The sequence below is a fragment of a genome, unplaced genomic scaffold, assembly GCF_019419815.1.
Source record: "Pyrus x bretschneideri cultivar Hongxiangsu unplaced genomic scaffold, Pyrus_bretschneideri_v1 Contig2, whole genome shotgun sequence".
NCBI classification, from domain to species: domain Eukaryota; kingdom Viridiplantae; phylum Streptophyta; class Magnoliopsida; order Rosales; family Rosaceae; genus Pyrus; species Pyrus x bretschneideri.
In genome coordinates, this window is record NW_025999501.1 from 10,006,443 (window position 1) to 10,140,585 (window position 134,143).

Below are 134,143 nucleotides of genomic sequence, written 5' to 3' on the forward strand. Positions count from 1 at the left end.
TTTCACGATGAAGTCAAGACTACAAACATTTATAAAAGTAAAATCTAGGCCGACATGCTAAGCTACATGACTTGAAATATAATTAACTAGAAAGGTAAAGAAAAGTATTAAAAGTCTAGCCAAATTCAGGCCATGGACGCCGATATATACTAAAGGAGTCACCGATATCACTCGTATAGGATTGGACTTAGTACAAACCAGATGCCTTTTATAGGAAATCAGAGTGGTTGGAATTGCACGTCAACTGAATCATACCACGGGGTGGCAGAATGGTAAAAGATTTAGATCTCAGGATCATAGGTAGTATTTGCTTTGAATGATGACTTTGAGCTTGTAGCTAAAGAGTTAAGGGGTTTTACTGAAGAGCAAATGGGTTTGTGATGAAAATCAGTTGGTTTGATTGAAGAGTTACTTTAGGTTTTGTTTAATTGTAGAAAATGAATTTGACGAAGGTTCTAAACTTGAAGTCTTCTGGCTCTATTTCTAGGTAGTGGAGAAAGAGCAACCTCAATCAGATCTTATCTAGTGTTGTCAGTGACTGTAATTTCTGCTAGGTGACCTTCAAATGTATCTTAACGCTGTTCGTACGATCTAGAGGTGGCGTGGGCATGTAGGATAATGCGCACATCTACATTAAAGGAGAGGAGTACTTGTAGCGACTTAAGAGGCCCTATTTTTATTTAATTTTGTCCTAAACAAATATGTATGCAATAGTACTTCTCGCAGAAATCTCTTTTGGTATTAGAATTGGGAATTGTTATTAGCACTTCAAAAATCTCATTTGGCACTTCAAACTTTCTATAATTAGAAAAAAAAATACACTTATAAAGAGTGTAGAATGAAATTTTTAAAGTGCTAATAACAGTTCACTTAGAATTTAGACATAAATATGAAAAGATTGTCTGTGTAAGGGGACATGGGACACTAGGCAGATAGTAGCTGGGACTGCACATGAGCAATTTGAAATTTCATATCGTTGCGCGATCCAAAAAGACAGGTACGAAGTGCTTGGGAAGGAAAGATTGTGGTTAAAAATAAAAGATTTAACTAATTTCTAAAATCAAATCTAATGGTTAAAACATGTATCATTGAAATTAAACCCAGGTTTGTTTATAAGAATGGTTTATCCTTGGAATCAAATCCTTAAACAAATAATTCTTAGAAATTCTAGTCTCAGGGAAATAAAATTGCTTTCACATTGATAATGTGTCCATTAGACATTAGGACTCGAGTCTCAAGAAGGCTTTGTTAACAGTATGAATCACACATCAAGGAGTGAAGGAATCCTATTCTTTTTTATTCGCTTAGTTCAAATCTATTTTTATCTGCTTTGTTTGCTTAGCTATTGTCTTGTGGCTCATGTTGAAGAAATTTTTCAGTGTACCAGAAACACAAAACAGTACACCAAGTGTCATAATATAATTTATTAGATTTTTTTTTTAATTTGCAACCATGTATAAGAGGAAAGAGAAGAAATCGGAAACGACCGTGTTTCTGATCCATTGAATTGCGCAATAGTAGCTAGGAAGAGACTTAAATACCCTTGTGAGTCTTCTCGATTTAGAAAAGGTAGACTATCAAGCCACCAACTTGTCCCATTTTCAAAAAGGGAAAAAAAAAAAGGAGAAGAAAAAGGAAAGAGAAGCCCACCAATCTTCAGCAATCATATTGTAAGAATGTGCTTGGAAGTTCCATGTGAATGTATGAATAGAACACTGACAGGGACTAGATGATCAATTAATCAAGATGGGAAGTTTAGGTGGACTCCTTTATTTATCATGCTACAGACAAAATGATGGGAGATATAGTCCAAAGTTCATTTTCTACTTAATTACAAAGGTCATGTATTTTCCAAATTTTGGGATTAGAAAATTTGATTAATTAAGCTTCTGTGAAACTGATGGGAATTGGTTTTATTCATTGATTTGCTCCTGCCGGATGAGTCAAGCTTGCCGAACAAGTTTGTTCAACTTTTAGGTCACCAACTAACAAGATACAAATAACTTTATGCAAAGGGTTTAGTGAGAGATCTTGTTTAGCCAGTTGATTAGAATAATATTCATGTCAATAAATATTATTTTTCCAAGAAAAAGAGAAAGGATTATAATGTTTGAGAAGTTTTATCCTAACCCTAATGTTTTCTGATTTCTTCATTCCAAATTCACTTCTATCAAAAATAAGAAAAATGAAAAACTGTAACGGCTTATCATATTTTTAAAAGTGTGAACCAGTAATTGTTCTAACCATTAGTAGTTTTGCAATAATTTTGACGATTAATCATGTTGGATTTTTCCAGAAAGATAAAAGAGGGCTAAAAGCCCGGTAAAGAGCTGTCTTAGTAAAAATTGGAAAGAGTTTTGCACTCTCTCATTCCCCAAAATTAGCAAGAACAGATTATACTAATTAATTACCCCATATGACCCATAGAAAATACTTTTAAGAGTTTAGCCACCTCATTGTGCACAACGAATGTTAGTGATTATTGTCAACTTTTCTTGTAATGCAAAATGCAGCAATGACCAAACTTGATACCTGCTGCAGAAGATTACACCGTCAAATTGCAACTTATTCTAATCAATATCTAATCTAATTCTGGATGTGATTGAGCAAAGGAAATTACACCACCAAACTGCAACTTATTCACTGCCTTTCTTCTTCAAGTTCATTGGTGGTATGACGTCTTAGGGTTCATGATCAAATTGTCTGGCTCTCTTAGCTAATTATTAGGGTTCAACATGATCAACCCTATAATTATCTAAGAAATCAGCAACCTGATTGCCCTCTCGATAAGTAAGTTAGGCTACTTTCATAATGCCAATTAGTTTTATAGTAAAACCTCAATTTTCTTCAGCAACATATATATTTAAAATAAAAGAATTAAAATGAGGAAGTGAGAAGTGGTTGAGAAGGACGGAGGCAGGAAGATTTGGAGCAATTTGTAACAACATATATATAAATTGTTGACAATAGAGAACTTGTTGACGGGCACGGAAGCAGGAATTGTTGACAAACGGAGCATGTTATTCAAGCTTTTTTTTTCCTTTTTGATAATTCAAGCTACTTCTAATTTAGGGTTTTTGAATCTTTTACTTCTATATTGCTTCATATATGTTAATCATGCTTGATGTATTGCAGCAGAGAAGAGAAATAGACGATGAAGGAAAGGGAGGTGCCCCTCTCGCAATTTGAGCTTTATATGAATGAATTTCCATGAAACTAGCAGGAAATTTTGTTTAAAAAGAAATTTGTAGAGGGTCGATGATGATTGACGACACATGAGAAAAAACTATGAGAATCTGAAAGTAAAAGATTCCTACGTTAGTGAAAGAAGAAACTTTTAAGGTTTATAAGAGATTCGGCTACTCCCCATATGGCCAATTAGTTTTATGATGGAACTCCAACTTTCTTTGTAGTATCAGAACAGGTTGGCCTACGTATGAAGCCCAATAGCCACACGTGCTTACATCACCCAATTCGTGATGTCCACATGTTTAATTTGAAAATTTACCGCACGTAAGAGGACGTGCACATTACAACTAGGTTCAATTTTTGTAAATCATTTAAATTTTTCTTTGATCTAAATCAAAACAAATTGGTCACTACGATTTTGTATCGGTCAGTTTGGCCAGATTGGTGAGCACCCTGGAACCCAGTGTCCCACTCGTCGACAGCTAGCAGTGGTACTCTCTCACACACCCCTTTCTCTCAAGCCTTCTAATGGGGTTGAGAGGAAATAAGTAATTAGGAAAAACAAGTTATCAAGGTGGCGTAAACTAAACTATTCTGGACGCAGTTGCACCTAACCTAACCTACATCTGTATAGAATTGTTGTTCAAATGTTAACAACTCCAAGTCCAAAAACAGGGAAGAGGATCCTCTCCGGATTCACTTTGTGGGGATCTTAGGAATCTCCACATCCTAGTCATTCATCGTACATCGTAAGGTCATTTTTCGTCAAGTACTATTTGTGTTTAATTTTAAATAAAAAATAATTAAATAATTTTTACCACTCGATGCACGATGAATGGCTAAAATGTGAGGATCCCTAGGATCCCCACAATTTGGATCCGGATGGGATTCAAGTCCCAAAAACAGCACATCTAAGGGGCGTTTGTTTGCAATCATTAAAGTTCATTGGAATGGACAAAATTAAGGGTTAGTCCAGTCTCATGTTTGTTCCCAGCAAGGATTAGCTTTAGTGAGACTAGCTCTTACTTGCCTTGACTAAAGGCAGGAATATCCGGTCTTAGCTAGTACCCCCGAGAACCATGGGACTAACTAAGACCATCATCTCTCTCATCCTTGTCTTGCTCGACCACTACTCACGACCACTCCTTGTGACCTCCAACCACACACTGTCGTTAACTTTTTGATTCGACTATCTCTTTCAAATACGTTTCACAACCAATTTTCACATTAAAAATATACTAAATTGAAGCTGGGAGTGAGGTGATTCTGTTTCTACCTAAATCAAGGCCAAAAGGTGGTCAGAGGTGGCCTGAAATTGGCCCGGAAGTCTTGGCATGTTTGGGTTTCTTCGAATCCATGATAGATTCAAGCATGCAAAGCTTTGATCTGTGTCCAGGGATGGAGAGCAGTTTGTTGGTGGTGCTAACCTCATCCAATTCGACAAGGTTTGGCCGAAAAACATGTTGGAAAACCTGCAACTCGTCGGAAAAAATGGAAATGTGAGGTTTCGTCGAATAACACAGAGCTAGAGCGAGGGACAGAGGAGAAAGAGACTGAAATCAAGAGGGAGTTGGATAGAAAAAAGAGAGAGATAGAGACTGGAATTGAGATGTCTAATCTAGAAGAAGGAAGGCTGGGGCGGAGAAGGGAGAAAAAGAGGGAGAGAGTGACGGTGAAGGAAGGAAAAAAGGGAGGAAAATATAGGATAATAATAAAATATTTATATTTATTAATTAAATAATATAACATTATTTATCCTGCTTTTTAGTCTGACAATGCACCAAACGCTGCAATAAGCTAGTCTAATTTAGTCTATTATAATCCAGTCCAGCTGAATCCCTCAAGTTAGTACAGTCCAAGATAATCCGGTACAACAAACGCTCCCCTAAGTCATTATTTGTCTCTTTTTTTTTTTTTTTTTTTGTGCAATATTCTAATTAAATCAAAACTATTTGTATAGCCCAAATTACTGAGTCATTTGAGATGTAATATGTGCACATTCGTGATAAAAGGACAATGAGAAACTGGAGGCAATTTTATGATTAGTCTACATTAAGCACAACATATATAATTGAGACAATGAGACATTGGGAGCAATTTTATGATTAGTTGAAAATTATTCTTATGTGAAGGCATATTTTCTTAAGATCGGATAAAGAATTTTATTACAATGTGAAGTTTATTTCTATATATAACTAATCTCAAGTTGCGACTATAATTTACGACTTTAAAGAGGTTATTCTTTTATAGAGTATTACTTTAAATAGTTTTTACAGTAGAAATAATATTCTTTGATCAAATAGGAAAAATTAAAGTTATTCATATTCTCATTCTTCACAATTTGGTCAATCCTTTGGTTGATTCTTACTTAAATATCTCATCATGTGTGATTCCTAAATGCATTGATGCTTTTATTGGGAGACTTGACTGATAACTAATAAAGGCCACCTCTCCCCTTTGTACCTCCTACTTTTTGGGCTTCAATAATTTGACAACAAAAGCCCATTATTTTAAAAGTTGACAATGTCGTAGGAAGCCCAAATATAGAACCCATCAAGGGAAAAATGAGGTCCAAGACGCCTTTGGACAGCGAAAAGACAGGGGCGGCGTCGTTTTCGTTTGGTTTGTCTTGTTTCTTCCCCACTTCACCATCTCAACCCGCGCTGAGATTCTCGAGGGGGAAGAAGGTGAGAGAAAAATGGAACAGAGAAGGTTCTGGTGTGAAAAGGGCTCGCTCGTAGTGTTAATTTTGGGGGTTTTTCTCACATGCAACGAGTGCATCATAAGGTCTGATGCTTCAATCCACGAGTACAGAAATGAAGCTTTCAATCCTCAGTCAAACGCCTTCTTCTTCCATGGCGGCAGTGAAGGCCTCTACGCTTCCAAGGTCCACGATTCTACCGATAGTTCTTCAGCAGACAATCGCCACCTCAAGGGCAAGTCCTTCATCAAGTCAGTGAAAAATCTGTCCTTTATCTTCTATGCATAGCAAATTTTGTTACTTTACTAATTTAGTTTACCTGGTAAATTTTAAATTACTGATACCAATTGATTTAAGATAGCGGGTTATGGCTAATTAGTTTGTTAATGTGAATATTAATTGGTAAGTTGAGATCTTGAGATTGTTTCTCAACTGGGTTATGATCATGGTTTCGAAATCGGTTCAAAATTTGTGATTTTATAAGTTCATGATTTGGATTTGAGTCGGTTGGTAGTGGCGGACTTACTGATGGAATTTCAGATTTGAGAGTGTCTCTTTTGTGAGGACGAAAGAGTCTGCGAATACGATGAGTGAAATGCAGCAGGACACTGGATTGGTGGAAGCTATCATTCTTGAAGTGAAGGACAGGGCAAGGATTGGAGCTTCTTTCGCCCAATCGGATCTAATATGCTGCACCAGGAATCTTTCGAATTCTGGTTACTGCACGGTGGGAGAGGTTGTTATCCACAAAAATCTGGACAACCCGGAGTGGCCTGTGCGCATCAAAACATTCTTTAATGGAAAGGATGAAGAGGCGAAGATGGAAATTAAAACGGTTGATATCAACAGTTCCGGAATGTACTACCTTTATTTCATGTACTGTGATCCGCAACTCAAGGGTACGCTGATTAAAGGAACGACCATCTGGAGAAACCCAGATGGTTATTTGCCTGGGAAGATGACTCCTTTGATGACATTCTATGGCTTTATGTCTTTAGCTTACCTTGTGCTTGGACTTGCCTGGTTTCTGAGGTTTGTTCAGTTTTGGAAGGATATTATACAATTGCACTACCATATCACAGCGGTGATTGCTCTTGGAATGTGCGAAATGGCTGTGTGGTACTTTGAGTATGCCAATTTTAATTCAACTGGGATCAGACCTATGGGCATTACATTGTGGGCTGTAACTTTTAGTGCTGTCAAGAAGACTCTTTCCCGCCTTCTTCTTTTGGTCGTTTCCATGGGTTTTGGTGTAGTGAAGCCTACACTTGGTGGTATAACTCCGAAAGTATTTCTTCTTGGTCTGGTATATTTCGTGGCATCAGAAGCACTTGAGCTTGTTGAACATTTGGGGAACATCAATGATTTTTCAGGAAAAACAAAGTTATTTTTGGTTCTACCTGTTGCCTTCTTAGATTCGTGGTTTATTCTATGGATTTTCTCATCGTTATCAAAAACTTTAGAGAAACTTCAGGTAATCTTTCTGTTTTGAATTTCTATCTGCAGCTTCAGCATTTGCATGCTTAAATTTAGTATCTTCTTTATTCACGCAACAAGCATGCGGCATTGGATGTGGCTTCCACCTAAATATGCACGAATACCATGCTATTTGAAGCTTTTCTTGTGCTGAGTGACAATGTAATCTGTGATTTTGCTGGAAGAATGCTTAATGATGTTATTGTATATGTACAGCTTAGGATAATGTTACGCCCTTGAACGGTGGAATATGATGATGGTATACTAATGACCAATTTTTCACCATCTTCCTTTGTTTCTTTTGGATGCAGATCAGGAGAAACTTGGCTAAATTGGAGCTATACCGAAAATTTACCAACTCACTTGCAATATTTGTGCTTCTTTCGGTTGCTTGGATTGGGTTTGAGGTATTATTCATTGTAAAGTTGTATTTTGCAAATTAACAGTTCCTATGGGGTGCAGTGGAGTGTCTTTATTCATATTGTTTTCTCCAGTAGGAACTAATAATTGAACTCCTTTGCGTATTGTTGACTCAGCTATACTTCAATGCAACGGATCCCCTGAGTGAGTTTTGGCAAATTGCTTGGATTATTCCAGCATTCTGGAGTATTCTTGCCTATGCTCTCTTGGCAATAATATGCATCCTTTGGGCCCCTTCACGTAACCCAACTAGGTATTTTGTTTTTGACATTGCATCTATAAAGTTTCCTGGTGTCTTATATCATTTTTGCGTACTTATTATAAAAATCTATACATTTTGTTCTTAAAGCATGTTTTGTTTGTTAGACTTGAATGCCATAAGATTTATTATAAATGATATGCTTGCTATTGTTGTCGAAATTTTGTGGAAATTGTGTGTCGGATGTGCTATAGAAACAAGGAAACTGGGACTTTCTTTTTTGGGGGTTTGTTTCCCCTTTTTATTGTCCTTTTTGGTTGGTTGAATACAAAATGCAAATGGTAAAGGCAATTATGGAGTTGTGTTATCTTATGTTTGCAAAGAACAATCACATTGGTGCTGTACATGTAGATATGCATACATGGAGGAAGCAGGAGATGATTTTGATGAGGAGGGCATCTCGTTAACCAGTGGAGCGTTGAAGGTCAGTGGAGATGTGGCAATCAAGCGAGAATACGAGAATGCGCATGCAGATGATATGGAGGAGGATAAGCGAGAGTAGATGCTTCCCTTCCCTGTATGAAAGTGATTTCCACGACGAAGCTTCATTTTCTTGATCTTACAATTCCGGAGTTATGTGAATCGTTGATACAGAATCCCTGTATTATGTATTATGCAGAGAGAATAGGTGCAAAAGTAACTGGTAGAAAATATGTGAAGAAAGAAATACAAGTAAACTCTGGTGCTGTACCATATTTTTCTGACCGCTTTTGAGCTCCGGCAGCGGAACGAGGATAATCTAATTCTTGACGAGCTATTTCCGTTCTCTGAATCTCTGCTTTCGATATGGTTCTCATTTTCTAGCAAATTTTTATGATGTGTAAAATTCTTATATAGACCCATTGTAGAGGGGTAGACAATCATTTCATTAGTAGTTGGTGACAATTTTTCCATCAAACTCATGCGTAAGAAGTAAATGAAGAAAGCAAATGAAATTTAAATGACTCTTCGCCGGCGTTAGAGAGGGTCCCTTTGGATAAAATGATTCGGAAGATTTAAAAATGAGTTTTTTGGTTAAAGACGATTCTTTCTGACAATCGTAATTTTTTTGGTATAGTTGCGAGTTTTACAGTGCTCGTTGACTTAGAATAAGTTTAGCAAACAATCCAAATTTAACAAACTCAACTATATCCCCCTCCAGTTTTTCGAAACATTCAATCCAATGTATCCTGTTTTTATGACAAATTTAACCTTGGGTTAGTGAAATTCGAAATTAAAAAAGATATGACTTTTGTGGCTGCTGGGATTCGAGCCCAGGTCTCCACGGCCACAACGTGGAATTCTTACCACTAAACTACAGCCACAAGATGTTGTTAGCTGGTCACTGAATCAAATTATAGTATGTGAGTTTCTAGGGCTTCCCTTATAGACCTAGAAAGAAACAACCGATTTGATAGTGTTCGAGGTATTGCCGAGCCAGTTGATAGATCATAGAATGGTCCTGGTTTCCATCAACGCTCATAGTTCTTTTTCATCGTGCAGACAGAGAGAGTGATCGACTAAAACCCTAATTAGGACTCCTCCACTTAATCTGGTCTTTTATGCTTGCACGGTCGCACCAAAACATACTGAGTTGAACCAAACATATTGAGGTGTACTAACATTTTGTTGACGAGTGTGTCCAATGGGGTACTTATTGTGTTCGCTATTTGCCATCAATTGATCAACTAGTCGGCATTGTGGGTTGTCCCAACCTGTCTTTCCGGTGTCTCCAAGTTTGAAGGGGTATGGTGGACTAAAACCCTAATTAGGATTCCTTGTTGTCAACCATATTGTATATATATTTATTTGTATATCAGATTTCCTACTTAGGAATCCTATTCCTTGTAGCCCAATACTTGTAGGAATCCTATTCCTTATAGCCCAAGAATTGTGATGCATATGTAAAGGGATTTACTCTATGAATGAAATTAATCATCCCATTCTACAACAACAAAGTTATCTTTCATTCAGGTAATATTTCAGTGAAAGCTGCTTCCACTGGTTTTTTATTGTTGGGTTCTTTCTGATATTGTCTAACAGTTGGGGGAAGACGAAGAACATTGGTCAACATCATCACCATCATGGGTGGCCGCGGCGGAGACAGCCCTTATTATGATCTCTTGTTGTGGGGTTGTTGGTGTCCTTGTTATTTAGTCTCTTCGTTTTTCGGAAGAATCGGGAGGTGCACGGCTAGTTTCCCTGTTCTGCAGCGTTTTGGATTGGATAACTGCAGACGCCACCACCATCACCAAAAACACATTCTCACTAACCTTCTAAAACTTGTATCCCCTTCTGAATAGCTTTTGATATATTCAGCCAATTATTCTATGTAACAGAACATGTTCAACGAATTTGTGTCTGCGAGTGCAAATGGAGAGGCTTTCTCTTGAAACAATGCATAGTCCTAGTGACATCATCAGTCCATTACATGTTTAAAATTACTTTAAACTATTCAATAAATGTTTGTCATGTAACATCACTGATTATATAAGAGTAACTCTCACACAAACAGTATAGCCCACCCGATCGACAAAGCTCATGCGCCCACACGAAAAACACTACCTCCTAGCTAGAATAGGTTATCGTTGGGCCTTATCGTGGTTGCACCAATTTGTGAGATCTTAAGAACTTCGTTATGTTATGCTCCTTCATGCAACTTTATTCTTCTCAACAATAGTGAAGGTTGTGAAGGATTAGACGAGCAAAAATACACATCAAGATCTGTAGTCAGAAAACTACAATTGCATGCCCTCCTTTTTCACGTAAAGCACAAAACAAGAGACCTAACCCCCAATAGAATGCCTTATAAGAACTTTAAAACCACAAACAAATCAACTAAAATCCCTACTGTCCCATGTAACACTTCTTGCATTCCCAGTATTGTGTATGTTTTTTTCACTCTCTACATCGATTATTTGGTTATTCACCTAATCACAATTAGAATGTTATAATTATTATTAAAATATACACAATCAATGAGCAAATGATCAATGTGTTTTTCTTATCAAAACAACACTTTTGCATATTAAATATCCATCCTTCCATTCTTGCTGAATAAAAATACATATTTATGGCTCGTTTAGAAGCGTTTTTAAAATTACTAAAAGTTTTTTTTTGTGAAATTGATTTTGAGTTCTAAAAACACTTTAAATAGTTTTTGGAAGAAACACCACACATCTACTTCTTGCAAGAAGCACTTAAAACGTTGTTTGGTTTCAAAATCCTTTAAATTTTTACTAAAAATTAGTTTTAAAAATGTTTTCATTTATTTTAAAAAACACTTTTAAATGTCCTTAATCATTTATAATTTATGTTTTGTTTGGCCAAATAAAGTAAAAATTTATGTTGCTATGTTGGCAACCATATCATTACTTTCTTTGTCTGAAGCCCATGAATACTTCAAATTTGGGCACGGGACCGCCGCCATTGAAAGTCTCCAGGTGTGATCTTGTATAGGGATAGCGACAGATCGAGTATCCCACCACGTGTTTCCAACACCATGCAAATTTGCAAAAGTAGCAGCACTAACATTATGTTTGGATGAGGAAAATAAACTTGAAATTTAGATAAAAATCAGAATTTATAAATTGATATGCATCAATTCTCTTATTTGGATTTATAAACATAGAAGTTTAGAATTTCTGCATGGAAAAAGAACTTGGAATTTAAGACCTCCAATTCCCAAGTTTAAATTCTATGTAAATAGGTGTCATTTCTCAATTTCTATGATTGAGAACTTAAAAATAACAAATTCTGTATTCAATTTCATTGTTCTTTTAAGTTAACCAAACAAGAAAATTCACAAATTATAGAAAATAAAATCCTATCATTTCGATTTCTGTCATTTAAAATTTTTTAGTAATCTTAAATCTCTTCATCCAAACATAATGTAAGAGAATTTCCAACAATTTCTCTAAACATGACTTCTAAACACAAATCACATGACGATTTAGACCATCTTCAGCGGACTCTCAATTGCAAGAGCAATTGGATTCAATTGTCTTTGGACCCAACAATGATGCTCCACCGATGGAAAAACCAAGAGGCGGTTGGGCAAAAGGCAGTAGTTCTTGCAACAACGGCAAGGACTTGCGACTGCTCGAAGCCTAGCAGACAGGGGGCGCCACACGTGAAGGTCAATCTTTAAAGGAAAACTAATAAAAAGAGCTTGAAAACTTTGAGTTTTAAGAATAAAAATAAAATAAATAGTAAAATGAATAGTACCAGAATTAACTTTTTAGTGTAAAAATGTGGTTTTTTAAAAGTGAACAGTACCATAAGCTTTTCATTAAAGTTCACTTAATTTAACTCTTAAAAATCTTTAAAATTACCAACAAAAATATTTAATAATTTCAAAAAATTTACAAAATTCACACTTAAAAAATCTTACAAAGTTCAATGCATTTGCAAATTATATATTTAGAATTAAACCAAAATCTACATCGATAATATCATGTAAATGTGACAAAGACACATTAATATTTAACGTGACCACTTGTAATATACTAAGAGTATCTTTTATTATTTTTCCTCATGCGACCTCTTTTAGTATTTCTATTTTCTTTCTTTTTTGGTGACAAAGGTGACAAAGACACATTATTATAATAAAGAAAAAAAAATGATAATGCGACTTTTTAAAATAAAACTTTCCACAAACTCTTTAACATCTCATGCTTTTATCATATTATTTTATAATATTGGCAAGAAAATTAACGCTAAACTATGAAATAACAAAGAGTCTATGGAAGGTCCCACTTTTGAGAGTTCTAAGAGGGGATAGAGTTTTAATTGAAAAATACTAAGAAGACTCTCCCAAAAGTGGGACTCTTCATCGATCATCTGTCACCTCATGATTTTGTCACTGTATTTTATAATGTTAGCACGAGAATTACCGTAAAACTGTGAGCTAAAAGATAGTTCATGAAGAGTCTCACTTTGAAAGAGAGTCTTCAACATTTCTCATCTCTAAATTTATGAAAGCAAGAAAAAATTCTATGTGCACCTTAAATTTAATTTTGTAGACTCTTGAAAATGCTCTAAAACAAAAAAGTTACAACCAAATTAATGTTCTCTAGGTTTATACTTTCTCCCTAGAAGACCATATTCTTTTCATCATATTAGCTAGTTACGTAACATGTTTGATCAATTATTTATTATTCTTATAAATTATTAATTAATAGATCAAGTTTTACATTTATGTTATGCCAAAGTGCTTAAAACATAAAATTCATCTTTTTCAACATCCTCGTAGAGAAGAATATTTTCTGCATTGTACACCAAATAAATGTTAAGGATATTTCCTAAAAAAATGGTACTCTATGAATTTTCTGTCATCTCATATTTTTTGTATAATATTTTATAACGTTGACACATAAATTGACATTAAAATGCAAGATGAGTCAGGTGACAAAAAATCCATAAGGACTCTCATTTTTTAGAGAGCTCCCTTAACATTTCTCTTGTACACAGTTGGGTAGGAGATTTAGTGTAAAGCCCAAAATAAGAAATTTTTTATCTTATGATGCATTTAATGATGTGTCTATCTCTGTTAACATTAACACATGCTTAGTAACATACTAACATAAAAAGACACATAATTAATATAGAAAAAAACTTATGTAGAAACACCTTAAATTCCGTTAAATGTATGACAACTCTCGTAAAAACGTAAAATTTTCTTTATTTTGTTCACATGCGACTTCACGATAATTTCTAACTGTATAAAAACTGCCGTAACGAGACAACGTTACGTAAACTTTCCTCGATAATAACTAGGAACTTCTCCCAAAAATTACGACAAAAGCTTTGTACAAAGAGACACGTGAATTGCATGTAAAACATAATTGAACATAGTTATCTGCGCCAATGTGGGTCCAGCTCTTTTATCCGATAGTTTAAAGCCAAAAGTGTGATCACAAATATACAGTTTAAAAGCAATTGGAAAAAGAAAACGAAAGGAACGCAAAATCGAACTGTGGTGATTTGAGTTTATTTGACCGAGAGAAATTGTTGCAGTGCACAAGAACTAGTTCCTCTTCTTAATCATCAGATTCTGCGATCTGGGTTTGGAGAAAAAAACCATATTTTCTCAGGAAAATCCGTAAAAGTTTTCCTTTTTTTCTTTGTACATTTGTAAAATCGGGTTCGAAAAAGTTTCGTTATCTGAGTTTTATATTGTTGGGTTGTGAATCTTTTGATCCGGGTCCCTCTGCTTCGGCTTCATAAATTGGAGACTGAGTGTTTCAGTGTGTAAAAAAATGAAGGAAAAGCTTGGATTTTTAGTTTGTGTGTGGTTTCTGCTATGTGGGGTTTGTGTGGCGAGGTTCGTGGTGGAGAAGAGCAGTTTGAAAGTGACTTCTCCGAGCTCGATGAAGGGTGAGTACGAATGTGCGATTGGGAACTTTGGGGTTCCTCAATACGGAGGAACTTTGGTGGGAACTGTGTACTATCCGAAGACCAATCAGATGGCATGCAAAGGGTTTGAAGATACCGACGAATCCTTCAAACCGAAGCCCGGTGGTCTGCCGACGTTTGTTCTTGTCGATCGAGGAGGTTAGAATCTTCGATTTTTGATATTTTTCACTAAATTTATGAACTTTTATGGTAATAGTTTGGTATCAGTGTGCAAATTTGTGTAGAAATAATTATGGGGTGTTATGGAATTTGCGGTTGATGTAAATGGCAATTAATTTGGTGTGTTTTTGTATTATATACTTGTGGTTTGCATCTAGTCCCGTTGGCGAAACTCGAAAGTATATTTGAAAAGTTTAGCAGATGTTTATTAACTGATAAAAAGTTGGGTTGTGTTGGCTGGTTATGGTTAGGTTCTTGTGTATTCATAATTCAAGCCCTTACCCTCCTTGACAGTTATGTTAATCATTTATCCAATGTACATGGAAGTTTTTTTATGACTCATTTCTGTGAGTACACAAGCGGATGGTTTTGATCGGGACATTTCTAAGAACGTGCATGTAAGGCTTCTGTGTCCCTTCACTGGTGTGTTTTCTTTATATGACTAATTGACTGTGATGTCCTGGCAGATTGTTACTTCACATTGAAGGCATGGAATGCACAGAAAGGGGGAGCGGCCGCCATTCTTGTTGTAGATAACAAGAATGAGCAGTTGATTACCATGGACACTCCTGAACAAGAAGATGCGGATGCTGATTATCTGCAGAATATCACAATTCCTTCGGCTCTCATTAGCAAAGAGTTGGGAGATAGTATAAAAAAATCTCTATCGGGCGATGAGATGGTCAACATAAATCTAGACTGGACAGAGGCTCTTCCACATCCTGATGAACGTGTTGAGTATGAGTTTTGGACGAATAGCAATGATGAGTGTGGGCCAAAGTGCGACAGCCAGATTGAGTTTGTGAAGAACTTTAAGGGAGCAGCTCAGGTACTTGAGCGGAAGGGGTACACCCAGTTTACTCCACACTATATAACATGGTACTGTCCAGAAGCTTTTGTTTCGAGCAAACAGTGCGAGTCTCAGTGTATCAATCATGGGAGGTACTGTGCTCCTGATCCAGAGCAAGATTTCAGTAAAGGTTATGATGGGAAAGATGTTGTGGTCCAAAATCTCCGTCAAGCTTGCTTCTATAAAGTGGCCAATGAAAGTGGAAAGCCATGGCTTTGGTGGGACTATGTCACGGACTTTGCAATACGTTGCCCAATGAAAGAGAATAAGTACAACCAAGAATGTGCAAATCAAGTTATTGAATCCCTTGGTATGGTAGCAACTTCTCATATGTAGAAGGTTAAAATTTGATTAACCAATGCACTATTGTTAGCTGCATTGTAGATGTGTTGTTTAGCTTAAGTACAATTTAATATTTTTGCTGATTTGTGTTTTAAGTTTGTTGCTAGTTGTTTCTGCTTGCTTTTCGAGTATAAATTCTATAGTATTTTGGGAACTTTATCAATTTGCTAGTTTGAGCTACCTTGTCGGTTTGAACTGCCATCTCTTTGATGACTTATTTATTTGCAATTCTATGATTTGCCTGTCTATGTTTTGCAATAATTGAAGTTTCTTGGTTGGTGTTAATTCGTATTCTTCAATATTTAACAAGAGTATGTGAGTATTGTTCATATGATCAATTTTTGTTTTTTATCCTGCTATAATTTGCCCGAAAGTTTTAAGCTTGGTTGGTGTATAGAAATTCATGAAATATCAGAAACTCTGATGTGAGTTGTCTAAATATCTTTATCTCTCCTTGGCTGGTTTTTGTGGATTGTTATTTACTCTGCTAAAATCTGGGCACCATAAAGTAACTATTTCCACGTATTTTCTGTAACATTAAAGGTGCTGATCTGAAGAAGATACAGAAATGTATTGGCGACCCTGAAGCAGATGAGGAGAATGCAGTTCTGAAGGCCGAACAGGATGCCCAGGTTGGGGCCATGGGAACTGTTTGACATGTTTTAGCTTTATCTCCTCATCTTTTCATGTTTTGCATGTAGTGTGCAGTGTGCTACTTTGTTCTTATGTTTCACTTCTCAAATGTTTTGCAGATTGGCAAGGGCTACCGTGGAGATGTTACAATATTGCCAACTCTTGTAATAAACCGCAGACAGTACAGAGGTATGATACAAATCTTTTCTATATCCCGTTAGGCATTTATTCACATCACTTTTCTTGTCTCACGTTTGTTTCTTTTGTTTTTTTAAGGGAAACTGGACAAGGGAGCTGTTCTCAAAGCCATCTGTTCTGGTTTCCAAGAGACCACTGAGCCCGCTGTTTGTTTAAGTGAAGGTCCTCATTTAGCCTTATTTTTCTATGTTCTTCATTGATATAGTTATGTAGATTGATTCTTGTTATTCCACATGTGAGTTTGTATGATGGTACATGTGAATGTTTTGAAGCTACCGCTTACCTGTCTTTACTGTACTTGCCATTATTATAAAGAGGGTGATTTCCACCAACCAAAACAACAATACTTTTGTTCGCAATAAAAAATGACTGTAATATAGTTCGTATGGTAAAATGATGATACCCCTTCCGGTAAAAACCTTCCTACTTGAATGTGTGCGTGTGAGTAGGGCCTGCAATAAGTTTTGGAAATGGTAGTAGTTTTAGTTTCCAGCCATATCTGGATAGCATATTTTTACCAAGATTATCCAATGGAAACATCATTTCACTATTTGGCTCACACTCTATTATCTCTGAGATGGTGTCAATTGCCTGTTTATTTTCAGATGTACAAACAAATCAGTGTTTGGAAAACCATGGAGGTTGCTGGCATGACAAAGTTGCTAACCTTACCGCTTGCAGGGTATCTATTGTCGTAAACTTTTGTCGTTGTATTCTTTTATGGGGGTTTCTCAGGGTTATTGATATTTAGTTTGTTTGGGATTTCAGTTTTTCTTGTGTACACTGATTGTTCTTTTGTTTTAGGATACGTTCCGTGGACGAGTGTGTGAATGCCCTATTGTGCAAGGCGTAAAGTTTGTTGGCGATGGGTATACTCACTGTGAAGGTACATTATTTGATTGTCATTTATGGTTAATTGTGGCATGCATTCCAAATTTTCACATTTACTGCCGGTGGAGATTATGTGGTCTTAGTCTAGGTTGTAGTCTCTAACTTACCTGACATTACTTCGTTTGTATTTCCTTGTTCCCTCCTTGGTTTTTTTCTTTTGTTTTAAGAAAAGTTGCCATCATTATGCTAGGAAATTTTAGAACGGGGTGCTTGAATATGTTGTTTTACTCTAGTCATTATGTTGCTTGCTTTGATCGAACAGCTACAGGAGCATTACGTTGTGGAATTAACAATGGAGGTTGTTGGAAGGAAACCCAACTCGGCAGGACTTACTCTGCTTGTCGTGTAAGTTTGGATTTGAATCTTCTTAAAGAGTCTATCTCCACCCTAAAGTAAAAAAATGATCATGCTTTCTGATTAATGGATGTTCAGGATGACCATACAAACGGTTGCAGTTGTCCACCAGGATTCAAGGGTGATGGAGAGAAAACATGTGAAGGTACCCACCATGTCCAGATGTCTCTAATTAATGATTTATACTGCAATTCTCATTTATAAATCAGTTGATGACTTGGATGGCTCGTTGAGCATATTTAGCTTAAGCTCCCGAGTCCATTTCCAAGGGATTTCTACCGCAAACTGTTCTATGCCACATTTATACACACCGTTTTACCATCGAGAGAACATTACCTACTTCCTGCGCTTATAAATATGTAAGGCTACCAGATGAGCACATAATCAAGGGTCCTGAGTTTGAAGGCCACCACTGGTATTATATTTAAATACTTGTGATTTTGATAATTCTTCTTGATTACCAGCCTTCATTGCAGAGGTGAATGGTTTGGTTTCCTCGAAAACTTATATGCGCTTTATTTCATATTGTAACAACTAGATGACATTTATGATCCCTATTCTCTTGTATTGGTGCCAAGTCACCCCAGCCGGTTTTCTGTTGTTGCTCATGTTCCAGATGTGGATGAGTGCAAGGAGAAAACAGTTTGCCAATGTGCACACTGCAAATGCAAGAATACTTGGGGCAGTTACGACTGCAGTTGCGGTGGTAGTTTACTGTACATGCAAGCATATGATGCATGCATAAGTGAGTATTCTCGATTCTTTTTTGTTTTTTTGTCATTTGAATGACATGCTGGTATGGTTTTCTTTGCTAAACTAGTCGTCCATTCACCTTCACAATGCGATAGATTGTGAGTCGTGAGTCGTGACATTGGAACTTCCCTTTCAGACAGAGACTAATACAGATGATGGAATTCCTGCTGTTTGTTTCCCACCATTAATTTTGACGCATGATTACTACCTTCTGTGCTTTTGCATCATGTTTATATGGTTTTCTACGTTAATTATTCTGTCGCTCTTTTTTTAAGCAGGTAAAAACGCCAGTGGTTCTGGGTCTAGCTGGGGATTAATTTGGATTATCATTCTCTGCTTGGGTGCTGTCGGAGTTGGGGGATATGCAGTTTACAAGTATCGAATCCGGGTATGTTTTCTTACCCTGAAATTCTTGTTCAAAAACTAATGTATTACTTACGAGTCCGCTTTCTACAATGTGCCAGCCCTTAAAGCTAAACGCGGTTTGTTGAATTACTCCTGTGCAGAGATACATGGATTCAGAGATCCGGGCAATCATGGCGCAGTACATGCCGTTGGGTAATGAAGGAGAAGTTCCCGGCCATGTCTCCCGCGGGGAGATCTGAAACTGGCGGAGACATATTCATAAGATGTAAGATGCTGACCGAGAGAAAAGGGAAGACAAACGACGTCCTGAAATCCTATGTCCTCCTCTAACCTCTAGGCGCGGCATTAACAATCGGTTCACTCGCGAGAGTGTAACGTTTTAAATGTGTCTAGCATCAGCGTTGCTCCGCATGTTTCGCATTATATTTTCTAGTAGGAAACAATTGTCCGTCGATGTTCTCATCAATGTAAAACATACCACAGAAAACTAGATACAAGTACTAATCCGGCTTCGAGGCAAGCCGGGCTTTACTCGTTCATAATCTTACACCAATCTTCCAATGCCAAGCTTTCTTTTCTTCGAAATCTTACCCAAATTTCCAACGGCGCCCCTCTATTTGGGTGGTGGCGTCGATGGTGGCGGAATGAAGGGTGGATCTAGTAAAACAGAGGGAAGGGGAAGTTTTAAGCACCAGATGTCCAGATGGGAAGGATGACGAGGAGCAAGGCTTGGCAAAAGTCTCCGGAAATCAGGGACAGGTTTTGGGATGGGAGGGCTTGAAATCAGAGAGTGAAATGTGAGCCTTCACTCTTTAAGCTCCCCCACTGGCACTGGGTTCATTAAGTGGTTTTATAAAAGAACATTTCTTGGCTACTTAAAAATGAGTAGAAATTCCTACTCAAAACTCTTAGTATTTGAATCACAGAGTTTTGCGCTTATGATCAAAATCATTAATATTATCAATCACACTATAAAGATCATCTTTGCAAAAAATGAATTAAAACGAAGTCGTTTAGTCATATATTCTAGCAAATACATAGACGGTTCGTAATACTTTTACCAATTCCGTTTATTTGCTTTTATAATGACTAAATAACCTTATTTTTAATTGATTTTTTTCATAGAGGATTTTTATAGGGTGATTTATAATATAAACGGCTTTGATTATAAACACGAAGTTCTATAAATTGACAACGAACAATTTTAAATAGGAATTCCTACTCTTCATTTGAATGGCCAAGTATTGTTCATCATAAAATAAGAGATCCAAAACACAAATTCACGATGTATCATAAAAATAAAAAAAATAAATTAAAATAAATAATAATAATAAATTCAAAACGCAAGCTCACCGTACCACATTTCATAAAATGACTAATAAGTGAAGATAAGGTCATCTCCAACCGAAATAGCTAAACATAGTCCAGTGAATTACATCCTTGTAAAAAATTATTTTAAAATGAACAGTATCAGGCCATGCTCACATACCATCTCCAACCGAAGGAGCTAAACATAGTCCCACAATAATTTATTAGTTTTAAGTTTATACATTAAATTCATTGGTTAATTTAATTAAATTATGGTTGAATGTTTTCAAATATAGCCGTTGAATTTGTATCGATTATTGGAATTGAAGAACTAAGCCCAAATAAAAGGCTAAGAGGAGGGCTACATTTGGCAAGCCTGATGCCCCTTTGCCCAAATAATGGTCCAATGAGCTTCATACACCATATAATTATATCACAGTAATCGATTGGAGATGAGTTTCTGAACAAATTAAGTTATATTTTTGCTTTTGAACCTTTGGCCCTCCCCACTACAGATGGCCTAAGATATAGATATTTCAATGTCCCTTCACTTGTATTGCGACATATGATGTAATAAATTGAATTCCGGATACACAGAAAAAATGAACTCTTCAGTCCATGAACTTACTCTCAGGTTGAATGTACTACTTGGAGAGACCGACTCAATTACAAAACAAGTACAATTTGGTTCAAGCGCAAGCATTATCGAATAATAGTGCGGAATCAAGAGTACATTGTACGGACGGCTACAGCCATTACGTTAAGCATTACCGAATTTGCTTATCGAAAAGTATGAATGCCGAAAAGAGGGGCAAGAACACCATATATTATTACACAGTAAAAATCTATTTGATTGCCCACTAGATGATGAAAATATAGAGTAAAAAAAGAAACACATAAGTTCTGTTGCCTCATTCCCAACGGCATCAAACGCACAAATGTTCTCTCATCGCGACTGCTTTCCCACAAACACCACTAGCCTGGCACGCGTGGAGACGCTTACTTGGCTCTGCTGAAACATGAAACCAAATTATACATATCAGTTTCAATCAGATGTTCAATCAGACAAAAGGATTGGATTCCGCCATTTAGTGATATTGCAATTCATCACCGTCTTGGTATGTTTAGCGTACCTCATGCAAGAAACAATCTGGAAACTCACCTTGCACTCTTTAACTCTACGTCTCCTTCTCAAAGTTGGAACCCCTTTGATGTTTGCGATTCTGTACAATCCTATAGAAGTAGAAAGCTACAACAGCGCCGCTGCACAGTAAAAAAAAAGCAAACTATAAGATGATAAACTCTTTGAGATCTGAATTATAAATATTACAAAACTCATATTATCATGAACAAGCAAACTATACGGTTTTGGATTAGCTACTAAAAAAGATGGTTTTATCTTCACTTCAAATAAACAAAGTATACTTGTACATTTTTATGCTGGAAAATGTGCATTGTTGCTCAGGTATGTGTATTCAAAGATGTTTGGAGGTAGTCAGCAATCTAGACCATCTAGACAAAAACAACGAAAGAACCATGCAAGGTCCAAAGATTGCAAAATACCACATCAAAATCCACTCAGATCAGCCATACAAGTCTCTTCCACTATTTTCCCTCTCTCAGATTGTTATTTATAACTAGATGCCATCATTTCCTTCCCAAAACTACAGGTTATTTTTTACCTTCCCAAAACAAGGATTTTGAGAGCAAAATAAACTCTTTTAACGATTATATCATTGTCTCCATATCCATCAAAGACTAAATATAATTTTCTCTGATTAAAGAAACGCAAGAAAGCAAACAGCATCATAAAAATGAGAAGAAACATGAATCATAATAACCTGACAAGGGTTGTTAAGATATTCGGAAACGATGATCTCTGCAAATAGGAGAAACAAAAACAGAAACAAGAAATATTAGAAATTTGGAAGACATGTCAATTAGAATAGTAAAGAAACTTAATTGTACTATAAGAAAAGAATGAATTTCCAACCTGAGCCAGAAAGCGTAGCTCCCTCAGAAAAATTACACTGGATACGGCTGCAGGTCCGACAGTACATTAAAAATCATTGAAATTATATAAAAGATCAACTAAATCATGTAATTAAAACTAGATTGGATAAGCTCCAATACGTATAATTATAGAAATAAACCATTCTTTACCTGTCTGCCCTTTCAAGACCAAAGGAGATGATTCTCCTCCTGATCTTAAACTTGAAATGCTTAGAAACAAAAGAGTGCCACCAAGTATAACCCCAAACCTAATAGCAGAAGTGCTTCCCGTTACCATGAAGGACAGGAATCCACCAACAGAAAGCAAAAGACCTACAAGGCATAGGCATATGCAATTAGGCATATAAGTTTACTAAAAGCTTTAGAAAGAAAAGTACAAACAATAGGATTTTTTCCATAACACATACCATAAGGTATCCCAACATGAAAGTCGCGGACTTGTGAAACATCACGGAGATCATCAGCTGATGAATTATATGTTTCAACAATTTCCTTCACTGGCTCAGGGGAATTCTTTGCAGCTTTGGAGATATATTCTTTACCTTCTTCACTGATTTCTTTTGCTATCTCACTCAAGTCATCCCTTGCCTTATCAGCCTGTATTTTTAACAGCTCCGAAGTTTCTTTCATAATAACCAATGCTTTCTTTGAGTATTGCTCATATGCTTCCTGCGAGATGCTTTGCATCTTCAAGGCTTGTTCTTTGAAAGAAGCCAGAGTGTGTTTCCAAGCTTCTTCTGATTCTTCAGATTCCGATTTAGCATTGTTCTTTTCATTCTCCACCTCAATGTCTGAATGTTGCTATGAACAAAAATTCAATTTAATGTCATGACATGTGAACAAGTTGCGTCCCCAATGAACGATTAATCAAACCCGGCTCATCCATATATCTATCTTCCCATAATATCTAAGTGGGTATTAAGGGGCACACTTCAAATAAACCCGAAACCAACATTTTAAAACGCTTTGTCTCAAATTTCTTAATATCACGTAAATAACCATGATGTCGGGATAGCATAACCAAACATCCAGTCAAAAGAACTGGACGAATGTAAACTAAAATCGCAAAACCCGAATTTCAGAAAATATTCATCCTAATCATACTTTTTTCCCAATTCCCAAATGCCAAAAATCAAAACTTGATATAGTTCCACACAAGCATCCGCATTCTTCAATCAAACACTACATTAACCTGAAATAAACCTGAAAACCAACATTTTGTAACGCTTAGTCTCAAATTTCTTAGTATTGCGTAAATGATCATGATGTCGGAATAGCATAATCAAACATCCAGTCAAAAGAACTAGACAATGTAAACAAAAATCGCAAAACCCGAATTTCTGAAAACATTAATCATAACCATACTTTTTTCCCAATTCCCAAATGCCAAAAATGAATACTTGATATAACCCCACACAAGCCTCCGCATTCTTCAATCAAACACTAGTAATACATGAACCTCAAAATCCTATTTCTCATAAAAAAAAAAACAAATCAAAACACCGTTACCACTAACCAAACACTCTTAATTCTATCATCAACATAAAGAAAAATCAAAATTTCCGCTTACAGATTCCTCCTGAGAAGCAGCGGCGGCGACAATCGGCCGAGTCCACAAGCTCCGCCGGTGCAGGGAGAGAGAAGCGCCGGAAAGCCCTTTCGGGAGGGCAATAGGCGAGGCTCCATGACCGCGAGCTGCAATCAATTGTCCGAACCGCAGAGAAGAAGACGAAGAAGGTGACTTCTTCAATCCACAGCTGCTAGGGTTAGGGTTTAAGAGCGAGAAGGACTGCAATGTCACACTCATTGTGATTGAATCGAGAGAGAGAGAGAGAGAGAGAGAGAGAGTTTGAAACTGAGGCGAAGCTGACGAGGAAAGATAGGTAAAATGCGCCGAGGGGTGCAATTTTTGTACTCCAAGCTGGAAATTTTGGTGAAATTCGAAGAATCGTTGCGAATTAGGAGAGTTTACGGGCTTTACGGGGGTCCTACGCTAAAATGCGCCGCGGGTGAGGTATGCGCCAGTTACTGCGTGTTTGGTTGCCAGGAAAATAGGGAGAAATGAATCTGGTTAATGCCTTGGTGACACGTAATCAGCGGTTGGTTAGTTGTATCGCACGCCCACTCAATCTTGAGAAATTTTTAATTGTGACGGAAACGTGTTTTTATGTGAGTTGTGGGAAATTTTATTTTTTAAGTTATTAACTTTTTAATACAAATATCTTATCATTTATATAACGATATGTGGCATATCATCTCGTGTGACGGTCACATTGAAAAATCTCTCATAGGTGGCAGTGCTCATGATTTGGTAGACGACACTAATATAGGTGTCGTACAAACCCAGCATAATGATTTGCCCCCTATGTGAATTACTTGCTTTAATAAGTTTCCATCATTTTTACTGTAATACCGAAGAATTTATGCAGTGATATTATAATTCAGTCACTCATTATCATGTGTTTAACTTTTTCACGTGTCAATGCGTGATTGATTTGAGATACTGTTATTGTGATATCATTTTTACATGCAACTAGTTCTACTCGAAGAAAAGTTCAATTTTCTTAATCACTTGAACTACGAACCTGAATCGATGAAAATGTTGGACCATGATACAGAGGTGTAGCGAGTGTATGCTTGAATTCTTGGGAAATTCTTTAATTTCTTGCATAACATGAACAAAACATTGGGAAAGACATACGAGCAAAGAAAGGAATATATGCAAGCTAGAGGACAACCATACTTGCAATACTTGGAATCAAAAGGCAAGCAAGGCACCTCCAGCCAGCAGGCTTTCTCTCTTACAACTAACCAAAAGCAGAAAGCTTAAACCATATGGGAAACCACATGCATTTATTAGTGCATAAATCATGTTGCTAGTTGCTTGTCAGTCTCTTCTTTAAGACCATGGTATTGAAGATTTTCGCTTGAAGGCTTGCCAAGCAGCTGATAAGAGCAACTCCACCTCTAAAAAATGAGTTGGTTCAAAGTCAATTTAATCCACCCAAATGAATAGCGATTGACTGTAATGAATAGTAATTGGCCAAAGTGCATCTCCACCCTAAAACTAAATAGCCTAATCCATTTTATTAAAATATTATTTTTATTGTAAAATAATAAAATAATAATTATTTTATTTTTAATTTCTAACATTTTCTTTATATATAAAAAAATATTATTAATTTCTAACATTTTATTTATTTATTTATTTTTAAGTTTTTTCGCCCAAAAAATATGGACCGTTAATCTGAAAATCGAACAGTGCAGATTGTGCCACGTCACTAGCCGTTGGGTTTGAATTTCAAATTTTTTTTACCGTTGGAAATCCAATGGCCAAGGCTTAGCCATGTGGCCCATGTCCGACGCCATTTAGTGCGCCTGCAGCATGGGCCCGCGGCCTGTCACCTTGTTAGGGATGCGCGCCCACATGCCTGACGCAAAAAAAATTTGTGTTGTCTGTTGGCGTCAGCATGACGCCAAATAGCCCGGTTCCTACCTCAGCCCATTTTGGACCGGCCTACAAACTGCTTGGACTTTGGGTTGTCCTATTTTTAGGGATGGAGGGTTTTTTTGGGTGCCAGCCTATATTTTTAGGCTTTGGGCCAGCCTAAAAAATAGGGCTGGAGTTGCTTTAAGAGTAGTTCCTACCGTGGGAAAGGCCCCCCCCCCGGCAATACACTATGCTATCCACCTAGTAAATAGTAACTGCCATTAATGAACAGTAATTGCCTTTTGCATCTACACCGTTGCACTTCAATAACCCTCGCAATAGGTAATAAAATATTATTATTTTATTTATTTATAAAATAATACAAAATATTTTACTTTTTTCATTTTCCTAGAAAATATTTTACTTTCTTTCAATCCTTGCATCCCCACAAAAATCCCACTTCTGGGTTTTCTTTACCATTCACTTAATTCCCCCGAGCTCTCAAAGCTCTCATTCCTCTTTTTCCCGTAAAAAAAACCCATATCTTTTAACCCAACTTTCTCTCAGAGCTCTCTCTCTCTCTCTCTGTAATCCCCTCCCCTATTTGCAGAAAAAGCACATTCTTCATCGATCGTCCTCAAAACTCTGACCCAACGACGTAGCCTCTCTTTAAATTCCAACGCAGACCTAACTCCCCCACCTCCCTCATTCTCGCCGTCAAGATCCCTCTCCAAGCTCTATTCCCGCACCTCTTCGCCCTCCGAGCCCCTCTCCTCCCCTCCTTCTCCCCAACTGCCGCCACCGCTGCAACTCGTTGGGTCAAATCAGTCTTTGACTCGACCGACCCAGTCCAAAACCCTTTACGAGATGATGTCCGATGACCAGAACCAAGACTCCAGGCTCCTCCCGGACTGGAAAATCCATGCATCTTCACCTTGACATCAACATGCATCACCTCCACCTTGGCCTCTCGGGTTGGCAACTCCTGCGGGGCCTCTCCCTCGGGGCCGCTTGGGCTCCATCGCCAACACACGCTGGACCTCCCCACTCAGACTCTCTGACCTTGTTCCGTAGGCTGTCCCTCGAGCACAAGCTCCCGCTAGAGTTGCTCTAAAGGAGTCAAGGCATTACACGATGGACTTGCCAATTAGTAACATCGTAACAAGGGTTTCCCAATAAAGGGAACAATGTAACGCAACGGCGAAGCCACCTTTAGGCTAGGGTGGGCTCCAACCCAATTAAAAATCTAGGTAAACCGAAATTTTACATCGAATTCTTTTGAAGTTCAACGTTTAGTAAAAATTAGCACACCTCACTTTCGTTCAACTAAAAATTGGTCAACCCAGCCTTAACAACTCTTAAGACCAAATCAGTCACTCCCTTAACTAACGGCCTTGACAAAATTAAAGAAAATAACTTATAACGTACTCTTGAGAAAATTTCAAGTTTTGATCTTAGCGTGACAAATCGAACTTGTCAATCAAGTACACTGTGAGTCTTGCTAAAGCCCAACTTTAACTAACGGCCTAATTAGTTTTAGGCCTCAAATTTTATGACACGACTTGGAGATAGCACAATAGAAGAGCCCACTTAGGCCTCAATCTCCCAACTTATTCTTTATGCTTTCTAGATCCTCAATGGCTGCCATTTTTTAAAGCAAAGAAGTTTGACAAAGCTATTTGATTAATTATTATAGAATTGGACCATCTCTGACACTTCCTAATCCTCCCAAGAAGTACATTTAAGACGGGTTTTATTTTAATCACACAAAACATCGGTTGTAGACAGAGGAACACAAGATACAAAATATATAGGTATATAGGTGTGAAAACTTGAAACTAGTTTGTCAGGATTTTGAACAAAGATGGCTTGTTAAGTCCAAGAGGATCCTCTTTGGATTCTTTTGGTGAGGATTGTGGAAATCGTGAATCGTGTCCGTTCTTCGTATATTCTGAGATCAGTTTTTGTCAAGTACTACTGTTTGTGTTTAATTTTAAATAAAAATATTTAAAATAATTTATGACCGCACAATATACAATGAACGGACATGATTCACGGATCTCAGAGATCCTCACAAAGAGGATCCGGCGAGAATCCAGATTCTGTTAAGTCTGTCAGTTGATGCAAGTGAGTGACAAGTGGAGGGACAAAGCCAAAGCTTGGTGATTAAGAAAATGGATCTTCTCCGGATCCCTCCACCAAATCCATTCAATCACTTAATCTGGACCCTTAGAATTTGATCCAACTGCTAAAAACGGGGACCCCTTTAAAAGTTATAATAACTTTATCTGTTGGATCAAATTCCAAATGCCCAAATTAAATAATTAGGTAGATTTGATGGAAGAATTCCGGCGATGATCCCTTTCCACAGTAATTGGTCGACTAAACGTATGATTAGGACTTATATCCGCACGGAATTTTGACTATACTTTATGGTGTAGGACAAAAGGAAAAAAGGGCAGAATGTAAGGATGGAAAAACATGGGCTTGAGTGACATATTACTGCAAGAAAAGACATCAAGCTAGTTAAGGGTAAGTGTACTTCAAGCAAAAATTATTTAGGCTCAATACAAGTTTTGAATTTTGTTTTTTTCGAATTTGGAGTAAGAAGATTTTAGGATATTATTTTCTTTGTACGATGAATTTCTTGTCTTTTACGTTTGATGAATACTTAGAATATAGGGAGTGTCTTAGGTCGATTAGGTTTTAGTTTTCTACTTAAGAGACCCTCATAAATTACTTTAGCGTAATACCAACACAATTTGAAAATCTTCTCTTATCGAGAATTTCATAAGCAATATTGAGAGAGATTCAAAATTCTCACTATTTCTTAGATTAAGGGACTAATATACGCTTGTGTATGTCCTATAGATCTAAATGTTGTTGATTGAAAATTAGAAACGCTATTTGTTAATATAATGTGAAACACTATGGCATCGCATTAGGCATCTCTCACAAAAACATATGACCTCGTATATTTGATTTTATATAATCTTACGTGGTCTAACCTAATACAAGAGTTGTTCTAGTTAAAGATAAAAACTTGTGTAGGATCCAAAAAAATATGACCATTTCTATATGTATTTTTCGTACACACGACATTATCTACCCTAAGAAGGTGGGAAAGTGGGTTAAGCCTCACAATGAGCTAGTAATAACGTGGTTCAAATTCGTCTTTGGCGAGAATTGAACTTAAAACCTCTTATTAAACCATAGTACTAAGTGGTGACCGTTTCTATATGTTTGGGAGTTATATTTGCGTAGAGTCTTGTAATCAAATATAGTAGAACTTGGAAAATATCTGAACACCCAGGTTAGGAAAATGCTAGGGAGATAAACTTTTTTTGGAGATCATTTTGTGTAAACTAAATGACGTGACGGTTGATGGCTGAACTTTTTCTTTAATAATTTAAAGAGTGAGTCCAATCATCAACCGCCAAATTATTTAGAAAGTGTAGTCAATTTGGATTTCAAAGGATTTCAATATATTTTTTTAAGTGACAGATTTCAAAGGATTTTAATGTACTTACAATTCTATATGGATTTTGACAGATTTATATGGATTTATATTATAAATTTTTTGTGGATTTGTATGGATTTTATTTGTAGATTTTGATGAATTTGCATACTCTTTACTTTTCATTTATCTTTATTAGATTGTTTTTTTTTTTTTCAAATAACAAAAGAAAAACCATCTTCTCCCTCCGTGCCCTAAAACATGATTGTGCGGCTGCTTCCTTTTCAAGTCGGCCTGTCAACCCAATTCACACTTTTTAATTGTCTAATCCATTTTCTGTCTACTTGAAGGATGACTGTTTTTTATTCAAATTCAATTCGGAGCATGTACGAGTGATTCAATTGGATTTTCAGGTGCAAATCAAATTCTTCTTCTTTGGTTTGATTTTTTTACCAGTGGGTCGATATGTTCTTACATTATAGATGGTGGGTTTTGAATTTTGATCTTACTTTGCAGATTGGATTGGTAATCAAACTTCTGGGTTTGATTTGAAATGGTATATTTCCGTAACTCAAGTCAATCTGCAACTTTGTTGACAAACTTACCACTTCCATGGCAAATTCAATGAGTTTAGGCATAAAAATATAAAGAACAATTGTGGAAAGGGTCAAGGGAGTGCGAGTGAGTATTGATTCACCAGTGAAGTAGTTCTCCTGCTGCTTATGGCTGAGAAGTGAGGGCCGAAGAGAGAGAATGGAACATAAGCTTGAAAGAAATCCTAGGGGTCGAGGTGGGATTGTATTTGGTGTTGGGTATACATACTTCAAGCTCTCAAATCCAATGAAAACCACTTCTTCATGAAATACTACCAAATCTTTATTTTTTGAATACCCATACATTTAGAATGATTCTAAAAATGTCTTTTAAAATCTCACTTGATTACTTCTGGATTTGAATGTATTTTTAAAATCCTCTTAAATCCTAATTTGACTACACCATGATTTTAAAATCTTAATTGACTACCCTCTGATTTTAAAGCTCATTAAAATTATGTTAAATCCTAATTTGGCTACCCCTTTAGTTCACAAACAATGTTTTAATAAGATGATCTCGGGAGAATTACCCCAACTCATTAGAATGCTGTACTCAAATTTCTCAATTAATTAAGCAAAACTACCAAATGTCTTCTTGCAGTCGCTACGCTGGTTTAAAAAACAGAGTCAAAAGCCAAGTGGATCACACCTCGGATTCTAGTTTGACCAAATGCTCAACTTCAATATGAAGAGAGATTTTTCAGTGTCACCTGCACACGAAATGATACACATCACGTGTCATTATACAAGAGAAATATGTGTGTTAAAAAATTAATAATTTAAAAATAAAATCTCGTATCATTTACATAAAAACACATAATGTACCATCGAGTTTCCGCACAAGCCTTAAATGCCATCGCCGGTACAAGCATTAAATGCCATCGCCGGTACAAGCTTTAAATGATTGCCTTTTACTCTCTCGCCAGAACCAGCAGAGCCAGCCACTCTACTACCCCCACCACCATTATTTTCCCTCCACTCTTCTTCTTCTTCTTCCTCCACACCAACCCCCACACTCCCTGACAAGTGACACCCTTTCTTTAATCCCCTCATTCCCTCTCCCTCTCTAGGTTTCGAACTTCGGATTCAACTCCTCTCCCGCCCCGTACCCTGCCACCCTCCGCCTCCACCTACCTCCTCCCCAAAACCCATATCCCCTCCCTTCTCTCACCTCAAAGCCTCCACCTTTAACCACTTTTCTGCTTCTTTTTGTCCACTGGTTTTCTCAAAAAAACCCAACAAAAGAAAGAGGAAAAAAGCAAGAGAAAAAGTGGAGGAGTGTTGTGATTGATGTTGGTGGGTTGATCACTTTACCTTTTGCCCTATTTCTTTGCCCATTATTACACATGGCTTAGTTGCATTTCTCTGTTCAATTCAAACACTTCCACCAAAAGTCCTCCTCCTCCTCTGTTTTTCTTCACACCTTTGAAGCTCTCAGACTTCTGAAATTTTCATGGGATTTTATCAGACTTGAAAAAAATGGCGTTCGAGCTCTGTTTTCTCCTTCTTCTTGCTCCTCTTCTGGTACTCGCCCTAGACCCCGCTTTTAATGACGACGTTTTGGGGCTGATCGTCTTCAAGGCCGGGCTTTCTGACCCGGAAGCGAAGCTTGCTTCGTGGAGCGAGGACGACGGCAGTCCCTGCAACTGGGCCGGCGTCAAATGTGACCCGACAACCGGCAGAGTCGCCGAGGTTGTTCTTGATGGCTTTTCGCTGTCCGGGCACATCGGCCGCGGCCTTCTGCGGCTGCAGAACCTTCAAAAACTCTCGCTGTCCTGACAACAACTTCACTGGGTTCATAAACCCTGATCTCCCACACCTCGGCAGCTTGCGGGTTATCGATTTGAGCCGGAACAGCCTATCTGGGTCGATCCCGGAGGAGTTCTTCAAGCAATGTGGATCCCTCAGGGTGGTTTCTTTCGCCGGAAACAACCTCACGGGGCGGATTCCAGAGTCCCTGAGCTTGTGCCAGACCTTGGTGGAGGTGAACTTTTCATCGAATTGGCTGTCTGGGAAATTGCCTCCTGGGATTTGGTACTTGAGAATGCTTCAATCAATCGACTTGTCGGATAACTTGCTGGAGGGACAAGTTCCTGAAGGTATGGAGAATTTGTATGATTTGAGAGTGATCAACTTGGGGGAAAACCGGTTTTCAGGACAGCTTCCAAGGAACATTGGAAGCTGTTTGCAGTTGAAGTTGCTTGATTTTAGTGATAATTTGTTTTCTGGGAGAATCCCGGATTCAATTCAGAGTCTCAATTCATGTACATCTCTGAGTTTACAGGGGAATTTTCTTGCGGGGCAAGTTCCAAATTGGCTTGGTGATTTGAAAAACCTTGTGATGTTAGATGTGTCTGGAAATAATTTATCTGGTGAAATTCCAAGTTCGTTAGGAAATCTAGAGGTGCTCGAAAAGTTGAATTTGTCTAGGAATGGATTTACTGGAAGCTTGCCTGATGCATTGGCAAACTGCATCAATCTGTTAGCTATAGATGTTAGCCATAATCTGTTGGCAGGTAAGCTTCCTTCGTGGATTTTTAAGCTTGGTCTGCGCAGTGTTTTGCTTTCTGGCAACCGATTAGGTGGAAGTGAGGAGTACAGTTCATTGGCGTCAATGGCAGCATCGAATGGAGGCCTGCAGGTCTTGGATTTGTCTTCGAACGCATTTTCTGATGTGCTTCCATCCGACATTGGTGTTCTTAGTAACTTGCAGTTCTTGAATATGTCTGGGAACCATCTGTTGGGTTGGATTCCAGCAAGTATAGGTAAATTAAAGGCGGCTTATGTTCTCGACTTGAGTGACAATTGGCTAAGTGGAAGCATTCCTGATGAAATCGGAGGGGCAATCTCACTCAAGGAACTAAGGCTGCAGAAGAACTTTCTAACCGGGAAGGTTCCAGCCGAAATTGTGAAGTGCTCATCTCTGACAAATCTGTAAGCTCTCTTGTTCTGCTTATCTCTGCTTCTTTAGTTATGTTTCTTCACACATGATTTATAACAAACGGAAAGCAATACCTACTTAATTACATCAGAAAGTGCTTAACCTGAAGCTGTTTTCCGAATGCTGCTTAATTACATCAAAAAGTGCTTAACCTGAAGCTGTTTTCAGAATGCTTTTCGTTTAGCGTAAAATGCATTTCGTTTTTCCAATGTTTATATATATATATATATATAGTAGCATTGCTGTTTTATCTTACTCTACTTACGAGTACAGATGGAGCTTAAATTGGTCTGAATTTTTTTTCTTTTGCGTCTTCGAATTATACAGGATTTTATCTCGGAACAATCTGACTGGCCCTATTCCTACTGCCATTGCTAACCTTACCAATCTTCAATATGTCGACTTGTCTTTGAACAAATTCTCAGGAGGCATACCGAAAGAGCTGACAAATCTTTCCCATCTCCTCTACTTCAATGTCTCCCACAACCACCTAGAGGGTGAACTACCACTAGGGGGATTCTTCAACACTATCCCACCTTCATCTGTCTTGGGCAATCCATCTCTTTGTGGATCTGCTGTTAACCGTGCCTGCCCTTCCGTCCACCCCAAACCCATTGTCCTTAACCCTAATTCTTCCAATCCCGTCGGTGGTTCTTCTGCTCCAACTCATGGTCACAAGATCATATTCAGCATATCAGCCCTCATTGCTATAGGCGCAGCTGTATTTATTGCCATTGGTGTCATAGCTGTAACCATCCTCAACATGCATGCGCGGTCTTCATCATCACTGTCTACTGCTCCTCTTGAGTTATCAGGCGGGGAAGAATATAGTTGTTCCCCGACTAATGATCCAAACTACGGCAAGCTTGTCATGTTTTCTGGTGATGCTGACTTTGCTGCTGGGACACAAGCCTTGCTCAACAAGGACTGCGAACTTGGTCGTGGTGGGTTTGGAGTAGTTTACAAAACAGCCCTTCGTGATGGGCGTTCTGTTGCGATAAAAAAGCTATCAGTCTCAAGTTTGATCAAGTCCCAAGAAGTTTTCGAGAGGGAAGTTAAGGGACTGGGAAAGATCAGGCACCGTAATCTTGTGGCACTTGAAGGGTATTACTGGACTCCGTCCTTGCAGCTCATCATTTATGAGTACATACCATGCGGAAGTCTATTTAAGAATCTGCATGACGGACCTGGCAAAACCTGTCTCACTTGGCGGCAGAGGTTCCACATAATTCTCGGGATGGCAAAGGGTTTGGCTCATCTGCACCAAATGAACATAATCCACTACAATTTGAAATCAACTAATGTTTTGATAGACAACAATGGTGAGCCTAAGGTGGGAGACATTGGCCTGGCAAGGCTGTTGCCAACACTAGACCGGTGTATCTTAAGCAGCAAAATCCAAAGCGCACTTGGATACATGGCACCCGAGTTTGCATGTCAAACGGTTAAGATTACTGAGAAATGTGATGTCTACGGATTCGGGATCTTGGTTTTGGAGGTGGTGACTGGAAAGAGGCCTGTCGAATATATGGAGGATGATGTGATAGTACTCTGTGATATGGTGAGGGGAGCGCTGGAGGAAGGCCGGGTGGAGGAATGTCTGGACAAAAACCTCCTTGGCAACTTTCCAGCAGAGGAGGCAATTCCGGTGATCAAGCTGGGTTTGATATGCGCGTCTCAAGTGCCATCAAATCGCCCGGACATGAATGAAGTGATCAACATTTTAGAACTCATCCAATGCCCTTCAGAAGGCCAGGAGGAATTAGAATAATTTTAGTTTACAGATTGAGAAGGTGAACAGATAATCGCCGTGTTCCGGTGAAGATCAATCCAGTTTTGTTTCAAGCAAAGGCAAAAAGAATATAGTGTTGGAGTTCCATCTCCATGTCTTCCATTTGTGTCTGTAATTTTATTCCCTATTTAATTGTATAGCACTTATATGGTGCCAGATTGCTTCTCACCGGTTTGAAATGGAACAACTTGATTAGGGTTTGGGTTAAAGATCTCTCAGTATAAACAACAATTAACTGTATCTGTCTCTAGACTTGCATACATTTCTAATACGCCACAAATAGCGTGTTACATACACTTTTTATACGCCACAAATAGCGTATTACATACACTTTTTTATACGCCACAAATAACGTGTTACATGCAAATAGCACGATGCCATGTAGGTAACCAGAAGACAAAGTAGAATAATGCTTAAAAATTTCCCAATAAAACACTACTTATGGGCATAAGGATTAAGATTAAAAGCAGCATCATCATGTGCAACTTAAGGGGAAACATGGCCAGATTGCTTTATTTCTACTCTTTTTTTTTTGTTTGGCCATGTTGCTTTGTTTGTACTAAAACTAAGCTTTAATTACAGTATCTTTTTGCTCAAGTAAAAGGATTTGTTGCATCTTTAGGTGAAGGCGAAACTGGTAAAAAAAAAAAATTAAATAAAAATAAATAAAAAAAACTTCATCATTCAAAATCGATATGTTTTTTAGCTAAAATAGTCCTTGAGATTGGCGTAACTCATCCCTTTGGTCTTTGAGATTTAAAATCTATTGAAGTAGTCTCTGAGTTTGCCTACCGTCAATCATTTTAGTTATTTTGTAAAAATCTTCATTAAATGAATTCCAAACTAACAAAAATACCCTTTTGTTAAATTATTTTGGCCCATTGTTTATTAAATTGAGATTTTTGTCATTTTAGTCCTTATTAACAAAGATTTTCACGAAATAACTAAAATGATTGACGGTATAAAAATTCAGGGTCGATTTCTATCGATTTTAAATTGCAGAGACCAAAGTGAGGAGTTATGCTGATCTCATAAACTATTTTAGCTAAAATGCCAAATTAATTTCATCATGTGCATATTTATGCGTACTCCACTGACCCTAATCAAGATTAGTGTGTTCTTTAATCTTTCTCATACTTTGAAAAGCTTTGTGTCTTCCTGCAAATTTGATGAATAATAATTAGAGTAACACTTAGATGTGAAGCTTTTGTTTAATCAAATGGTGTTGGACCCGAGAGGGGAACCTAACGGCCTTTGGACATCATCAAAGCAACCTCACATGGGTCTCTCTCTCTCTCTCATCCTCAAACCCACTTAGAAGCGCTTTTCCAAAAGTGATTATTTGTTTTTTGTAGCGCATGGCAAATTGGCAATCATGCCATGCCCTCTAAATTACAATAAGAGCTTTTTGATGTGTAGTCACGCAACCACCAAAACTAAAAGACCACCTTTGTAGTAGGAGAGAAATTTAAGTGCAATTGGTTGTATATTTTTTTCGTTTTTTTTTGTTTTTATCGGTTACAACCGATTATATATCTTTCTTTTTTTCTCTTTCAACATGCGAGAGAAGAAACATACCATGATCACATGGCACAACGGGTAGCCTCCTCGGATGCCACGTGTCTGAAAGACCCATGATGTCAGTCAATTTGCTGACTCTAGCTTATAAACACTAGAGTTTTTCGTCATTAAATTCTTGATTGAGGATCTAATGACTAAAATTTAATGACAAAAATTCGTATAAAATACACAAACATAACAGAATATTCGTAAATTGATTAAGGCCAAGACTAAGAAAACGAAAACCCCACCTTGGAAATGGATGCATTTTTGGAGGAGAAAGTTGTCGCATTTGCCTCTTTACTTTTGTCTGGTGTTTTAATAAACGAGAAACCAAACGACATGAGTGATAGATCCCACCACGCTTCCACTAACAACCTAAATGCGTGAGTGAATTACGAGCTGGTGGTACAGTGGTAAATGATGGATTATAAGATTTCCTTAAAGCTAAAAACTGGAGGTTTCGGGTTTGAAATTCGCTGCTAGTGTGGAAACCAGACTAGTGGCTAGGAGAATGTTGAAATGCCTCTGTGAGTCTTCCTGACCTCCGAAAAAGGTGAATAACCGTAGCTTGCCATTAATTATCTCCCTTTTAAAGAAAAAAAAAATACGTGAGTGAGAGTGTGAGACTATGTTCCAAGTTCGACACGCCTGTCGGGGCAAACAGGGCACAATACTAAGCCACTATGCAAAATCATCATACCAAAAGGTAGTGTGTTTTGTTCATGTCCCAATTCCAAGTAGTTTAATCCCTGTTAGGTTTTGTTAGGGAAATTTTGAAAAATCAACACTTTAAGACTCATGATCTTCTTTTTTAAAGATATAGAAATATAGTCACTCGATGCCATTACCAACAGCTCTCGAGCCATCTCGAGACCCCTTGAGCACTACTCAATCTCAAATCCTCCTCAAGTATCAAGCGCTTGAGTGACTTAAGTATAATTGTTTTATTTTCAAACTTTTCCGTTCAAATAGCGAGTGCTTTCTAAATATCACTTTTCACTTTATGCACACCTTCTTTTATACATATGAGGTTAATGATAATGTGTAAAAATCACTTTTATTTCTGAGAGAAACTTACCTACATTCGAAAATGCATTGTGGCAGTGCACTTGTGCATGGATGACAAGCTGTAGTGAAAGGAAAGTATGTAACCTACAAGTAGAAAAATAAAAAATTCTTAGGTGTTCCGGAGGGACAAGGATTGTCTGCCCTCCCACTTCCGGTGCCCTCCAGTGCCCTCCTGTTTGTGTGGTCATGGTTAAATCACGTCAACATTTTATATTACTATTCATTTTTATCTTATTATCTCTATAAAAAAACAATATAAAATTTTGACGTGGCTTAACCGTGACCACACAAAATAGGAGAGCATAAGAGGGCACTGGAAGTGAGAGGGCAGATAATCCTTGTCCGTTCCGGAGTATCGGATACTCCGGGCACTGGTAAGTTTAGAGATCAGATAGGGACGTGAGTGAAGTGATATCAACTTCATGGGGACCTGCTAACTATAAAGGGAAAGTACATGGTACCATATCTAAAATCTGTATTCTCTTCTTTGGTATATTTTCAATTATGGCGATTGAGTGACCGCCGCAAAACCAATATGCCTTTTGTTTCTCCAGTTGGGTCCCAGCTATCAACTTGGACATGGAAACCAAATGCAAAGACAAAGGTTTCACTTTTTAGTCGTTTATGCGGCTATAATTCTCCATATCCACTTGAGAAATGGTGACTTCTCGATCGAAAACTATTTTTTCGGCCTCTTTTGTTTATTTCAGCGGATGATCTGAATTTGCTACTTCGCGTAGCTCTGGAGAGCGTGGAGTTCGACCACAAAGCGCTTTCCATACAACTTGCTTTTACTTCTCTGTTACTGTTTATATTTTTGCTTCTAGCAATAGGTTCCTGGAGCTTTGTAGGTTTAGTGGCTTAGCTTGCAAGAAATTGCCCGAGCTGTAGTTGGGGAAACCCGGGAAAAATATCGGCAGTTGGGGAAACCCGGGAAAAATATCGGCCACGTTTAGTGTCTAAATTAGATAACTCGCTATATTAAAAGTATGAAGAAATCCAACTACTAGATTATGTCGACGCAAAAGAAATTATCCAAACAATCAACCTCTGCATGTTTTTCTACCCAAACTTATTTCTTGAACTGGTATAGTTGTATTTGCTTATAGAACGAGTCACGTAAACATTTCAAGGTTGCAGTTACAGTAAAAATGAATCATTTATACAGACCTAATTTCTGGGAATTCACTATTACACGAAAACCGCTTGTTTCAACGACGCAGTTTGTCAATAAAGGTTTTACATTCTGTATCTCGATCCTATTTTGTTCTGTGATCATCGGTCTTACCTTCTTTTGGGCAAACTCTACTCTGGACACCCTTTTGGCTGTTCTAAACTAACTAATCATTCCACCCATCTTTGTTTGCAGCCCTCGATGTGAGGCCATTCACAGAGATGCTTCCCAGATGCGCCCCAGGTGTTTTCACCGCATTTTCTCCGTCCCAGTCATCATCCCAACCTTCATCCCAACCTTCAGCCGTTTCCACGGCAGATGCTGGAACAGATTCCGGCAATCCCATTTCAAGTTCCTGATATGGAACTCCATCTCCAGTACGCTCTTTCCTCTTCCTGATCAAGCAGCAAGCCCACATTCCTCCAAAAGTTAGCACTGCAACAATCAAGATGTAGGCACCATTGATTGGGGTCGCTATGGTCTTGAGAGAAGGAAACGCCCGAGGGGGAGGATCTATGTGAAGCTTACATTCTCCGGTTCCAGCATTTAATGTTATATTGGTGCCTTTACCCGGATCAATTGATATATTGACCTGCAAAAACAAATTAACAAACGGCACAACTTTGTTTTCAGAAAAAAAAAAAAAATGCGAATGTAAGCTCCCAACGTAACAGTGACAGAAAAACACAAGTATAATTTCCATGGTTCATGCATGACACCAGATCATGAACCCGTCAAAAGCAGGTAAGACATTGTAGTAAGGTCATGCATCCAGGAAAGTCTTTTGCATGGTATTATCAATTCAGCTGGTCATCTAAACACAAACAGGGTTCTTTCAACATTAAGTTTCTAAGAAGAACACTGATAGTGCAGAATGTATGTCCATCTCCCAAACTTTTCCACCTCACTTCGACATACAGCCATAATTTATACTGTATTCCCAACTTTCCATCTAAAACAAATTTTTATTTTTCAATTATCAGCCTATGTTTTTGTTTTCGTCTCTCCGGTCCACGCTCCTTTCCTCTTTAAATTTCTTTTGTCGATAAGAAAAACACATTACCAAATGGGCTGTCATTGATCATATTTCTTTCCCCTTTTTACACATTCAGGCCAATCCAAAATTATATGCTGATCCCACAGAATTACAAAAAGATTGCCATTCTTGTGTTCGGAAACCCCACACAAAGAAGAAAAGGTGCAAGACTGGTAATTTCAGATTTTTACTTTTTTTTTTAAGAAAAGAGAAAGAAAAGCTATATAATCACCACAGAAAACACTCAACCAGGCAAAACAATAACAAAGTAGCAGAATTAATACGAGGAATTCTCTTATGTGCATTGACCTTTCACTGTTGGATACAACAGCATTTGTCATCCAATGTTGAAGCTTTGATGATTATCCTAAGAACACTGTGGCAGAATCCAACGATCTTTACCTTTCCGTTTTGGTGTTTGTGAATCTCTAGGTGCTTGCTGATACCATTGGCAGAAAGGGTTGCCTTCAAAGTGCTGTTTCCTACGTTTTGAACCAGAATGGCCACTTCTTTGGACCCTGCAACATGGGAAGATAAAATAAATTTATTGTTTTTCATCTCACTAATAATTATGAGTTCAGATGGTATTGATTGATCTCCACCACTCTGATCCACAGCTTTAATGAATAACATACAAAATGGAGTGATGAAGAGTAGATGCAATTTCACATGGCATAAATGAAATTTAACATCTCACTTTATCATGAAGACTTCAAAGAATACCTCTCCATCAGAGAATAGCTTTGTAAGATGCACATAGCTTATGATACATCTTAGACACTGAAATCGGGTCTAATTCTGCTCTTTATATTCATCAAACTCCGTTAGCCATAATTTTTTCCTTTAAAGTCCAAAAGATTTCAATAAACTGCCCAAATCATGGCCGACCAAGCAAAAACCAAAGAGAAGCAACAATGTAAGCCAGAAATTTGGAAAAAGCATTAAATATTTAGAAATGTCACAGAAACAGTCTGCAAGATTGTGGTAGATGTGACTACTACATCAAACCAAGTCTGATATGCAACTGACACAGGGGGGCGCCTTTAAGCTTTTTAATATCCAACAGAATCCCCAGATAATTTCAAACTAATCTTACAGACATAGTGACCTAGAGCCCAGCGGCATTGATCGATAAATCAAAACTGAAATGTGTTAACAATTTACAGATTGATGGTTCAGATATCATGTTTATAAACTTCTTAATTAAGAAGAGCCTTACTACCAAGCCTATTGTCATAGAGCAAGCCAAGTTTCTATATAATTGTGATATAGAACATGTACTGAATGGCAATGCCTTTCCACACAAAAAAATGTGTTACATATAGTGCTCACGAGAAATGACTTTCGACCATTTGCAGCTGCATAATTAAGAAGCATTGATTTTGACTCAGTAGACACTACAAACCAACCAATAACTAGTTCTAAGTTCTAACAACAGAACAAATGTACTCGAGAAGTATTCCAATGTAGTATACTCAAGCAAGCAAAACAATGTCACCAAAATGTTTTCATCTTTGAATTCCATCTCAACATCCTAATTTGTAAAACCATTATAGATATCCCTTAAACTATATTGCACATTTTCTTGTAAATCAAATAGTGTAGAATGTCAGTGAAATAGTATCAACAGTTATGTGCATTACCACTACTGAAGCTCTTAATGCAAGCAACCGCCACATCCTTGACCGCACATGTTTTGATTTTGGTTACCCCAGCGCAGCTCTCCTGCTTCTCCTTCTCCTTCTCCTTTGGATTATCCTTCTCCTTCTCCTTCTCCTTCGCATTATCCTTCTCCTTCTCCTTTGGATTATCCTTCTCCTTCTCCTTCTCCTTCTCCTTCTCTCCTTCGGATTATCCTTCTCCTTCTCCTTTGGATTATCCTTCTCCTTCTCCTTCGGATTATCCTTCTCCTTCTCCTCCTTCGGATTATCCTTCTCCTTCTCCTTCGATTATCCTTCTCCTTCCCCTTCTCCTTAGGATTATCTTTCAACACCTTGTCAGTGTCCTCCTTTGAATTATCTTTCACCTTGTCGGTATCCGGCTTCGGATCATCATTCGATGTCTTGGCAGGCTCTGGATCCTTCATTTCTGTTTCCACATCCTTCCCTTCACCCCTTTTAGTATCATTATTCAAACCCACCTTGGGGCCCTCATCCACTTTCGGTTTCGGAGTCTTCGCGGGTTGCGAAGACTCCACTTCCTCCTTACTCGGGTCATCAACCGGCTTAGTATCCGACCCATTTTCACCAGAACTTGACACCGTAGGAGGCAGCAGCGGACTAGGCACCGGAGAACCCTCCTTGCCCTTGCCCTAAAGTTTTCGAAAACAAGTAAATTTTCGAAGTTTGAACTAAAAAACATGAAATTCAGAATCTGGAGAGGGAAAGAGAGTTACTGGTACTGTCGTATTGTCGTTTTGAGGCTCACCAATCAAAATTCTGTGCTTGGAGAGCGAAGAAGAAGCATCGGCGACGACAAAGACGATGAATAACACCGCCAGAAAACCGATTCTATACATTGAATTCGGAATTCGGAGCTCGTTTTCTGATCGGATTCACGTCCTCCACGCCAAAACCGTAGAAATTAATCCGAACCCCGATCCGGACAATCGCATTTTGGGGATAAAGTTGCAGGATTTATGAATTTGTGTTAGGATTTCAATTTGGGGTATAGAGATTTGGATTGAAATTTAGGGTTTTAGATTGGGGAAACTGTGATTTGCAGAGACTTGACGCTAGGGTTGACCGAGAAGTCAGCTTCTTCGCAGACGTAGAGAGAGCTCGAATTGGACACTTTCTGACACGTGGCAAACTGCCAAGTGTGCCACCTGTGATACGATGTGGATGTGGTAACATATAATTCTTTGCAGACAGTCATGAGAGCTTTGGGATTCCTGCAAATTGGACATTTTCTGACACGTGGCAAACTGCCAGGAATGCGTTACTAGCATACAACGTTGTAATAAACGGAGAACCATGTGGTTGTAGGGAGTTTTTTTGTTCATCACTATTTAGTGTGATGTATGTTCATTGTTCACCATCTTGTTTATCACCGTTATGTGAGTTTGAATTTCGAGATTCGTGTAGTGGATAAGCACAAATCTCAAAATTCAAACTCATTTAACAGTGATAAATAGGATGGTGAGCATACGCCACACTAAATGATGTTGAGCAAAAATGCACTCTGCGGTTGCATCAAAAGTTCCAGAGAGGGTTGAGCCATGGAGAACCACTTTTGCCCTTTTTGTTTGTCTTAGGCCAAGACCTAAATGTAATTATGTTCAGAATTATAGTCTCGAGTGTCATGTATACTCAAATACCATCTCCAATCAAAGAGGCTAAATATAGTCATCTCAATAATTTATTAATTTTAAGTTTATACTTTAAATTTATTGGTTAATTTAGTTATATTAATGTTGGATATTTTCAAATCTAGCAGTTGAATTTGAATCAATTATTGCAACTGCGGAGCAAGGTCTCAAAAAATGGGGCAGGAGGGGTACCATATCTAGCCTAGCGTGATGTCCTTTTGGCCAAATAGTGGTATTGTGGGCTTCATAAAATATTTCGGCGAGAATGTACATCACAATCTTCTTCACTAAATTCATGGATGGGAAGAACAATTTTTATTGGATAGGGGCAAAGAAGTATTACTAAAAGTCATGGCAATGGCTCTTCCAAACTATGTCATGTCTTGCTTTAAATTACCTATCAATATAAGGAAAACTAATGAAAAATGTTTGAAAATTTTGAGTTTGAACGATAAGAACAAAATAAAGGGTAAGGTGACCAGGATTGACTTTTTAATGTAAAAATATAATTTTTCGTTAAAATGAACAGTACTGCAGGTTTTTTTTTAGAACTCCTATCGCAATGAATTGGAGAGCTTCAAGGCTAAATTTTGGTGGGAAATGAAGGGAGGGAGGTGGCAGTTTGTGTTGGGTCACGTGGAAAAAATGAAAAAAAAAAAGAAAAAGAAAAAGAAGAGGAGTGGGGGTCTAGGTTTTCGGGAATTAAAGTGCTTCAATCTTGCTAGCGGAAGTGCGGCGACGATGATAGGAGGTGTGGGGTGACGATGATAGGAGGAACGGGGTGGGCAGCGAGGAACAGTGCTGGATGGTTTCAAATGGCAGGAGGACGTGCGGATTGATGGAAGCCGAGCCTCGGCATGGAAGTTGAAGCTGTACGAGATGCTTTATGTGCTCTAATATCCATGCTCAAAGTTTAAATAAACCTTTATATTTGAGAGTTAACTTACTCCGAATAGTTTCCATTGAGTTTGCCTTTGCGCCCCGAGCTTGTAACAGGGCAGCTCGCTCGGTGGCTTCTGTTAACCGCACGTGTGATGTCATAGATGAGGATTACTGTTTTCTAAACTTCTATTTAATATTCGTGGCAAGGATGTAAACATTGTTATTCGAATTGATTAATAAAATCTATCGTTTAGAAAAGAAAAGAGAAGCTGTAACATTTAAAAAAAAAAAACCCAAAACTATGATATGAATGATTATGGGGCCTTTTGTATGGAATCGTACGGGCCTAGGGCTTAGGGCATTGGTTGGACTGTGGAAAAACTTGGCATCCCAAAGGAGGTCCATGCTAAATTTGCAAAATTGTTTGAAAAACTTGGGCATAGGTTTTGGATTTAACAGATATAAATAATGAGTTTGATACTAAATTATAACTTACCTGTTATAAATACATTGTTGGTTATAACTAAGGGATGTTTGCTCCATAATTGAATTATTGAAATACATAATTTTTCATGTAGGATGTTTGTTTTTTTAACAAAGAAAGAACGCATAGCAATATTTTTGAAATGCAAGAATAGCATGTTTGTACATTTTGTTGGTGATCATAAGCACATTACCGAAAACTATAGACATTTGCTCTTTATTAAAGTACGAACATCTGCTTCATCGTTGGACCATATTGAAATAAGAAGTGATTGTTGCACAGTAATTTTCTATGCATCCTTGTTTATTTTACCCTTCGAACTAAATAAATAAATCGACATTTGCTCTTTATTAAAGTACGAACATCTGCTTCATCGTCGGACCATATTGAAATAAGAAGTGATTGTTGCACACAAATTTTATATGCATTCTTGTTTATTTTACCCTTCAAATTAAATAAATAAATAAATAAAATATTAAAAGACATAAATAAGTACGAGTGTTCAAAGAAGAAAAGTGTGTATATGTATCTATATTGACTAGAAAGACCAATAAAAAAACAGAAAAGACACAAAGAAAAAACCATAAACCAGAAAAAGCAATTGCAAATGAATCTTGATTACTTTTGTGCTGCATAAGCCTTCGACAGTGAAAAGAGTTTTGCTTTGATATGTATGGAATAAAAACACAACATCTTAAATTGTAATTGTTCATGGTACATGATTTTTCTGCAATAGACAAGTGTATAGGACGAATTAGTGTTTGAACGGCTAGATTATGATTATCGGGGTTAAGATTTTCTCTCTTCCTCTTTTATATCTTTTCATCCTCTCATCTCTATGACTATCGGGGTTAAGATTTTCTCTCTTCCTCTTTTATATCTTTTCATCCTCTCATCTCACACTCTTTATTTTGTTTTCCTCTTTTTATAAAAAATTCAGCAGTTTAATGCACTGGTGCACTGTAGAACTTTTGTCTAGTGCAATACTTACCGTACAAGTTCCCTAGATTAATGTGGTACGTATTAATGGAAGGGGATTCTTTCCAGATCTCTTTCCATCAAATCCACCTAATTTAGGATCTGAAGCATTAGATTTTGATCCAACGGTTACAGTTATTATAACTTTTAAAGAGGTTCTCTATTCGTAACCGTTAAATCAAATTTCAACAATTCAAACCCCAAACTAGCTAAATTTGATGGAAAGGGATCGAGAGAGGATGGCTTTCCCATATTAATGTTCTCTACATTTACCTCTCTTTTGTTTGAAGCAATTATATTTGGACAACTGCAACCAACTGCATAAAATCTGAGCCTTTTCAGATTCCATGTTGGTGATATTCCTTGCTTCCTTGCAGACTTCAAATGAATCCGAGTCCTTATTTTTTGGCTTTTTATTTAAAATATCAATGATAGTATTACAATTTCTAACTTTCGTATTTGAGCTTTAAATTTGATAGAAGTGGCCCATGAGATTGTCCACAGTCAATAATTTTGATCATTTTGTGAAAAATTTCTGTTAAACTGAAAAAACCACTAGTTCAAGTGGAAGGGCTGATTTGACAAAAATACTCTTAATTTAACAGAGATTTTTCATATAATGACCAGAATGATTGACGGTGGATAATAACAAAGACAACTTATATTGATTTTAAATCTCAAATATCAAAATGATGAATTATGACAATCTTAGAGACCATTTTAGTTAAAAAGCTTTAATTTTTTACGCATCAAAAAGAAAGTAAACCATATTATTTAGTACTCTGTCACTGCCATTGCCCCTATCAATGTGCAAAAATGGTGGAGGCAAAGAAGGCAATAAAAGAAGTAGTTGAAGCAAAAAATCAAGTGCAAATGTGGAAGTTTGGGGACGACAAGAGCTCTCTGCTCGACCAATTCGAGAGGCTCTCCGTAGACTTGCAACTCAACCAGGCAATGCTGCGTCGGAGTCTCTCCGAGCCGATGTATATTCGGTCTGAGTTTCCTCTTTTACTCACTCAGGGTCCACCAGAACCGTCACGACCACCACCACCACCACCACCACCACCATCACCGCCACATTTGGTTACGAAGAAGAGACGTGGCTCAGGGTTTAACAAGGTTCTGAAGAAGATGATCAAACCCATTCTGAGAAGAATGAGTGGCAAAAAGAAGGACTTCCCAATCCCAGAGGCCAAAGACCCCAGGTTTTGGAAGACATTTAGTAGATCTGTACGCCTTTGAAAGTTGCAACATTTGAGAATTAGTAACTCTATGTATTGTCTGAACTTCCAACATTTGTATAACTTTTGGGGTTTCATTCCATGTTTTTAATTCCTCTTGTAAGTGCCTGTTCTATGCACATTTTTACATGCTACTCATACATGAAATGTTGCAAACTTCTAGTGATTGGTGGGGATTCAAACGCTAATCACAATGGAATGTGACTATAGCAATATCTCGATTCTCAAGTTATTCACGAACTCTAGAAGAAAACCAAAACACATGACAATTCATAAGTAATTTGAATACTAATGAAAGATGGTAAGTTTCTCGATATAAGTAAGTTTCCTTCATACCATGCTTCGCATTAATAAACGTTAAAATTCTTGTGTCCGCCTAGAGAATCACGTCATTCGTACATCCACTTATACAACTACACTGTTTGAAGAAATTATCACGAAAGACCCACTTTCATCAACTCCGTACGAATGACATGGTAATCCAAATGGGGACAATTTTCTCCAAAAACGACATGGTATTTGATATCGTTTTTTCCCAATTCTAATCAAAATTAGCAATTTTCACCCAAATTAGATATTTTTTACGTTGTTCCAACGTTAGCTCAGACAGAACTCCAGAGAATTATCCATGGACCTCTCTATGATGCCTTCTTCATACCCAACCCCTGCACAGTTTTCCACTCTCCCTCTCCACCTCCACCTCCATCTCCATCTCCATTCTCCAGAACCCAATACAGCGGTAAGCTGCTTTTCCTCGCAGCACTTTCATCCTCAGCTACAAATCCCACTACAACCCACCGAAAACCCTCAAAAGATTACATCTTGCAGTCCGAATTCGAAAACCCAAATCTGGGTTTTGACGACACAGCCAGCAGATTGCAGGTGCAGAATTTCATTGACGGAATCAAAGCTCTGCCCTTCAAAAAAAAAAGAGGAGTGAAATTCTTGGTGTTTTAGAAAAAGACGGTTGTTTTCAAACCGTATCTGAATTCAACTCTCTGCTGATGGCTTTAGTCATAGCAGAAGAGCCTGATATTGCATTGAGCTTGTTTGATGAAATTTTACCAGCTCATTGGTTGGTGCCAGATTCTGTGACGTTTTCCTTCCTGATAATTTGTTGCTGCGGTAAAAACGATCTGGATGGGGCTAGAGGGGGTTTAATCCACATGGTGGAAAATGGTTATACGGTACCCAGATCCTGCAACTTTTACTGTCCTGGTGAATTCGTTGTACAAGAGGGGTAAATTGCGAGGGCTATGGAGGTTTTGGAGGTGATGGGTAGGGTTGGATTGAAGCCAACGGTTCAGATTTACAATTGCTTGCTGAAGGGGTTATGCTATGTGGGGAGAGTTGAGGATGCATATGATATGCTGACGAGAATAAAAAAGATGAAGTAAAACCTAATATTTACACTCAGTGCTGTTGTCGATGGATTTTGCAAAGTGGGTCAATCGGACGAGGCGATGGAATTGCTCGACGAGGCGATGGAGATCGGATTGATTCGGGATGTGGTGAGCTTCAATGCTCTGTTTCATGGGTACTGCAAGGAAGGGAGGTCAATGGAGGGGCCCAATGTGTTGAAGAAGATGAAGGAGATGAACTGCATTCCAGATTGTATCACTTACGGCAGTTTGCTGCATAGATTGTTGAAATGGCGGAAAATTCGGAATGCGATTAGGGTTATGAGGTGATGGTGGAAAATGGTTTTGAAGTGGAGGAGAGATTGATGAACAATCTCGTTAGAGGGTTGTGTAGGAGATCATGGGAGGAAAAAGACCTCTTGGAAGATGCACACCAAGTGTTTGAGAGAATGCGGAGCAGGCATTCGGGTATCGATGCTAGCACCTATGGCTTCATGATCCAGAGTACTTGTATGGGAAAGAAGATGGATGAAGCTCTGGTCAGCTTGCAGGGGATGGTTCGAACAGGGTTTTCACCGTGGATCGTCACCTTTAACAATGTGATTCAAGGCCTGTGTGTTGAGGGAAAGGTATTCGACGCATTGTTAGTTTTGAGCATCATGGATGAAGGTGGTAGAGCAACCAGTAGAGTATCGCACAACCCTGTAATTCATGAGTTGAATCGACGAGGGACTTTCCTCGGCGCTTGTAGCGTTTATGGCTCGGCATTGAAGAGATGTGTAATTCCTAATAAAATACCTCAACAATGAGAAAACTTTGCTCATGCTCATTTCTTTCTTCAAATAAGCCAATCAATGACAGCAGGAGTTTGAAGGGTTAACAAAACATGCCACTAACTTGATGTACAGATATAACATTTCTAGGCTCTATCATCAAATGCAGTGAAGCCTCTGCATGGTAAACAAAAATACAATACAAAAAATTTCCGGCCAACGCTATGAAATCTCTGAGGCATAAATTTACTAATTTTTCTCAGCTCGGGTCATGTATTGCCCAGTTCTGGTATCCACCAGTATTTCATCACCTACATTTACAAACAGCGGGACAAAGACAACAGCACCGGTCTCAAGAGTTGCAGGCTTTGTTCCACCTCCTGCGCAAAGTTAAGGTAGAAGGTATGTGAATTTATGAAGCAGAAAACGGAAATGGACCTTCAAAAACGTAAATGAGTGGCCCCTTCTTTGATCGCTGGTAATGAAAAACGCAAACACAATATGGATATTCCACAAAGAGGAGATATTCCTCTCTCCAAACTTTTCGTCTGAGACAAGGTGCAATAGCGAGTTCTAAGTATTTCTAAAACCCGAGAAATCAATTAGGCAAATAATCTACTCAGCCTAACCCTGTAATGGCATTTTTGTCTGGTGGCATTTTACCAGCCTTCATGTCCCTAAACAAGACATGGACTGATGGATATTTACACCAGTCGCATACTAAATTTGGTCCTTTGGAATGTGCAAGAGGACATAAATTGCATTACCTTGAGCTGTGTCACCTTTCAGTCCGGGATCAACATCAACCACCTTCAGCTGCACTGTGATGGGGATATCAACATCGATAAGCTGCGAGCACACAAAAAAAGTGCAGACTGCTTTTCAAAGACCACAATTATGATACCAATAATCACGATTCGTCTCAGCATGAATCTAAGTTGTATAATCACAATACGTCAATGACTTTAAATACACTGCTTGAGACTGCTCTAAGTTCATTAGGTAGTGCCCAAGAGCTGCATCTCGGAAAAAAATAACCGTCTTGGCACAATCTATCTAGTGCATAATGAACTTCGCAGAAAAAACTGGAAATTTAATAGCTTGAAAGGCAATGGATAGCTAAAAGAGAATAAGGAAAGTACTTTATCATTCCAAAGAAGCAAATTGCAGTCCATGCCCTCTTTCAGCCACTTTGTTTTGTCCCCAATACTCGATTCATTTACACGAGTTTCTTCATAGGTAGTCTGAGACAAGTGAACGAAAAAAAATGTTTACGATAGAAAAATAAAGATATTTATGAATATCTTGTAAAGATAATAGAATCAGCTAGCTCCCTTGATAACAGGAATAGATGCTATGCGTCTTAAACACTGAAGTGAGGAGCATTGTTTTGTCCCGAATACTCAATTTGTAAGTACTCCACAATAGTCATCATGCACTCTTCCTTCCCTTTTTCTATCATTTGGTTAGAGTGCATGACGACTGTTTTGGAGTGCCAATAACAGCTCTTTAATTTTGTAAATTAGAAACTCTGACGAAGAATACCAGGTCCATGAAGACAAACTGGGGGCCATCTTTGTATACGAATTGCTTTGTTTCCTTGTATATATTTGCCTCATTAATCTGCAAAAACAATCAAACATGGGAAGGTATATATGTCATTGTATAGACATCTACCATATTCACTTTTACGCGCTCCATGCTTGAAATGAAAACTTTCTTTCCTTAACAACAAAGTGATATCAAATATAACCTGAAAGTTAAACAATGTCATATGTTTGAAGACAACTAAACTTAAGTATGCCACACAATCAGTTAAGATGAATATATAAACTTGGTTCTGAGATTAAACTGCTTGCAAAAAATACAAAAATAGACCATGTCATACGCTACATATTTAGCTGACTTTGTTATACGTGTTAGCAAAAAAATACTATATTAAACTTCAAATGCATTTGAACACAGAAATAATGATTGATCAATAAACATTACCGTGCTTCCAGCTCGAAATGTTTTCTCAACAGTGTTTCCCGATACATAATTGCGCATTTTGGTCCTTACAAATGCCGCCCCTTTCCCAGGTTTCACGTGAAGAAACTCTACATAAGGCAACAGACAGCAAACCAGTAAGCTTAAACTGCGTAATTAATCATGGAAATAGTCGTTTCCCTGAAGAAAAGAAAAACCTCCTCATTGGGAATATTAGTCAGACAAAAACAGACACCTGCAGTTATAGAGGCAAATGGCAATTGAGTACACCTATATTCAACCCGAACTTCACAAGCAACTCTCGACGTACCAATAGCCCCCTACTCGAAGCAAAAGACATGATTCGAAAGCATGACGCAGAGAAAGAAAAAGGTTTTCATATCAGCTTAGCATCATGGTATTCAAAAGGCTTTTGATTTTTTCCTATTTCGCATACCCATCATAAAACCGTGAGAAACCAACATGTACATTGTGATCCTCATAAACCAACTAAAAGACACAAGCTCCCTAAAGTATGTCTACCGTAAAATTTACCCGAAAACAAACACAAATGCCATGAGACTAGTACTAAAATTGGTAATTATCAAACAAAAAGAAACATAATAAAATTGAATTACAGCCTTAAAACTCAATATGTTCACATACCCAATAAGAACAAAGTCCAAAATTTTCGACTTTAAGTCTTTAAACTAAAAAAAAAATTCAAAAAAAAAAAAAAAGTATTAGAAGAGGAAGATAATATAATTACCTATAACTCGCCACGGAGCTCCATCAACTTCAATGTTGGAACCCACTTTTATATCGTTGCTGGAAAACGCCATTATCCCTGAAATTTTCACAATTCAAGCATCATTTCACTAACCCAGAACCAATATTACATGAATTTAACTCAGCAACAAGTAAAATCGAAGAGTAAGAGAGTAAAAGGAGTTTACTGGGAAATCCGAGACGCAGGGGGGTTCGGGAAGAACTCCGCATGGCAAGAAAGAACGGCTTGGACGAGAACGAAAGCGACGAAAGCTGCGACGGACGGCTGAGGATGGAGGAGGCGGAGGAGACGTTGAAGGAGGTAGCCATTCCCGCCATGGCTGTGGATTGTTTGAGAAGCAAAGGTGTGTGATTTTCTCTGTAAATTGTGCCGGAAATTTAGATAAGGCCTACGGCATCGGAGTCATTTGCTTCGCGCCTTGCGGTGGGCTTGGGCCTGGATTCCTCTACTTCTCTCACTTTCGGTGGTCCATATAAGGCCCATTTGGCATGAGTGATTTCAAATCATTAAGAGACAGATTCGAACTTAGATAGTCTTATACTGTGAGGAAGAGGCAAAAGACTTGTAGCTCAGATATTTTACAGCACATACCTTTGCACTCGAGGTCATAAGTTTGTTCTTCCCTCTCCGTTATCGCTTTTATAAAAAGAATTGAAGAAGAAAAATATCACAAGACTATAACCTTGTTTGCAGTTGTAATTAAACATATAACATCTCAAAGTTTCTCTCCAACCCATCCTAACTCCCAATACGCATTCCTTCTTGGCATTCAACATAAGAAATACGTACAGGGCTAGCCTGACTAAACTGAATTTTCTAGCTCAGCTCAATTCAAGTTAGTCTATTTTATTAGCTTAGTTGGTTATAAACATTTCCTCAACGAATTGTAATTTGCATGTACCACAATTCTATTACAATCCATAAACAGCGTTTGAGATGGAGAAAAGCATATCTTATTTGACTTGTTACATCCTCCATCAGTAAAATATTCAATGATAACCTCAAGGTCCTCAACTAATTCATATTAATTGTCGTTTTTGTTTTTGATTAGTCTCCTGATTAACATGTTAATCATTCATGGTTTCAATCATTAGCCAATACAATTAGTCAACGCCATCCCACTCGTTTCTAGTCTAAAAACGACATCCCTAACACGTGCTGCATGTTCCGTTGCGGCGTGACTCCTCGGTCCACAGCGCGTGCGTTGCCCTTTCCCCATCAGCACTTTGGTAGGTGCCCACATATCCGGTTCACATACCGTCACCACCTACTATTATGGCGTCATAAATATAAAATCAAGTCAACGGCTGCGATTTGCTTAATCATTCCATCGCGTAACTCCACGGAGTTTGACAGTGCGGAGACTCTCTAAATACTAAAGGACGCAAACTTGAGGCAACACATAATCTGGTCTTCCGACAAATTAACAGAAATACCGCTAAATTGTAGTAAACGTGATCGTAGTTGGTTTTTTTTTTGCATGCACGATTGGATAGGAAAGCTCCTCGATGCGCATTTTCTGGTACTACTTCTGCTGTCGTTTGTATAATGGATAAGATAAATGTTAAGGAGATTCTTTTAAAAGTAATACTCTTTATGGATTTTTGTCATCTCATGTTTTTGACATAATGTTTTATAATATTGGTACGGAATTAACGTTAAACTGTGAAGTGACAGAGAATTCATACATAATACTACTTTGAGAAAGCCTCATTAGCATTTCTCAATTGATAATTTACTTTTCTTTTTTATTTTATTTACTTGACTTTTCTTTGTTATGTTTTGATTCAAGTATAACATTTCGTGCTAACTTTTTTTACTTATATCACCAACGTGATATTCTTCGTACATCACATAATGTCATATTTGAAAATGAAAACATATAATCGTGCTTTATTTATACATCTTCATTTGAAGCTAACCTAGATTATTCGGAAGATGATTCGAACTTACATGCGGAGAGGAAAATATTACTTTAACTAACTTTGGCTACATCTTCGTCTATTTTGACAATATTTTAATGAATTGGAATTTATATTACTGCTGCAACACGTTTCTCTCGCTTCATCAACTCACTTTTGTAAAGTAAATCAAATTTAATGTTCTCTTCGAATCACATTGTCAGTCATGTGGCACATAATATTTTGTCACTTAGAGCTTTGAGAACTCAATTTCTCAAAAAGTGGATATGTCAAGTGTAAATAAATTTTTTTCGCTTCATCGACTAACTCTCACAAAGTGAATCTATATAGTTCAAAATTTGAAGACTTTCTTCAGCTCATGAGGGAATTCATGTGATAGGTAAGGTTTTCTCACATTGTGAACTAAGTTTCATAGAGCAGATCTACCTAAATTTCTCTTGATTCTTCAGCTATATCTCACAAGGCTAATGTATTTAATTCAAAATGTTGCAAATCAAGGTGGAAGCTCAATAGGTAAATTTTTCTCGCTTTTCCAGTCTCACAAAATAGATCTACTAGTTAAAGGTAAGTTTCTCTCGCTTCTTTAGCTAATTTATCTTACAAAACAAATCTATCTAATTCATGGTTTTGTCAAAGTGCGGTGTCATATCAACTGCATGTAAGTCTATTTTTTAGTTGCATGTAAGTTTCTCTTGCTTCAACATCTCAATCTCAGACAATAAATCTATTTAAGTCAATATTTTCTCTTTTCGTTTTGGTTTAAATTTCAATAAAAAATGATTAGTAACACTGCGTTTAGATGAATAATTTGAGATTACTAAGAAATTCAACATGATAATTATGTGGTGGTGGTAATTATGATCGCGGTGGTGACGATGATAGGTGGTTTGGATGAATAAATTTCCATAGTTACAAATCTAAATAAGAAGATTGATGCATGTAGATTCATGAATTTCAACTTTTGTTGAAATTCTAAACTTATTTTCCACGTCCAAACACAGTGAAAGTGAAAAAGCAGAGAAGGTGGGCGAGTTGGCCGAGTCTTGAAGCATAATCATCATCGTGCATGCATTTTGTACATTTTTCATTTCAATTTTCAACTCTGCATGCACACGCTCCCCTTCTCCCTATCCAACAACCGCCGATCCATCTCTCAGCTCGCCGGAATCCAATTTCAACTCCAAGTCTTCGACCATTCCGCCGCTTCCTTCACGGCAAAATCGCCGATCCAACACCAATCCCCCCGCCGCCGAAAAACCAGAGTTGTAGCAGACTCGCCCCCGCCGCCTTCCACTCCTATCTGCTCAAATGAAGCAGTTCTGATTCTGTTCAGCTGAAAGCTGCAAGCTTGAGGTTGATTTCTTCTGCGTTGTGCTTCTCTGTTCGTAGCTTTGCTGTTTGATTGGTCAATTTTCGGTTTTTTGCTTTCTCCGAAATCGTGAGGATTAGATTTGGGGATTTTTTTGGATTAGTTTCTGAGTGGATTGAAATTTGTTGAAAATTTACAGAATTTAAGTGCGGAAATGGAGCGGCGGACTTGCATGAACGCTGCCTGCGGGACCTCGACGTCGATCGAGTGGAAGAGAGGTTGGGCTTTGCGATCTGGCGGATTCGCCAATCTCTGTCTCAAGTGCTGGTAATTAGTTCATTAGATTTTGCTTAAATTATTCAACTTTATGAAATTTTACACCTCTGGATTTGGATTTTTTATTTATTTTTTAATTCATGTACTTATTGGATTTTTATTTTTTACGGCTACATGATAAATTGTAGCTGTTGTTTGGATTTTTATTTTTATTTTTCCACGATTTTGCTGGTTTATTTTGGCATTTTATTTGTTATTTGTTGTATCTCTTACATCCGTATTTATTCAAACTACATGAATAATACAATTTAACCCGTAATATTCGATTTGATGTAATAATAAACGTTGATAATTAAAATCTAAGATACATTTAATTCTTCAGTACCACTGAATTATGTAAAGCTATGGTAACACCTATTCCGACGGAGAGAATGTAGAATACTATTGCATTTTAGAAGCTATGATAACATGTATTCTAAATGCTTTCGCGTGGATCATTTATGGTTGTTTGTTTCTAACTTTCTTGCTGCTATCATTCTGTATATAAATTTGACATAGCAATATGACATGAGAGATTTATGACTGGTATTGTGATATGAAATTGGCGTCGACACTAGGTCTGCATATGAGCAATCAATTTATTGTGATGTTTTCCACTCAAATGAATCCGGTTGGAGGGAGTGCGGAGTATGTGGCATGGTGAGCGTATACCCAACAAAGAAATAACTTCGTGTTTGGTTTCTTGACTTCTTCCTCTTACTTTGGCTCTTCCATTCAACCATTTGCACTCAATAAATTTGTTTACTGCAGCGTCTACATTGCGGATGCATTGCTTCCACGTTACTTCTTGATCTTCTTGACGGTGGTGGTGTGAAGTGCATAAAATGTGCAAAAGATTCGGGACCTCACCCTGTAAGATCAATTTCTATAATCATGTCAACCTTAACATACAGTTATGGTGGTAAATTTTGTGATATTTATAGTGATCCTTGGGGTGTGACAGTCCTAGCCTCAAAAAGGATTCGTATGTCTTTCTTGGTATGGAAGACAAAGTGTCCATGGTCTGATTTTGGTTAACAACACCAAAGTCTTGTGATGTTCTCCACCGTCACAAAACTTCGGTTATTTCCTGCATTTAGGACTATAGCGGTATCATGCTGCATGCTTAAGTGTACTCATATAGCTTAGTACTCTGTGATGATTTTTGAAATGCATTCACACAGATTTCAAGTGATGAAAAGCCTGATGGTCTTGGCACGCCCAAAATGAGTGAGCTGCAGTCAAATATTACAAACAATCAATTGGATGGACATAGTGTTGAAAAGTTGAAGCTTGTGCAGTTGGGAAATAATAAAGATTGTAATGGACTTATGAACTTGCTTCAACTTCGGAACAACGACACAAAAGGGTTAATGCTCAAATGGAAACATGATGAGGTTCCACCTCCTGGGGGTGAAATTGGAGGCACATGTTTTTCAAATTTCAATCAGGCATCCAATGGATCAGCTGAAGCTTCCACAGCAGAAGCTTTCAAGGCAAACTTGGGGATAAATAATTTATATGAATCACTTCCACGTACGAATTTGAGTATGACCCTCGGTTCACCTTTGGGAAAAGAAAATCCTTTTCCTAGTGCCATTGTTGATGAAGGGGAGCACAGCATGACATCCTCTCCACTCCCACCAGGAGCTAGGTCTCGACATCTTTTTCCAAAGCCTCCCAAATTGGCCCTTTCCACAGGTTTGGAGGAAAATTCTACAATGGTTTCACATGCACGTGTGGCAAGGCCACCTGCCGAAGGACGGGGACGGAATCAGCTACTTCCCCGCTATTGGCCCAGGATTACAGACCAGGAATTACAGCAAATATCTGGAGAGTATCCATATTTCATTTCTTGCTTTATTCATAAGTTAATTACTACCTCATCAAAACTATAAATAAAATAAGGAAATTTTTCATGATTATCCCTCTAACTCAGCCTGTGACTTCCTTAACTTCGATCAAGTTCAAATTCCACAATTGTTCCTTTGTTTGAAAAAATGCTAAGTGCCAGTGATGCTGGTCGAATTGGTCGTTTGGTGCTCCCTAAAGCTTGTGCTGAAGTAAGTTTTCTAGTTTATAATCCCAACATTTCTCTGATGTTTGTGGTCATACCCTTCATCTTTATTGTTTCATTACCATATTTTTCTCTACAAGCTCTTGTTACAGTCAAGTATAAACCACTGTGCAGGCATATTTTCCTCCCATCTCTCAACCGGAGGGCCTTCCTTTAAGGATTCAAGATGTGAAGGGAAAAGAATGGGTGTTTCAGTTCAGATTCTGGCCGAATAACAACAGTAGGATGTATGTTTTGGAGGGTGTGACGCCCTGCATACAGTCCATGCAGTTGCAGGCTGGAGATACTGGTAATTCTCAGTGACTGCATTTGTTTAGTTTATATGTTTTTGCAAGTGCGTGTGTGTGTTTGTAGATTTGGGATTTTATTTTACTCCACTGGAAGGCCTTTTGGGACCTTGGACCTTTGATTATGGTGCATTCTGAAAAAAGAAAAAAAGTTCGTTTGTCGGGCCCTATTGTCTTTCTAAATGATTTTCCAGGGTAATTAGCGAAAACCACTTTTGGTGGAGAAATGTTTTACACTACTTATGCGATATTTTTTTTATTAATTTTTGTACAGTGACTTTCAGTCGTATGGATCCTGAAGGAAAACTAATTATGGGGTTTCGAAAAGCATCAAATACTGTTTCAATGCAGGTAAAAGCCTCTTTCATTTGTCACATTAACAAAATGGATAATATATTATTGATATGCAAGTTATTAAAATAAACAGGATACCCATCTTACTGCCATTCAGAATGGCCCTCACTCAAGTGAAACCTTGTTTTCGGGTGTTTTTGAGAACCTTCCTGTAATAAGTGGTTACCCTGGCCTTCTTCAGTCACTTAAGGGAAGCATAGATCCCCATCTAAATGCACTGTCGAAACACTTGACTACAGCTAGTGGTGATATTAGCTGGAATAAAACCGAGAAGCAGGAAGGGAGGACAACGGAAGGATTGCTGATGCCATCATTAGTTCCTGAGAGGAAAAGAACTAGAAATATAGGGTCCAAGAGTAAGAGGTTGCTCATTGATAGCCAAGATGCTCTAGAGCTGAAGCTTACTTGGGAAGAGGCTCAGGATTTGCTTCGTCCACCTCCAGCTTCCAAGCCAAGCACTGTTGTGATTGAGGATCTGGAGTTCGAAGAATATGAAGTAAGTGCTGTATTTGAGATTTTCCAGGTCACTAGAGAACATACTGTTGATATATGTACGCAGTTATTTCTAATGATAGATGCTACTTTGATGGTCATAGATCGCATGGCTATTAATAACTATAAATTTGTGTTATTTAGGAACCTCCAGTGTTTGGAAAGAGGAGTATTTTCACAGTCCGGTCAACTGGGTAAGAACGTACAAAGAGAAAATTCTCCTCTGTCATTAGACTCGTTACACAATTTGTTCTGTACCAATTCAATTGAAAATTTCTGATTCTTTAGGGAACAAGAGCAATGGGTGCAGTGTGATAGTTGCTCTAAATGGCGAAGATTGCCAGCTGATGCATTACTTTCATCTAAGTGGATATGCGCAGACAATGCTTGGGATCGAAGCAGGTTAGCAATTTTTTCTTTTATTCCACGGGATTTCTTGCAGTAACAGAAGTGCTTAACATGTCTCTAACTTTGTCTCGTCAGGTCTTTGTGCTCTATACCAGATGAATTGAGCCCAAGGGAACTGGAAAATTTTCTCAGAATGTGTAAGGGTATGATGCCATCTTAATTCTCTCTCATAATTTTTAAGGATCATATATCATCCGTTTACTTCTACATTTATGGTCCCGAGTCTCCCAACTCTTGTAGAATTACACTCTTCTTGCGAAAATTAAAAGTTCAAATTTCTCATCAAAATATATCTAGAAAATGTTTGAATTAATGTATTGTTTTACAGAATCCAAGAAAAGGAGAATAGTGGCAGACCCTAGGCCAACCCCGGAGCACGAAGCTTCTGGCCTTGATGCTTTGGCCAATGCTGCAATACTCGGAGACAGTGTGGCCAATCCAGAAGCTGCATCAGTTGCTACAACAACAAAACATCCCAGGCATCGTCCTGGCTGCTCATGCATTGTGTGCATCCAGCCCCCAAGTGGAAAGGGCAAACATAAGCCTACATGCACATGCAATGTGTGCATGACCGTCAAACGCCGTTTTAAAACCATGATGATCAACAAGAAGAAACGCCAATCAGAGCGGGAAGCAGAGATTGCGTACAGAAGCCAGCACACATGGAACCCTAGGGATGAAGCAGAAGTAGACAGCACTTCTAGGCTTGTATCATCACACTTTGATCATTCAGACAACAAGGCCAAGTCTGCAAATGAATCAGAAACCAAGAGCCAAAGCAAACTGGCTGAAACTGGGAAGGGAATACTAGACCTGAATTCCCATCCAGGCCGAGAAGGAGACTTACAAGCAGGGCCAGACCATGTGAGTATGATATCTCTTGTTCAAGTAGCAACTCTTCCTCTTGAGACGTATATGAAACACAATGGTATTACCAGCTTGATATCTGAGCAACAGGAAAGTTCGACATCACATGTTCCCCCACAAGCCGCTAATGAGACTGAGGAACAACTCGATGAGAATCGCTGTCCAGAGCAGGAAAGCGGGGGTGAAGAAAGGCCGGATAAAAGCCAAGATGACCCTCTATGATGAAGTTCCAGGTGTTTTTCTTTTCGAAATTTTTGTCGACTTGTTTCTTGTATAATTACAGACATTTTGTGCTTGTTTTCTTTTGTTTGCTAAATGTTTTTAGCTCAGTGTGAATGTACGTTACATTAAAATTAACTTGTAAATTAATGTGCCAAAAATAAGTCTCAAATTCAAATTCTCGTCTCTATATTTCATATTTTATATCTACACATATTCGACGTACATAAATGCATCCTGAATTCAAATCCTTCCCTTTCAATCTTTCACCTAGTTTAAATTAAAGTAACAATATCGCTTGTATTAAACAAAAACGCATACTTAAACATAAATCGATGAGACGGCTTGAAAAACAGAAACTGAATTGATTGGATTTCGAGTAGTCGAGAGGGAAACTAGATGTTTACTAGTACCAACCAGTGATGCATTATATCTACAAGAGGACATCCTCACTGTTTCGTCGTCTGCAAGACGAGGCGACAGTAAGGTGGAATCACATCTTTTATCTTCTATATATTGTGTCGAATCACGACAAACAACAAATGAAAAAATAAAATGAAAAAAAGGCACATTATAAACAATCAAAATCCCTCAACACTAGCCCTAGGAACAGTCGATGATGATGATTTTTGGCTTTCCTGCCGGTCTAGCCCCTCAAAGGTGAGAGTGGAGGAGCAAGCACGTGGAGGTAGAGCCGTAAGTAGGGCAGGTCGTCTTGTAGGTGAAATGGATGGACGGGTGGCTGATGGTGGTGAAGGAGAGAAACTTAACCGAGGCGCAGGGGTAAGAATTCCATTAAGGCTGGGTGATCTTGACATGTGTTTTCCGGCAAATGCTGGCTCTTGCAATGGAAACCTGCACGAGTGCTTCATGTCTTGTATGATCTTGAGATGCTGAACTACGGTTCTCATGGTAGGCCTTTCTGATGGGTCCTTCTGAAGGCATTTCTGTGCAATGTCTGACACCCTTCTGGCTGCTTGGGATGGGAAGCGACCTTTCAGCTGAGGATCCATGATTAGCGAAAGTCGGCAGTCATCGGCTAAGAAAGGCCGGCTCCACTTAACTAAATTCCTCTCTTCCTTGGGGTGACGGCTGTCTAGATTCCTCCGGCCAGTGAGTAGTTCCAGAAGAACAATTCCGAAACTCCAGACATTGCTTTTTGGAGTAAGCATTCCTCTCTCGAGTGTCTCCACTGATAGATTTGCCACTGCCTGGATAATGATAAGAAGAAAGGTTACTCATTTTAGAGATGTATCAGATCATGTTGAAATTGTAAGTTTGTGTGGGAAATTAGTGCCTACAGACAAGGTTTGAAGACTAATAGGTAATAACTACTCTGAAGTGTAAACAGAATCAACAAACTTACAACGGAACTATTGGAGATCTCTGCCTCGGGAATTTGGCCGACACAACCATATCCTGAAAGCTTTGCACTAAAATCTTTATCAATCTGTATGTTGGCGGTTGAAAATTCATTGTACATTGCCTGCAGATATGTGAGGTAATTCAGTCATCACAGAGATGTAGGGATACATGCGATGACATTATCTTGTACAAGACAGTTACTTAAAACATCTAAACACTACGAACATTTTGACACTAAGGTGAAAGTGTAAAAAGAGTTGCATTTACTAAATTAACGAGCAACTAGCAATATCAGCTACATAATGCATTATACATGCTTCGTTTATTTCAACTGTCTTTGAAAAACAGATTCAAGCAAATGTTCTAATTACCTGGAAAGGCCCTTCTTCATGCAAGAAAGTAAGACCTTGTGCAGCGCATAAAGCAATTTTCATTCTTGTATTCCAGTCTATCGGAGGCTTCTCTGATCTTCCATACAAAAGGCGGTCTAAACTTCCATGAAAGAGCCTCTCATACACCAGCATTTTCTGTTCCGAACCCTCACGTGCATGGAAGCCAAGCAATTTACAGAGGTTTGGATGTTGCAAAGTTGCAAGGGTGTTTATCTCATTTATGAACTCCCTTAAACCCTAAAAAGAAGAAAAAAGAAAGTGGGATTATTTCGCAAACAATCTGAAGTATACGAGCAGAAGCAATTCCTAAACACATGATTGGAACATTGTTCCATAGCACAAGGCATTTAATATGCGCTTGGATATCAAAGAAGATAAATGTGAAAACATGTTTTGAGATGAGGAATGCAGAACTTGGGCCCAAAACAGGTGAGTCCACCGCATCGTGTAAACTGTAAAAACATGAGATGCTACTTATATTCTCAATTACCTCCTATATTATGGCAAACATAATTTATTTCTTGGAACACTTACATACTAATGGGTCCATTTGTAAATCCCTAAATAGATAAAACTCTAAAAATTCACCCACAAGTAGAAGTAATTCTATAAGATTCAATTATCAACCTTCAAAGTTAGTCTAAAATTCAACCAGGGGCCAAAAAACATGAGAAATCTGCATCTAATCAACTGAATATTTTATAAGCTACCTGAGTGGATGGGTGAAGGCGAGTAACAGTAGCTTCAAACTTTTTTGAACTCAATGAATCATCTCCAAAGGAAGCCTTATATATAATAGAAGAAAGGCCTTCAGACATGCATCGGTCTGAAGAAAAGTTGTGGCAAGCTGATGCTATTTCTTCATATAAAAAGTTCCGTAGTGTTCCAGTAGGTATTGTTCCAGTAGGTAGTGCTGCCGTAGGAGGGAGTGGCAATGGTCCAGAAGCATAGAGAGGGCCACTATTAGTCACTGACTTAAAACTTCCCGTAGTTCTCAGTGCAGCGGCAACCTGGGGCGATGGGAGAGGAAGAGGTTGGGGAACCGGTGACAATTGTTCTTTCACTATTCCAGGCCGGTACTTTGAGTCTTCTGGTTCTTCATATTCAGAGAGATCGTCTTGGTCTGCTGCATCAAGGGTCGATGGAGCTGATAATGCTCGTGCTCTATTGCTGATGACTCTATTAACTGGTTGAATAGGTTTCACTCTGTTCCTAAAACTTGGGGGTGCAGACTGTAGCGATCGGGTCTGGATTTGGGGTTCAGGCAATGCAGCTGGTTTTTGCTCCTTCGGGACACGCTTATTATAAATAGTCTGCTCAGACTTCTTCTTTTTGCACTTCAAACCTGTGAAGCACCCCATATTATGTTCAAAACTTTTTTCTGCGTGTAGACGGCCTTAACTTTCTGCGACAGAGAAACAAAGTGGACATGATGTTAGCTTATGTGCACGAAAACGAAACCAACGAACCAATCGAAACTCTACGAAAAGAACATCAAAAAGTTATGTCCAGGAATAATGTTAAACTGGATAATCAGATAACAAATTTGAAACAAAAGAACCCGATTTAATTGACTGATAGATGGAATATGCATCTTCTCCAAAAAATGATAAAAACAACAGTAATTGAGGGCATCCAATTAAACAGTGAGGTTCTGAAACAGATGCATTCTACTGCAGAAATCTGGAAAACGAAGATCATGAGTGGAAATCCAAATCACATCACTTATATACCTAAATCTCCCAAATGCCAACTTGCAAATTACATAATATTCTCCTCCAGTGAACAATTTTTCTACTAAATTTCAAGGAATCAAACTATGAACCCATTAATCGATTCTTGCTCCTTTCAAAAATTAAAAAATTACCCATCAATTAGCATCCATTCAACTTCACAAACATTCCCAGCCCAGATCCATAAAACCCCAAAATTCTATCCCAAAAATTAGACAAAAACCAATAAATCACAATTGGATAATCACCAAGGAGCTGAAACAAAATTACCCATTTGTACAATATAATCCAATCGGCAGCATACCCAAAAAAAAGTGACAGACAAATGAATCCCACAACACGCGCGCCCAGAATTTTCTCGAGAAAATCTCAACCAGGAAGAAAAAAAAGGGACAAAAATTCACCTTTACAAGCTTTCAAAGAGCAAAACAGAACAGTGAAATGAAAATACATAAAGCAATTAAATAATACAATTCAACAGACAAAAAGAAGAAAAAATTACCAGCTTTCATGCAGCTTCAAATGGATTGAGAGAAATGAAAAATTAGAATATATGGGTTATATTTTGGAGGAGAAAGAGCCTGAAACAAGTCAAAGAAAGCAGATTGGGAAAGGCGAGGGAACTGAGAAAGATTTTAGAGAGGGAGAGAAAAGTAGACAAAAGATGATTTGGGAATATTGGAATTGGGAGAGAGAGAGAGAGAGAGAGAGAGAGAGAGAGGAGCCTGAAAAAGGAAGGGAGCCCAATGAGCAGTGGTCAAACCTACCAAAAACCATTATTTAATTAACATTAAAAAGTACCATTATTATTATTATTATCCTAAAACAGCAGAATTTGCTTTCTCCTTTTTCACGATTTTGCCCTTGAAGCAATGAACATAATCTTATGTAGACGAGATTTTTCAGTGTGTCGGGAACATGCTCGATACAACAAGTATAATAATATAATAAGTTGAAACTTTCAAAGAAAATTTTCAATAAATTGTATCACGATACTTGATATATCAGATGTATTTCTTTTACATTGTATAGTTTTTCTTTAAACAGAGATTGGACCTAGAGGATCATTTAGGCTGCCCTTGTGCTTTGAAGTTGGGAAAATGACCATAAACTTTTGTGCTCATATTTGAGTAAATACAAGCCTTGAGGAAAAATGAGTTTTATTTGTATCAATAAACTTGTTTTCTATTGCATGATTGTGTATTGGAGGTGTAAGAAATGCTAACAATAATGAGTCATCATCATCAAAGAGGGATTCTCCACAAATTTTCTGTCACCTCACTATTTAACGTTAATTTCTGTGCAGATATTATGAAATATGATGTTAAAAGCATGAGGCAGCAGAGAGTCTATAAACAGCCCCCTTATCATCTCTCTTATTGTTATAGGTTTTGAACAAATTATTCTTGGCTTTTGAACTCTTCAATAATCACACCAAAGAAATTAATGATTTGTGGTACAATTAAAGCTCAGTTTGTCTTTAGATTCAACTCATGCTCATATCAATGAAGACTTACTACAAATTCTTGACTGATTTTTAATGTTTACGTAGGAATATTAATACAGGGGTTGAAGTTGCTTTTTGCTAATAAAAATCACTTCTGATAATATCCTGACATCGAAACTTAGAAATGTTTTTAGGTCATAGAAGTAGTTTCAGCAAAATCACCTAATACTAAAAAGCATTTGTACTTTAATTAAAATTGCAAAATAAGTCAAATCAAATTAGTTCAATTTAAACGCTTACGACCATAAGTGTTTTTAAACAAAAACAGTTTGAAACGAGCTTACTTCTATGAATAGTAAAATCTCTTAAATTATTGTTTTTCAAGCCTTAGTTGGTCTAATGGCGATGAAAGTGACCGACCATGATTTTCAAAGCATCGCTTAGAAATGCTTGAATTGTATAGGGGTAGTGATATTACATGTTGGTTGTTGTCTCTCACACATTCTAATTAGTTATTGTCGATTAATTTCGTCATTTCATTCAATTCAGCTGTTAAAATTTGAGAGAATAAGTTTAAAATGAATTAGCTATAATAATTTAATTCAAATTCGTTTTTAACGAGAATCAAACTTAAAACATCTCACACTGCTAAACAGTTACATAAGTAGCAATTAAAAAGTGTCTTGCAGCCACAAAATATGAGAGAGAGATAGAGGACCAAAATGGTAAATTCGAAGATTGAGCACGATTTTCAACGAAGAACGCCTCGATTGAAATGACATCCCAGTCAAAGTTTTTGAAATTTTAATTTGTATTTAAAAGGGCATGTGTCCAGTGTGGTCAAAGAAACCTATCGGGATAGGTCTTTGACTCCCGACCTCCCCCGTCCGATGTGCGCGTGCCGGCAGATCGACGGCCGAAATGTGGCCTACAAAACAGAGCACCTGGGTCCCACTGACATCAACTCATTTTCTTGTAGTTTGTCGTTTTAATAAGCAAAGGGGAGTATTTTGTGTTACGCATAGAGGACTAATTCCCTATCATCAACCCCATTCGTGGTCCGTGTGCACCCCCGTTCGGCCGTTTCCCACTTTACACTTGTCTTGGTGATTTCTGTTACAATAACTGAAATTGAAATGATTAGATAAAATGTAATGTAAGGTATCTAAATTGACTTGAATACGATGAATCTTTGAATGGACGGTTTATGATTAGTTGTAACAGATCAGCTCCTGATATTTGAATCTTTATTAAAGAAGGCAGAAATCAAAGAAGAGCGCTAGTTGCTAAGGGTGGGCACGGTTTGGTTTGGTGTGGTTTTGAGTGAAATTGAAATTGAAATTTTTTGCGATTCGGTTCGGTGCGGTTTTGAAATCAAAACCGAAATGAAATCAAACCGTTTGGTTCGGTTTGGTGCAGTTTCAAACGGTTTCGGTTTGGTTTTAAAAAAAAATGTACAATTTGCAATTTAACATATTAATAAGCATTTCTCAATAACAATAGGAAAAAGACATTTGTTATGTAAACAATTAGCATGTTACATGCAATTGTGATGTTAAAACATGTTTGTGCAACAAAAGAGTGTGCCTTACAATGTTTATCATAAAACAAGTTGAATAAATTTGAATTCATTAAACGTAAGCGAAACTTTCTGTAAAATCCCACATTGCCCAGGGGAGTGATCCTTATGTGTATATTCTCATCCCTACCTAGCACGAGACCTTTTGGGAGCTCACTAACTTCGGGTTTCGTAGGAACTCCGAAGTTAAGCGAGAAGGGGGCTAGAGCAATCCCATGATGGGAGTTTCTCGTGAGTTCCCAAAAATAAAACCGTGAGGGAATGGTAAGCCCAAAGCGGACAATATCATGCTACGGTGGTGGAGTGGGGCCGGGATGTGACACTTTCATACTAGAATATGTGATATCATGCTTCAAATGAATGGACTTCATTAGATCATTGTTCGACTCTTGATAACAAGATTAGTCCACCCTTGTACATATATGTGTGTGATGGTATAAAATAACAAAGGTCCTTCAAGTTAATGAACGAAAGAAAGTGATGAATGATGGTATTCTAGTGTGGTTAAGTCCATACTAAGTGTATAGATTCTAACAAACAACCATTTAAAACATGAAATCTAATATGGACATTTAATTAAATATTTATTAATATTTGCGGTGCGGTTCGGTTTTGGTGCGATTTTCAAAAGCCAAAACCGAAACTAAACCGTTTTCTATGTTGCGGTTCGGTTTCAAAGCCGAAACCGTTTCAAAACCGCAAAACCAAACTGTTCGGTGCGATTCGATTTGGTTCGTGTTTCAGTTTCAATTTTCGGTTCTAAGGGCCCACCCTACTAGTTGCTGTTTTTTCTTTCTTTCTAAATTCGCTTCATTCTCTAAGTAATACATATGCGAAAAGAAATTAACACATTGCAACAAGATACATAGGTACAATATGGAGAGATTAAATCTTCTGCATCCAAAACGATACAATCTCCTCTCTGTGCCCCTAATTAATATCTGACACATGTTAACTTTCTGACAACAAAGTTAAGAAAAGTTAAATTTATAAACACATGTCAAAGATTGAGGTCATAGAAAGACCACATTCATTTTGAATGCGGAAAATTTGATCTCCAAAATGAAGGATTAGTAGAATTTTATTGACCAAAGCGAAAAGTAAACCCAAAAACTTTCTCTTGCACGTGTAGTGATGAAATTCATGAGAGCTGTTGAAAAGTTCTTTTGTGATTTGGAAGCTGAATCTAGGTTTGTTTTCGAATGGCACAAGCTTAACTCAAAATCCAATGTGGGCTTGGACTAAAAGAAAGATCCAATGTGGGCTGATTTAAGTGAGTCCAATGATTACTCACATGGGCCTATTAAGATAGCTCATTTACTTAAGGTTCAGTCTTATTGACTTGAAAGTATGCATGCCTCCAACAACGTCACCCTAAGCAAATGGCGTGTTTATTAATCGTAATCCAAATTGAAATAAAATGTTAGATTTCAATTATAGAGTATTTATGTGTTTACCAAATATTTTAGAGTATTTATGTGTTTACCAAATATTTAGAATAAGAAAGAAGATGGAGCCCAAACGAATTTAAAAACCCAACTTCTCATTTTAGAGAAATTGGACTAATGGTATTTTAATCATGGGAGATGTCGAGAGTTAGGAGAGTGATATTTAGCCATTATGCTCCCACTTTTGTTTCAAGATTACCTTTTGTTTTAGGACAATGTGTTAAGTCAGTTGATTAGAATAGAGTGTTTGTCTTCTTACACTCTTCGTATTAGAACAGTGTGTTAAGTCAGTTAATTATGCTCTCGAGATACAAGATACCAAATCACATCTCACTAATAAACACCAAGATCTAAGCACTCAAAACTAATTCAAATTAAACCCCAAAATCCTCATAACATCTTGTTATACAACAAGTGAATCAAATTAAGAACTTCGACCATCCATAAGTGGCATAGTTCCAAGCCACTGGAAGCAGCAAGACGATGACCAAACTACACACAGTTACTCCTTTTCTAGGTCTGCTGGTAATTGATTCAAGTAGAAATGCGACAGCTCTAGTCAACAAAAAAATTTAATTTAAAACTTGAACAAAAATATTGGATCTTTATATACCACAGCAACACTGTTTTTACTGTTTCCTGCAATAATAGTTTGAGATTTGACATACGTTCAAAAGTAACTCATAAACATGCAAAATAATAAATAATAAATAATGTGTATGTACGTGTCAAACTGTGATACACATATACCTCATAAGCAAACTGTTTCAGTCGATTTAGAGAGGATTCAGCTTCTGGGTACCGAGGTTTCCTAGCGTGCCAAATGCGTAGTTTGTTGATGATTTTAAGGAATCTGGTCCTGGATTTCAGGGGTTGTTTCCGCTGCTGCGGATGCCACCTAGATACTAACGCTGTTGATTCTGAATTCTGTTTTGTTCTTTGATGAACTGTGGATTCTGAATTCACTCTCAGGAAAAAATTGCGAAGCTTGAGGGAAATCGAGAGACGTTGGAGCTTCCAAGCGGGCACGATTTGTGTCGATTTGAATTTGAAATCGAAGTTCTTGGCTTTGGCTTGAACGTTGATTTTGAATTCTTGCTGCTCCTCCGCTTGCATGATGATGAAATACGAGCGGCGCTGAAGAAGTGGATCTACTCGGCGACATCTTGTGGATTTTACTAGCCGTTGTCCCATCATTTGAATTCTTCAAAAAGCCACTATTTTAGAGGAAGAAGTTATTTTGGTTTGGGCCAAGTGTTGTGGGTTTCATAAACCAGGGCCTTGAGAACGCGCTAGGGTTTGTCTTGTCCACTTCTGTTATTGGTTAACAAGTGTTACGTTTTGGAACACAATTTGAAATTCACTTGGGACGAGAAAATTTTCGTTGATAATGATGAAATGATGATCACAACTCCAAAAGGCTATTTTTAGTTATCCGAAATCACTAAGGAAACCCTAAGAATTCATTGTTTCTCCTAAAACTTTGTTTAACAACAAACAAATTGTAGACAGTATGTGACAATCTATCCCGAATTAATATATATTTTATCCTCAAATGTGTGGAAATGACGATTATACCCTCGAGTTGTAGTGACGTGGATGTATGTATATGGTTTTAAATTATTTTTCCGTTGACATAATTAAATCATACTCGATGTCACGAGAGTGTTGATGCGATTTAGGGCCGAGTTGGGCTCGTAACGAAAATGTTACGAATAAACGATTGTGTAATTGGGCTAAGGAAATGGACCAATCACCACACCTCCTACTTTCTTGGAATTTTATGTTTGTTTTGGGGTCAATTGTTAGCCCTAAACATGCAGCCCAATTAGGGCTTAAGATCCCTTTAATCTATGCCAAATCCAGACCACATTAGGTGGTTCTAACTCGTAAGTGACCTGCGATTATTCGCACAGCCTTCACGTGATCGTAGCACTTGAGCGTACTTATTTGCACCCAGCCCTGTCGTATAGACCATAATAGGTGGTTCTGACTCGTGTGCAGACATATCTGATGAGATATAGGTTCAGCCGTACAAGTCACGTTAGGTGACTCCGGTTGGCGTATCATTTTACATTGATTTATTTCACCTGGCTTACTTATTTCCATATTGGGACACTTGACATGGCATATATTTGATTTTCACTACTCTCGAGCGTGATTTTTATACACGTATGTATTTTTATTTTTTGGGAAACTATACGAGTTTTACGGTGAGGGGTTATTACTTTTGGAAAGAGAAATGGTTTTGAAAAGCTTTGTTTCTGCCCACTCACGTTTTCTGTTTGCGCCCCTCCAGGTTCTAGATAGAAGTGTGTGTTGGTGGCTCACGAGGACTCTACGGCGGTTCTGACAGACATCCATCAAAGTATGGTTTTCTTTTATACCATGTATAATTAGTATTTAGCCTGTTGGACTGCACCTTGGTACCTACGCTCTGATTATGTGTATCTACACTCTAATACTTCTTCCCGCACTTCTTTACTTGTCTTGTGTGCATTGGTTAATTGGTTTTCGATTTCTCACATCTTCATATCATTGTCACTTCCGCACTGCACACATAGTTACGTCACCCATCACGTGACGGCCAGCATGCCTCGATTTAGGTCGGGGTGTGTCACAGTATTTTTCGTCATAAAATTACAATATGTGGTTTTATTCTCAGTCATAAATATATAATGATTTTTTCTATGATGTGATTAATTTCACTATTTTTAATGTGTGGATATGTATTTGATATTATTATTGGTGATACTTCAACCTTACAATTAAAGATATGCGGTCAAAAAATTTACTGCACTTTTAAGCAAATGCGGTGAGTTGCAATGTGAAAGAACTATATTATTACGGATCATATTTTACTCATATTTATTGTGATCGGTATGAATCTACCAACTTTTTTTTTGCTAACACAGTACACTCTATTATATGATCCACATATGTCGCATGATTTTACGTTACATCCACCCCAAAACAAGAAGAAACGAATAAATCGTCCATTTCTTCCCCCTTAGCCCCGACTTTTCACATCAGATCCATAGCCATGCACCTGTCCAATTGATGAAAGGTTTCCCTTCAATTCAATGCAAGTACCTGCTAACTGCTAAGAAGTGGTACTCGACCAAGAGGCACAAATAGTGGGTGGTCCAGGGTTCACTTATTGTTGATACAACGACACCTTGGAAAATGTCGACCTTTCTCTCACTTGGTCTTTGGCATAACTTGCAATCATAGAGGACTAGGCTCCACTGTTTTACAGCAGTAACTGAGTCATGCATGCAACTTTCTTAAGTGCATGGACCATTGATTCACGGCTCAAATAAATCCGCGATAAGAGGATTAAGATCACAATAAACCCTAGGTTCTATGAGGGTGATAATTGATTTGTGATACTGTGACTTTGGCATTCTAGTTGAGAAGATATTCGAAGTCTATAACACTCTTATTTGTGTTGGTTTTACTCACATAGTATAGCCCGTGTTTAAAATATCGATATGTGGTGAAGATATCGATATGTAAATTTAGAGAAATATCTTGAACGGAAATTTGCAATGGGGTGGAAATATCAACTCATTTAGATTTAGTCGAAATTAGAGAAAATTTTCTCAAAAATATGTAAAAGTTCAAAATCTACAATGGATTCCGGCATAATTTTGTAGTTAATCGGTAAACATCGTCGATGTTCATTGATTTTCCTCTTTATCGTCAATATAGGGTGAAGTTTGCATTTCACCTCCCCTTTCCATATCGATCTTTGATTTTTTGGATATTTCAGAAATATCGATAATTTCATGGATATTTTGCTTTAGTGATTTAGTTGCATGTAAGTTATTCTCAAATAGAAGATGAAGATCCAGAGTAGAGGACAAAAGCTCATAAAACCCTAATTTGGGGAGCGATGCCAAATTGGAATGATATTCTATGCTCATAATACTTCGTCATGTGTTTTAACATATTCATATGACAACACACAATTAGTTTGAAATATTATCACCCTGCGTTCCTAGCATGTAAGTTCTTCTTAGAAGAATATAAAGATCCTAATTAGCCAAAAAAAAAAAAAAAAAAAATTAGGCTTAGGTCTTAAATCTTCTCTCTTTATCAATGATAAATAAGAAATTTAATTCATACTTGAAATCTCTTCCAACATCGAGAAGAAACGTAGCGGTAGCGAATCTTATATTCTTAATCCATCACTTATTATTGCCAAGGTGTAAAAGATTAGATCGAAAGAAAGAAATTTTTAGGGAATGAATTCTCTACTTGTCTTGATATTTTTCATTAGAGAGAAGGGACCTAAAGAAAGGGGGAGAACCTCTTGTCCATATAGGACCAGTTCGTACGGATAGAAGTTTTGGTTTAAGTACAAAGATGGAGGATCGATTGGCTTTGAGATAGGCAGTGATGGGAATAAAGTCCGTTCCAACTCACCATCCCATAGCTGTATAATTGGACCATTACGTTGATGGGATACGGTCTCTAATACAAGAGAACCAGGTAACGGTGTCCTACGCACCGCGGGATGCAAATAATGTGACTCACCGATTAGCCGGGTATAGTTTCCAATGTCGGAATTTATCGTTTTGGGTTGAGTCAGGACCACCTCGGCTTATGCAGTGTATTCTGACTGAGTCCGCAGATGAGGTTTAATTGTAGAGAATTTTAACGAAAATCTCCTGGTACTGTTCATTTTAACGAAAAATCATATTTTTACACTAAAAAATCAATCATTGTACTATTCATTTGACCCTTTATTTTGTTCTCATTGTTAAAACTCAAAGTTTTCAAACTCTTTTTATTAGTTTTCTTTTAATTGTAATGTGCATGTATGGTCCCTTTTTCCTTAATTGGGGTTTCCCATTGGATTTTACTCGGTTAAGATTTTTTTAGAGACCTTCCCATTTACATGTCGTTGATGTAATCGTTGTATTGAATGAAATTCATTTTACTCTCAGAAAAAAAAAAAAAATTGGACCATTTAACTAAAACTTAAACTTCATTTGTCCACAAAGATTAAAAAATATTTGAACTAAACCTAATTAGTTCAAAATAATTTCGAAAAAGGAAAATAATGTTTACATATTTTTTTTAGTGCAGAGTAGTACTTTTTAGCATTTGGATCGGACAAAATAAATAAAAATTAAAGAACATAAATAAACCAGAGTATGCCAAAAAAAAAATTGGTGCACTAAAATCATTTCCTTCGTATAAAGTATGTGTTACAAATTTTTCATCAAGAAGAGAATTGCATGACACTAAATAATAATCATATAATATAATGTCATTTCGTTATTTGTTCAATGTTCCTCCAATTCAAGAAAAAGTAGGCATAAAGACGCTCCTATCACGTCATCTGTAAATCAATCACAAAGGAATGTGAACCTCCTATATTTTAATCTCATAGACTTCATAATTAATGGTTCACATGCCCTTGTAATTTGGTCTCACCAGACCTTGAGCTGGTGACCCGTGTATGAAAGCTGCCCTAACTATCGAAGTTTCTCTTCACAAACTTTGATTAAAAATTCAGTGCCAATACATATTTTTCAAAGTTTTAGATGGCTGTGAATTTGCAAATCTTAGTAGACATTGGTTTTCATTTGATTTTTGATTAATTATCTACTGAAATATACATCTGACCAGCGAAGTACACCAGAAGACATTGTTCATCGTAGTGATCTGATCTCATACTGCTCCATATAATATATAATCTACAAAATAAATAAAAGTAAAAACTCCCATCATTCCCTAATTGCTAATTGGCCTCCACAAAATTAGATCAAGAATTTCATAAAACAATAAAATTTTGTGACTTTTGGCCAATTGGCAAAATTAACTACCCTGCTCGACCACTACCACTACTCTGCCACCTTGCTGGCTGGACTCATTGGCCGCTGCCGGTGACTCCTCCGCCGCCGCAGCTTCTCCACTTGAATCTGCAGCAACGGCAGCTGCGGCGGCGGGCGGCAGTGGAACTCGTACTCAGCAGCGAGTGCCGACAATTCGGACACGAGGAGTGCGACAGAAACCACGTGTCTATGCACCTCACATGGAATCCGTGATTGCATTTCGGCAAGACTCGAACTTTTTCTCCGTCTTCGAACTCCGTAAGACAGATTGGGCATTCGGTGGCCGGAATATTCACGCCGGAACCGTACACCGCAATTGGGATTTGCCTCAAATGGCTCTTCTTCAAGCCGGTGGCGGCCAACCGCGCTGCCGCCTGCTCTGGCGTCTCGAGAGCGAACCTATGGCTGCAGCGGAGGGCGCAGCGGACGATCGAGTTGAGACCAAGTGCGCATATCAGAGCACACAGCAAGGCTGCCAATATGATCACCATGTTGGTGTCGAAGTTGGCCTCGTTAATGTAAGAATCGGCGGTTCTGTTCCCATTGGACGACCGCGCCGCCGTGTTCAGCGCTGTTCCGAGGAGATGTCGATGCATGGTTGAAGAAATGGAAGAAAGTAAAAAGACCAGAGGAAGTGGAGGGATTTTTGGGAAGAACAGGAAAGGGTTTTTGTTGTTGTTTAAGTCACCGAACTGTTGTGAAGATTCCAGCTAGAAAAGGACATGGAAAGAGCATATTTTTCTTTTGTTTATGTGAGTGGATGTTATCCGAATCAGAGAACCCTTTTTTAGCTGGTCCTGGGCCTCCTGGCTGAGTGGATCGAAGAACAGCTTGACGGACTTACGGATTCGTCACTAAAACTCATACTTGTCAAGAGCCCAGAGAAGAGTAAAAAACGACCAGAATTCTTCTCTCAATTATGCACATAAGAAAGGTGACACACCCAGCTCAGAGTACAGGAACGGAAGCAATCGCACCAACTCACCGGATCCCATCAGAACTATGAAGTTAAGTGATTTTGATCGAGAATAGTATGAAGACCTGTTGGGAAGCTGTTGGGTTTAAATTCCCTTCTTTTTGTATGGAAAATAGAGGGTATGGGTATGGGGATGTGCAAAATGCCTATCCAGCATTTTGTAGGGTTTCAAGGGGGTCAAGTCAAGTGGTGTATGGAGATGTGCGTTTAATACTAATGGAAGGGTATAAAGTTGGGGGAAAAGTGAGGAACTTTATCACATCTTTGGCTACGTAATCATGATTAAGGATTTAATAAACCCTGGATTACTTTGCCTAATCTGATCTTAATCACATGTTGTGCAGCTGTAAATAGAGCCAAGTAATTCCTATGTGGCTTCAGCCAATGACGAACTGTTGGATACATGATCTTGTTCTTAGATGCAGATTCAGGCATGGTGGAAAATTTTGTTGCTAAAATCCTATTCGGTTTTACGTTACTTTTGACATCATAGGGTACAGATGGATAAGTACTGATATATATTTATAGAAAAAAAGGGAAGAAAAAAGAAAAGAAAATCATAAAAAAAATAAAATCTGTCTGCCTTTTCCCTCCTTTTCTGCCTGCAAAGGATACTTCTGGTCACGCATTTGAACTGATGTTGTTATCGTTTTGGAAGGGTATACGAACCACTATTCGTTTCAGCCTATTTTTCAAAGGTTACTTTAACCTAAAAGATGGTGATTACTTGCATCACCTAGTTTCTGCAAATATCTAATGTGGAATTTCCACCATCACCTAGATATGTATGCTTGAAATGTTATCATATATAATTCTTTTGGACACAAACATATCCTCTTAGGTCCATGGTATTAGATTCTCCGCTTCTCTTTTTTTAACTTGTTTTTCTTTTTAAAGAAAAAAATAACCACAGCCAAAAGTAACCAATAAACAAGAATTTAATTAATTAGTAAAATAGGAACAATTTTTTTGTTTGGCTAAACAAGGGGGCTAATAGCTCGACAACAAAAAAGCTACCAATAACGTTGCAAGGGCAAGAGATTTCAGAAATATCAAATAATCATAACTGCTTATAAGAAGACGAAGTTTGCTCAAAATATGAGAGAGGCTTAGGTTGGCCAACTCATCAGTACAAAATTTGTCTCACAATAAATATGTCGAATTTCCAGTCACAATGTAACATCTCACGACAAACTTGAATCACTAAGAGGATTATTATAAGTGGCACTATGTGATATCTGTTGGACAGCAATTGTGAAATTAGACTCCAACAAAGACGCTCAGCCCCAAATTTCAGCGTTGAAAATCTCCACGTCAATATTAATACAAAACCCAACATGCCAAGCTCAAAATAAGTTCTTAATAACACCACATGCTCTAATAAATTTAAGAGGGCCTTTTCTTCTACCATCCACAAAGAGTTTAAACCACCCTTTTGGAGATAGTTCTTTACGAATAAAAGCAAGGGCTATGGATGTCTTATGAGAGGTAATAATATTTTTTTTTTAATAAACGATATTATCTACAGTAAGGGAAGGGAAATGGGCTTAGCCTCACAATGGACTAACAATCATGTGGTTTAAATTCGCCTTTGGCGATAATCGAATCTAAGACCTCTCACTTATAAATAAAGAGAAATATCACTAAACCGTTTAAGTAGCTATAATTAGCTTGCAACCATTGACAACAATAAGAAAAAATAATAACTTTAGGATCGCTTGGGAAGACAAAATCACGCTAAAAATTGTTTTTGCTACGCCAATGCTAGATGAACCAGCAGGTGACACGAGACACAAGAAGCCATTCATATTGATCAAGGACAAGACCCTTCGAAATAATTAAATTATTATGCAGGCCTTTAAAGATATCCCCGAAGCCAATAAAAGAAATTAAAACATTAAAATTTTGCCATACCCGAAGATGGCAAAATAGGAATAACCTTAGTTTACAACAAAACTACCATAAAAACCTTGGTAATTAATCTCCTTCACACCCTCTAACTCTAAATCAAACCCTTTGATGCCTTAATATCTCTCAACTTAATTAGCTCTTCTCCCACAACCCTCTAAAATCCTACTTATAGTAGATAGGGTTACGTTTAAGTATGCATACCAAAATACTAAGAAAATCATGAAAAATCTATCCACTTGAGCAATTGCGTTTCACGTTGTTTCACCTTATCTTCGATTCTCTTGGATCTTTTTTTTTTTTTTAAAGACATCATAGTGAGCCAATTTTCGCATTATTAATAAAATGTCTCTTTCGCAAGATGTTGTAACTAATTAGTTAAGAGAATTTATTTCATGCACCTGAAGTTCTTAGTTCGGTTCCTCCTATTCTATATATCACTTCAGAATTGTTATGGTTGTGTCAAATACGCATTTGAGTTCGACGGAGTAGAATTTTCTCCTATTTTATTACCATCCTCTTTCCTTCTCTTTCCTCACACTTTTCTTTTTGTTCTTCTCTTTATAAGAAAAATTCAAAATAAAATGTTGATGTGACTTAATCATTACTGTTTAAATAGGAGGGTAGAGAAGTGGAGAGAAATTAAGAGAGAAGATAATCCTGTTTGTTAGGACTCAAGCCCAAGGGAAGAGCCCAACCCAAAAGACTAGCCTGATAGGTGGGAGGACCCCTTGTACTTAAAGTACCACTACACAATTTCTTGTGTAGCCGATGTGGGATCATAACATTACACTACCCTTTGGAAGCTGACGCCCATGGCGTCCCTTACTCTAGTGGCTTTCACTCTTAACGGTGGCACATTTTGCGCTACCTTGTTAAGGTAGCCCTTTCCAGGTCATCCCTTCCTCAGCATCGGGAACCTAGGCTTTGATACCAATGTTAGGACTCAAGCCCAAGGGAAGAGCCCAACCCAAAAGATTAGCCTGATAAGTGGGAGGACCCCTTGTACTTAAGTACCACTACACAATTTTTTGTGTAGCCGATGTGGAATCATAACATTACACCACCCTTCGGAAGCTGACGCCCATGGCGACCTTTACTCTGGTAACTTTCACTCTTAACGGCAACACCTTTTATGCCACCCCTATTGCAGGCCATGAAGGTTTTCTCAAAACTTACAAAAGGATTTCAATAACATTTTTTTGGGAAGGCATGAAAAAAGGATGTGAAAGATATGGTTGCTACTTGTACGATCTGTCCACAACACAAATATGAGACACTCTCTCCTTCTGGGTTTTTACAACCATTACCAATTCCATCGAAAGTATGGACAGATATTTCTATGGATTTCATAGTCGGTCTCCCTCCTTGTAGAGGCATAACAATGATTTGGGTAGTAGTGGATCAATTGTCGAAATATGCACATTTGTTGGCTTTAGCTTATCCCTTCTTAGCTTCAATGATTGCTTAACTCTTTGTTGACAACATTTTCAAGCTACATGGCATGCCTACTTCTATAATTAGTGATCGAGATCCTATTTTCTTGAGTAAGTTCTGGAAAGAGTTCTTCACATTACAAGGATCTGCATTATGTTACAGTTCAGGGTATCACCCTCAAACAGATGGCCAAACCGAAGTGATGAATCGATGTTAATTGTACATAACAAAAGGGTCTCTTAACCACAAGAATTCATAATCTCTATATTCAAACCTTAACTACAAGATTACACTCAACCATAGCGTGCCGTATTTGAATCGTTTGTCGGTAACATGCTCCCTCGTATATATAGCTAGTTTTTCTTTTTTTTGTTTTCTGCATGTAAATATGACTACGAGTACGTATTATAAAGATAAAAATTTATACAAAATGAGTAGACTGCTATTGAGGCATTATGTGTCATTAACACCGTTTTAAAAATTTATGCCTAGTACCGTTTAGGTTCTGTCTAGGCATTTGGTGGTTGGGTACCACCCCAGTTAATCTTTAGGCATTTAACAATTAAGACAGGGCTCCTAGACCTGCTTGGCGCCCGCCTAGATCACCTAGACCTGCCGATGTTGCTACTCTCACTTATACATAAAATAGATAATTTTTATTTTACATTTTTTTTTTAATAATTTGAAAGAGACTTATGAAATACTTAGATGAACACACATTATATGATTGTTCTCATGTTTTTATTATGTTCTAATCTGTTATATTCTATATATTATTCTATTTGCAATTTATGTATTGCAATGAAATTATGTATTTTTAAATATAAACAGACACTTATTTATATGATATATAACAAATTTATTTAAATCCGTCTAGTCGGCCTAGTCCCCTACCTATTCGCCTAGGTGCTAAACTCCAATCGCTCACCCGACTAACACCTAACATCTTTTAGAACCTTGATCATTAATATAACATCATGTAAAAAAATATTTATTTATCGTTGTATTTTGTGAGGTCCTTGTGTCATACGATGTATTGTAGGTTAGTGAAGAAGAGGCCAAGTGGGGGTGGGGCCTGGCCTAATCGCTTGCCCGACTAACACTTAACAAATGTGGATGCAGGGGCAGAGTGGGGGTGGGGCCTAGCCCGTGATGAACAGGGACACATTTGATGGGCCCTGTTATGTCAGGTGTAGCTTCTGTCTCTCATGGTGGGCCCTGTGGGAAATTTGTGCGCGTCTCTCTCTCTCTCTCTCATTAGGTTAATGAGTGGTGAGATTTGAAAGTGCATTTGATGGGTTGATGTAAAATGGAGATTTTGAACCACTTCAATACCATCCATCATTTAATCTTGTTTGTTAGGGTTAGGTGGGGAAGGGAATGAGAAGCAGTTGGCAGTTGAAACAACTAAAGCAGAAAAACAGTAAAGCTCAAGTTATGGGAACCTCACCACTCAGCAAACCAGGAACCAAATTTGACAGAAACCCTACTCATCTCCACCTTAGCCTAACTAACATTGTAATCGATTTGGGCCCACCACTGTAGGTCTTGGGCTTAGGTAATGGTAGTTGGGCCCTAATCTCATGTTCCACAAACATATGTTAGGTTAGTTAGTTAGAACATTGTATGTTGAAAATGAATTCCATATTGATAGGAGGAGGGACCTTGTATGAGCTTATAATTAAGTTGGGTTACTCCCTTTATTGCCAATTGATTTGAAAGTGGAACCCCAACTTTCTTGATGGTATCAAAGCAGGTTGTCCTATGTGTGAAGCCAAACGGCCACACGTGCTCCACGTCACCCGTTGTGTTGTCAACACGTTAGACCTGAGAATTCGGCACAAGTATGAGGGCGCGTTAAGAATGAATCACACATTGATGAGAGTAAGAAACTTGCATGGATTTATAAGTAAGTCGGACTAGTTTCTATATTGCCAATTGGTTTTATAGTAGAATCCCGACTTCTTCACTATATACACTTCCTTCCACTCTAGTTTAAATTTCTTTTTTTGTCATGTAAAAGAAAAAACACAATTATGATTTTGTTTGGTCGCAAAATGAGCATTTTAGGAACCAAATTCTCATGCTCTTTCAAGAGCTACATAAAATGAGAGAGAATTCATAATCATTTGTGATTGATGTGTATCATATGCCAAATATTGGTCACAGTTGAATATATTAACTGTATACTACTTGTCAAAATTTCAGTATCTGTTTGTATATTATGTTTGGATTGTGGAACAAAAAATAATCATGAAAATTATGGAGGCGACATGTGTACTTTTGGGTGAAAAGGACAAAATTACCCTCGAGGCACATCGGGATTCCCACATGCATGCAACGGACAATAACGACTCAATCAAGGAAGAGTCAAAGGTGATCAAAATGGTATTTATTCAAAACCCTTTCATCACTCCTCATCAAATCCTTACTCAAAAGGTAACTCCCAATTTTTCTATTCAAGTTGGGATTAATTGCCAAGTTAATTGCAAGATATTATTTCACATAATATCTTGCAATTACACTCACAATTTGACCATATGTGGCCAACCCTTACTCTCTAAATAGGGCCAATCACTCCCCTATAAATAGTCATGTTTTCCCACTAAAATGCTAGGCCATTCTCTCCCCAAAAATTCATAAACACTTTCTCTCTCAAATTCTAACTTTGGCATTGGAGATTCTTCAGCCAAAGTCCCCCCTTCCCCCCCCCCCCCCCCCCGGTTCATCGTGGGCGCATGAGGCTTTTGACTTTAATCTTAGGTGTTATTATTTTGCAGGTGTATTTTCTTCAAAGGAGATGATGAAGGAAATTTACATCCACAAATTAGTGCTTTCATTGAGAGTTTGATTCACACGCTTGAAGAAGACTTTCGCATTCAAAGTTTCTTATTTCTCGTTTGTTTGTAAATTTTTCATACTTTCTTACTCCTAGAATTTTTTTTTAATTCTTTGAATAGAGGTAAGGGAAAAATACAACGACGAAAAATTTGAAAACCATGACCAACGGAACTTCCTACGCTAAAAAATCTAGATCAAATGATGAAGGACGAGACGTAGCCCTACCACGATGATCCACGAGGCTCAACACGATGGCAAAAGGAACAACTTTGCCACCACGGAGTACCACCACCATGGCTGTTATGGGGACCACCATGGCAATGGGGAATGGGCTAGCTCCATGGTAGCGGGACCATCAGGCCACGGCCCAAGAGGGGCAAGCCCTGGAGGCAGCCCAATTTGCTGCCACTTCGGCAACCGAGGTCTAGGAGCAAGCCCAGGCTCACGTTATTGAGCAGTGCCAAGCTCAAGCACGCGCCGCACAGTAGCCGACCCAAGCTGCATTGAGGAGAGATGAAGCCCAACGCATGCGAGCTTCCGCGGCCCAGCCTACGATAGCGGTCAGCCCGCTACTGCAACCTGACCAATTTTTGCGATCCAACCCAATCCTGTGGCCCACCAAGCAATCCCAATCGGTCCAAAACTGGTTCAACTGTCTCGTCTTCAGATTCTGGATCGACTATTGAACCGAGGGTATTTTCACCCCATTTTTCTGTAGATTATATCCCAACTCAAATGTTGTGCTTGGAGTCTATTACACTTCCACTACTCAAGAAGATGTATATCGTCCAAGCTCTTACACCCCAAATGCCGAACAACACTTGTCTCGACAAGTCATAGAGTTGACAAGTGTCATCACGCAGCAGACTACCTTGGTGAATCAGCTCTTGCAGCATACTAATATGCAACGTGCCCCAGACGAGGTATCTCGAAGTAGGACAAGGGCAGACGATAAACCTCTCTAGCAGCGTCCCAGCAAGTAGTCACTAACTGAGCGTTCTGGCAGTGTACACCTCCGATTGGGCCCTCGAGATAATGTATACTCTCATCTTAGTGCACAGAGGAGTGTACACTCTTGGTTAGGCCCACGGAAGAACATACATTCACGGTTGGGGCCACACTCCGATAATCAACATGAACAACCTTCCAGGCGAAGTGCTCCTTCGTGGCTAGGCCCGCAAAGAGCATACTCCACCTCACATGAGAGTAGGCAACACGATGGATGAAGATAATCAATCACTCAATCCGGCTTAAGTTCAACTGGCAGCCTGTGAGTAATTCACTCGTCTGCTAGGAACGTACCACGCACCGCAGCCGCGACATAAACGAGCTAAGCATATGAAAGAGAAGCCTAGACCAACAGGTCACGACCGAGGGTAGTCGGAAGTTTTGCTGCCCCACTAGAGGAAAATTCAAGAAAAAACTAAGAGGCTTCTGACCGAACAATTACTCGATTTCCAGTGCAATGAAGCTATTAACGAGGCACTCTAACAAGACATAACCAATATAAGCGGGTGGATTTTCATTGATAGGATCGAGCAGACGGGACTATTCTATATAGATTGTCAAATACAAAGATTACTTATGTTCTGACAAACGTAGTAGCTCAGCCTAATGGCGCATCGGGGGAAAATGAGTACCAGAAAGACACATTAACCCAATTACCAAAAACTGGGGAACCCAACCACATCTCCACGCTCACAACAGTGACTACTTGCTCCATGGCTTTCGGCAGCTTTTGATCTGTCACCATGGCTCCTAACTGTGCCGATCTTGCACCACGGCTCCAAATCGTGCCAACCAAACCTATGACACTCTAAACTTCAAAGCATCCAATGACGGAGCAGAAGACAAGCCTTTATTAGCAGCCCTTGCTAGCGAAAGACTTAGCAGTGAAGAAGCTTGCAATCCATTCAAATTCTCAGTTGATCACCAACCAAGCCTCAAAAGGGCACACGACGAAACATCTAACGATGGCACAATACTTGAAGAAAGTCTGGGAGCAGCTCACTGCGCTTCCCACATACACTTTTATGCGAGCTCCACAAGCAGTTCGAAGTCTAAAGCAGATCGCCGAACAAGACGTCACAGGCTGAGGATTATTTCAGTTTTCTAGTAGTCTAGTTTTCTTCAGTTACACTCACAACAACAACTTCCATGCTCTTCAATGCGAGAGGGTAAATTAATTCCCTAACACACATCTGGGTAAGCTCTCTAGTGCGAGAGGGTAAACTAATTCCCGGACATCCATATAGGTTTGCTTTTCAATGCGAGAGGATAAACTAATTGCTCTCTAGTGCGAGAGGGTAAACTAATTCCTTGACACCCATCTAGATCTGCTTTCCAGTGTGAGAAGATAAACTAATTGCTCTCCAGTGCGAGAGGGTAAACTAATTCCCCGACACCCATCTGAGTCTGCTCTCCAGTACGAGATGGTAAACTAATTGCTTTAGAGTGCGAGAGGGTAAACTAATTCCTCGACACCCATCTGGATATGCTCTCCAGTGCAAGAGGATAAACTAATTGCTTTTAAGTGCGAGAAGGCCACACACCTCAAAATATCGAATACTCAGCTAAGTAGCAAATGGTCAGTAGGTAATAGCCACTTTGCACTTAATAGTTCGCTCATTCAACACTTCACCTTTGGCAACTTCGTCCTTGATTGCTTTATATATAGTAGCTGAGAAATCAAACTCAAGCAGTTTCCTAATTCTTGGCAAGCAGCCTAGGTGTGGCAGCCAAAACCATGGCATATGCTATGCCACTTCCTCGGCCCATGTTGAGCCAGCCCTTGGCTTCAGTCAAGCCGAGTAGCACAAGCTGTGACCCTTACCACACCACCTCCTAGGCCCATGCCAAGCCGACTCTGGACCTCTACCAGCCAATGTGCCGCACCACTCCAACGGCTACCCCGTGGTAGCACCACCCAAGAAGAAGACAAAGAAAATTAAGTTTTTCTTACATTGGTGAGGTGCAGAGAAGACAAAGAAATCAATGGAAGACGGTTCTTTGCACGGGCAAGCAAATAAAAGTGCTAGGGGAGTGTGAACAAATATCCTCTAGCTTTCTTTCTTTCTTGTAGGGATAAATAATTGCCCTCTGAAGTTGATTTAATCCCCTACATAAGGTAGGCTTGAATAGGCTTTGGAGGCAATTTATTTCCCTTCCCTAGAAAAATCTAATTTCAAGTCCAAGTGGGAATCTGCATCAAAGTTGGAGATCTCTACACCTGCTGCCCTTTCCTATGAGCATCCCAACAGGTGTGGGGGCATTTGTGGAGCAAAAAATAATCAAGAAAATTATGGAGGCGACACATGTACTTTTGGGTGAAAAGGACAAAATTACCCTCGAAGCACACGAGTATTCCCACGTGCATGCAACGAACAATAATGGCTCAATCAAGGAAGAGTCAAAGGTGATCAAAATGGTATTTATTCAAAACCCTCTTATCACTCCTCATCAAATCTTCACTCAAAAGGTAACTTCCAATTTTCCGATTCAATTTGGAATTAATTGCTAAGTTAACTGCAAGATATTATTTCACATAATATCTTGCAATTACACTCACAATTTGACCATATGTTGCCAGCCCCTATTCTCCAAATAGGGCAGGTCACTCCCCTATAAAGTGTTTTCCCACTAAATTGCCAGGCCATTCGCTCCCCAAAAACTCCTAAATACTTTCTCTCTCAAATTCTAACTTTGGCATCGGAAATTCTTCAGCCAAAGCCCCCCTCCAATTCATCGTGAACGCGTGAGGCTTTTGGTCTTAATCTTAGGTGTTATTATTTTGCAGGTGCATTTTCGTCAAAGGAGAAGAAGACGGAAATTTACATTCAATTGAATGGCATGGATTAGTCTTTCTATCAGACAAGATTAATCCTAGGTTGGGGTACATAATTTAGAGATTGAACTAATTACTGCTATCTTGTGCTGCATTTCTGTTTTGGTGTTTTGAGATGTAGATTTTGCACAGATAAACTAAGAAAGATGTATTCAATTGAATCAATGCATCTGGGTGAGGATGGGGTTTACATGAACTTTCTCTTGACTTTGGTCGATCAAGATTCTATTTATGCATAGTATACAAATAAATTGATTGGGAAAGTGTCTAATCTGGGAAATGACTTACTTACACGGTTACATTGGGTGCTATTGTTACGGTATTTCTGTTCCAAACTAATAATGCAACGTCAAAACACATAACACATGGCAGTGTGTTAATGCTTTAAAATACTGACACAATGACATCTTGAACGTAGGTAATAAGGTAAGTCTCTTCTTTATCGGGCAGGTTCATTTAGTACTCTTTACTTTAAGATTCCATATAGCATTGAATTTCTTGTCTGACTCCTTTATATAGCCATTATGGTAACGGTGGACCAGACACACAGCTAGATATATACATAACATAAAGGAGCTGTCAGTTTCTCTATATTTACTAGTCGAATAGTGTTAGAATTATAAAATTTTTGCAATCTGAATTACTAGGATCACTTTATGATACAAGCGATGGTGGAAGTAGAGAAATCGAACTGGAAACCTCGAGTCTAGGTGTGAATGTTGATGGCCTCAGATGGTTGATTGACCAAAACACAAAACCTGGTGAATATTCACTGACCTGACCTTCCAGCAGCCATTGAAGTCGATGTGAAGAATTCAAAGTCTGCGAGAAGCAACTTAGAACACCTATATGTTAACTAAATTGGAATGAAAGATTGAAATCTCAGAAAATGAAGATCGAAGAATCAAGAACACTCAGAAAATGTTGAACTTGGCAGCGGAAGAAGAAAAGTCTGATAGTATTGAATGAATAAGTTTTGGACAATTACTACAGTATATATCACTGAAGTAGTAACTAACTTGCTTATGTGGCAATCTTCTACGGCTCTCCTTATTACAACCTAACCCAACATGATCATCTCCGGATTATTTTGGTGAGGATTTTAGGGATCCGTAAATCGTGTATGTTCATCTTATATCGTATGGTCAGTTTTTATTAGGTACTATTTGTATTTAATTTTAAATAAAAATATTTAAAATAATTTATGACCGTACGATGTACGATGAATATATATGATTCACGGATCCTTGGGATCTTTACAAAGAGAATCCGGCAAGGATCCAGATTCCAACCTAACCACCTCATCTCTAAGATAACCAATCCATAAATGCCACTTGGATTATGTTACATTTCAGTTATTACTGTAGTCTTCTACAAAGCACCCACCCTTATCAACTCACTCAATGGGAAGTCTACATGTTATTAATCTGGGGTTTGCGGGGACTACTAGGATTATATATCTGTTAGGGTTTTGACTTCTGTCCATTAAAGAGAATCAAATCCCTCAATCATAGCCATACGATATGTTATCAGTTTTGGTGAATAATATCAAGACGTTAATGCATTTACTTGCCCTTTAAGGCACAACTGATTTCATGCGATCATGGTATTAGACCCTAATGACATTCCTATTGTTTTGTAAATTTGTAGGATCAATTTAAGGTTAATATATGTTTGAACTGAAATCCAACATTAATGTCAGAATTCAAATACAACAAATGCTTCTAACAAAGAATAATGCTAGAGAGACTAAATTTAGTTTCAAAACTTTGTCTACAAAATAAATGAGTAGCGAATTACGTACTTATAGTTAATGAACTAATACTATAAGCTACTTCCACATTATTAATTGTTACATAAAGAACTTAGAAGAAGAAGAAAAAAAGTTAGTTAGTTAGTGTCATATAACTGAAGTGGCATATTTTCCTTACGGACTAGGAACGTAGCCCTTTTAATTGTTATATTTAGACAATCTCCAACTTAAAATATAAGCTTTAAACCTCTCCCAAACCATCTCCAATCATTGGGCTAAAATAAACCCTAGGAAGAAAATATATTTCCGGGCTAGATTTCCGTCATGATTTAAGTCTGACTTAAATTATTTTGGATCCACCAAACTGCTAAATTTCAAACTTTTTTTTGTTTATTACTTATAGTCTAACAGCTGTGATCAAATGAGATCAAGTCTAATGGTAAAAAAAATATTTGACGGTCAAAAATTAAATCTAGTGTCTAAAATAATTTAAGGAAATTATTTAAATCAAATTTAACTTAAAACTTTATAAATACCTATGTATTTGTATGATTTTTAATTACCTATCGTAATTTAAATATTTTTAGATTAAAATGTTCATAAAAATAAATTAGGATAATCTACACAAATTTTATTTTCAAAAAAGTTACTGAAAAAAAAAGTTTAAAATCATTATTCAATAATTTCAGGCTAAAATTTTAAGTCATAAGGATTGGAGGAGAAAAGCAATTTCTGAGTTATAGCTTAAAATTTTCTGACTTAAATTTTGAAGCTGTATTCTCAAAGGGTTGGAAATGATCTTAGGATTTTGCGATGAAATTTAACTTAAGTTGTAACAGAAAAAATAAAAAAAAATAATTTAAGTTAAAAGAAGAATACTGAACTGGCATAGATGCCTAGAAGTAAGATACATAATTAATAATTAAAGAGATTTGACAAAAAAAAATAATTAAAGATAAATTTTTCAGTGTGATTGGGATACGATTGGTATACTATATGTCATTATATCAATGGTGGAATATGTGTGCTAAAAAGTTAATAAATTAAAAAACACAGTTTCCCACCACTTATATAAAAACACGTGATGTACCACCCATATTCCCGTCACAATAAAAAATTTCTCAAAATTAAACATTAACATTACATAATCCAACTGGGAAGCTGACTAAACACAGGGCCAATCAACCACCATTTAGAACACATATTAAAATAAATAACAACCTAGAAAGTTATTAAGACCAAGCAGATGACTTAACAACTAGAAGTAAAGGCTACTGAAACCAACACAGCACAGAAAATCCTTAAGGCACCAGGTTACTTTATTCTTACGTCACTACATATTCTTCCATATATAAGAAATTAAGCTGCTGGTCTTTCTTCACAAAGATCTGATCACTTCACACTGCAACAAGAAAACAGAAGTTCAGTTAATTACGATTTAAGAAAAGAAAAGTTAATTTAAGAACTGTTTGATAATTATAACGTTTTTTTTTTTTTTTTTTTTTGGCAATATTTTTCAGTCTTTATTTTTCAGAAAGGTGAAAACTAAAAACCAAGGAAAGCTAAGTACTTTTGTGAAAATTTTAAATTTCGTTTGATTTACTAAACACTGAAAACTAAATTTTTTGTTAAAATGAGTATAATTAATTTATAAGACCTTTTGCAGTCAGTAGAGGGGCTGATCTTGTACGGAATGTTGACACCACACTTGGCAGGAAGGCCAGCAGCAAGGCCAGCGTTGGTATTGGTGTAAGGGATGCCATTGATTGCTTGCTTCAAGCAGTTGCAGACACTTTGGCGGTCAGGGGTGGTCTGAGCCAGGGTGAAGAGGGTCCTGACCCCGTTGCAACAAGCAGGGGCCAATGCCCCGCCGGCCCTCACGTAGGAAATGCATGGAGTCAGGTCACTCACCACCTGACCGCATGTCATAGCTGCATCGGCCTTGGGGACACAAGCCACCATGCAGAACATCACCACCACCAAACATGCAAGCTTAAGGAGCTGTCCGGAGCTAGCCATAACAACGTCGTAAATAAAAGTACACTAATCTCTTGAAACTGTTGAGGAAGTGTTTGGATACACTGGTGAGTGCTAGAAGGGCTGAAGATGTGTTGTTAATATAGTATAAAATTGGTAGTTGGAAGTATTGAAAACTTCGGTGGAGTTTAGTTGAGTAGGTTAAATGCTAGAACTTGGATATCCAGAAGAAGATTATAGACGTCATGCGTCTATAAATTAAATTGCTCTCTGTGAGCACGTACGTACGTATGAAGTGACGAACCATAAGTCACTTCAATCGCTCAACCGACCAAACAAACTACATGATCCGTGGAGTTACCCTACTTCCAAAACGTTTTGCAGGGAAAAATGTCCAACAGTTTGTTTCATCCCTCTACAATCTAGGTCAAGACCGTTCACAATTCTCAAGTGGCTTTCCGGAGGAAGAGATTAGGGTTCTACTCCCATTAGCATAGAGGAATTAGTCCAACAATTTATCATATGTTTGTTTAAACATTCATGTTCCAATGCATATTGAAAATATTGACAACATATCCACATTGTAAAATGTGTTAACGAGTGTAACTTCACCGTTATATTCTAATGAAAAAGACATGTGAGCCAACAGGGAAGTTTTACGTTCTTAAACTTAGGATGCAGGAGGAATGGTCTGATCTGTCTTACAGTCTTCGTAATTTCACAGAAATGTCTTAATCTTTGTTCTTTGTCTTCTTCTTTTGTACGTGGTAGCTGAAATCCAAAGCTGTAAGTAACGAAACCTTATGGTCACCTAGCTAGCTAGTATAGGAGAAAAGCTCATTATCTTTTCTAGAACAGGATCTGTTGGTTTATGCCATACTATTTGCTAAGCATATGTATTGTATAATTCAATCTTTAATTTTCTGAAGAGATTTATGTACACTGTGATTTTATTTCGTCTTGATATTAAGTACCATATCGGGATGATAATAAAAGAATAACCAATTGTAAAATACACTACAAATTAGACGGCTACAAAGCAAAAATACTACACTTTGTCAAGAGCTAGTTTTTCTACTGAATTACAAAGTACTTATAAAAACTAATTTAGAACAAATATGAAATAATGAACCAACATAAAAGCAATCTTGAACCCTAGTAGAAAATTGGAATGAAATCATACTTATTGGAAAACCTTAATACGTAAAATACCAAAATATACCCTAACATAAAATAATAAAAAAACTAAATTTCTAACTCGCTAAATTTCTCATCAACCCCTCCCGTCAAACTTATAACAGTAACTTAGAAGAATTTGCTAAGAGCAAAATTAATGCTAATTGTTGATGCAAAATTCAATGCGAATACCAATAATGATTCCAGTCCCAATTCTAATGTTAATGCACGTTAGTATATATTCCAATGCCAATACTAGTCCGAACAGCCTGCCATTACAAACTTCCTATATCAATGCCAAAGCCATCTTTCAATGCTAATACCAAAAAACAAAGAGAAATGTTAATGGTACTTTCTTAAAGTGACTTTTCATGGACTTTTTGATACCTCACAGTTTAATATTAATTCCGTGACAACATTATAAAATATTGTACAAAAAAATGAGGTGACAAAGAATCCATATAGAGTCCCACTTTTGAAAGAGTCTCCTTAGCATTTCTCAAAAACAAAACCATTAACTGATAAGCAGCTAGTCCAAATTAAACGCTATCCTTAGTTACACAATCTATAAGAGTAGTTACACCAGTTGGTAGAAAGTAAAGCTGAAGGCAACAATGTTGCCCTATAGCCCAAAAAACACCTCAAGCAATCCATTAAACCAGGGCAAGTGGTGGGCCAACACTTGCCCGGCCAAAAGCCCGTGCTTCTCAAGCTCATGCATGTAACCAGCAAAAGGCTGACATCATCCACTATTTATTATTTTTTCTGTCAGGCACGTGTAACACACGTGCGGCAAAAGGCAATTGGCCAACAGAACTACAGCGGTGGGTCTGTTGCAGCAGAACACTCAGTGCTTTTGCAATGGCAAGGACACATGGTGCTTTTAAATTCGTTGGATTTCTAACGGGCAAATAATCAGGACAATTGGAAATCCGACGGTAAAAAAATTTGAAAATGTTACCGTTGCGCCACTATAGTATTTTGCCGGACTTGATTTTCTTTTGTTGAGTCACTAGTATTTGTAAAGACCTAGTTTTGAACAAACAAGAAATCAACCGTAATAACCGAGTGAGTGAGAGATTTTTTTTATTACAAAGACCAAATACAAAAGCCCTCATGTACATGTTCAAACCGTCTCATCAATGCCGGACCATATATCATCAGTACATTTTCACGATTGTTCGCCTATGGATTTACCGGGCCTACTTCTACAAGACTTTGCTGGGAGTAATTAGTCCGTCAATTGTCTAAGAAATTTTCATCCTCTACAAATTAAGGTCAAGACTACTCATGATCTCAAGTGGCTAATTCAAAAGGAGTGCAAGAAAATTTGGGAGTACAGGTCTTGAGTGGTCTTTGTCTTACAGTCTATTTATAGTTGTTTGTAAGTGGTGGATAGTCTTAGTGTTTATGATATTCATTTCAAATACACCGTGTTCTGAATTCAATTTAATTATTTTTTTTTTCATATAGCTTAGTGTAGAATATCTTGCATAATAAAAAATATCTAGTCTTTTGTTTGCTTTCTTTTGTACAAGGTAGCTGAAATCCAACGCTGCAAGTAAATGAGACCTTATGGACACCTAGCTAGGTGGTCGCTTAGTTATTGGGGAAAACTCATGTTTTCTAAAACAGACCTGGACAGGTGGCTGTTGTTGTTGCTGCATGCTATATTATTTACTATATATTGTATAATTCGATACTTTCATCTGATCTTATTTCGTTTTTTATGTTAATTAAGGACTGACCAAGAATGAGTTACTTATCCAAGAATTATTCTTCGGTTTTGAAAGATATTTTGCGGTTGGTTCTTAATATATATATGACTTCATAAAAACCAAGCGGCAGAAAGGGCCAGCAAACCTAAAAGAAACAAAACAAAGCAAATTATACACACCGTAAAAACCATGTCAGATCTAGAACTTGGACTGGAACATGTTTCTAGTATTTGTTAAACTGGACACTTTTTATAGAGAGGAAAGATTTTCCAGAGACGCTCAACTTTATCTATTTTTGTCAGAATTCTTTGTCAAAAGCTTTTCTTTTGTAGTCAAGACAAAAAAAAAAAAAAAAAAGGAATCGAATTTCGTCCAAGTAATGGCTACATAGATGTACATCCATCCATGCATGCATAAATGAGACCATCGCGTAATGATGTTATTATAGTACTGTTGCACTATTGCCTCAAGTTTGGTTGTGAATTTGAGTCTTAAAGGAATCATGATGATTGAAGAACTAATGGGATATATAGTACATTAATTATTTGAGTTGAAACGAGTTTCATTTTTTTTCTTTTATAAATTATGTATTCTTAAAGGAATCATGATGATCCCACTTTGGTATTACGATTACTAATATTCGTCTTCATTTCTAAATGAGATGTTTTAAGTTTAAATTTTAACTTAACTGAAATATTTTAGGTTTGAATCTTATGAGTGACGAATTTGATACCAACTTGTTTTCCTTACATCATTATGTAAATTCATTGTACATGCTGGTAATAATATTTTTATTCTCGTTCCTTCACAGAAAAATACCTAAAAATTTAGATATTTTTAGGGAAGTGAATTCAACCCATTTTTTTCCCTTGAAATTTTATTTTATTTATCTTTTGATTTATTTAGTATTTTAATCAAATAATTAAAATAAAATCAAATGACAAAAACAAACACAAATGGTGCAGTTTCAAATTAAAAGAGAATCAAATAACAGAACTTTAAAAACAATCAAATAACAAATAGAAGCAAAGGACTGTAAAAGAAAGAAAAAAGTTTGCGGATAAAAAACTAGAACATATATTACTTCTCATTGCAGTTTTATTCATGAAGATAAAGGTAATACAGATCTTGTTAAGAGAATTTCACAAACAACGACCATGTACTACAAGAGAGCTGATAGATAATTCTTCAGCACCCACTTTATTTTAATATGCAACTTAATACGGGCTCCTTCTCCATCAGCTTCACTGGATACTGCATCACAATAAATTGCAACGAACGAGTAATTAAGGTTAGAGGCATAAAATCTCCGTCACATAATACAAACTTATATTGATGCATAATAAAACTAAAAAAATTTCTATAGCGAAAAAACTTACCTGTTGCATTTAGTGTTCGGTCCAATTGGGTAAGGAAGGCGGATGCCACAGGCCCCAGGGAGTCCAGAGATGAGGTTAGGTTTTATTCCTTGGACTTTTGTAGCAGTGTTGACCAAGCAGGTGCAAGCGGTTCGGCGATCAGGTGCGGTCTGAGCGGCGCCGTTCAGTTTCCTGATCCCTTGGCAACATGCTGGTGGAACTTGCCCACCAGCCTTCAAGTAAGGAATGCAGGGTGCCGCGTAGTTTGACACCTGGCCGCATGATGATATGGTAGCTTGGGCCAATGGTGCACCCACCACCATGCACACGAGGGCAACGAAGGCAAGCTTGAATGCCACAGAGTTCGCCATTGATATTGGAATTCAAGGAAACTAAAGAGCTTGATGAATGCTTCTGCGTTGATTTGTGATAGTTTGATTGATTGTGTGGTATGGGAAATAGGCTTTCGGTGGGTTTATATAAGAAAATGTGGGAGTGCGGAACAAAGACACGTACGTACTGTGCTACGAATATGGATGCATGGTATTAGTTGGCAGCTCTGTATTCAAAGCTTTTTATTTGTACTTGTTTTTATGCGACGTCATTAATTTGAATGCTCTTGAAGCTTCATGTAGAAAGCCATGAAAATTTGAACTTGTAATCTGCCTTGAGCTGAGGCTAGTGTTGCAGGTGTCTAATAGTACGGTAATCTTCCAAAGAGGATAGCACAGAGACTGCTTCGGAATCTGTAGTTTCATTAGGCCATCTCCATTTATAGGAGATTTGGATCTAAGTTTACAGTTTATGGTTTCTCTAAATGCACCAACAACGAAAATTTATTTATTTTTAATTATTACAAGCGACATTACTGCTCTAACTTTTAAATCAAGTGCATATATATATATATATATATATATATATATATATATATAAGCCCACACGTATTTAGACCCAAATATTGAAATTTGAGTTATTGCATTGGAGCTATACATCTTACAAGTTACTGAAGTTTTCTGAGAAATTGTATGCAACTTCTGTCACATTTGTGTTTCTTAATTTTTGACAAATTTACCATGTGGACTAGTTAGTCTTGTTCACAAGGACCATTTCCATTGACCATATGAATCAATCATACAAGAAAATTATGACGAGCTATTTTCTATCAGTGTTTTAAAAAACGTCCTAAGCGGCTGCCTAGGCGCTAGGCGCCTTGGAACCAAGGCGATTTTGGGCAAAACGGCTGGAAAAATCGAGGTGGCTCTAGGCGGCTGCCTAGGCGGGCTAGGCGGTGCTAGGCGGTTGGGTGATTTTTTTTTTATTATTATTTTTATTTTATATATATATATATTTTTTTTTTTTTTTTGTGAAATGTGTTTAAAGTCTAAGTTCTAATTATACCTTGAAATTTTGTTAATTTTATAGAATAGGTGTGTTGTGTATCAACTTAAATTCTAGGATAATAAAAATAAGTATCTTACATTACTAAATTTCCTTATTTTCCTCCTATTTTCCATTTTATGTTGTTTTAAATTGTGAACTTGTTGTACATGTGTCATCCTACAATACTCATCACTATGGTTATATGACATATATGCTTAATGTGTTTTTAAAATTTGGACTTGTTGGATACTCTTTTTGCATTTTATCATTCTTTTATTATCTTATCCATGGATTTCATACAAGTATAATTTTTTGTAAGTGTCAATATGCATTTATTTACAACATATACAAGAAATTTACCTAAATCCGCCTAGGCGCTAGGCGCTAACCCGCCGCCCAACTAGCGCCTAGCGTTTTCTATCATGACATCTTTTAGTCCAAAACTTTCAAGTGGAAGAGATATCTTTGAGATATTTTGAGTCTTTTGACTAGAATATTAGTAGAGATTTTTTTTTTTTTTTGACCAAACATATTATATATACTTAGGGGGAGGAGGTGGACTTAGCCTCATAATGGGTTAGCGATAATGTGGTTCAATTCACTTTTGACGAGAATCAAACTTAAAACCTCTCACTTACAAGTGAAGAATAATATCACTAGACCGTATTACAAAGTGACTATTAATAGAGAATTTGAGTTGGTGAATCTCCTAGTCTCCTATTAATTAACTATACGGTTAAGAAATTTTACTACAGAGAGCCCTTTTAGTTCACTTATTACCTAGCAAGTAATTGGCATATATATATATATATATAAGAATAATTTATCTTCCTAGGTTCGATTCCTTACTTTGGTGAATCGCACGATGATGGTTATGGAAAGTTGAAATACTTCTATAAGTTTTCACAAGCCCTGAAAGAATGGATTACTTTGACGAAGTCACCAACTATCCCTCCTTTTGAGGAAAATAGAAGAATAATTTATATGTCCACAAAGCATGCGCACCTTTGTCACGAAGGGACAAATCTTATTAATTGATTTACCCCAAGAATAAAAGTTACACTTTTCTCACAGATATTTCAAAAAATAGATCACGTTATTTAACACTTCTTTTTACACGAGGACAAATAACTTGATAAAACCATGACGATAGAACACATGAATGTGAAAGAAAGAGAGAGAGAGAGAGAGAGAGAGAGAGAGAGAGCACATGACCACACTGCAACCCAACAACAAATTAAACACAGCAAAGTCATAATTTTTTTCATGAAGGTGATGTATTAGACACAGAAATAATAAATAACAATAGGCAACGAACAAGAGTACTAAGGATTTTTATACATACTCGTCGCAGTTGGTGGAGGAGCTAATTTTGTACGGGACATCGACTCCTCACTTGTCGGGAAGCCCTTCTGCTAGGGATACATTAACTCCAGGGACGTCGGAAGCAGTCTGTCTCAGGCAATTGCAAATGATTCGGCGGTCAGCAGTGTTCCTGCTGGTAGAGTTGTTGAGGTTTCTAATTCCATTGCAACAAGATGCAGTGACAGCTCCGCCTGCGGGACACTTGTGCACGTGTTATCGCATCGACTATAGGCACGCTCACGCTCACCACCATGCACAAGGCCACCACGAAAGCAAGCTTAATCGTCATTGCAGAGCTGCCCATTATTAATGACTAAATGATCACCAAAGATCGAGTTCTGTGATTAATGGATGTAGATAATGACTTGATTTGGGGACTTGGAACCGTGGTCTTGTGATTATATTGATCGGACATGGGGTGAATGTAAGCTAGAGTGACAAGCCTTTTGTGATCGTCGAGGTGTACGTATTACATCAATTCCTATGATCAGTCGTTAATTAAAGGAAAATATTAGGTTTATATTTTTATACCACATTTGTGTATCCGTATTAGATGATGCGAAATGCTATCTATATGTTATGTTCATTAATAATTTTACATTATTAACTATTAATTATATGCATCAATTGTCACATTAAGTAATATTCTTTCTTTTTTTTGCCAAACAGAGCTAATTTCATTAAAAAAAAGACTACTACAGAAAGTCCACAGACAACCCAAACCAAAAGAAATACAAGGACGGATCCAAAAACAGAGCCCAAAACAACCATAAAGGGAAGAAACCCTAGATCTGAACAAAGGGACCAGCCGCCTTCGCCCAAACAGTCACACGGTCGTTGCACAGCCACCATCGCTGGGAAGAACCAACTTACCATATTGACGAACGGAAAATGGGAGTGGTGAACCATCCGCACTCTAAGCACTCTATAATCCAACCAATTACTGCAAATTACACTTTAACAGCCACCCACACGCAAAGCATGTCTCCAAACGGGATCCATCGAGAAAACGCCCGATGAGCTGAGTAGCAGAGGCCGGTGGGCAGGGATTCACGGCAGGGAACAACGGTTGGAGTGGAAGAAAGCTTGAACCGAGATATAAGATGAGAACCGCCATGAACCGTGACAAAGTTCAGAGAAATCGAGAGAGAGCTCAAAGCAAGATGAGACTAAGGCTAGGGTTTGTGAGAGAGTCCTTCCTCCTTGGGTGAGGGAAAGAAAGCAGCGAGAGAAAAAAGCTAGTTGGGAAAACAAATTCCCACTCAAGTAATATTCATATATGATCTTAATGTGACGGATGAAACCCACGTTGATAGGATAAAGGATTTTGTATGGTTTATAAGGAGTTGTGCTACTCTTAAAATTGTCAATTCGTTTTATGGTACAAACTCAATTTTTTTTCATGGTATCAAAATAAGTTGTTCCACAAGTAAAGCCCAAAACGGCTGCACATGCTTCACGTCACCCATTTGTGTTGACCACATGTTTGGCTTAAACACTCATCACATGTGAGGAGGGTGTTGAAAATAAAACTTACATATACAATGGAAGAAAAGACACTGCATAGATTTATACAGAGTTAATGTTACTTACCATATTACCAAGTAGCTTCATTGGCACACCAAGAATGACCACTAATTAATACCTTAACAGCTGACAATATATCTCGATTTTGAGATGTGTTTGCACTAATTCAAGGAATAGACAACTTACATAGTGATAATAACAATACTCTTTTATTTTTTAGGTCGAACACTACTCATTTAATTTCTTATCGAATCACATTTTGAGTTATAGTGTGTGGTTGAGTTTCGAGAACCTTAAATGATTTCACTATTAAGTCAATACCACTGTTTGGGAAATAATGCTAGGGATACTAAATGTATAGACTAAATTTTGTAAGAATAATGTTAGGGAGACTAAATTTATAGATAAAATTTTGAAACTAAATGATGTGTCACCAATAGGAAATGAGCACGTTTATCAATACTTAAGTAATAATTCGCTCATCAACTTTCATATCATTTAGTTTACAAAATTGTCTTCAAATTTAGTCTCTCTAGCATTACTCATTTTGTAATTTAAATGACATAGATATTGATGAATAGATTATTATTTAAATAGTTATTAACGTGCTTATTTCTTATTGGTGACACATATTTTAGTTTGCAAATTTAATCTACCTAGCATTACTCACCCAAGTGAACCAAATTTTTAGAATTTTTTTCTCTTCCTGATTTGTTTCATCATTTTCATTTCGTAAAAATGAGGTCTATATAATTCGGATTAGTAAAGAAAAAGATGCGTGCGGCCTAACAGCCCCAGACGGTCAGGTCCACGCCCCACAAACAAGTGATCGCAAGTGATAAGTTGAATTTTCTTGAAGGGCCTATCATTCAAGGCATTAGAATTTGGGGAATGTTTTCTCTTTTGGAACATGAAAAATTTCAGAGAATTTCCTCAACGGATCTATAAACCGAAGTTATCATACAAAAGGGATTCTCTACGGGTCGTAAACCAAACGAATATGATGAGCAATGCGTGATACTTTAGGCCACGTTTGATATGTAGCGATCAGCAAGGATATGAGAAGCATTATCATTCTGGAAATCATTGTATTAGCTTAGCAAAAGATTTTAGCTCTGTGTAGTATACCACGTTTCAACCCTTTATTTTGAACACTAGCTCTAAAAGGAGCTTAGGTATCAGTACTTTTGTAACCAAGTAGCTCACTTGACAAAGAAAGTGCCAACGGGTTTTGGACCCCAAAGTAGTTAATTTTTCTCAACTAAACTAATAGCACTGTATGTATATCACAAATTTTATTATATAACAGTAGCAGGCTCAACAACCATAAGGAGCTTTTAATCAATTGGCCTTCAAAGTAAAAACCTGGAGATTTTGATTTTTCACTGTATTTGAGTGGCAAAAAATGTAAGTACTCTCGACTACATCACAAGTCTTCATTAATAATTCATGGAATGATAATATCATGAGATGTTGTTCTTTGATTCATATTTACCGTCCCACGTACGACAGGAGTTTTTCTTGATTACAACTGTTCTTTTACTGTACACTAGGACAAGAGTTGTTCTATTATTGCATCTTTCTTTCTTTTCTTTAATAATCATATGATTGAGTTAGTTAGAGGTTGTTAGTGAGGGTATTTGGGTCTTTTGCAATAGGCCTAATGACTATAAAAGGAAGTTGTAGAGATCATTTTCTGTAGAGTTGTATTCGACTATTGTGATAAATACAGAGAGCATTTCCTTCATCTTCTTTCCTTGTTCATCTTTCTGCCATTGTTTCTTTCTTCAATCTTTTATAGATTCATAGGTTAACATGGTATTTCAATGTAGTTAACATGGTATTAGAGCCACCAGGCTCACACCATGGATTCTGGTGGTTCTGTTTTTTTTTTTTCATTAGATTTCATCGTTTTCATCGTTTTTCATTAGATTTTCTTCAATGCTTCTGTGATCGTCTAGTAACTTCTTGGCAATCCGCTTTGACTCCGCCTAATCGCTAGTTCCTCCCTGGCCCAGAGACTATTGAGATCAAGATACCATTTTTTTTTATATCGAGCGGGTCTTCCGCCTAACCCAAGTATGACAACTTCTGCCTTTCGAGCTCTCTTGAATGACGACGATGTTGGAAGGGCGATTGAAGGTGATGACTTGGCCTTGGAACTCATCACTAAGCGTGGTCTTAATGGAGACGAAGCACTTGATGGCCAACTTCTCCGTGTTGCTACCATCCATGGCCATGCCTTATTTTTCCCCAAATTGGAGTTTTGATTTGTGATATTTGGATTCAAGACTTGAATGGTTGTTGATCTCCGGTGTGTTTTTTGGGCTTTTTCGCTCAAGAACTGAAGATTCAGTCATCCGCTGGTTTGGGTGTTGCTCGAAGATTAAGCATTTGGCGATCTGAAACAGTGCTATTCGGAGATCTGTTGGTGTCAGTTTCGCGAATCAGGTGATTTTGTTTACTGATTTTGTATGATGCCTATTCTTTGAAGCTGTGGTGTTTGTTTTGCCTTAATTTCGTGATTTGATTGAAGTAAAGTTTTGGGGTGTGTTGGTTAGAATCTTGATGCGTTGGTTTGGGGTTTGTCTTTCCTTGGAGTATCATTCTTTGGGATTTGAGAATATGTTGGGAGTTAAAGTTTGTGGGTTTAAAGAAGAAAGTGTCAATCTTCGAGTGTCATTCTCCTTGGTTAATCTTGGTGTTAGTCTCTGTAAAGATTTAGGAAGATCTCAGGAGTGTCGTTCTCCTTGGTTGCTTTAATTTCTTGGAGTGTCATTCTCCTTGGTTGATTTGGGTTCTTGGAGTGTCATTCTCCTAGGTTGATTTGGTTTCTTGGAGTGTCATTCTCCTTGGTTGATTTGGTGCCAGTGTCTGTAAAGATTTAGGATGGGTAATTTGCATATACAGTGAGTGTGTTACTATGGCTTCTTAGTTCAAAGTCGAAAATCTGTTGGGTATGTTAACGATAAAGCTAGATTGTAGGCTTTCATCATGGCTTCACCAACAACAAAAGTTGTAGTCTTGTGTGATGATAATGGGGTGAGCAGAGGTTTTGGTCAGCAGTTACAAAGGTGTCAGTGGGTGCTTTCTTGTTTGCAGCAAGTGAATTCTTGAAGCATGGTAGATATCTTGCTCTCGCAGTTCCAGATCAATCTCAAATACCTGGCTAGTTCAAACTACACTTGGATACTCCAAGTTTAGTTTGAGGGGGGAGTAATAACCATATGATTGAGTTAGTTAGAGGTTGTTAGTGAGGGTATTTGGGTCTTTTGCAATAGGCCTAATGACTATAAAAAGGAAGTTGTAGAGATCATTTTCTGTAGAGTAGTGTTCGACTATTGTGATAAATACAGAGAGCATTTCCTTCATCTTCTTTCCTTGTTCATCTTTCTGCCATTGTTTCTTTCTTCAATCTTTCATAGATTCATAGGTTAACATGGTATTTCAATGTAGTTAACATTCTTTTCTATAACTATTTTAACTAAACCCATCTTATAATTAACGAGTTATTGGTGAAAAATTCAATCCGGCGGTTGTTCATGCTAATTTTGCTTCCTTTTTTCTCTTTCCGTTTCATTTTTATTTAGTTTCTGATGGGAGGAAGAGGGAAGTAGTAAAATGGAATAGCAAAAGAGAACAACATTACCTAAACTTAAATATTATTAATTAATTCAACATGGACGAGTATTATAATATTGATGACCTAGTAGATGATACAGAAGTAGTACTAGAACAACTTAAACGATTCCCTCATGAGGAATCCCGTGTGGCCGGACCGCACAAGCACATTTTATTTTCACTAAATATTATCTGCGGCCGGAAATTGATAATCTCCCATCGCTTACTTCACGCTGCAATCACACAACAACAGAACACACAAAAATCAATAAAATTATTTTTGTTCTTGAGGAAGATGCATTAGCCAAAACAAAAACAATTAGCAACGACGTATGCATTTTTTCGGGTTTATGGAGTTCAACTTAGATCAAAGATCTAATGGTTTGACATTCAACAGGAATTAGGGTTTTGTGATGCTTACGTGGCGCAGTTGGTGGAGGTGCTGATCTTGTAGGGGACGTTGACTCCACACTTTCCAGGAAGCGCTGCTGCATTGTTAGGGTTAACACCTCTGATGCTGCCGGCAAGATTCTTCAGGCAGTTGCAAGCAGCCTGGCGGTCAGCGGTGGTCCTGGCGATGCCGTTAATGGTTCTGATTCCATTGCAGCAAGCTGGAGGGACAACTCCGCCCCCCTTCGCGTAGTTAATGCATGGCGCAAGGCTGCTGGTCACTTGGCCACATGTTATGGCATGAGCAACGCTCACCGCCATGCTCAAGGCCACCACCAAAGCAAGCTTGGTCACTGCAGAGCTAGCCATAATTAATGACTTAAAGAGGCTGTAGATTACCAAATATTTGTATGAAAAATGGATATGAAAGAACTTGATTTGAAAACTCGAGTAGCTAGTGAGTTCTAAAGGCACTATGGTGTGGTGCTTATATAGAGAAAAATTAAGAAAGAATAGTTGAACTAAGGGTATAGTGGTCAACAACTTTTGTGGCCACGTTTACGTGTTTAATTACTTGTTACATCAATACCACCATGAAATATTAATTTGAACTCCTTACATTTTAAAGTTGTTGAACACTCGTCGGAACATATATCAAATTATGATTTGTATACTATGAAAAATGATTTCTTTTTTATGCAACGATACTCTATTTTAAAACGTAGGGGATAGTTGGGGTAAGTCATACAATGGGCGGTCATAGTAATTTGATTTTAAAACTCGTTATCTAAGAGAATCGAACCTAGTCAAAACATTCCACTTACAAGTGAAAAATTATGCATAAACAACCGTGTATTTTATTTGATAAATCTTCTTGCTACTAAGTCTCATGCGTGGTCGGCTAGTATAGTGAGAAACATATATTACTTTATGTGAACTGAACTACAGAAGAAAAAAGGCATGCATGTACGTCTGGTAGGAGTTGGGAAGGAGAGGGAGTTGGTTGTTGTGATGAAATTAATGCTTTTGGTACGTACCATGCTCTAATTTGTAATTGCAGTTGAGTCCATTAAATGCTCTTAAGCACAAATTCAAGCGTATTAGCCTAATCACATAAATGATCCGCCACTTACCACCTACGTGAACGAGAAAGTACTTAATTATATGATTGGCGAAAACCCTAAGATAAGTTTCATAAAACGAAATTCACGCCTCTCGTGTAAAAAAGCCATCAAAGGAGAATCAAATTCCTTGTACAAATTTGGGGATGAACATTATAATTTGGGGAAGGACTTTATAATTTGGGGAAGGACATGAGAAGCATTATCATGCTGGAAATCATTGTATTATGCTTAACAAAAGGTACGTAAGAACGACTGGACTATACTAACTAAGGTCTCATTTGTTAACCATTTAATTTTTAGGTTTAGTTCTTTTCAATTTAGAAAAGAAATGAAACCTGTTTTAAAATTGTTTGTTAACTGTTTTTCATTTTTTTTTTTTTTTTTGAGTTTTCTTTTTAGGTGGAACTTGGAAAATAATAATAAAAAATTATAATATTCTCAAATAGTGAATTTGAGGTCATTACATAAAAGTACATGTGAAAAGGCAAGAGAAAAGACCCTGGCTGACCAGTTTGAAGCCAAACGTTCGAAGAACAAGGTAGCAGAGAGAGGAGATGCTCGCCGTGAGGAACGATCGGCACAGGACGTGTAGAGAGCAAATTTTTCGATCTGAACCTTTACCAGGTTTCAAAGGTTTGGTTGTTGACGGGGGTGAGTGGCGTTTTGAGGCATGTTGGTGCGGCTAGGGTAATCGAGGTGTGGTGCTGCAACTAAAGAAGAGATCGCTGGTTCGTTTTGAAAACATATTGACAATCCTTCTTCTGAAAATTAAAAAAGACTTTGGATAATATTAGGAGTTAATTAGGAATAGTATAGTGGGTGGAGAAAGGGATTCCGTGGAGAAATAACATTTTAAAATTTTAACTTTTTATGGTGACTGAGATAATAATATGAGAATTTTAACCAAACACTCTTGGTACTGTTCATTTTAACGAAAAACAACATTTTTTCTAAAAAGTCAATCCTAGTACTATTCACTTACAACACCTTTTTGTCATTTTCGTTAAAACATAAAGTTTTCAAGTCATTTTCATTAGTTTTCCTTTATAATATAGATAGAAAAAAGCAGATTAGGTGGGTCTAGCAGCATTCAAGCCAGATATTAAACAGTTTGCTCTTCCTGAAGGCATAAAGTGAAGTAAGATCAGTATTAAGATGAAAATTAGCAATTCTTGCTCTTGTTTTAAGTCTACCCGGAGGCAGCAGAAGATTTTAGCTTTGTGTAGCATACTATATTTCTACCCGTATCTTGAACCCTAGCTCTAAAAGGAGCTTAGGTATCGGTACTTTTGTAACCAAGTAGCTCACTTGACAAAGAAAGCGCCAACAGGATTAGGACCCCAAAGTAGTTCATTTTTCTCAACTAAAAGCATTATATGTATATCACCAATTTTATTATATAACAATAGCGGGCTCAACAACCATAAGGAGCTTGTAAGTGAATAGTATTAAGATTGACTTTTTAGAGTACAAATGTAATTTTTCGTTAAAATGAACAGTACCAGAAGTGTTTGGTTAAAATTATTTTTAATCAATACGTCTTCATTAATAATTTGTGGAATAATAATATCATGCGATATTGTTCACTGATTCATATTTACCGTCCCACATGCGACATGAGTTTTTCTCGAATACAAGCTATTCTTGTACTGTACACTAGGACAAGAATTGTTCTATTATTGCAGCTTTCTTTCCTTTCTTTTCCAGAACTATTTTAACTAAACCCATCTTATAATTAACGAGTTATTGGTGAAAAATTCAATCCGGCGGTTGTTTATGCTAATTTTGCTTCCTTTTTTCTCTTTCCGTTTCATTTTTTGTTTAGTTTCTGATGGGAGGAAGAGGGATTAAAGTAAGTAAAATGGAATAGCAAAAAGAGGCCAACATTCCTTAAACTTAAATATTATTAATTAATTCAACATGGACGGGTATTATAATTAATGACCTAGCAGATGATATAGAAGTACTAGAACAACTTAAACGATTCCCTCATGAGGAATCCCTTGTGGCCGGATCGCACAAGCACATTTTATTTTCACTAAACATTATCTGCGGCTGGAAATTGATCATCTCCCATCGCTTACTTCACGCTGCAATCACACAACAACAAAACACAAAAATCAATAAATTATATTGTTCTTCTTGAGGAAGATGCCTTAGCCAAAACAAAAACAATTAGCAACGATGTATGCATATTTTTCGGGTTTATGGAGTTCAACTTAGATCAAAGATCTAATGGCTTGACATTCAACGGGAATTAGGGTTTTGTGATGCTTACGTGGCGCAGTTGGTGGAGATGCTGATCTTGAAGGGGACGTTGACTCCACACTTTGCAGGAAGCGTTGCTGCATTGTTCGGGTTAACACCTTTGATGCTGCCGGCAAGACTCTTCAGGCAGTTGCAAGTAGTCTGGCGGTCAGCGGTGGTCCTGGCCAAGCCGTTAACGGTTCTGATTCCATTGCAGCAAGCTGGAGGGACAGCTCCGCCATTCTTCACGTAGCCAATGCATGCCCCAAGGTTGCTGGTCACTTGGCCACATGTTATGGCATGAGCAACGCTCACCGCCATGCACAAGGCCACCACCAAAGCAAGCTTGGTCACTGCAGAGCTAGCCATAATTAATGACTTAAAGGGGCTGTGGATTACCAAATATGTGTATGAAAAATGGATATGAAAGAACTTGATTTGAAAACTCGAGTAGCCAGTGAGTTATAAGGGCGCACTATGGTGTGGTGCTTATATAGAGAAAAATTAAGAAAGAATAGTTGAACTAAGGGTATAGTGGTCAACAACTTTTGTGGCCACGTTTACGTGTTTAATTACATGTTACATCAATCATTCCCATGAATTATTAATTTAAACTCCTTGCATTTTAAAGTTATTGAAAACTCGTCGGAACATAAATCAAATTATGATTTGTTTACCGTGAAATGTGATCTCTTTTTTGTACAACAACACTCTATTTTAAAATGGAGGATATATCTGGGGCAAGTCATACAATTGGGTGATCATAACAATTTAATTTTAAATTCGTTATCTAAGCATGGCAAACATAACCAAAACATTTCACTTACAAGTGCAAAATTATACATAAGCAACCGTGTATTTTCTTTGATATATCTTCTTGCTAGTAAGTCTCATACGTGGTCGGCTGGTATGGTGAGAAACATATTACTTAAAGTGAACTGAACTACAGAAGAAAAAAAGCATGTATGTCTGGTAGGAGTTGGGTGGAGTTAGTTGGTGGGTGTGATGAAATTAATGCTTTTGGTGGGTACCATGATCTAATTTTTTTATTACAGTTGAGTCCCTTAAGGCTCTTTAAGCTCAAATTCAAACTTATTAGCCTAATCACATAAATGATCCGCCACTTACCACCACGTGAAAGAGAAAGTATTTAATTATATGATTGGCGAAAGCCCTAAGATAAGTTTAATAAACGAAATTCACGCCTCTTGTGTAAAAATGCCATCGAAGGGGTAATCAAATCCCTTGTATAAATAATAGGTTCCAAATTTGACGAAGTTTATGTAACTTTACCATTCATCCTACTTAATTCATTTGTTGAGAACGAATCTCATGTTGATGAAATAAGAGATTTCATTATTAGTTGGTTTTATAGTAGAATCTTAACTTTTTTTATGGTATGAGAGAAGATTGTTCCTTGCGTGAAGCCCAACGATCACACGTGCTCCACGATACCCTATTTCTGTTATCCACGTATTAGGCTTGAAAATTCGATATACGTGTACGGGGCTTTTTAGAATGAATCTCACATTGATGGGAGAAGGGACCTTACATTGGCTTATAAGTAAGTTAAGTTACTCCACATATTGTCAATTTATCTTATGATGAAATCTAAATTTTTTTCAATTTGGCGTCAATTTTATACCAATTTCATGTGAATTTCATTGTACCGACAAATCAAATAGAAACACGACGAAAAACAAAATTTAACTTCTGTCAATTTAATGTTATTTCATAGCCAGTTGTCGGTAGTTCACAAAAATATCGCCCTTGATTGAAACAATTAATGCATAAAATCGTGCAAGATCTTCACTATATGTGTCGTGAATGGGTAAAACCAGGTAATTACAAAATATTAACCTTGGATAATGTCTTCCCAGTTGGCTGAAAAGAAAATGTAATGTTATTTATATCATGTTTTTATATCATATCTATATTATATTAGGTGACATCTGACGTGGACAGTCACATTATTTGAAAAATTTGCAAAACCTAAGGAAATGAAAGAGAAAAATTCTTCTTATACCACAATCATCATTTAATTATTATTTTATTAAATAATGAACTAAATTTAAAAATATGATTAATTGATCAAATGATGTGGATGTCTACATTAAATGTGGTACGAAAAGAAAACAAAATTTGTCGTACCCCAAACAATATTTCGCCTTCCACAATCTCGGTTGCTGGCACCTAGTTAGGTACACAATTAAGGTCGGGGTCCCTTGATATTAATGGCCAATGGTGCACGGTGCATAATTGTTCTATTCCGTCCTCCTTGTTGACATGCGAGTACATCAGAGTACCTCTCATTGTTTATGTTTTGTCCAAAACCAGCTAAAAAAAAAAAACAACTTGTGGACCAAATCTCTCGATGGATTAATCTCTAGCTTACTGATCCGTCACTTGCTCACTAGATATCTATCTAATTAGCTCGTCCTTTTATTCGTTGCTTAATTGTTAAGCTACGATATTGCATGTGTCACCCAATTGGTTATCGTTTACATTAAAAGCCATCTTTTGTTTTATTGTAAATCCGAGCAAGTTTTCAATTTTAAAGCTATTTGCCAATGAAAGCCACTCTAGAGGAGTAGCTTCGTTGTTTACTATACACAAGGAGTTTTAGCCGTTCTTCTTGGTCACTAATTCAATAACTATGATCTAACAACTAAATTCTATTTTATAACATGAGGTCTCGTTTGGACATCTAAATACCAAACAAAGCCTTAGAGGTTATGAAATAGAATTGAGTTGTTAGATCTTGAATATTTAATTACTGATCAAGAATTCCAAGATCTAACAACTCAATTCTATTTCATAACCTCTAAGTCTTTGTTTGATGTTTAGATTTGATTGAATTTCATAGCTCATTAGATTCAATATACTTAAGCGAATGTCCATCTTATAATATTTTTCAAATTAAAAATAGAAGGATGAATTTTATCCTTTCTACCATGAAGGCCGGGTTTGGAAGGTGATTCATGAATAACTCACTTTTTAACTTTAACTTGAACAAAATTTAGAAGAGAGATTATGAGGTTTCATCTGATTGTATAGAGTATTGACATAATTATATGGAAGTAGGAGTTTTTGTTGAGAATGTGTTTCATATTGATGGGAGAAAAGATCTTGCATGAGCTTATAAGAGATTGTGCTACTTTTCATAATTGATTTTATGGTGGAATCATAGGCAAAGCTACGAGGAGTGGCAGCCGTTCCTCCTTTCGCCGGAAAACATACCTAGGAGCGTAAGTTCAACCCCTCTGCTCTCGTAAAAAATGAGGAGTCCTATCATACTTCAACCATCATGAACCCCACCCCATGGCCTCTTCAGCTTCGGTATCATGTGCAAGCTTCAAGCTTACTCGATAAGCCGACATCGAGTTCCTAACCGAGAAACTTCAATTTGAAGTCCTTCTTGATTTCGTCAGGGCAGTCTCGCAGGGGGTGGCAGAGGATGCTGGCTTGGGATAATGGGATGAAAGGTTGGTATATGGGTGGGATAGTGGTGCTGATGGAGAAGAGAGGTTGGAGAAGGAGACGGCGGTGGGGTTGACGGAGCAGAGAAGTTGGAGGAAGACACGAGGTTCAATCAATGGTGGAGGACACGCGGGGGGTTTGACAGAGGAGGAAACAGGGTTGGTTGGCGGAGATGATTGCTCGTTTAGCTTGGGGAATCTCCAATTAGAGAGAAGAATGATGTTTGGTTAGTAGAATAGGGTATGTTTGGATATTAGAATAGATAATGCAAGGTTGTGTTTGGGATTTTACAAGGGCAGGTGTATTGTGCCACATAATAAGTTCAATATACTAGATCCTGACAGGTCAGGATCTAGGTATCATCCCTCTTTCTTTTCTCTTCCGACCCCATCTTTTTTTGTGGTTTGTTAACCTATTTCTCTTTTTTTATTATTATTATTATTATTATTATTATTATTATTATTCTTGTATCCATTTTTTTCCCTCTTTTTAAGATCCCTAACGTATTTATCTTAAACTCTCATATTATTTATAAATATTGTATTAATTTTTAAAAAATAATGTAAATATTGTTTAATGCTTATTTTAAATTCATTCAAATCCATCTAGGCTCCTGTCTAAATCTCGTCTAGGCGCCTAGCTACTAGGCCCCAGTCCTCTATCTGACTAGCGCCTAATGTTTTTTAGAATCTAATCCTAACCAATTTAAGCTTCTTACATGTCTTTGATATTACTGCTTACAACCGTTTTGGTGAGGAGATTGTTTTCTATTATGAATATTAACTCAAAACTTTGCACTCTCCAATGTGAAAGCAAAGCTTGCACTTTTTTGAATTTCGCCCCTCCCCTCGGCAAATCCTGGCTTTGCCACTAGGTGGAACCTCAATTTTCTTCATGTATGAAAGCAAGTTGTCCCACGTATGAAGCCAAACAGCCACATGCGCTCCACGTCACCCCATTGTGTTGTCCACGTGTTAGGTCCAAAAATTCGCCACACGTGAGGGGGCATTTGTGTTTCAAATACCTATTGTTTGGAGAACATTTGTGTTTGCAAAAAGAGGAGAAGATTATTAGATCAACAAGCTACAATGGCTTCATCTTCTATACCGGGCTATGCAGGTTAGTGTTTTTGCATATGTTTCGATTTTTCATAAACTTGTTTATTGGTGAGTGTTTAGTTTGTTCTTGATTTGTGGTGATTCAATTGGCAGACTTGTGGTTAATAACATTGATATATATATATATATATATATATATATATCTTACACCACATTGATGGGAGAATGAACCTTCCATAGGCTTATAAGAGGTTAAGCTACTTCCCATATTGCTAATTAGTTATATGGTGGAATCCCAAATTTTTTCAGGTTTACTCTTCGTTTTTTTTTTCTTTTGCGTCGAGAAATAATTTGTCACATACATCATCAGTATGGGAATTGAGTCTTGAAACAAGATCAAAGATTATTCTTGAACACTATTCTAAAAATCCCCGCCTAGGTGCTAAGCGGCTGGTCACCGTCTCAATTAATGCCTAGGCGTTTGAAAATTAAGAAACGGCACCTAGACCTACTAAGGCACCCGCCTAGCCCACCTAGATTGCGACTCATTTAGACAGAAAATAGATAACTTTCATTTTACATTTTATTTTTTTCAATAAATTGTAAGAGACTTGTCGAATACTTAAATGAAGACACATTATATGCTTGTTTCCCATGTTTTCATTATGTTCCAATAGCTCATCATATATATGTCATTATATTTTGTAGCTTATGATGAAATTATATATATTTTAAGTATAAATGCACTTATTTATACGAAATATAATAGATTTAATTAAATCTGCCTAGTTCACCTAGGCTCCCGCCTAGCCGCTAGGCCCCAACCTGCTGCTCAACTAACGCCTAACGTTTTTTAGAATCTTGTTTTTGAAGGAGGGAGGGAGGTGGGGGGCGAATTAATTAAAAGAAAACTAATGGGATTAAATAAAATATTTAAGTAGAATATATAGATGCCTTGATAAAGATGGTAAGAGTCATCATCACATACAACGACAACTAACTCATATCGGTGACATGCAATAAAGGAAAAAGAGCTCAGAACGACTCAATACTCATCCCTTATTCTTAAGGTAGACTAGCTACCTACTACTATCATATTAGTTATACTATTATCTAGCTAGATGCTCATCCAGATCGACCTGATCTTCACTTCACACTGCAAATAACGAAAAAATTACTTTTAGTAACCAAAACAAGGGGAAAAAATATTTATATTTAAAGGCTTAGTGTATTACAAAATAAAATATGCTAGCATTATCAAATTTGTACGCTCGTTTTAAATAGCGAAAAGTAATTAGCACATCATTTGATGAACAAATTTACCCAGCGCAGTTAGTAGAGGTGCTGATCTTGTAGGGAATGTTGACGCCACATAAGGAAGGGAGTTTAGCCGCGTTGGCTTGTTTAATAGTTTTGATTTGGGCAGCAACTGTTTTCAAGCATTTGCAAGCATTCTGTCGATCAGCTGTGGTCGTGGCTGAGCTGACCAGGCCTTTGATGCCCCTGCAGCAGCCCGGAGTGGGGGAGCCACCATTCTGGAGGTAGGCCAGGCAAGGCGCAAGACCGCCTTTAATCTGGCCACATGTGAGTGCTGCTCCAGTGATCAAGGGTGCAGCCAGCACTATCCACATTAAGAAAACACAAACCACCTTAGGACTAGCCATAGCTTTTGCGTACAAAAGTCAAAGGATGGTTTAATAATTTGGTGGTGCTTTTACTAGATACTGTGTGAGTAGGTGAGATGTGGAGTTTATACAGGGGGAAATAGGAGTGGGGCGTTGTAATTTTCTGTGTACAAAATTAATACTTGTTTGAATGGCCTGAACGCATGCAGAAAGATAACCGAGACTCGATGTGAATGCTGCATGCATGCAGTATAAACGACAAGCAGAGCCCGTTGAAAGATGTGTTGGTTAAATGGTTATAAATTGATGAACACCCAATCTTCACGCAACACAGAAAAAGGAGAAAAACACACAAGGGAATATTGTTTGTCATATTTATTTTAGGGTAATGTTAAGAAGACTAAATTTGTATATAAAATTTGTAAACTAAATGACATGAAAGTTGATGATTGAATTATTATTTAAACATTGACAAACATGCTTATTTCTTATTGGTGACACATCATTTAATTTATAAATTTTGTCTATAAATTTAGTTTTCCTAGTATTACCCTTTATTTTAACTGCCCATTGTTTTTTCTTGTTTCACCTAATTAATAAGGTTTTAGTTACTGAGACTCTCTCAAAATTAGCCTCTTTATAGACTTTTCGTCACCTCATGTTTTTGGAATAATATTTCATAATGTTGGCAAGAGAATTGTGCTGAAAACGTGAGGTGATGAAAAGTCCTACTTTTGAGAAAGTCTCCCTAGCATTTCTCTTCAGCGTATAAGGAATTTTCAATGTGACATATAAATTAGTGTTAAATTGTTATTAATAGGATAATACTTGTCTTCATGAAAGAACACATATCTCACTTCTTGTAAATAACATATATTCATCGTATAAATTTTAGAACCGGAATTATTCAAGTTTTTAATCTTTATTTGAATGCAATTATATATTATCCATATTAATATATGTGTTACATACAGTACGGATGGACGATATCATTGAGATGTCATAAACATGATATATTGTATTAATACAGGTATATGCAACATATAGTGATGTAACTATCACGCACAATAACTTCTCCGATAATTTTATAATTCAATTCAAAGCAACTAACAACTAGAATCGACGTTTACGTGTACGTTGTTAATCAACCTGTTTCCGATCAGGATTAGTAGGATTATACTCAAGCTAAAGAGTCAGTCAAATACCTTAGGAAAGAAGTTCAATACAAAAGCACTTCTAAATATTTAACAATATAAACACTTTTATCAAAGTTCACTTCAATTTTTTTTTTTAGTATAGATAATATCGATTATTAAAAAAAAATTCGAAAGTACTCTTGGTCTTTAAATATTCATTTTCCAAATAAGTGTACAAAGTATGAAATTGAATAGTGATATATTACAAATTTACCATGCATGATTTTGGTTTTAAAAAAATATGTTGTTTTCACACTATTTTTAGTTTTTAACATTTTTTTTTTTAGTTATCAAATTGAATTATTTAACCAAAAAAAAAAAAAAACAGAGATGATTAATCACATATGTTGTAAAACTAAAAGAAAATGATTTTTACACAACTTTTTTAATTTCTCAAATACCTATCTTTATTTTTAACCATCAAATTAAATATATAATGAACAATCAAAATTTATGCAGAAGAATATGTGTTTACCATTTTTCGAACTAAATAGAAAAGTTCGAATAGTCATCGATCTCACCATTCCCAATATGTATCAATCCTGTTTAATGTGGTATGGGTCAGTGTGCCACAACCGTTGGTATGTGAGCCGACCACGACATTGTGCCATACCTTGCCATGCACCGAAAGGCAAGAATGGGTCCATACTATCTACATGCATTATTTATACTAACCTTCCGCATTCACACGTCGGTGAAATACATTTTTTAAATTACGACATGTTATAGATGATTTACACATTTTAAATGTATTTATATGTATAAATTGACAACAAAAAAGTCAAATATTTGAAGTAAATGAATAATCTTAAATCATATTAAAAGAAATCCCTCATAACCAACTCAAGCAGCTGAATTCACATAATAAAATCAGTCTCTATAGAATTTACAATAAGAATAGACAAAATAATATTTAATGAACAATTGATTGAATCACATTATTGCTAACCTATTGTGAGACTATGCCCACCCCCTTCCCCTTAGTGTATAGATAATATCGTTTCTTAAAATAAAATAAAAAAACAATCATTTGACAACTAATTTAATCACATTGTTATCCGCGTGCGAAATACTTTTTTTTTATAACCAGCATTACATGTTTCTTAAGATGTTTTGAACGTGTTTAAAAATAGAGAAAATAAAATTGAATGAACAACTGATTGAATCACATTATTGCTATCTCATTGTGAGACTAAGCTTACCCCCCTCCCTTTTAGTGTAGATAATATTGTTAGTTAAAAAAAAATTATTTGACAACTAATTTAATCATATTATTATCAGCATGCGAAAGACTTTTTTTATAACCGGCATTACACGCCTCTTAAGATGTTTTGAATATGTTTAAAAATAAAGAAATTAAATCACATTATTGTTAACCTATTGTGAAGTATTAATTAAAAAAAAACAGCGCAAAAAAATTAACTACTAAAAAAACACTGTTAAATTGACGAAAATACCCCTGCCTTATTTGATGCATTATTTTAGGATGCCTTTGAAGTTTTTTTGTCTTGGGGCATTTTTGTCCAAATATTTTTGTTGAAGCTTGGTGACACCAAAAACACTGTTCACCACTTCAAATGAATAATCTTAGATCATGCTAGAAGAAACTCATCATAAACCTATTAAAGTAGCTGAATTCACATGATAAAATCAGTCTCTATAGAATTTACAATAAGAATAGAGAAAATAATATTTAATGAACAATTGATTGAATCACATTATTGTTAGCCCATTGTGAGGCTAAGCCCACCCTCCTCCCCCTTAGTGTAGATAATATCATTAGTTAAAAATAATAATCATTTGACAACTAATTTAATCACATTATTATCAGCATGCGAAAGACTTTTTTTATAACTTGCATTACACGTCTCTTAAGATGTTTTGAACGTGTTTAAAAATAGAGAAATTGAATCACATTATTACTAGCCTATTGTGAGGTACTAATTAAAAAAAAAAAAATGGCACAAAAAAAATTAACTATTAAAAAAACATTGTTAAAATGATGAAAGTACACCTGCCTTATTTTAGAAGTTTTTTGTCTTGGGGGCATTTTGTCCAAATATTTTTTTTGAAACTTGGTGACATCAAAAACACTGTTCACATTTTGTGTTGGCTTTATATAGAGATAACGTGGAGGAACTAGGGGTTTTTTTTTTTTTAAGACAAAGGAGACTTCATTAATGAAAGAGAAAATTACAAATTGTGATAGATGGACCCAAGTCTAAACCAAACACAAAACCCAACACAAACAAAGCAAGACAAAAAAAAGTGGACATACCCAAGTAAATAGAGAGCAACATTCCAAGTCAAGATAGGCCAAGACCAAGGCCGGAGGCCCATGTACACTTAGGCCCATAAGCAATAGTAAACAACAAACGAAAAGAAACCCTAAACAAGAGCAGCAAACGCACTCCTTTACCACAGCAGTTGCGCCCTCCACGAAGGGAATTCACTCCCCAAAAAGAAAAAAGCACCCAAACCAAAAGCTAGCTCTAAGAGTGTTGAGATCCATCAATCCACCAAGAAACACAATATCCACAGCCACACCTGCATAAAAAGTCACCAAACGTAAGGGGGTGTGCAGGACACATTTGTTCTGATGTGAATTGTTCCACACTTCACCCAATTTTTCTATTAAGCCGGTTCGGCAGTGGGCTGTGGATGAACGGTCTTGAGTCAAGATGGAGTTCAAAACTCCAAGATCCAACTCCTAATTATGGGTTGGAAAAGATGGGGAGGAAAGAAGAGTTCAATGGGGAGGGGAAAAGGGGCAGGCGATTAGAGAGGGTAAAACTGAGACAAGAGCTCAGTGGGAAACATAGCAAAAGAAATAGGGAAGAAAAGAAGAAAAAATAGAGAAAAAGGGGCTGCCACCGACCCCATAGCCAAAGGCTAGGGCCGGCGACAGTGGGTGGTTCTAGTTTTTTGCCTCTCTTGTTTGAACGGTCACGGTTAACTTACGTTAACATCTTATATTAATTATTTATAGAGAGAGAAAAAATAAAAAGTGTGAGAGGATTGGAAGGAAGTAAAGCAAAAGTGTGAAAAATACATGTGCTCACACATGATGAGTGTACCCTTCAGTTTCATATAATTCTATGAAGGGTAATATTAGAAAGACCAAAATTTTAAATCAAATTTGCAAATCAAATGATGTGTCGCCATTAATCAACGCTTAAGCACATTAATAAATATTTAAGTAATTATCCAATCATTAACCACCACATCATTTGGTTTGAAAATTTTAATCTTCCTAACATTATCTTTCTACGAAACTTACCAAATTTAACTTGCTTTTGTTGTACAAATGAAATAATGTACTTGTGCATTTCATATGCAATCCTTCAGAAAAAATAAATATAAAAAAACACTAAAGCAGAGCAAATTACTACGAGTGTGCCACAACCCTCCTTTTCGACACTTCGATTTGGCCATGACTGCTTTCTTGCATATCGCCAAATATCGTGGCGGAATTGTGCCTGTACTCTTTAGAAGGTAACGTTTCTAAGATAAAAAATAGTACCAATTTGCTAAATACATGCATGTTATATTGTTAAGTTGTGAACATGAAAATACAAATAAACAAAATAAAATCATTAAATCAACGATTAGATTAACAGTCTGACAATATAATATAAAACAGTTCTATTGATTAATTACTTGGTTGTAGTTTCTTGTTCAGTGTTCCATGTGTGAAGAAGGCATAAGGTTCACCATAAATGGCCACTCATACTTCAACTTGGTGTTGATCACAAATGTTGGGGGTGCAGGGGATGTCCGTACAATGTCTACCAAGGGTTCTAGGACAGGGTGGCTGCCCATGGCAAGAAACAGGGGGCGAAACTGGCAGAGCAACTCCTACCTCATTCGCCAGAGGCTCTCCTCAGACTTCAGAGTCACCACTTGTGACGGACGCAGGCAGAGTCACCAGCTACAATGTAGTGCCCGCTGGCAGTTTGGACAGACCATTGAAGGTGGCCAGTTTTAGATAATTTGTGGAAGCAATGAATTGTTTATATGGACTTAAGGATCATTTGAAAACACTTTTAGAATAACTAAAGTGTTTTTTATGGAAATATTTTTGAAACGAATTCTTAGTAAAAATACAAATAGATCCTGAAAAAGCATTTTAAGTGCTTTCTGCAAGAATCACATATTTGGTGCTTCTTCTAGAAAGCAATCAAAGTGCTTTTGAAATATGAAATCAATTTTACCAAAAATACTTTTAATTATTTTAAAAACACTTCCAAACGAGCGGTTATATATCTATAAAACTGCTTTGCAGTTTGCATCTTTGATTTTTGTAAAATAAGATTATAATGTCACATCAATGATGTAAATGCAATTTTTGTACATCCATCTAAGTATGCCACCAAGTTTATGTTTTGTCACAATTCTTTTTTTTTTTTTTTTGGTAAATACACACAACAGAAAATACAAATAAAATCAGTTATAAACTATTAGTGAACAAAAAAATTGGAGGATACCCGACACTGAACTACATAATTAGAAAGTAAACACAAATAGAACCGATTATAAACGTTTAACATAAACAAGAGGAATACAAAACTAACAATAAACCGTATATGAACCAGAACTTAGTGCTCCTTTATTGACATTTCAAATTTCCTCGAGTTTCAATTTTAGTAAAACCTTCGTAACCAGATTCATTTGTGTATGCTTTCCTTTATTTTTGTTAAGCTTTGCTAAATATATGATAGAGAACAACTCTCCTCCCAGAGGAACAATTAAATTAAATTTGATCCTAGAAAATGAGGTATATAATTGCTCTACAACAAGGTTTCTTTCATCAAATTAACTTAACATATCAAACCTTTTACTTATAAACACATCAAGAGGCAGCATCCATTCACTCTTAAGACCACCCAAAAGACACAATCTTCGTCCGACTCTGTCTGTCCATCAAAAGACACCGCCTCTCAACTAACAAAAAACCACCACTGTGCACATCAATCTTGCAAAATGTTTAAACGACTCAATAACTTAGTAACGAATATTTCATTCTTAAAACAATCTTCCCTCTCTCCACGCCAAGCTTTCCACCCGTAACCAACCAGTGACCAGGATGGTCTCGTGGCCCCTTGCTCATCTCAGACATGTCTACAAACTTCGCCAACTTGTTGCCAGCGACATGTTCTCTTGAACCTGAACTTGAGTCGCCAGTGGATGTCGCTTTCTTCAACTTTTCATTTTGTGTATGATCCCACACGGATCTCCGGATGGTGCAGCCTGGCAGCCTGGAATATAATAGCTTCATGTACAAGACATTTCTCGATCCAAAATCCCACACTCCGAGCTGTGCTCCAGTGACTATGTAGACACCAGAGTGGTCCCCTGTGAAGGCTTCAGGGTTCTCAATTGGTGCAGTGCTCACATGAGAGAAGTTTTTCCATTTTAATGGTTCGAACCATCGGCTGTCTTGCTCTTCAGGTCCTTGCCACTTGGGAGCACCAATTGCCACATTGCTACCCCAATATGGCCGAAGGATATTTGGTAGAGATGCTAAGTGCTGAAGATGAATACAAAGTCGATTGTGCTTACTTCCTTCTAGACACAACCGTATGCCTGTCACTGGCTTCCGTCCAACAGTAACCTGCAGATCACAAAACCTTGTTAATGGAGATTACATAAACAGCCTAGGAGGATTAAACCATGAATCAAACTCAGAATGAGAGATCACAAAAAATAAAAAAATGGCTATTAGACATCTCAAGGACATGATGTCCCACCAGTGCGCTGTACATGATGAATTGAGGAGTTAAACGATAAGCATTAATGTTTTTGTCATGTCAATTAGACTGCTTAATGTTTTAGTTTTACCACTTAGCCATTGGAACCCACTCCAACGCTAAGGAAGCTGGATGCACTTAATAAGGTCTTCCGTTAGATCTCATGCAATTCAGGCCCCACCTAACGAGAAAATTGAGCAAATTTTTGTCTCATTCTGTCCAAAGACAAGTACAAGCCTCCCAAAGGATGGAAGAGCTCAGCGAAGAGAGATTCATTGCTACCTGTTCTTGGCTGACATAAAGCTTTTGCCCCATTATGCTGAATTGCAAGGATGGGCAAACAGGTTCCTTTCTTTGGTGTCCAATATTTCTGTCAGACACAGGAGCCCATATTCGGGAAATTTGAAACTCTAGGAAATATCTCAGCTCTTCAATTGGAGGCTTATCTGCAAGAAGGATTTCAAAACCATTTAGTTGGCTTACCTTACTGCTAATGATAGAGCACATTACAGGAAAAAGAAAACTCTAACCCATCTATGATGAGTTCAGTTGTTATACATTCAAGGTAAAGATCAATAGCTCGAGTAAGGTGCTCTTTTCCGGGTATCTCTTCAAGTAGGGCTGTTATGGGAAAAAATGTCATCTCAATTACATCTGGAGAGGACCGGACAGTTCTTGCCCATCGGGTGTGGTTTTGTTCCAGATCATCTCCTCCTCTTCTTCTAAAAATGACCGTGACATCCTGCATCAACAATAATTGACGGTAATGAGAAATAACATATAGAAGTAATAGAACTCGGGTTAAAATGCAAGTAAATGTTCAGGTATGCCAAAATCAAGGGCTGGTGAGAGCTTACTCTATACTTCTTATGTATTTAAGAAATGGTAAATAAGATTACATTCAAGAAAAATGGAGGTTCAGAGAAAGAAGCAACTGTATACTTTTTTAAACTTATTTCTTATAATAAACCATCAAGCGCAACAGAGATACTGGATACAAATTATCAATACGTTACATACTTCTTTCCCAGCAAGATACGGTGCCATGGTGGGTTGAGGATGTATCCCTTGACTGTTGAATAAACCAGGATCACCGCCCTGAAATATATATAATGATACTCAGTCAGAACCTAAATTTCACGTAAAGGAGGCTACAAAATAATAAAAAGGAAAAGAAACAAAGTGGAACTAGCCTTATCATTAGATTTCATTTGACATGAACATCTATTGCTTTCTGTGTCTGAGAACCTCTGAGTTGCAATATCCTGGACATAGTTTTTGATCTCCGTGGTTGACAAAGTAGATGATTGGTGTTGTTTAACATAAATTACATCTTTTCCACCAATTGTTACCGATGTTATGACATGAGTTCCAAAATTCTCAATGAAGCTGTCAAGAAAAAGTAACCAATCTTAAATAAGGAACATTTGAAACTATTTCATCACAAGTTTCTACTAAGGCTACACATATTCATACCTAGCCAAAGATGCTGGATCCCAACTCCTCGGGACAGCCTGTTTCACATTTTCTTGCAACACTATTGGTGATTTAAAAAGCTTGACCTTAGCAAGTGGAATATAAAATCCATCCACAGAAAGGGTCTTCGTGGCTGCAGCATCGATATGCTTTGAACCAGTGAAGCTAAATGCAAAGTTGAAACTTCCAAGAGGAAAGCCGTCAGATGCGTTAGACTTTTGATTGAAATACTCAACCATCTGCAACCATTTGCCATAAGGATCATGTTAAATAACTTCATGCCTCTCTATCACGCACGCGCGCGCGCACACACATAGTTAAAAGGTAGCGACAGCCTCTTAAAAGCTGCAACGGATATATAAATGTTCTTGAGCGCACATAATTAAAAACTGAATTTGACCCTAGTTTGGTTACTAAACTCGCGCAAACAAGTACCTACAAGCATTCGATCGCCCGTGTATTTTCTAGTCCGGTACATTATTAAAAAGGATTAACACAATGCAGTGAGTGCATTAGTACCTATTGGGGAAATAATTTTATTAACATTGTTATTGCACATTAACCGTGGCAGAACACAAAACATGGAGTCGGAGCCGTAAGGAGCTGAACATTTTCCATGCCTTCACATTAATCCGATCGATAATTTAAAAATAAAACCACCTATGAAGTTCCTTTTAATCTTCTGCAACTACCCATCATTTCTTACGCAAATTTGCAACATATTTCTCAATGAACATCAATCTCATAACTTAAACACTTATCCACTTTCCCTACAATCACATCATAGTGAAATGTTCGCAAAATTGCAACCTAAACCCAATTCACAAACTCTTGCAACATCCACCAAAACTCTCAAAGCAGACACAACAACCTAAGTGCACAATCAAACAACAATTCGAGACAACGAAATCATAAACATTACCTCATGGAAGCTGCAGACTCCAGAGCTCTGCCGGCCGCCGGCCTCCGGCGAATGCCTGATGTCCCTGGAAACACCCGGCACAACAATATCATCATAGAGGCGGAGATCCCTGGTGTGCTCCTCGTCAAGCTCCAGAATCCTCGTACCCGCCGCTCCCTTACAGTAGAGCAACCTTGTATCGAAGTTCACGTCGAAGCCTCTTCCTAATGCCTGTACGGAGTTCACAGCTGTGTGCAAAGCTCCTGCATTTTCTCCCATTTCTCATCACACTACTGCCCCAAACCCCTATCACTCTTCCTCTGATCACGGATGATAAAACCCGACCCCAAATCCGAAACCTAAAACCCAGTTGCCTGTTCGGGTTCTGGAGCTCAATTCGAAGGACCAAGTTGGAAACTTTCCCGGAAACCCACAGGGGATTGGAGAATCGTGGCGCTTTCTGAATTGGGTTTTTGGGGATTTCTCTGTTCGAACATATTCTCGGGAAAGCTCGGGACTTTTTCTTCAGCTGACTTCTCTCTCTCTCTCCCCCCCCCCCTCCCCCCCTCCGTGTTCTTCGGCTGCTAAGTTTGACTGTGAAAAATCTTCGATTGGAAGTCTATATGTCGAACCAGCTGGAGCTCTTTCTCCTTCTTCCTCTAGATCTCAAAAATCCGTGGAAAGATTATCCAATCTTTCTCATTCTCCTTCTGCGTGTGTACTTCTCCCTTTCTCTCCCTCTCTCTCTCTAGTCTCTACAGTCTCTACAGTCTACAATTCTCTCTCTCTCTCTCTCTGTAAATTTCGCTTACTTGTCTACCAGCTTGCGAGTTATAACGAGGAGAGGGCATTGACTTCGAGGATTTGTTTTTGAGCAACGTTGATTCCGCCACGTGCGTTGCTGCTTTGATCAGACGGCGAGGGTTGCAGATCAATTGTTGTTGCCTTGTTGGTCTGACTTTCTTTTTATTTTGTTTTATTTTACTAATTTATTTTATTCATTTTTGGCTCAACATCATTCGAGGAATTTCACAAAGACAAAATATTAGTAGTGGTGGATTATCTCACTAAAATTAGATTAGATGTTAAATTTATTATCGAAAGAGTTCGAATTTACATTTTTATATAAGAGCTTAACTCATTTTTTTAATCGATTATATAATTCAAATTATCTAACGGGGCAAAATTCTAGTGGATGTTATGTTTCGGTGCACAGTAGAAATACTTTGAATTTCAAACTTTACGGGTTATCGGATTCAGGCGGAAATAGAAATGTGTGATAAATTTTGTTTGAAAAGTGCTTTTGGTAATTTGGCCAAAAACAGAAGTAAAAGACTGCAGTTTGGGCCCTTGTTGTAAGAATTATTTGAGTATCAATGCCTTGCAGCTTAGGCCTTGTTTCGTATTGTTTTTTTTTCATTAACAATAATTTTACTTTAAAGTTAAGCAATAAAAAGTGTTTGGTAAAAATAAAATGTTATGCTTATTTTAAAAGGAAAACTAATGAAAAGAGCTTGAAAACTTTGAGTTTTAATGATAAGAACAAAATAAAGGGTAAAGTGAATAGTACCATGATTGACTTTTTAGTGTAAAAATATGATTTTTCGTTAAAGTGAACAGTACCATGAACTTTTTGTTAAAGTTCCCTATTTTAAAAGCAATGGTCTCCATATAACAGCTTTTAAAAGCATCATATAGGTTGTTTTTAGAAGCTGCTTTAATAAAAAGCTAAGTTGAGTCTTTAATGAACATTTTCAACTATTGTAATAACTTCATTAATTTTTTGAAAAAGACATGTTTAGTCTTCCACACACATTTTATCTCTTAGAGAATAAAGCGACCGCTATGGTGTTATCACTTCCACTGCTGGGACCACAACCACAACCTCTTCCACTATAACCACAACCACCATTGTCACCACCATCATTATCACCACCAGCATTATAACTGCCACGACTGCCACCACAATCACAACCGTCTCCACCACCATTATCACCACCATCATTGCCACCATCATCGCCGCCACCATTGGTGCTACAACTGCCCTACCACCAATGTTACCTCTACACCCGAACCACCACCATACCTCCGCCATTGCTGCTACCATCAACACCACTGCAACCATCAGCACCATTACCACCACTGTTGTCGTTGCCCCCACTCCTACTACTATGTCCATTTTGTCATTATATACAATTATATCATTTTTTTTTTCATTAAAATTTACCAAGCGCTTTCACACTACTTTTCAAACTCACAACATGTTTCAAATACAGTTAACCAAACGCTTATCTGTGTTTACTTCACAGGTGATTATTCATAAAGTATAGCAGAAGCAGTTTTTTTTAAATGCAGAATGATCTCAAATTGTCCCTTAGTCACTTAACTATCGGGGTAATGATATTGAAGTTATTTGATATTCATGTGATAATGCAGCTTTAATTACGACCAGAGTAATAAAGTTTTGTTGTTGTGATTTCAAAATATATCTTACACTTGGTAGTCCTCGTAATACCGGAAAAGGGAATGATTTTTACTCGTATGGAGGGGAAAATAACAGTGACTAGTTTTAGACCCGTGCTTATTACTTGCTTATAAAGGAAAGTCTTTCCATTAAAAAATAAATAAATAAATAAATAAAAACAAACAAACTTCAAGAGCCAAATGTACAAGTGCACTTAAGTTCAAGAGCCAAATGTACCTTTCACCTAAATATATGGCTTGGGGCAAACTCAAGTTAACCATTTTATTAGGGACAGTTTAAACGTGATATTTTATCATTAGTACGTAACATCACAAAGACGTTGTACTTGTTTCACCGAAGTCATCCTACACTTGAGATGCTCGTGACAGTACCTCACTCCTATATAAAAATGTAAAAGCAACTGACAGTTAGTGGTTAACCTAGGACACTGCAATCATGACATTCTAATTACAAGTAGGTTCATACTAGATACAAGTAAATTTTGTCTTTTTAACTAGAGGAACGTTTGTCTATATCACACCATTCTAATTGTAAAAGTAACATTTTGTGTGTAGTAAGTACGTTTTAGGTGGAGGTAACTTTCTTTGCTTTTATTGAGGGAACCTCTGTATATACCCAAGATAGTACACAGTGACATCTATCTGACACCCTTAAGAACAGAGTAAAGGGTTGATCATGGCCATGCATTGTTGCTTTCATGAGTCCTTCAAAGTCCCAATATCACACGCCAACATTCAAACACAGACAAGGTGCAGGCACAGCACCATTGCTTGCCTGCTAGCCTGCTAGGGTTGGCACAAGAAGGCCAAGCACTACTTTCAATGGAAATTACCAGGTGGTCCTTGAACCACCATTCACAAAGATTTTCAAAGCTGATAACAAAAAAAAAAAAAAAAACCAAAAAAAGTGATTTCCGCACGCCTTCTTTCTTGTACACTCTTGTTTATTTTTAGCCTTTGTATCAAATAGGTCGAAGGCGAAGTGAGAGAGATAAATTGTACGAATAGGAGAAAAAAGGTGTGCAGATATAAGTTTCCATAAAATCATAACTTATCTCCAATTACTTCGTGTCTACATGGCTGAAGCGAGCGTTTTGGGGACTCCCTAACAATCATCTCGTTCCTCAACCGCTCAACGTCGTCCCATCTTTCTGCTTCTGCATAGATGTTTGACAACAAAACATAATCTGCATCCCTTAGAGGCTCCAATTTCGCAAGCTGCCGGAAGCTTTGTTCCGCCAATTCTACGTTTCCATCCCAGGTACCCTACAAGCATCCAACAAGGTCCTCCACAGCAAGGAGCTTGCGCCGCAAGGCACTGTTTTGATCATGTGACTGAAATACTGGCGTCCTTCTTCCACCAAACACTTGTGGCTTCAAGCAATGATAACGCCGATGAGTGCCATCCGATTGGGCCTAACTTCACCATGCTGCGTTTCCGTAGTTTCAAACAATTCCAGAGCCTCGTTGGTCGTTGCAGTAACCATGGACAGCCAAACCCATAATCATCGAGTTCCAGCAGCCAACGGGTTTCATTTTCAGCTCACTAAACACTTCCCAAGCTGAACTCAATTTTCCACATTTCGAATACGTATCTACATGGGCAACCCCTCAAATACCTCCAATCTTATGGTGCTTCAAGGACTCGTGAATCTTCCTTCCAATCTCCAGTGCACCGGTTTCAGCACAAGCACCCAATATCGATATGATCGTTACTTCAGTAGCTTCCAGCTCAGCAACTTGCATTTCACGGAAGAGATTCAATGCTCCATCATTGAATTTCCCCCAACTTCAAAACCCGGCAATGAATTTCCCCGCCCTTTCGATCCACACCAAATCCGTACGATTTCTCACCATCTTCCATCTGCTCCATTACTCTGGCCCAAGCTTTGAGCGCAAAATTGAAGGTGAAATGATCCGACCCACCACCCATCTCCTGCATATGGTTGAAAATGTGTGTAGCACTGACGGGAAAGACATTGTTGCTGTAGACTCTGATCATGATGTTACAGACGAAAGGGTCGTCCCCGGCGGTCTCTTCGAGGGCGTGCGCGAGGCAGCCCAGCGGAGACAGCGACGCAAATGCGACGAGCTTTCCGAAGATGGGTTGGTGAGAGAAGAAGAGACCCGCCTTCGTGAGGAGAGCTTGGGCGGATCCGACTTGCGCCATGGAAGAGAAATGCGGAAGTTGCAGAAGCTTGGAGTGGTGCGTGGGAGACGGCGAGGTTCACACCCAGCGTCTTCCATTCCGCAGGCTCTGTGCTCTCGACAGCCGATATCGGTTCAATATCTATTGGAGTATAGTTCCGTTGTGACCATTTTACCCTTTATCCAGCAAAATAATTTGGCTCGCATTTCATCACCTACAAATGTAAATACTCAAAATGTTTTGGGTAAAAGAGGAAGGGTAACGTTTGTTAAGAGAAAATTGTCCAAAAACCATGTATTTTTCCTTTACAATAAGGTCACCTCCTACACAATGTGAACAATCCTCAATTTTTTTTTCTATTCTTTTCTCGTCAAGGCACTATTTGAATTCGTGTTCTCTCGTCGTTTGCACATTATGTCATCGTTTTTCGAGTGATTAATCACGAATTTGCTAAACTTCTATCGACGATCGTGTGATTGCGTTCCTGCAGTAGGAACGAAAAGATGGTTTCCAAAAAATTTTGCCTGCTCATTGTGAGCTCTTGGTCCTCTTGGCATTGAACAGTTGCCTAAGGAAAGCGAACTTCCCTCTTGTCCGGACAGAGAATTCAGTCACTGTACCGTTACTCGCTGCTGCTTCTTTCGTGTCAGTGTCTGGTATAGGCGGTGAGGGTGGTGAGAGCTTGAAGAGGAATGAGTTGAGCATGCGGATGATCTGGCTGAACGTAGGCCTTAGATTAGGGTCTTCAACCCAACATGACTGGATGATAAATGCAAGATCAGGGGATACGTCCTCCGAAAGTAGAGGCCTCGCGTGCTGCATTCTCAGATGACAACAAATAAAGAGTAAGCAACATTAAAAGAATATTGGTTTCAAAAGAAATAACAGACCGCACAGTATGACTGATAGCATTAACAGAAATAACAGACCGAATTGTTATACCTTGAAAGCAGCAGCATAAGCAGCCTGCAAATTGGACATGCCTTCGAAGGGCATGCGGTTAGTCAATAATTCCCATAAGACAATCCCAAAGCTATATACATCAACCTTGTTATTGTAATGCTTCTTCTCTCCCTGGCGTAGAGTAACCGTGCTATACAGCTGCAAATGCTAACAGTCGGTCACAGAGAAGTAACAATTTTGCAGGAACAGTTGGATACATTATTTCAACTAGATCAATACAACTTTTAAGAAGATTCAGAAACAAAAACCAACCAAAAAGACCCAAACGGCACTACAGAGCTAAATCATCAGTGCATAACATAAAAGATAGGCAGCCAGTTAGTTTTTTAACAATTTGTTAAATGATACTTAGGATTCGTAGTAACCAGTTCGACAAACTCTAAATCGTCCCCTCCAAACCTAATTAAAAAAAGAAACCACGCACACCGAAATTAGAATCCATATATAACAGTTAAACATCTGCATCAAGTCATTATCAATGTCTATATTTGTGCTTGTAGGAAGTTCCCTCCAAACCCAAAAATCAGCCCCAACAACCAAGAGTAGTCATGGACAAATCAATGTTAAAAATTATTCTGGCAATATTCGTATTTCAAATGAAGCACCACCAATCCTATCTATCATAGATACAGAATTGAAATGCACCTATAAATACGTTCAGAAGGCAGAACGAGAGTAATAACTTATCGTTCTGCATTCTACTCAAATAACCATGCAACGTTTCCAAAACAAAAAGCACTAGAACTGTCCAGTTTATTCAACCAAATAAAAGCACTTGAACCAAAGATTAAAAAGGAATACAAAACAAACAAGATAAACATGTAGACAAACCTCAGGAGCCATCCAGCGGTAAGTCCCAGTTTCTGCCGTCATCATCTCTGTAACACTTTCTTCTCTTGCAAGACCAAAATCTGCAAGCTTTACATGTTTCTGATTTGCTGTAAGCAACAAATTATCTGCAACAAGACATGTATTGTTAAAAACCATAAAAAGGGAATTGTTATTGGCACTCCAAATTCTTCATTCTACACTTCAAACTTTCTATATTTAGAAAGAAAAATACACTTGTGAGAAGTGTAGAATAAGATTTTTGGAGTGCCAATAACATTTCCCCCATAAAAATAGTCATACTAATTAAGCCACATAAAAATGCTTTATGTGATACAGAAAACGATGAAAACTTACTAATTTCAAGAGTAAAGATACTATTGAAAAAACAGCAGCACATTTCCCAGCTAAAAATTACTTTTAGCACAAGCACTGCTGCAATTTCGTCGAACTTATTTAACAGAACTATGAACAGAAAGAGACACACTAAGTGCACAATGTTTCCTTTATAAGTATTGGATTCTTTATTTCATTTTATATATTTAAAAAAATGTCTGTCAACTGAAAAAGTATTAACAAGCCGATTGTTCCACTATCATTATCCAGCAATAGAAAATACAGAAGTGAAGCACAGCTCAAACTAGCAATATGGTACCAGGTTTTAGATCTCTATGTATGATCCCATTGGCATGTAAACATTCCATAGCATGAGCGATGTCAAGAGCAAATTTAATGGCCACATGGAGCTCTAATGGATTTGGACGAATACTCATCAGGTACTTCCTAAGTGACATCCCAGGTAATAGCTCAGTAACTATCACCATTAGTGGCTCCTTACAAGCTCCAATGAACTGTATAGACAGTAGAATAAAATTAAGAATTCCACTGAAACCAACATGAAAGCCAACGGCCTGCACCCGTTTGAGCATCCATGAACTAAAGAGGACATGTTTAATCACGGCACTTACCTTAACAAGATTTTCATGTTTTACTCGCGACATCATATTAACTTCACGGGCAAAACGACCCTCAAGCGCAGCTCTTTCTTCCGTAGTGCTACCACGATGGAGGACTTTGACAGCCACAATTTGATTTCCGTACCTGAAAAATCATTAGACTACATGTACATAGCTAGTACACTTGAAAACACACAGATCACTCATAAACATTCCGTGCAATAACACAATGGCACAACCTAATTCATCCGATGACACCAAAATCAGTAACTCTCACAAATTTACAAACAAAAACATTTCAGCTAATAATCAAGACTTGCATTCATCCAAACATTTGAGCATAAGAGCTGACTGAAAAGGAATTGAGACTGACCTTCCTTCATAAACCTTCCCATGCGCTCCCTCACCAATTTTTGCCCCGACAAACAACAATTTCGGGTCCACCAGCAAATTGTCGTCGATTGTCAGCTGCTGGGCAGCAATCAAACCATTCTGCGTGCCTGATTTAGGCTCGACACCCTCCACAGAGTTCCTCAAAACCGCTTGCTCACGCTCCCTCTCTTCCCTTCCGCCGCTCCTCACTCTGCAACTCATGCTGCAACCCTCAAATAATTCCAGAATTCCCCATTCCAACCATCTTTTCCACCTTAATCACAAAATCCACATCATCCCAAATCAATACTCCGACCCTTCATCAAGTTTCACTCAACACTTTCTCCAATTTTCACAAAAACAACATCACAAAAAACCCCAATTTCTCCAAAGATTGAAACTTTCTTATCCAAACTAAACATTCAGAGCAGATTCTAACCCCACTACTACCAGTAACTCCACGAATTAATACCACAAAAAGGAAAGTAAAAAGGGAAAAAAAATTGGTGGAAAGAAAAAGCAGTCAATTTTTTATTTTCCCAAAAAAAAAATGGCGAAAATTCAAACTTGTAAAAACACCTTTGCTTGAGGTGGAAGAATCGTCGGTTTATAAAAGGAATTTTACTGCATAGAAAAACCAGATAAACGGGCAAAAGGCAACTTACAGTCGACGCTAAATTTTCCCGAGAAAATTCATCCGAGAGAAAGAAAATTCCAATTAAAATATTAGTAATAAAGCAAAGAATCGCAACCTTTAACGTCTAAAATTTAGGTCGGAGCTTCTTTTTCTTTTTCTCTTTGAACTTCTACCCGAAAAAGGATAAAACCCTAACCCTAGAAAGCACGAGAGAGAGTCGAATCTCTGTTTTTCAAGCTTCGCTTCCCCTTCTCTCTCTAGAAAACGTGGATTTTCTCTCTCTACCCACTGAGGAGGAGAGCTCCAATGAGAGATAAAAATGTCGAGAGTGTTCCGACGAGGGTTTAAAGTTGAAAGCTTTAAATGTGAGAGGAAAAAAGAGGAAAGTGATATGGCTAATGGTAGAGGGACACGTGGAGAGCACATGTAGAAAGGTCTGCTCGTTGCGCGCGTGGCATCAGCGATTTGGACGTTCGAGAGGATGCTTAGATGGAGAGCAGCCATGTCTCGATAAATGCATCTTCTTCGGCTCGGCTCTGCTTTGGCTTCGCTTAAAAGTCGATTGATTTTCTTACATATTGTACGTGACTTAAGTCAGTTGGTCTGAAAAGTGCTCCCGTCTTCTCGTATTTGTGCTCAAATTCTTATTTTAGTAGAGTAGTTTATGATATCACTTTGTCAAAAAGAATTACAAAAAAAAAAAAAACTGCAAGAGCGTTACAACTAAAGTAGTTAAAAGCATTTGTAAGTGCATACCCTACGACGATATTAGTAAGGCGAGGGGTTGTGTAAATTCACATAGTAGGTTAGCAAAATTGTATATAAAAAACGCTATTTATGAAAATCAAACTTAAAATATTATGATATTACTTTTCATTTACAATGAAAGATAAGCCCGAACTTGCCAAATAGACCTGAATATTAGCTCTGCTCCCTTGTTATTAGTTGTATTAATAAAAATTGAAAAAAAAGTTGGGAGTTAGGATAATCTTTTTATCCGTTGCTTCTTTAAAAAAAAAATTCTTTATCATATTATTTAATAAGTGAATGAAAGGACAATTTTGAATTTTCTTGTGAAGTCAGTGGGGAGTTTTTTATGTGTGTGATTTTGACATTTCTCCAAATTTGCACTGTGTCTATTTTATTGACCAGAAAAATGTGTGTGTTTTCATTTTAAATGTCAATCTTTACACCTTGATAAGGAGAGGGTGGCCATTAGCCACCAGGGATTGTGTTGACACTTGAGTTTGTATCCAAAGTCATATTTTTGTAGTTGTTAGATAGAATTTACTTGTGTTTAAATATTACTTGGTTCACTTAATTCACCTATTCAAGTGAATATAATAAATTATGATATAGTGGATTTTATATTATGGGTCGATATTAGGTCTGATAATTTCTTGCATGACCTATTAGTCCGACATGAAATGCACGAAAATAACATGTGTTTTAGATCAATACGTTAATGAGCTGGGTTGTTATCGGATCCTCTGCTAAAAACTTGTTAACAAGTCGGATCATTATTCGGTCACCTGTTAATAATTCGATAAGATATTGTTTGCCAGATTTAACATTAAACATGGCAATTTCTCACATGACCTGTTAATCCAACACCAAACAACATGACCTGTTAGCGAATCAGTTTGTTATCAGTTTACCTGTTAAGAATCCGTTAAGATAACAAGTTTGACACGACAAAACCGGTTAGGATAACGAATATGATATGAACACGACAAACATGACTTGTTTGCCAGGTCTAGTTGATATTGAAAAACTAAGCCTTATTCAAAGGAAGAAAATTTAAAAACAAATTCTTATGTATTCCTCCTACTTACATCAATATTCGAAACTTTTGTTCCATTTTATTGATTTACAAAATTCTATATATAACAAGGGTGTTGTTATTGACACTCTACAAGACTCTTTGTAAACTTTATACTTGTTATCGATTTACGGAATTTTAGATAATTAGTGTTACATCAAAGATTATATTAACTTGGTACAATGAAATAGAAAAAATGTTTAGTCGATGAAATGATACGCAATCATTGTACAATATGAGTCTTGCGATTAGCCTTAGTTATAAAATTAACAACTAAAAAAATCATAAACAACAGGAGGTGGAGTGTCTTGGTGAATAAATGCTTGTTTGGGGAATGTTTTTAAATGATGAAAAGCGCTTTAAGAGAAAATCTTTTTGAACCAATCATTAGCAAAAAAGAGTAATGCAAGTTAGTATTAGAAGTGCACTTCAAGTGCTTACAAAACCTGAAAACAATGTTTCTAAAAGTGTTTTCAATCATTAAAAACACTTCCAAAACAAGCCATAGAGCCTTCATTGTTTTCAATCAAGTGCTTATGAAGGCTCTATGGCTTGTTTTGGAACCAAACTCCTATTAAAGAAATAAGGTTGTTCGTAATCAACAAAAAAAATTTAAAACTATCATAGTTTTGAATTGTTCACATAGGTCCATATATAAATTGAGATGTGATAACTCTACAGATGAATTCAACCTTGTTTTCTTGCACCAAAATTCGAATTTCAGTCCCAAACTCACATTTCGACTCAATATCGACTATCTTGGCACATCCTTAGTAAAACAGGAGTTTGTTTTTCAAGAAAACTCCCAAAATAACCATGGCATAAACACGGGTCAGAAAAAGAAAAGTAAGTATTTTGACATATCTTTTGGTGCTAGACGATAGCATATGCGACGGCGCAGTTGCCAATTTATACCACCATCACCGTGACAGTGTGGGGACTGTGCACCGGGAGAGGACTTTTCCAATGTTTTGTGACAAAGAAGCGTTGAATTTTGGGGCGTGGGAGAAATATTTTAATGTTCAAATTTGCACATGCCAAAATTCTAGTGGCTTGTAATACATTATGAAAATAAAATAACAGTTTAAATGAATTTCAGTAATGTCTTTTTCCAATTAATTAATCACACGTGGGAGTGACTTGAATTTTTGTATGGCCTCCTGCATGGGCCACGACTTTGACTTGGAGGATTTGAGGATGTGGAGAGAGTTTGGGCCACCGTGCAGTGGAAAAATTAGAATTTACACCTTGGTAGTGAAAGGGTAGCAATTTAGCCGAAAATTGAAATTTTTGTTGAGTGTTTATTAAAAGACAGGATTAAAATATAGAAAAATTAATGAAAATAATTTGAAAATTTTGAGTTTTAACGATAAGGACAAAATAAAGGGTACAGTAAATAGTACAAGGATTAACTTTTTAGAGTGAAAATATGATTTTTTGTTAAAATGAACAGTACCAGATACTTTTCGTTAAAGTTCCCTTAAAATATAGAAATAACATCATCCGTTCTAATAACTAAAGAGTAATGCTAGGTAGATCAATTTTTTAAAACCAAATTTGCAAACTAAATGATGTGGTTGTAGATGATTGAATTATTAATTAAATGTCGATTACCGTGCTTGTTTCTTATTGGTGACACATCATTTGGTTTAAAAAATTTGATTTTCCTAGCATTACTCATAGCTAAATAGATTCATACTTTCCAGATCTTTTTACGATTTCCAAGTTCCAATGGAATGAACACATCATTCTCTCCCATTCATACTTAGGGCTGGTTTGGTATTGCTGTGCTTTGAAAAAAAAACTGCTTCTACTGTGCTGTGAGAATAAGCAGCTGTGAAATAAAGCAGCAGAGTGTTTGATAAACTTTTTTGTAAAAGTGCTTTTGAAAAAAAAAAAAAAGCAATATTATAGTGTTTGATAAACTTTTATGTAAAACAGTTGTGAAAAAAAGCTGGTTTTTCAAAGTTGGGTTTTGCAGCTTTGTGTTTTTGGCTTTTTTTCACCCAAAACTATGAAAAAAAATTGAAGCTGAATGTTTACCAAATATAAAAAAGCTCCTAACTTTTTTTGATAGCCGTTTTTTTCAAAATCACATTAGTACCAAACTAGGGCTTACTTCTACATCCCACTTCCCAAGTTAAATCCCAACCTTCTTTCCTTTTGAGTTTTATTGAATAAATAGTCTTTGTGGTGATAAGACATTTGAAAAATATCTCATGTGCTAAAAAATTAGGATATAAACTCTCGTAGTGTAATTTGTCAACAAATTTAGTCAAAAATGATATTTCTGTTAAATCTTCGCTAAACACAGGCGTAAAAGCATACTTTCATGTGTGCACCTTATTCTTCCTCATCTCTATTCTCTCTCTGTAATTTGTATTTTCACTCTCTTTTCTCTGGTGATGACATGAAACAGGGAATCTCAGCCGCACTTCAATTTATCTTTTTACTATCTCTCTCTTATTAAAAATACTAAAACAATTTATAAATTTCTTGCCTTTGTTTCTTGGTTCGCTAGAAAACGAAGAGAGCCTAATGGCAGCAATTGCGCAAGTGGTTATAGTGATTTGTACTGTTTCTTTTTCCATCAGAAGCTACTCGTTCATGATACTAAAAAAGGTTGGGAATTTCGGGGGAAAAATAGTATAGCCACTTTTGCGTTTTTGAGGTCTACTAATTTGGTTTGGATGGAAAACTCACAAAAATGGTTGGACAAAGAGAGAAATGCATGAAGAAGGTGAACATTCAATACAGACATAAGGAAGAGAGATGGAGAGAGAAGGTGAAAACAAAAGAAGGATTGAGATAAAAGTACGAGCTTGACCCCACATTTAACATTAAATCACTATTGCATTAAATTTGATGATGGACTACACCATGATGATTTACATTATAAATTTTTTAATGTTTTAACGAAAAGTTCGCGGTACTGTTCATTTTAACGAAAAACTATATTTTTACACTAAAAAGTCAAACCTGGTACTATTCATTTTACCATTTATTTTGTTTTTATCGTTAAAACTCAAAGTTTTCAAGTCATTTTCATTAGTTTTCCTTAAATTTTTTACCATGGCGGCTATCTTTTGAATCTCTACTAATTAATAAAACACTCATTGTCAATAAAAATCCTATAAAATTACCAGTTTAACCCTCTAATTAAAACATAACATGAATAAGAAATATGAGGCATAAATGTAATTTCACACAACCAAATTTTACTGTTTTTTTTTCTTTCAAAGACTCACCTACATGTAATCCTAACATATCTCTAATTAAAAAAAAAAAAAAAAAATCCCACTCTCACATTCTCTATCACTCTCTTCCTCTCTCCTTCTATATCAAAAACAAAAATAAAAAATTTTCTCACGCACTTTGTGTGAGCCCATATGCTAGTACCTTATTACCACGAGACCATTTATCCAATTAAGTCTTTCTGCTATTAAACTAATTAACTACTCTTCAAAAATGTTATTCATATCGTCTATGTACTCTCTTTAATAAAGATGAGACTCACATGTGTTAGTAAATTTTAATTCTATTAAAAAATGATTCAAATGATAGAACAAATAGATAGTAAGTAGCACTACACATCACTCTTGCATGAACATTCGAATTATTCCATGTGGTTAATGAAAAATGCCACGTTTTGGAGCCAATAATATTCCAATTCAGCTATGAAGGTACATCTTGTGGACGACGTACTGGCAACAATCTTTCACACTGTACATGCCTACTTTTGATGTGATCATCTAGAGTGCGAAAAACGTGATCGTTGTTTATTAGCCAACGAGTCAAAATAATATCGACATTGCTGGGCCACTGAAACCCTCATTGTTATCTTTTGATTTGTATATCCATGTCTCGTATGGGTAGCCATCTAACGTTGCATGAATCAATCATATTTTGGACCCACGTCGCTGTGATGCATATGCCATGTCATCCACAATACAAGTGGTGTGTCTAGTGGCAGATTATATATCCTCACATACCACGGTGGTCTCTGAACATTGATAAATATGGAGTCCACAGCAATTTTTATAGTATAAATATATTGTTTTAGTAGCGTTTTGTGTTTTGTGACAAAAAAAAAAAAAAAAAAAATTGTATATGAGATTGTATTATTGATATGGAAAGTCACTACGACAATAAACTTGTGCTACAAAAGCATTTCTTCTAAGAATATAATAATATGACATAGTCTAAGTAAAGTTTTTTTTGTTTTTTGACAATAAACGATAGCATAGTCTTTCATTAATCAACACCAAATAATTACAGAATGTCATTAGGTACATAATTTTAATGACCAATAAATTGATCAGGAATGAATTTACACAAAACAGACAAATAACAGTAAACCCCTAGTAGACACCCACAAGCACAACCACACAATCACCAAGCGCATAAGAACTACCAGTACAAATCTGTCACAATAAACAATAGCGCAACAGAGAGATACTGGCAGACATAACGGTCATCGTTGAATAGTGAGGCCATAAAAAGTCATCGCGAAAGTGCGAAACCACGTCAAAGTCATCGTTAGTAGACAAGACTCACAATACACAACGCACAAAGGTGAAGACCAAATTAGC

General features: G+C 37.3%; 16 protein-coding genes, 1 long non-coding RNA gene, 1 other non-coding gene and 3 pseudogenes across 26 annotated transcripts; 6 read left to right on the forward strand and 15 right to left on the reverse strand.

The window, feature by feature from the left end:
* Positions 1-5,785: 5,785 nt before the first annotated feature.
* Positions 5,786-8,817, forward strand: LOC103961219 (transmembrane protein 87B). Its single transcript, XM_048583488.1, has 5 exons — positions 5,786-6,141; positions 6,431-7,364; positions 7,678-7,773; positions 7,903-8,039; positions 8,397-8,817. Exons 1-5 carry the CDS (start codon positions 5,888-5,890, stop codon positions 8,545-8,547), a joined length of 1,572 nt encoding a protein of 523 aa, XP_048439445.1. The 5' UTR covers positions 5,786-5,887; the 3' UTR covers positions 8,548-8,817.
* Positions 8,818-9,277: 460 nt separating this feature from the next.
* Positions 9,278-9,349, reverse strand: TRNAH-GUG. Its single transcript has one exon. It is a non-coding gene; the product is annotated as a tRNA-His (tRNA).
* A 4,624-nt stretch (positions 9,350-13,973) lies between these two features.
* LOC103961218 (vacuolar-sorting receptor 1) lies at positions 13,974-19,554 on the forward strand. The gene is made up of 12 exons (XM_009373755.2): positions 13,974-14,579; positions 15,068-15,760; positions 16,336-16,424; positions 16,545-16,614; positions 16,702-16,785; positions 17,229-17,305; positions 17,428-17,509; positions 17,777-17,859; positions 17,947-18,013; positions 18,485-18,613; positions 18,900-19,009; positions 19,128-19,554. Exons 1-12 carry the CDS (start codon positions 14,285-14,287, stop codon positions 19,224-19,226), a joined length of 1,878 nt encoding a protein of 625 aa, XP_009372030.2. The 5' UTR covers positions 13,974-14,284; the 3' UTR covers positions 19,227-19,554.
* A 1,424-nt stretch (positions 19,555-20,978) lies between these two features.
* LOC103961215 (protein FATTY ACID EXPORT 3, chloroplastic) lies at positions 20,979-24,115 on the reverse strand. 4 transcript variants are annotated; one of them, XM_009373750.2, is made up of 7 exons: positions 23,879-24,115; positions 22,716-23,109; positions 22,459-22,620; positions 22,289-22,335; positions 22,137-22,174; positions 21,458-21,558; positions 20,979-21,304 (listed from the first exon to the last, which is right to left on the reverse strand). In XM_009373750.2, the coding sequence occupies exons 1-6, from the start codon at positions 24,113-24,115 to the stop codon at positions 21,474-21,476; spliced, it is 963 nt and encodes a 320-aa protein (XP_009372025.2). In that variant the 3' UTR covers positions 20,979-21,304; positions 21,458-21,473. The 4 variants fall into 4 exon arrangements, with proteins under 4 accessions (XP_009372025.2, XP_009372026.2, XP_048439447.1 ...); XM_009373751.2 differs by having other exon boundaries at positions 20,979-21,307; XM_048583490.1 differs by having other exon boundaries at positions 21,429-21,558.
* A 6,544-nt stretch (positions 24,116-30,659) lies between these two features.
* Positions 30,660-34,721, forward strand: LOC125476632 (leucine-rich repeat receptor-like protein kinase PXC2). Its single transcript, XM_048582930.1, is given in 3 exon segments — positions 30,660-31,564; positions 31,566-32,722; positions 33,057-34,721. Coding segments are annotated over 3 exon segments (2,898 nt in total). The 5' UTR covers positions 30,660-31,267; the 3' UTR covers positions 34,501-34,721.
* A 3,506-nt stretch (positions 34,722-38,227) lies between these two features.
* Positions 38,228-41,448, reverse strand: LOC103961228 (mental retardation GTPase activating protein homolog 4). The gene is made up of 4 exons (XM_048583394.1): positions 41,356-41,448; positions 41,006-41,198; positions 39,765-39,880; positions 38,228-38,918 (listed from the first exon to the last, which is right to left on the reverse strand). Exons 1-4 carry the CDS (start codon positions 41,446-41,448, stop codon positions 38,493-38,495), a joined length of 828 nt encoding a protein of 275 aa, XP_048439351.1. The 3' UTR covers positions 38,228-38,492.
* A 159-nt stretch (positions 41,449-41,607) lies between these two features.
* On the reverse strand, positions 41,608-42,660 carry LOC125476889. Its single transcript, XR_007258116.1, has 2 exons — positions 41,790-42,660; positions 41,608-41,673 (listed from the first exon to the last, which is right to left on the reverse strand). It is a non-coding gene; the product is annotated as an uncharacterized LOC125476889 (long non-coding RNA).
* Positions 42,661-47,156: 4,496 nt separating this feature from the next.
* On the forward strand, positions 47,157-48,441 carry LOC125476929 (annotated as a pseudogene).
* LOC103961212 (elongation factor P) lies at positions 48,425-51,535 on the reverse strand. The gene is made up of 7 exons (XM_009373744.3): positions 51,316-51,535; positions 51,129-51,206; positions 50,384-50,490; positions 49,937-50,014; positions 49,534-49,635; positions 49,159-49,240; positions 48,425-48,771 (listed from the first exon to the last, which is right to left on the reverse strand). Exons 1-7 carry the CDS (start codon positions 51,464-51,466, stop codon positions 48,641-48,643), a joined length of 729 nt encoding a protein of 242 aa, XP_009372019.1. The 5' UTR covers positions 51,467-51,535; the 3' UTR covers positions 48,425-48,640.
* Positions 51,536-54,036: 2,501 nt separating this feature from the next.
* LOC103961213 (B3 domain-containing transcription repressor VAL2) lies at positions 54,037-59,577 on the forward strand. 3 transcript variants are annotated; one of them, XM_009373747.3, is made up of 13 exons: positions 54,037-54,424; positions 54,580-54,707; positions 55,274-55,355; positions 55,467-55,568; positions 55,880-56,532; positions 56,662-56,758; positions 56,887-57,061; positions 57,334-57,410; positions 57,511-57,909; positions 58,050-58,099; positions 58,194-58,307; positions 58,389-58,456; positions 58,642-59,577. In XM_009373747.3, exons 2-13 carry the CDS (start codon positions 54,595-54,597, stop codon positions 59,400-59,402), a joined length of 2,691 nt encoding a protein of 896 aa, XP_009372022.2. In that variant the 5' UTR covers positions 54,037-54,424; positions 54,580-54,594; the 3' UTR covers positions 59,403-59,577. The 3 variants fall into 3 exon arrangements, with proteins under 3 accessions (XP_009372022.2, XP_009372023.2, XP_009372020.2); XM_009373748.3 differs by having other exon boundaries at positions 54,038-54,424; positions 57,595-57,909; XM_009373745.3 differs by having other exon boundaries at positions 54,039-54,424; positions 57,487-57,909.
* A 167-nt stretch (positions 59,578-59,744) lies between these two features.
* On the reverse strand, positions 59,745-63,624 carry LOC125467824 (probable serine/threonine-protein kinase PBL1). Of its 2 annotated transcripts, none has more exons than XM_048583496.1 (5): positions 63,392-63,624; positions 61,867-62,561; positions 61,136-61,393; positions 60,766-60,885; positions 59,745-60,610 (listed from the first exon to the last, which is right to left on the reverse strand). In XM_048583496.1, exons 2-5 carry the CDS (start codon positions 62,515-62,517, stop codon positions 59,981-59,983), a joined length of 1,659 nt encoding a protein of 552 aa, XP_048439453.1. In that variant the 5' UTR covers positions 62,518-62,561; positions 63,392-63,624; the 3' UTR covers positions 59,745-59,980. The 2 variants fall into 2 exon arrangements, with proteins under 2 accessions (XP_048439453.1, XP_048439454.1); XM_048583497.1 differs by having other exon boundaries at positions 61,867-62,636.
* Positions 63,625-72,952: 9,328 nt separating this feature from the next.
* On the reverse strand, positions 72,953-74,645 carry LOC103961208 (RING-H2 finger protein ATL74). Its single transcript, XM_048582902.1, is given in 2 exon segments — positions 72,953-73,327; positions 73,329-74,645. Coding segments are annotated over 2 exon segments (612 nt in total). The 5' UTR covers positions 73,809-74,645; the 3' UTR covers positions 72,953-73,195.
* A 12,430-nt stretch (positions 74,646-87,075) lies between these two features.
* LOC103961203 (non-specific lipid-transfer protein 3) lies at positions 87,076-88,073 on the reverse strand. Its single transcript, XM_009373735.3, has 2 exons — positions 87,629-88,073; positions 87,076-87,373 (listed from the first exon to the last, which is right to left on the reverse strand). The coding sequence occupies exons 1-2, from the start codon at positions 87,988-87,990 to the stop codon at positions 87,364-87,366; spliced, it is 372 nt and encodes a 123-aa protein (XP_009372010.1). The 5' UTR covers positions 87,991-88,073; the 3' UTR covers positions 87,076-87,363.
* Positions 88,074-91,895: 3,822 nt separating this feature from the next.
* On the reverse strand, positions 91,896-92,649 carry LOC103961204 (non-specific lipid-transfer protein 1). Its single transcript, XM_009373737.3, has 2 exons — positions 92,222-92,649; positions 91,896-92,096 (listed from the first exon to the last, which is right to left on the reverse strand). The coding sequence occupies exons 1-2, from the start codon at positions 92,569-92,571 to the stop codon at positions 92,087-92,089; spliced, it is 360 nt and encodes a 119-aa protein (XP_009372012.1). The 5' UTR covers positions 92,572-92,649; the 3' UTR covers positions 91,896-92,086.
* A 7,468-nt stretch (positions 92,650-100,117) lies between these two features.
* LOC103961206 (non-specific lipid-transfer protein) lies at positions 100,118-100,967 on the reverse strand. The gene is made up of 2 exons (XM_009373738.3): positions 100,515-100,967; positions 100,118-100,326 (listed from the first exon to the last, which is right to left on the reverse strand). Exons 1-2 carry the CDS (start codon positions 100,850-100,852, stop codon positions 100,317-100,319), a joined length of 348 nt encoding a protein of 115 aa, XP_009372013.1. The 5' UTR covers positions 100,853-100,967; the 3' UTR covers positions 100,118-100,316.
* Positions 100,968-103,493: 2,526 nt separating this feature from the next.
* On the reverse strand, positions 103,494-104,326 carry LOC103961207 (non-specific lipid-transfer protein). The gene is made up of 2 exons (XM_009373739.3): positions 103,886-104,326; positions 103,494-103,697 (listed from the first exon to the last, which is right to left on the reverse strand). Exons 1-2 carry the CDS (start codon positions 104,221-104,223, stop codon positions 103,688-103,690), a joined length of 348 nt encoding a protein of 115 aa, XP_009372014.1. The 5' UTR covers positions 104,224-104,326; the 3' UTR covers positions 103,494-103,687.
* Positions 104,327-109,322: 4,996 nt separating this feature from the next.
* Positions 109,323-110,331, reverse strand: LOC103961202 (non-specific lipid-transfer protein 1). The gene is made up of 2 exons (XM_009373734.3): positions 109,716-110,331; positions 109,323-109,548 (listed from the first exon to the last, which is right to left on the reverse strand). Exons 1-2 carry the CDS (start codon positions 110,054-110,056, stop codon positions 109,539-109,541), a joined length of 351 nt encoding a protein of 116 aa, XP_009372009.2. The 5' UTR covers positions 110,057-110,331; the 3' UTR covers positions 109,323-109,538.
* A 3,612-nt stretch (positions 110,332-113,943) lies between these two features.
* Positions 113,944-115,201, forward strand: LOC125476832 (annotated as a pseudogene).
* Positions 115,202-115,931: 730 nt separating this feature from the next.
* LOC103961199 (MACPF domain-containing protein CAD1-like) lies at positions 115,932-120,145 on the reverse strand. Its single transcript, XM_009373732.3, has 7 exons — positions 119,362-120,145; positions 118,440-118,678; positions 118,157-118,352; positions 117,984-118,061; positions 117,522-117,705; positions 117,246-117,409; positions 115,932-116,827 (listed from the first exon to the last, which is right to left on the reverse strand). Exons 1-7 carry the CDS (start codon positions 119,617-119,619, stop codon positions 116,210-116,212), a joined length of 1,737 nt encoding a protein of 578 aa, XP_009372007.2. The 5' UTR covers positions 119,620-120,145; the 3' UTR covers positions 115,932-116,209.
* A 2,249-nt stretch (positions 120,146-122,394) lies between these two features.
* LOC103961198 lies at positions 122,395-124,267 on the reverse strand (annotated as a pseudogene).
* LOC103961197 (serine/threonine-protein kinase STY13) lies at positions 124,226-128,067 on the reverse strand. 3 transcript variants are annotated; one of them, XM_018650887.2, is made up of 6 exons: positions 127,845-128,067; positions 127,094-127,366; positions 126,420-126,865; positions 125,768-125,892; positions 124,916-125,074; positions 124,226-124,789 (listed from the first exon to the last, which is right to left on the reverse strand). In XM_018650887.2, exons 2-6 carry the CDS (start codon positions 127,312-127,314, stop codon positions 124,502-124,504), a joined length of 1,239 nt encoding a protein of 412 aa, XP_018506403.2. In that variant the 5' UTR covers positions 127,315-127,366; positions 127,845-128,067; the 3' UTR covers positions 124,226-124,501. The 3 variants fall into 3 exon arrangements, with proteins under 3 accessions (XP_018506403.2, XP_009372005.2, XP_018506404.2); XM_009373730.3 differs by having other exon boundaries at positions 126,420-126,615; positions 126,733-126,865; positions 127,094-128,065; XM_018650888.2 differs by having other exon boundaries at positions 127,094-128,066.
* Between the last annotated feature and the right edge of the window lie 6,076 nt (positions 128,068-134,143).

What these genes read in the sequence shown, in the direction of transcription:
- LOC103961215 (XM_009373750.2), bottom strand. Translation starts at nt 24,115, where the DNA reads ATGAGTGTGACATTGCAGTCCTTCTCGCTCTTAAACCCTAACCCTAGC. An exon ending in AGCTACGCTTTCTGGCTCAG is followed by an intron (nt 22,175 to 22,288) that starts GTTGGAAATTCA and finishes TCCTATTTGCAG; the next exon opens with AGATCATCGTTTCCGAATAT. An exon ending in ATCTTAACAACCCTTGTCAG is followed by an intron (nt 21,559 to 22,136) that starts GTTATTATGATT and finishes TTTACTGTGCAG; the next exon opens with CGGCGCTGTTGTAGCTTTCT.
- LOC103961202 (XM_009373734.3), bottom strand. Translation starts at nt 110,056, where the DNA reads ATGGCTAGTCCTAAGGTGGTTTGTGTTTTCTTAATGTGGATAGTGCTG.
- LOC103961218 (XM_009373755.2), top strand. Translation starts at nt 14,285, where the DNA reads ATGAAGGAAAAGCTTGGATTTTTAGTTTGTGTGTGGTTTCTGCTATGT. An exon ending in AGCATATGATGCATGCATAA is followed by an intron (nt 18,614 to 18,899) that starts GTGAGTATTCTC and finishes TTTTTTAAGCAG; the next exon opens with GTAAAAACGCCAGTGGTTCT. An exon ending in TTTACAAGTATCGAATCCGG is followed by an intron (nt 19,010 to 19,127) that starts GTATGTTTTCTT and finishes ACTCCTGTGCAG; the next exon opens with AGATACATGGATTCAGAGAT.
- LOC103961212 (XM_009373744.3), bottom strand. Translation starts at nt 51,466, where the DNA reads ATGGCGGGAATGGCTACCTCCTTCAACGTCTCCTCCGCCTCCTCCATC. An exon ending in AGCTCCGTGGCGAGTTATAG is followed by an intron (nt 50,491 to 51,128) that starts GTAATTATATTA and finishes TGCCTTATGTAG; the next exon opens with AGTTTCTTCACGTGAAACCT. An exon ending in TGCTTCTTTGGAATGATAAA is followed by an intron (nt 49,241 to 49,533) that starts GTACTTTCCTTA and finishes GTGTGCTCGCAG; the next exon opens with CTTATCGATGTTGATATCCC.
- LOC103961206 (XM_009373738.3), bottom strand. Translation starts at nt 100,852, where the DNA reads ATGGCTAGCTCTGCAGTGACCAAGCTTGCTTTGGTGGTGGCCTTGAGC.
- LOC103961197 (XM_018650887.2), bottom strand. Translation starts at nt 127,314, where the DNA reads ATGAGTTGCAGAGTGAGGAGCGGCGGAAGGGAAGAGAGGGAGCGTGAG. An exon ending in GGGAAGGTTTATGAAGGAAG is followed by an intron (nt 126,866 to 127,093) that starts GTCAGTCTCAAT and finishes ATGATTTTTCAG; the next exon opens with GTACGGAAATCAAATTGTGG. An exon ending in ACCGCTGGATGGCTCCTGAG is followed by an intron (nt 125,075 to 125,767) that starts GTTTGTCTACAT and finishes TAGCATTTGCAG; the next exon opens with CTGTATAGCACGGTTACTCT.
- LOC103961228 (XM_048583394.1), bottom strand. Translation starts at nt 41,448, where the DNA reads ATGAAGGATCCAGAGCCTGCCAAGACATCGAATGATGATCCGAAGCCG. An exon ending in CAAAGGAGGACACTGACAAG is followed by an intron (nt 41,199 to 41,355) that starts GTGTTGAAAGAT and finishes GAAGGAGAGAAG; the next exon opens with GAGAAGGAGAAGGAGAAGGA. An exon ending in CATTAAGAGCTTCAGTAGTG is followed by an intron (nt 39,881 to 41,005) that starts GTAATGCACATA and finishes CCCATGTTGCAG; the next exon opens with GGTCCAAAGAAGTGGCCATT.
- LOC103961199 (XM_009373732.3), bottom strand. Translation starts at nt 119,619, where the DNA reads ATGGGAGAAAATGCAGGAGCTTTGCACACAGCTGTGAACTCCGTACAG. An exon ending in GATCCAGCATCTTTGGCTAG is followed by an intron (nt 118,353 to 118,439) that starts GTATGAATATGT and finishes TTTTCTTGACAG; the next exon opens with CTTCATTGAGAATTTTGGAA. An exon ending in AAATGAAATCTAATGATAAG is followed by an intron (nt 118,062 to 118,156) that starts GCTAGTTCCACT and finishes TATATATTTCAG; the next exon opens with GGCGGTGATCCTGGTTTATT.
- LOC103961203 (XM_009373735.3), bottom strand. Translation starts at nt 87,990, where the DNA reads ATGGCTAGCTCCGGACAGCTCCTTAAGCTTGCATGTTTGGTGGTGGTG.
- LOC103961213 (XM_009373745.3), top strand. Translation starts at nt 54,595, where the DNA reads ATGGAGCGGCGGACTTGCATGAACGCTGCCTGCGGGACCTCGACGTCG. An exon ending in TCCCTAAAGCTTGTGCTGAA is followed by an intron (nt 56,759 to 56,886) that starts GTAAGTTTTCTA and finishes ACCACTGTGCAG; the next exon opens with GCATATTTTCCTCCCATCTC. An exon ending in TGGAGTTCGAAGAATATGAA is followed by an intron (nt 57,910 to 58,049) that starts GTAAGTGCTGTA and finishes TGTGTTATTTAG; the next exon opens with GAACCTCCAGTGTTTGGAAA.
- LOC103961207 (XM_009373739.3), bottom strand. Translation starts at nt 104,223, where the DNA reads ATGGCTAGCTCTGCAGTGACCAAGCTTGCTTTGGTGGTGGCCTTGTGC.
- LOC125467824 (XM_048583496.1), bottom strand. Translation starts at nt 62,517, where the DNA reads ATGGGGTGCTTCACAGGTTTGAAGTGCAAAAAGAAGAAGTCTGAGCAG. An exon ending in ATGAAGAAGGGCCTTTCCAG is followed by an intron (nt 60,886 to 61,135) that starts GTAATTAGAACA and finishes ACATATCTGCAG; the next exon opens with GCAATGTACAATGAATTTTC. An exon ending in AGATCTCCAATAGTTCCGTT is followed by an intron (nt 60,611 to 60,765) that starts GTAAGTTTGTTG and finishes ATCATTATCCAG; the next exon opens with GCAGTGGCAAATCTATCAGT.
- LOC103961219 (XM_048583488.1), top strand. Translation starts at nt 5,888, where the DNA reads ATGGAACAGAGAAGGTTCTGGTGTGAAAAGGGCTCGCTCGTAGTGTTA. An exon ending in AAGGGCAAGTCCTTCATCAA is followed by an intron (nt 6,142 to 6,430) that starts GTCAGTGAAAAA and finishes ATGGAATTTCAG; the next exon opens with ATTTGAGAGTGTCTCTTTTG. An exon ending in TTGCTTGGATTGGGTTTGAG is followed by an intron (nt 7,774 to 7,902) that starts GTATTATTCATT and finishes TTGTTGACTCAG; the next exon opens with CTATACTTCAATGCAACGGA.
- LOC103961204 (XM_009373737.3), bottom strand. Translation starts at nt 92,571, where the DNA reads ATGGCGAACTCTGTGGCATTCAAGCTTGCCTTCGTTGCCCTCGTGTGC.